The sequence below is a fragment of the Chiloscyllium punctatum genome, chromosome 35 (assembly GCF_047496795.1).
Source record: "Chiloscyllium punctatum isolate Juve2018m chromosome 35, sChiPun1.3, whole genome shotgun sequence".
NCBI classification, from domain to species: domain Eukaryota; kingdom Metazoa; phylum Chordata; class Chondrichthyes; order Orectolobiformes; family Hemiscylliidae; genus Chiloscyllium; species Chiloscyllium punctatum.
This window is the reverse complement of record NC_092773.1, coordinates 17,983,157-18,126,875: the sequence shown is the minus strand read 5'-3', so window position 1 is coordinate 18,126,875 and position 143,719 is coordinate 17,983,157. Positions and strand designations below refer to the sequence as shown.

Here is a 143,719-nt window from a genome sequence, read left to right as displayed (position 1 = left end):
GAAACTCTCTCCCACCATCAGTGACCAATTGAAAATTTCAAAGCTGAGACTGATATGTGTTTGTTTGGCATGAGTTTTATAGGTTTTATAGACCTAAGGCAGCTCAATCCAGTTCAGATGCAGATCAGCCATGATCTAATTGATTGTTGAAAGAAGATATCATGGTCGAGTGGCCAATTCCTGTTCCAACATTCCTAAGCCACTTCTTCTGCATCGCAATCCTTACCTGGAGGTAAACCAAATTTATCTCCTGTTACTGTGCAGGAAAATATACCCTGAGATACAATTTTAATAGTTCGTCACCATTACCAAAGGGAGCCAATGTGTTAAGGATAGAAGCTGGACTGGTAAGAAAAAGGATCTTTTCTGGAGCTGACTGAAATGATTTATGCATAACCTTTAATTGCTGACTGAATCACTAGAATCTGTTCTATTCACTGTTCTTCAAAACTGTGATTAAGTACCAGCTCTTAGTAATGCTGAGGGACCCATCTCTGCCCTCCAGTGTTTGATGCCACATTGCAGGCTCAAATACTGTCCAATGAATACTAATTTACCTTAATCGACAGTTCAGTGGAGCTGATTCCTAATGAAATATTAATCTGTTAGCAATAAGGTATTTACTACCTTCATATTAAATCAGATTTATCAGACAATGCAGGAATGCAAGTTTAACAAAAATACCTCAGTGAATACTTCGCTGAAGTGGGAACATTCTATCCCTAGCCATGAGTGGTGGCTCGGTGACAACTATAGATAATTGTTACAGTGCACTTCCTCTTGGTATTCCCAACTGTGTTACGAATGTCTACTGACATGATTGTGGTGGAAGTAAAGGAAAAGTTTATTATCACTGACAGAAACTGGGAGGGCAATACACATGTCACAATTACAGCCAAAAATTCAATACAATCATTGTCAGGCAGGCTTCTGAGTTCATAAAGTGCACAGGGTGACTCTTCACAAATCAGACCGTGGATAGCGCTAACACTCCAAAGCTCAAATACTTCCAGGATGTTGATGGTGGTGGATTTAGTGATGATAATACCATTGAGAGTCAAGGGTAGGTACTCTTACTGAAGATGGTTAGTGCCTGACCCATGTAAGCTTGAATATTGCTACTTGCCAGCACAAGCCTGTTGTTCAGGTTGTTCAGGTCTTGCTGAATTTGAATGCGGACTTCTTCATGATCTGAGGAGTTGCAAATGGAACTAAGCATTGTATATTCATTAGTGAACTATTGTGTTTAATTGCTGTGTTCAAAGAAGAGGCAGTGGTGTTGTGGTAATGTCACTGGATTAGCAATTCAGAACCACAAGCGAAAGCACAAGGGAAATGGGTTTGAATCCATTGGTGGTGGAATTTGAATTCAACAAAAATGCTGGCTTAATGGTGACCATGTATTTTATTGTGTAACCACTGCCAATCATTGTAAAAGCCCACCTGACTCACTTATACCTGTTAGAGAAGGAAATCTGTCATTCACACTTGATTTCGCCTCCATGTGAATCCAGACCCACAGCAATGTGGTTTACTCTCAACTGCCCCGTGGCCAATGAACGCTGGCCTAACCACACTCTTCACTGTAACCATTCTGCAGTGAAAAGTAAGCAAGTTTATATTTCAGATGAAACATGAAAGTTCGTTCCCCAACATGAATCCACCCTGAGGAAGTGAGAGAAGAGCTGGAGATGCAACGTAGAATAACCTCAGACACGTTATCATGCATGAAGAAGCATCACAGAGGAAAACATGTAACAAAACAAGACACTGAATGACTTTACTAATGTTCCTTTTAATGCTGTAAAACATCAAACTGATATGCAATTGAGCAAAGCATCTAAATTGAGCACAGACTGGTACCTTCCAATCTTTTATCAAAGTCTCTGGTACAATCTGGAATAAGAAGCAGCATTGGTTGCTGTTATTGCTGAACAGTTAAAATTCCCATTGTTTCAGTAGCTCAGATTGAATAGCAGTTGAATCCATTTGCAGGAAATGCCTACAGCCGTTTTTCATCCCTCACCTCACACTCTTCCACAACAAAAATCAAAAGCATTATCATACCCTAAAGAGGCTCCTTTGCATGTTACTGAGCAACCAGTGTCAAGGAAACAGCAGAGTGAATAGGTCTCGGCTAAAGCCTATGGTGCTACTTCAAAGATGAGCAGGGACATTCTCCACACTTGCTGAGCTATCATTTAACCCTAAACTACAATTATCTTATCATTACCTGCTTAATGTTTGAGCAAACTTACTATGTGCTGTAGTTCGTATTCTGCATGTATGTGGCTTTGTGGTCAAATTTTGTTTTGTCATGCTCCTGCGATGCTCACTGTGACTATTTATTATGTTACAGACATAGTACCAGAAAACTACAAGTTGTTCTTCATTTCATCAGTAACTCTACTACAAAATCTTTTCAGAGGCTGGAAGACCCTTTGACACATCCTTGAGGTTGTGACATCTGCTTTGGAATACAAGTTTTGTTCAGGAATGCTGACCATAATTACTGACTGGTCAACTTATTTGAATAATTTCCAAATTTGGATGGTGTGAAATAAAGAAAACCTCATTGTGGTGCAAGACAACGAACTCCCTGAAAATTGCTAAATGGCACTCTGTTTGGTCAATCGCAAAAGGATCTTCAGCCTTTGTCCAACCTATTCTGAACTGAAGATGCTCTTCAGAAGATCAGAGTGGGTTTGATGGGTGAAATAGCCTGCTTCCACACTGTGGTGATTCTATGATAATCATTAAATTGCTTTCTCATTATTGTTCCGTCATGGACTGTGAATTTCTGGTGTGTCTCGGTGATTTTCCATAAAATAGCAAGTATAAATTAAACTGACACCTTCCGTCTGGATTTATCCACTCAGAGGTGTGGGAGATCAACTCCCTACTGTACATACTCATCAGCCTCCACCATGGTTATTCAGGCTATAATTCCTTGAAGTTTTAAGGCACAAATTGCACATATCACATGGTCTTCACAGCCACCTTAACAGTTCGTCAATGTCCATTTTAAAATTTATTTACAATTCCAGAAGCTGCCACAAGTACACGGACTCTGTTTAAAGTTAGGAGCTAGTCACGCTTTCTCGTGCTCAGTGAAGCCCAAGACAGGGAACAGAATGGGTTCTCCAGTTAATGAGCTGGCTACGATGAGATGAATAGCTTTATTTCTGTCCTGCCTGATTCTTACAGGCCAAGAACAACCAGCCAGAGACAGGACCAACACAAGAAGGAGGAGAAAGGAGCAGACAATGGAAAGTTTGGTTACTGAGGGTCAAGCATTTTCCTGTTAGCAGATGTTGGAAATATAGAATCCTTCACCCTTGAGTCCGTCAGCTGCTGGGTTGGAAGACTTTGCAAGTCCTTAAAAGGAATGTATCCAGATAAAGAGAGATGTAATTTGAAGCAAAATTGTGATTTGTGCCAGAGTCATCTTCCCCTGTTCACCATAAGGAACTGGATGCATTCTGCAAGGTAGAAGTTGCTTGAAAATGGAAGCTGTAAAATGTACATTTGACAATCAATACCTAACTGTAAGTTCTTTGGGCTCTGGATCCTCCTGGGACTACTTACAACAAGCATAGAGTAAAAATCACATGCAGTAATTTGTTCATTCAGTCATTTGGAAGCTGCACAAGTCCTCCTTTATTTAATTGTAAGTCACTGACACCATGTCAGCATGAATAGTTCAAGGTGCATGAGAAGAGCTCATATTAAACTGTAATTGGAATTTTAATGCTAGATTCATTTATCAAGCAATGAGACTAATAGAGATTAAAACACTTGAAATCTGAATTGAAAACAGAAAACGAGCCACTCACAGCAGCCCAGTCATCATCTGAAAAGAAGAAATAGGTTAACATGATTGGAGAACCTCCATTGGAACTGCTGTGTATAGACAAGGTATTGTATTCCTCAAAGTGAGCTAACTAATGCAAGACGTAATGGGAATAGGGTTTCAGAGTAGGGAACTGCTGATGGCTGTTGTCATATCCAAAGGCCTCTAATATAATTTTAAAGATGTCTTAATAAAATATAGGAAGGCTTTGAAAATGATGTAAACAGCTTCAGAATGTAAAGCAGCAAGGTGCACAAATATTCTAAAAAAATGTAGCAAGGAGATCATAAGGAAGGTCTGTTTGTCTCAACTATTGCTTTTGCACATGACGGAGATGGAATATCCTTAAAGACTGTGTTGTTCAAAATAAGCATCATCTCATTCATAAAATAGATTGAGGGGTTTCTTAATGTCTTAGTAGGTGAATGGAGCAAGTTAACTGAAACGCATCCAGAAAAGATGGAAAATCCCAGCTAAATCCCTTTCCAGGCATGTTAGTGTCATGCTATGGGGTTAGCACTCTTTGCATACGCATTTTAAGCTCTTGAAAATATCTAGCGTGTATGCAGTTTAAATTTTTGATGTGCACTGGAGCAGGGCAGGTCATGATCCCACTATGTTATCCGTAAATGCTTCCACCCGGACAAAAGCTTTCATGAGAATTAAGGTTTTTGATTGACACGCTGAGGTTGTGAAATGACTGGTTTGTGTCACCTTGTCTTCGAGGGGAGCTTATTAAATATGTTTTCAAATGCAAATAATGGTTCAGTGCCTGTACACTAAAAATGGTTGGTAACAGATGTGATTATTTCAATGCTTTGTCCTAATTTGCAAAGGGAATTACCATGTGTTTCTTCTCATTACTGTTTGCATGTTTCATTTGCCTGCTTATCGAGGTGAAGGATTTCTGTGCTGGGAAAAGCAATGCTGTCCTCGTTCGATAGAGGAAACAAAGAGAGCCGGTTTCCAATGGTGAAAGGGTCGATATCAAGAGGGCAGAGATTTAAACAACTGAACAAAACGGTACTTTTTCATTTCACTTTTCACAGCCAATGGGTAGCTTGAGACACTTCACAGCCAATTAAGTACCTCCTACGTGGAGTCACTGCTGTAATGTCAGAAACGTGCCAGGTAATTTGTGCACAGTAAACTTGCAAATTTGGCAATGCAATCATGATCAAATAATTTGATATTGTTTCAATTGAGGAATAAATAAATTATTTTGCTCTTTTTTCAACATAGTGCCATGGGATAGAGTCATAGAGATGTACAGCATGGAAACAGACCCTTCGGTCCAACTTGTCCATGCCGACCTGATATCCCAATCTAGTCCCACCTGCCAGCACCCAGCCCATATCCCTCCAAACCCTTCCTATTCATATACCCATCCAGATACCTCTTAAATGTTGCAATTGTACTAGCCTTCACCACTTCCCCTGTCCACTACACCTCCAATTTTGGTGTCATCTGCAAACTTACTAACTATATCTCTTATGCTCACATCCAAATCATTTATGCTAATGAAGAAATGTCGCATATCTTTGGACTGTGGCTGGAAACCAGAACACCAGAAGGAAACCCACACAGACACAGGGAGGATGTGAAAACTCCACACAGACACTGGCACTGGAGAAACTACATTTCATTTTGTACTTAGACACTTGACAGTCTTCCAGATTTCAGAGCTTGAATTTTTTATTACACACCCTTCCACCTGTCTCTTGTTTGTGTCTTGTCAACTTCGATCTCAGCAGAACTAAACTATCTTCTTCCATTCATGCCTACCATTAACACACATTTGCATTTCAATCCCTCCTTTACAACCATTAGCATTTTTCTGTCTTTTGCTCTGGGCAACATCACCATCTGTTTCACTCACACATCCTCTCTCTTTGTTACCAGCGTAAACACCATAAATTCCCAGCCACCTTCTGTCCTGAAGAAAAATTAAGGGACTCAAAATATTAACTCTGATTTTCTCTCCACATATTTTCAGGCCAAAAGAGTTTCTCCAGCAGTTCCCATTCGTGTTGCAAACTTCCAACATCTGCAGAGTTTTGGCTTTGTTTGCATGCGTGGAAATTGAACTTGCAAATGTTAAAGGTAGAAATATCTATCTTCAGAACTCATTGAATATCCATCTCTTTTGCAAAAGACTTTTGCAATAATCTGAATATCTGACTTCAATAATCTGAATTCCTCTGATTTAGAATTTAAGAAAGGATTTCCATTACCACTAACAGCTGAACATCTTCCTACGACAAGCTATACACATGAACTGTTAACTATTCTTTTGCTTTAACCTTTGCAGCAGCACATCTTTTCTAACTGTATCTTTCTTGTGTGATTAATGTAACATTTGATTGTTTGACTGAGTGCATAATTAATCTCTTCATTTAAATCCAAAAAGTCTGCTGCTGTTATTTAAATTATCGAAACATTCAGGCGGCTAGGAAGCATATAAATCTACCTTTTCAAAAATTAATACACCTTTGATGGACAGAAAGAGAAGGAGATTTGTATGTTTCAGTATTTCTCCTCCTTTGTCTGCAACACCTTTTATGGTTAGATTATATTGTAATCTCGTCAAACACTTGTGGTAAAGTCTTTCACATTCCAATAATGCTTTGTGTCGAAATGTTTTTCTAAACTCTCTGTCTTTCTCATGACAATCCAATATTCTTACCTCCACTATCAATTTGCTCAGAGCACAGCAGTTCTTACAATTTACAATGTCAAAATCTTTTACAATACTTTAAGCCTCTATTACATCCTGTGAATCATTTCTATTACAGCCAAAATGATCCAATATTTCCTGCTATCGTTCTATAGACTTAGTGTCACAGCAGTGACTCAGTGACACAGCTACATTGTCCACAAATTGTATCCATATTAACTCCCAGTATGAAAAGTTAATCCCTCTCAAATCAGTTTGCGTATCACCAAACACAAATCTATCATGAACCAGTGTAGCAGGAGAGCATTAGACCACAATTTTGTTTTTTTTTAGATTATTTTTAATTCACTCATAGAACTTTGTGAAAATTTTCTTCATAAAATATTTCTTGGCACATCTCCTTATGATAAATAACTTAGTTGAAAACTTGTTTTTCACAAAAATAACCATTTCAATCAAATTGTCACCCCATTATCATAATTTCACATGACTGAAAATGACCTTTAAATGAGATACAATTTTTTTCTGGTTATATTGAGGTGCTGTAGTCAGTTTCACTCTAAGTTTTAAAACTATTACTATTTAACACCTTTTAAAAATACCTTCTTGTGTCCATGCCCCAGGTTCCGTCTTATGTTATAGAGCCTTTACAAAGATCTGCAAACATGATCAACTTTCAGAAATCCCAATAAGGCTTGCTGCATCCAGATCCTTGATGAGTTTTGTGGGCACAGCTAGCTTTTTGTGCAATGTGTTTAAAACTAAACACAACAAAATCGTGGAAACTCAAGATGCACTGAATACAATTTGCACTTAAATTTCCCCAATGTTTTGTGCTGTTTGCAATGACTATTGCTGTCTAGTGATGGAACTATGTTTAAAAAGGCTTCATAAGTCCATGGCTCAGGTTAAAGCTATTTTGCGTTGTTGTGATGTGCTGTGACATCTATCTCAGTTTGTCTTTTTTTTTCTTAATCTGTTCATTAATGCATGAAAATAGGAACAATCGACTTAGTAATGGAGAGAAAGTATTGAAACTTAGTGACCAGGTCCTATGAATATTCTGATACACTGCATCAATTTTTTCATTTTACTTTAAATACAAAGTTAACAATCACAAAACGCCAGGTTATAGTCCAGCAGGTTTAATTGGAAGCACGAGCTGCTCCCTCATCAGGTGATTGTGCTCTTCTATCTGCTCTTCTAACCCAATCGCGCTCTCCCCAGCATCCAGCCAGAACTCCTTGGCTATCTGACTACTGTCTCTAGTATCTCTTTCTTCTCATTGCTCCATCAAGCCTTCTGCAACTCATGCCTCATGCGCCAGAATTCTTCACTTAATCGTCTCTATTTTCGGCATTAAAGTGCATTTTGGGCTGCAAGGAGAACAAGGCAGGCCTTCATGGGGTTATATTCAATGAAGCACTGAGGGTGGCAATGACACAGAATGTACTTTAGGTGGAGTACTTCCAAGTCCTTCAGAAAGAGTGGTTTGTTAGCACCACCACTGACTGAGCTGTTTGAGACCTAAAGGACATACGGCTGGTGTGGGTCTGCAGCAGATGATGGCGGAAAATCAAGAGAGAGAAGTCTCCTTGAACTAGACCTCACCAATTTTTTTTTCAATTTCAAAAATGTACTTTATTCATAAAATGATTTGATGGTCTGTATATTTGGTCATGCCATACATATGTCAACATTTACATACACAGATCAGAATTTATCATTGCTATATACAGGTCTGTGCATTTTTCAATCTTATGCACATATGTTTGGCTGAGGCATCAGCAGAGCCCAAAAAACGTCCGCATGGGCCCCCTGTTCTACCTTAGGCAGGCCGATCTTACACAGTGGTCTTTCCCCACCGCGCCTTGGCAGCAGCTGCCCCAAGCTTCAGCGCGTCCCTCAACACGTAGTCTTGGACCTTGGAATGTGCCAGTCTGCAACACTCAGTCGGGGTCAACTCCAGCTGGAAGATCAACAGGTTTCGGACCGCCCAGAGACCGTCCTTCACAGAGTTGATGATCCTCCAGGCGCAGTTAATGCTCGTCTCGGTGTGAGCCCCGGGGAACAGGCCATAGAGCATGGAGTCCCGCGTCACGGCCCTGCTCGGGATGAACCTCGACAAACACCACTGCGTTTCTCTCCAGACTTCCTCTGCATAGGCACATTCCAGAAGGAGGTGTGTGACAGTCTCGTCCCCACCGCAGCCACTTCGAGGGCAGCGTGCGGTGCGGCAGAGAGTCCGGGTGTGCATGAAGCTTCTCACAGGCAGAGCCCTTCTCACCACCAGCCAAGCCACATCTTGGTGCTTGTTGGAAAGTTCTGGCGATGAGGCATTCTGCCAAATGGCTTTGACAGTCTGCTCAGGGAACCGCTCGACAAGGATCCGCCCTCTCCTTTTCCTGAAGTGTCTCAAGGACACCAATTTTTTTTTAATTATTTCAAAATATACTTTATTCATGTAAATAAATCTCTGGTACTTGTACAATTTTCCATGTTGTTCATAGTTATATACATTGCATGTCTTAACATTACAAAGAACAAATTGAATTAATCGAATTCACAGTTATCCAATTAACAGTTACCTTTATTAACTATCCAGTCTCTTGGTATTTGGCTGTGGCTTCAGCGGAACCCACCTACTGAGTGGGTGCCCTGTTATATGAAAGCAAATGAAACTTCTTTAACCCCCAGTTTATGGGGTTACCATTGTCCATATGACTGTCCTGTCTCTGGGGTAGCTTGTCTACATCCCCATTGTAAGCACGAACTGCTGGACCTTCGCTGGGCTGAGGTAGCTATCCAGCTCCTCACTGGGGTCATTTACCCGCTCTGGTGTCATTGAGCCAAGGCAAGGGTCCTCACTGTCCAGTTCTGTGTCTGACAATGGGACTGTCAGAGGATCACAGCTCTCGGTTGCCTGTAGTTGTGGGGCAGTGGGTACCTCCTGGTTCTCACTGGGTGGAGGGTGGACTTCGGGGGGTACGTTGTTTCCTGGTTGGGAGGAAATGCCCTCCTCTTTACCGACGGCACTCTGTCTCTTCTTCTGGTGGTGATGGCCTTCTTTGCGTCCATCTTCCCCCTCCGAAGAGCTGGCCGTCCCTCCCTCGTGCAGCTGTCTTTTCCCCTTTTGCTGGGAGGCTTTGGGAACCTGGCAAGATTTCCTCTTCCTGTTTTTAACAGGTATCCACTCCTCTGCCTGCTTGATTACCACCTCCTCCTCCATTTCTTCCATCTGCCCGGCTAGAGCTAGGATCAGCTGCTGTGTCTCTCCGCTGGCTGCCGCCACCTCCACTCCCGCCTGTTCTTCTTTCTGGATGCCACCAGACTCCGTTTCCCTGCTGTCCGGGTGGACCTTACTGGTCTTTGGGGGTCCACGGCTCACATTGCCACCTCCAGCCATCTGTGCGTAAGTGGGCCCCCCCCCCCCCCCCGTCTTGGGCAGGTCTTATACATGTGGCCCGCCTCTCCGCACAGGTTGCAGCTCTTTTCTTCCTGACAGTCCTTAGTCAAGTGACCCTCCTGTTTGCAGTTCCTGCAGATGGTCACTTTGCGATCCGCCGCCACGTGCCCCGACTTTCCGCAGGTTCGGCACACTTTCGGCTGCCCTGCATATGTCAGGTAGCCTCTGCTCCCTCCAATTGCGAAGCTCGAGGGTGGGTGGAGGATGTTCCCACTATCATTGGCCCTCAGAGTTACCCTGACCTGCCGCTTACTGGTCCAGATCCCAAAGGGGTCGATCACATCAGTGGCTTTCCCTCAACTTGGACGTACCTTCCCAGGAAGGTCAGGACATCAGCCGCTGGAACGTAAGGGTTGTACATATGGATTGTAACAACCCGATTCCTCTGTGCAGGAAGCACACACAATGGGGTTGCCTGCCCAAGACGAGGAGCCGCCACCTACGCACAGATGGCCGGAGGTGGCAACACGAGCCGCGGACCGACTAAGTCCAGCAAGGTACCGCAAATCAGCACAGGAACGGTGTCTGGAGGTACCCAGAAGGAAGGGCAGGCTGTAGTGGAGCAGGCGGCAGACAGCGGGGAGATGCAGCAGCCGACCCAAGCTCCTGCAAGACAGACTGAGAAAATGGAAGAGGAGGGATCGAAGGAGGCAGAGCAGTGGATTATCGTCAAAAACAGGAAGAGGAAACCTCTCGAGGGCCCCAAAGCCACCCAGCGAAGGGGGAAGAGACACCTACAAGATGAGGATACAGGCAGCTCCTCCGATGGTGAGGACGGGCGCAAGAAGGGTCGCCACCGGAGGAAGAGGCAGAGCGCCGTGGGGAGAAAGGAGGGCAGCACCGCCCAAGAAGGAAAAGTCGATCCCTCTGAGGGGATGGGTGAAGGCCTCCCTCTACCCGGTGAGAACCAAGGGGTACCCACCGGCCCACAGCTCCAGGTAACTGGGAGATTGAACAGAACTATCCATATAAGTACAGATTAAAGCTGAAAATGTGTTGTTGGAAAAGTGCAGCAGGTCAGGCAGCATCCAAGGAGCAGGAGAAACGACGTTTCAGGCATGAGCCCTTCTTCAGGAATGAGGAAAGTGTGTCCAGCAGGCTAAGATAAAAGGTAGGGAGGAGGGACTTGGGGGAGGGGCGTTGGAAATGCGATAGGTGGAAGGAAGTTAAGGTGAGGGTGATAGGCCGGAGTGGGGGTGGGGGCGGAGAGGTCAGGAAGAAGATTGCAAGTTAGGAAGGCGGTGCTGAGTTCGAGGGTTGGGACTGAGACAAGGTGGGGGGAGGGGAAATGAGGAAATTGGAGAAATCCTAGTTCATCCCTTGTGGTTGGAGGGTTCGTTGGCGGAAGATGAGGCACTCTTCCTCCAGCCGTCCGTGACTCCCTCGTCAGGTCCACACCTCCCACCAACCCAACCTCCACTCCCAGTACCTTCCCCTGCAACCGCAAGAAATGCAAAACTTGCGCCCACACCTCCCCCCTTACTTCCCTTCAAGGCCCCAAGGGATCCTTCCATATCCACCACAAATTCACCTACACCTCCACACACATCATTTACTGCATCTGCTGCACCCGATGTGGCCTCCTCTATATTGGGGAGACAGGCCGCCTACTTTGGGAACGTTTCAGAGAACACCTCTGGGACACCCAGACCAACCAACCCCCCCAACCACCCTGTGGCTCAACACTTCAACTCCCCCTCCCACTCCACCAAGGACATGCAGGTCCTTGGACTCCTCCATCACCAGACCATAGCAACACGACGGCTGGAGGAAGAGCGCCTCATTTCTCCAGTTTCCTCATTTCCACTTCTCCCACCTTGTCTCAGTCCCAACCCTCGAACTCAGCACCGCCTTCCTAACCTGCAATCTTCTTCCTGACCTCTCCGCCCCCACCCCCACTCCGGCCTATCACCCTCACCTTAACTTCCTTCCACCTATCGCATTTCCAACGCCCCTCCCCCAAGTCCCTCCTCCCTACCTTTTATCTTCGCCTGCTGGACACACTTTCCTCATTCCTGAAGAAGGGCTCATGCCCGAAACGTCGTTTCCCCTGCTCCTTGGATGCTGCCTGACCTGCTGCGCTTTTCCAGCAACACATTTTCAGCTCTGATCTCCAGCATCTGCAGTCCTCACTTTCTCCTCGAAGTACAGATTAAAGCCTAGGCATCTTGTGATGAGTATCTCACCTCCTGTCTCCCCAAAATCTCTTCCCCATCTACAAGGCACATATCAGCTGTATGATGGAATACTCCCCTCTTGCCTGGATGGGTGCAGCTCCAGTAACATTCAAAATCTCATCAACATCCAGGATAAACTAGCCTGCTTGATTGACATCATATTCATAACCTTCAACATTAACTCACCACCACAGCTGCACAGTGGTCGCAGTGTGTATTATCTAGATGATGAAATGTGATAACTTATTACTGCTGTTTCATCAACACCTTGCAACTCCATCTAGAACAACAAGGCCAGCAGATGCATGGGAACACCACCAATTACAAGCATCCCAGCAAGCCGCACAAGATTCTAACTTGGAACTCTATAGCTATTCCTTTCCTGTTGTTTGTTCAAAATCCTGGAACTCCCTTCCCACCCCCACATCATACAGACTGCAATGGTGCAAGACGACAGTACACCACCATCTTCTTGAGGGCAAATAGGAATGAGTGATGAATGTTAGCCCAGCCAGTGACCCCCCCACATCCCACAGACAAATAACAAAAAAAGTGCAGTCGTAAGCACTGCCTTGCGCAACTGGAATGCTATTAGAAGAGATTAATGGAATTCTTTTCATTGGTAACAGACAGTGTTGATGAAGGCAGTGCAGTAGGTACTGAATGTATGGACAGTCAAAGAGCACTTGATAATGTATCACATGTCAATCATATTTGTAAAATTAAAGCAAATGATATTAAAAATCATGATTATAACTTGATGTGGTGATAAGGCAGGGCATGGTTCTGAATGTTTTAGTGACTGGAGAGAAGAATGCAGTGGGGTACCCAGATCCTACTAGAATTTGTAACACTGCTTCTCTAGTCATAGATGAGTGACCAGATCTTGGATCTCCAGAGTACATAAGAGATATTACAAAACTCAGTAATGTAGTAACTGTTGACCATGATATCGGCACTATCAGGACACACAGAGAGATGGTGAAGCAGGCATGCACTTTGGCATCTGCACTTGAATATCTTAAGAAAGCGATACACTTTGAGAAAAATAAACAGACACCAACCTGTTGTGTGACAGATGCAGGACACTCACCCAACCAAGCAGACTTGTAGCCAGTCACCTCAGAAAGAGAAAGCACCAAGAGATATTTGGTGTATTACCAAATATCATTCCAAAATTAACAATGAAAGCAAGTCACTTGCAGCAGAAGCAAGTGACACAACATTCCTTCCAAGACTGGGCAAGTGGAAGAAACCTGGGATGGAATCTTGTTCCACCTGTTTCTTCTGTGATACATAGAGTGGTTGCAGCTTCCTCCCTCAGGTCATGTTAAACACATTTTCTGCAGCACACCCCTCATTGTGGCTGATTTTTCATTTCCAGGACTTGTAAACATTCATGTCCTTGGGTTTCATCTGGGCAATTTGGAAGTTAGATCCAAAAATATCATGACGCTGCTAAATTACACATAAATATCCTGTGAATATCAGCAGAATGGTGCTGAACCTGAAATGAGATTAAATAATCCACGACCAAGGCAAGCACTGAATTTAAATTTCCATTGCTTTAACCATCACTCATAAACCTCAGGCGCAGCTTCATTCAAATTTTGCAATGGAAGAAGCTTTTAAATTTTTAATGTGATTTATATGTACATCAAAAAATGTATTAAAAGAAAAAGAAAGCACAGTGCGAGTCTCAGTGCAATTAAATTTTTAAAGTAAGTACTTCAATATAATACAGCAAAATGGTTGTGTTCAAAGAATCACCAGGCGGAATTTTATATTTTCAGTTCACTTGTTTTGTGGAGTGAGATTCATGGTACCCAATTAATTGTGACTCACAGCAAATTTTCTAACATAATCTTCCACTTGTCATCTTATGAGCTATACAACCAGGCTCTCAGGCACCCTTCTCATGGGATCACAAGGACACTACCACCATGCCACTTCCAGAGACATCCAGAAATATTCTCTTTCCAATAGATGCTAATGGTGAACAGGAGCAGCCAACCTTCCTTGACTTGTGATCTTGCTCATCTATGCAAACTACATCAACCTCATGTCAATTTAGGCTTTCATCAGCTAACTCTTTACACATACCAGCAGACAGACTTGGAACACACAGTACCCAGTATGGCAGAGCATTTTACAAGAGTTTTTGGGAGCTTCACCCCATTAATTGGTTCACACAAGATCAATTCACAGTTTTGTCCCACGTGAATAGATAAATTTTGAAGGATACTATTACTTGCTTCAGTGTGAAGACCTTTCAGGCAAAGACTAATTAAAAATCTCTTGAGCAAAGAGACTTCATGGCTGTTGTCTTGAGTATAAATATCTGAGTGTTTTTCCACTTTACAATAGACAGATGTCAAGAGTTAGGCACTTCATTAAACACACCAGTCTTGAGTACCTTCTTGTGTTCTGTATTCCTTCAGGAATTTACGAGAGATCTATTACTTCTTAAATTAAAAACTGGCTACCAATTCACCAATTACCTATAAATTCATCAACACAAGCCAAACAAGAAGATTTTGTTTACTGGATGACAATACCCTCCCCTTTTCTGTTACCCCTATTTGGAGAGAGAAGAACAAATAAATCTCTTACAATCCAGACTATTACAGCTTGTGGCTTCAAAAAAGAATAATTTTAGGGAACAAACAAACTATGTTTATCCATTCATAACTGCTTACATTCTATTGAGGAAATGTGTACCACTACTGTTTCATCCTGTGTCAATATTTCAAAAACCTACAACTGGTACATTCTTACTAGACTCAGCATGTGTTGCAAGCCTAGGATGTTTTTTTTGTTTTTATTTTTTACTTGTAGCACCAGAAAATACCACAAAGAAAGGAAATGACTTTAATGTCTCAATGAATGTTCAAAAGCAGTGCTTTAGTGGAGTGTGTGTTCCATGAGATTCTCAGGTTCAGACTGAGTCGGTTTGCTTCTGAACAAAGGCTCTTCATACAGAACATAGAACATAGAAAAGTACAGCACAGAATAGGCCCTTTGGCCTACAATGTTGTTCCAAGATTTAATCCTAATGTAAAATATAGTAAGTTAACCTATACACCCCTCAACTTATTGCTATCCATGAGCAATATCTTATGCCACTGTCAACTACATTGTCTTCCCATGACAGTATGCCACTGGTTCTAGAGGTATATTCATCTCCTTGAGTTTAGTGTCAACCTGAAGGTGAGCAGGTTTTTACAGGTGGTAAATTTGATCGCTGAATCAGAATCAGGTTGTATATTCATTGAAAAAGGAGTTACTCTTGCCTGCAGGCAATTTTGTCACATGATTGTGTTGAGTTTCTAAACACAGAATTACCATGATCATACTGTACTGGTAAGTAGCACAGGTTCATGACAAACTGATAATTTGCAGTTACCTAGTAATTTGTATGCAATTCTTTATTGAACTGTTAATAACTGGAGTTACTATTGCTGCTGGTCATGTGGTATCATCCTGATCCTTGACTTATTAGCAGACATAGCTCTTAAAGCAGTAACACTACAAATTTCATTTTGGCCTGATTTTCAATGAACTTGTTGTCATTAGACATGTTCTGCACAAGTCAGGAAGTCTTTGAATTAATGACACTGATAACTGATGCATGTCTTCCGTCCTAACCAACTGCAGAGCTTAATTTAAGGCAATTTGAAGTGATAACAAAAGCCACATAAAAACTGCAATAGATTCAATTTACTGGCATGCTTTCTGTTCTGATGGATATAAACAGCAATGGCTTTTACAAAGAAACTGCAAAGAAACAACTTGTTGACACATGTAATAGAAGATTTATATGATCCAAATGAGCAATGATAGATCTTCAAGAGAAATTGTGATGTATTGAATTAATTACAAGATAGATAAAAACAGTGCTGAAGATGGTCTCCTGCATGTGCAAAAGGTCTCCACTGAAACACTGGACTCAATATTATCCAAATAGAATGTTACTGGCAGTGGCAATGTTTGTCCCTGCAAATACCTGGTGATCAGAAATTAACAGTCTGACGTTTATAAACAATTATTACCAAAATAGGCCCTGACACTGAATATTAAGCATGATTTTCTCTGACAAATGACCTTTGACAAATGTTAAAACATTTATATGCATGGTGTCATTAAATCAACACTTTCCCCAATCTCCCAAACTAATGCTGGTTCCATTATGACTTCATTGCACTCGCTCTGCCAGTGCTGTGTCTAACAGCTGTGCTGGTTAATAGACCCCTGGAGAACTGAAGGTGACTTGCATTAAATGTTAATTTCCTTAATCAAATAAATAAGCTGCGTTGTTATCTTGAGGATAAGACTCATCATCCTCAATAGCTAACAGCCTGTATTTATCTGATTTCCTTTCAGTGCCCAAAAGCACAAATGGAAAAAATTTTTAAAAACAATTAAAGCACATCTCCAAGGGAAATGTGGAGTCATAACTGCAAGCACAGATTGCAACAGTATTGATGACAGTATCCTGCATACACTAACAACATTTGTTTTAACAGAAGCTTGGATAGTGACAGTGAGTGCCAAGTTTTATCTCACAGTGAAAGCTCAAGCACCGTAACAGAGTTCCATTGCAGTCAATGGAATTAAATTATCAGATCCTGGATTTAATGACCAGCTGATCTGAAGCTGCCTACAACATGCCAGTTTCAGATGATTCCTGTGGAATGTCTCCAATCCAGAATACTGATGTATTATACCTTCTGATAAACTGGTCCTGCGGTGTCTATGAAATCTCATTCAGCAAAAATACACAATGGTATAAGCACTCATCTGTTATGTTGCCAATCAGATATTTAATTGTAAATTGTAAACAATTGAAAAAATGCAAATAGGCAAATAGCACAAATATAGGCAACCAAGTATGTCAAATTTTATTTGTATGTTTTCAGTTGAAAATTTATTTTCAAGTCAAAGTCAGCGGTAATTATTGTTAATGCAGGGTCCTTGTTTACATCGCATCTTTTATGCCCTCAAAACATTTCAAAGCACTTTAGAGCCAAGGAACTACTTTTGAACTGTAGACACCATTATAATGTGGGAAACACTGCAACCAATTTTCTTCAGCGCCATTTCACAAGCAGCAATGAGATAAATAGTCATAGAGTCATAGAGATGTACAGCACGGAAACAGACCCTGAAAAGTCGGCACTTCAGCATTTCCTCAGAAAACAGAAGTATTTGCCCAAATTGTTGCTCAAATCTCTGGAGTGGGATTTGAACCCACAACTTCATTGCGTACCACAATATGCTGCAAAATGGAAAGAGTAAAGGATGTTATTGATTAGGTAGCATTGTGCTTGGGTGATATGTCTACCATAGCTGAAAGGCTGGAGGAATGGGAGCAAAGTGGGAGGTGGGTACCACTGGAGGTGGGTAACATTCTCATTGTCTCTGAGAATGAGACAAACAAAGGGAGCTCATGGACTTGACTCAATTCAGAAACATACCTGAGATCAGGATGGTACAGTTCAGGGGCTCCTGCTTACATTGGAATGCACCTGATACTGGGACTCTGCAGGAGCATACTATAAGAGATACCAGATATCCAACTAACATTCAAATATGCCGGGAAAATGCCTGGAATTTCCCAAGACTGATGGGCTCAGAGCCAAAGTAAATATTAAAATTAAATGGACAAATGCAGTGTATGAAAAGCATCATGGTCGATAAATTAATAAGTTTTTTTAAATAACTGTTCAATTTTTAAAGGCGATAATGTCTCAATGCCTATTCATCAAATAAACTCTGAAAGAATAATTAATTATTGAAGCAGTCAAAGGCTTGTGCCTGTTTTAATTTAACAAAGTCGAAATGGATCCATCCTGCAGGGGGATGACAGTGCCCAAGTGTCCTGTTTAATAGCTATCCCTCAGCAAAAAAAAATGTTCAGGACATTTAGAAATTTACTGTTCACTGGTCGCTTGCCCTGTGTTAATTGTCTGCCACCTTCCCTCCATTATAAGTAAATCAGTATGGGATGTCTAGAGCTCAGGACTGATGCTGTGTAAATCCGGTTTGCCACATCTACTGCAGAAGCATATCAGCATATGACTTTGCACCTTTGACGACCCTTCTCCAAACAGCCTTTTCCTTCCGGATATTCTCATAATTAATAAATGAAGGCGTTCAAAGAAGACGAATAAACAAGACAAATATATTTTTGAACGCCTGATGTTTCCCCAGGGTTTCTCACAGAGAATCAAAGTGAATTGCCTTCAGTTCAATCCTGTAGGTTTAGCAACGCTCATATTAATGCAAGGCCACGTCTCCCCGCGAGTCGATAGTTTGCTGTAATTGAGCGGCAGTGTGTAACATCTTTGTCATTTCTGCTGCATTTATTCCTCATGAAAATTATATCTCCGATCACAGGACGGAAAAGGAAAACGTTTTTGGGGTGGGGAATGGTCAAATCAGTCACACCCCGATAATTCGGGAAACTTCAACCCGTTTTACTGTAACAACTCCCCCACTGCTTCCTCCTCACTGTGCATTTCCCTGGCTGAATTCATCTGGGAGGTTCCCCGAGCCTGGATCAATGGAGAATTGATTTCTCGAAGGAATTAACTGGCAGAGACAACCTCACGCCAGACATATTCTTTGATGTCAGACTCCAGCAGGTTTAAAACAGTAGCCCTTGGAAGGGAAGAAAAAAAATGTTCTCAGAGGTGTGGTGCACGCTGCACAATTTTGGATTGGTGATCATCAAGCAATGAGCAGAATAAACAAAAAAATGGTGAAACAGGGCAAATGAAATAAATTTTGCGGTGGCGGGGGGAATATAAGAAAGTGTGGGAAAGCAGCGACGCAAAAGCGAAATAAACAGGATAAGAGCTGAAGAAGAGCGATTGGGGGGGAATCAAGACAAAACTACCCGTATGTACTTGTCAGACAATAAGTCTAAGGCGTGAACACTGAGCCTCTCACCCTGTCTATTGAAGGGAGAGTTAGATATGGTTTTGACAGACAAGGCTGAGCAAAGTGAAAGGGCGTGGTAGGGGGAGCTTTTTTTGGGGGGGGGGGGAGTTTATCGGCATGGTGGAAGGAGAAAGGAAGATGCAGCTAAGGCTATACTGAGATCAGCGATGATTTTATCAATTCGTCCAGCAAGCTGGGAAGGGCCAATTGGCCGAATTCCCAAGTACCTATGATTTCCGTCTGTCCAGCATACTTAATGCAATAAAACTTCCCAAATTGTTTCAAAGATATTTTGTCAAACAAATTTGAACACAAAGTCACACAAAGAGACATTGGGATGAAAGACCCAAGCCTTGGACCAAAACGTAGGTTCAAAGGAGCCTCTTCAAGCCGGCTGCAGTGATTTGCAAACAAAGATAGACATTTCAGCTGTCGTTGGACAGACAGCCAATATCGGCCAGTGCCACATGGATGATGAGCGAATAATAAGTTAGGATGTGAACAAGATAGATGGAGAGAAAGTGCTGCAATAATTTACAGGTAAAATAAAGGAATGGATTAAACTTTCCACATGTGTTGAAATCGGGGCTGGGCTATAGTTACAGAGCTGGAATTCGGCAGCCTTTTCAATAGAGCTGATTGATGCTTGGTAGCTTATCCTGGTACCAAAGGTTGCAAACAGTTTGATTCGGACTCAAACTGTTAGCAAGGAAAGTGATGGAATCAATGGTAAGAGAACGGAGTTTGTGACATACACTAGCAAAAATATTGCATGTCGAAGTTTGTGGCAAAGTAGAGTCCAACCAACAAACATATACGTTGACTTTGGTATTGTGTGTTTGGTTCTTGATCCTGTGGGATAGCAAAGAGAAGACCTCACAGAATTATCATAGAGTCAAATAGCATAGAAACAGACCCTTCAGTCCAACTTGTCCATGCCAACCAGACATGCCAATCTGATCTAGTCCCATTTGCCAGCACTTGGCCCATATCCCTCAAAATCCTTCCTATTCATGTACCCATCCAGATGTTTTTTAAAATGTTGTAATTGTACCAGCCTCCACCACTTCCTCTGGCAGCTCATTCCATTTGTGCACCACCCTCTGCATGAAAAAGTTACCTCTCAGTTCCTTTTTAAATCGTTCCCCTCTCACCTTAAATCTATGCTGTCCAGTTTTTAACTCCCCCACCCTAGGAAAAAGAGCTTGGCTATTTATCCTATCCATGCCCCTCATGATTTTATAAACCTCTATAAAGTCACCTTTCAACCTCCAATGCTTCACGAAAATTAGCCCCAGTCTATTCAGCCTCTCTCTTTAATTCAAACCATCTAGTCCCAGTAACATCCTTGGAAATCTTTTCTGTAACTGCTCAAATTTAACAATATTTTTCCAAGAGAAAGTTGACCAGAATTGTACACAATATTATAAAAGTGGCCTCACTAATATCCACTACCACCACACCATGATGTCACAGCTCAATGCACTGACCAATGAAGGCAATTGTGCCAAATGCCTTCATCACCGCCCTCTCTACTTGTGACTTCACCTTCAAGGAATTATGCACCTGCACTTGTAGGGCTCTTTCTTCAGCAACATTCCCCAGGCCCCTACAATTAACTGTATAGGATTAGCCCTGATTTGCCTTACCAAAAAGCAATGCCTCACCTTTATCTAAATTAAACTCCATCTACCACTCCTCAGCCCACTGGCCTATCTGATCAAAGTCCCATTGTACCGTGAGATGGTCTTCATCACTGTCCACTACAATACCAATATTGGTGTCATCTGCAAACTTATTAACTATACCTCCTATTTTATTCCAAATCATTCATATAAACGATGAAAAGCAGTGGATCCAGCACTGATCCTTGTGACATACCACTGGTCACATGCTTCTTGTTGTTAATTATTCAAAACTTTTGGTAAGGAAGAAAGCCAGATGGCCCAGGCCAAAAGTAAAGTAATGTGTTTTGGTTTTGGAGGCTCACAGTAATGCAAACCTATGACAATTAATGTGAAAATCCTTTGAGTTATAAGCTTTTACTTAAAGATGCAGCCATTTTCAAATTGGTTTGTTTTGTAACTTCAAGTTTGTAACAAGTGCTATGTTTTCAGCTTTAATTTGTTCACGGCATCAACAGCTATTTTGGAGTTACACATGGTTTTTCAAATTAAAGGTGTTGTTAGACTTTGAAATTTTGGAGAATGTTTAGCTGTATTAATGTGTAGCATTTGGGACATTATTTAATCACTTGGGGATGATGCTACAGACACATAAGCAGACACTTAAATGACTTAATTGGTGCAATATTGTGTAAGATGTAGAAGGTTGATACAGACAAGCATGTTGTAAAGGAGGATGATTTTACAAAGAAATTGGCATAACAGAGAATGAAATAGGAGGTAGCAGGAAGTGAGAGTGACCAATATTTTTATAAGAAGTAATTCAGAAATTGAATATCCATTACCTAACCAATCTGAAACAGATCGTCTACTGATCGTGGCAAGCAAATCAATGGTCAAACTGTCTCTTGTCATGCACATGGCTAGTGGCTACAGGTTCGTCATCAGTGGCTCATAGTAATTTGGTAGACAAGACTGGAAGACACAAGGAGAATTTCAATTAACTGAAGAGAACAAGAGACATGTGCCCAATCAACCAATGACATCAGCTGGGGTTCTGAAGTGGATTGACTGAGAAACTACTACTTTTATGATTCATAATTGCTTTTGGACTTTTAATGCTGAAATTAACAAATTATGTGAAACATCTGAAAACATTGGCGTAAGAGGAGCAGTTTTTGGCATCAGACTGGATAGCTGGTTGTTGCAAAAAATGTTTTCGTTGGCTTTTAACCATCAGAATTGTCATGCTTCGTCCAAGTGTGATGGTCTCTTCTCATGAGGGTAACTCAGAACCACAGCATTGATGGGGTTGGCCAAGTTCAGGTTCTATCAATGGTGGGAAGATGGGAGGAAATTTGTGTAGTGCATAAACATTGGCTTAAAACCATTATGTATTTTGTCCAAACCGAAACATAAGAACTGAATCACAGAGGTGAGAGTTAATGTCCTTGACATCAAGCTACATTTCATGAAGTATGGCATCAAGGAGCCCCAGCAAAACTAAGGCCAGTGAGAATGATGAGAAATCCTCTTTGCCAGTTGGAGTCATCCCTAGCACAATGGAAGATGACTGTAGTTGTCTCAGGTCAATCTTCACAGCTTGAGGACATCTCTGCAGGATAATGTCCTAGACTCAGCCATGTTCAACTGCTTCATCAATTGCCTTCTCTCCTTCATAAGATCAGAAGTAGGGATGTCCATTGATGATTGCACAATACTCAGCACCACTTGTGACTCCTCAAGTACTGAAGCAGCCATATGCAGCAAGACCAAGGTTGATAGGGGACAAATAACATTTGCATCACTCTAATGACAGGCAATGTCAATCTCCAGCAAAAGAGAACATAACCGGTTCCTTTGATATTCAATGGCATTCCTATTTATAAATCCCCACTATCAATATCTTGGGGGTTACCATTGACTAGTAACTAAATTCGACAAGATATGTGACTACTGTGTGTAGATCAGAGATTAGGAATCCTGCAGTAAATAACTCACCTCGTGTCTCCTTACTGCTCATCTTCATCATTTATCAAACACAAGTGAGAATTGGAAACACTCTCCATTTGGCTAGATAGGTGCAACTCCAGCAATACTCGAGATGCTTGAATTCATCCAGGACAAAGCAACCCTCTTGATCAGCACTCAGTCCACCACTGTCAACATTGATTCCCTGCACCACTGATGCTCAATACAGCAGTGTGCACCATCCATTAACTAGACTGCAGTTCACCAAGGTTTCTCTGGCAGCACCTTCCAAACTCAGAACCTCAACCACTTAGAAGGACAGAGTGCAGCAGATATATGGGAATATCACCACCTGCAGCATCCATTCCAAGCCACTTACTGTTCTTGTTTGGAAATATATTGACATTCCTTCAGAGTTGCTTGTTAAAAATCCTGGAATTCCCTTCCTGAGAATACTGTGGATCTACCAACAGTGCATTGACTGCATTGATTCAAGTAAGCACCATGGCCTTCTTCGAGGCAATCAGGGATAGGAAATGAATGCTGGTTCAGTTAACAAACCCGCATTCCTTTGAATGCAAAATTCTGTAAAATGGACCAGACCAGACCCCCTCAAGATATTTTAAGAAGGTAGCCTAGACCTTAACTTTTTTTTATTTTAAAGGTAGGTGTGAAGTGTGTGTTCCAGATGTGATGCGATAAGTCAACTACTTGACATTAAGCAAAATGCAATTTATTTGAAAACTGGAGTTAAACTACAAACAAAGAAAGAGGAATTTAAAATAACAACTATTGGAAAACTTAACAAAATAATAGGTCCAGTACATATTGCTAATATTATGTTCCAAGATAGTAACACCCCACAAACAAACCCCTTGGAAAAAAGGTAAATTCAGACACAGATTCTTACAGGCAATTCTTCAGTCCAGGAGGAAACAACATCAAGAGAGATTTCAGAGAAAGTAGCAGCTGGGAATCATTTACTGAAGCCCCAACTCTTCTGGGACCACAAACACCTTCTGCTCCGGCTAAAAGAAACTAGAAAGCTTGATGTATGAGAGCTGGCCATTCTTCCACTGAACGCTTCCACTGATTGTTGACTTAGGTTCTCTCCAGTGGCCACTTCTGCACCCCTGTCTTTACAACTTCTCTTAAAAAATAAAACCAGGACAAAATAATCATTTTAAAATGATAGCATCATCAGAATGGCATTTGAGTAGTGGACACAGAACATGAATTCCAGATTTTTGCTCAAAGAACCAAAGAAAACGATTAGAATTGTTGGGAGGAGAAGCTATCCCTGAATTAGATTACTGGCTGTCTTTTCACAGCATGAAGGGAAGACATTTTTTGCCAGTTTATTATCGGGATACTGGGACAGGATAGGAGCAGAGGTCTACATTCATCAGAATCGACAGTGACTGGTTTCCTATATAGTGTTTAATACTAGCAATTATATGGACGGGATTTAGTCATGGAGCAACACTGTTCAGTTACTCTGGATGTGTTCACCCTTCGTTTTAAGAACAAAATAAATGACTATAGACTTTACTTGTCTGTTCAATAATTCGCCATCTAAATTTCTAATTCTTTGACTGCCTCTCAATCCCTCGTGCACACGTTCCCACTCCTAGAGGCTGTTTGCTGCTGTTCTGGTGAATTGCAGGACGGGGCTTCCAGGCAGAATTGTACCGAGCCCAAAACGGAGAGAGGAGGCGATTGAACGAATGGAATGCTAGTGGAAGCCGTAATATGAACACAGTGAGAACTGAAACCAAGCAGCCAGGAGCTGGCTGTGAAGGCTGGTCAGCTGCAGAGTGCTGAACGCAGTTTAACTGGACCCTCTTGGAAATTAGATCAAGAAACGATTCAGACCGAAGGTGGCGATGCAGCTACAATGCGCATTCAAAGCTGTCACTTGTTGTTTAATCGTAGATCATACTTCAGCAGGACTGAACGTTTCGCCGAATTAGAGGATTAAGCCAGTCATTGGGGAGATTCCTCTCTTGGCTCCCTTTCTGGAGAATGTTGGGGCGAGCAAGCCGGTTGTGGAACAGATGCAAGTCGGTGAGGGATGAAGGGTGGTCCTCCTCTCGCTCCTGCCCTCCCCGGAGCACTGACGTCTCCTGTGCAAATGGGTTTTAAAGAGACCAGCCTCCTGCTATTTCCCGGTGTCTGTCTGTCAGGCTGCCAGAGTCAACACGTGTGTGCTGGATTCCGAGGTTTCACGCCTTCTCTCTCTCACGCACACACACACACATACACACCCCGACTCCAGAGCAAGAAATGGCTCTGCAGAGTTTTTCTCAGGGACCCGACCAGAAAGCTATCAGCTAAAAGCGGCCGAGAAGCGGAGGAGGGTGGGGGAGAGACGGGCCACATGGTGTCCCCCTGTGACATGCAGCGAGCTTCTGGAGTGAGCAAGATCTGACGGAAGAGACGGTGACTTGCAGTGCTCTCTCACCATGGAGCTGAATGTGTGGCAAGGGAATGACTCTGAGCCAGGGAACCAGACCGAGGAACTCGACACTAAATTCCTGCAGCCCAAGTGGCAGATTGCTCTGTGGGCGCTCGCCTACTCTATTATCGTGGTGGTGGGAGTCTGCGGGAACCTGGTGGTCATGTGGATTATTCTGGCCCACAAGAGGATGCGGACAGTGACCAACTATTTCTTGGTCAACCTGGCTTTCACCGAGTGCTCCGTGGCTGCTTTCAATGCTGTCATCAACTTTGTCTACGGCATCCACAACGAATGGTACTTCGGCCTCGGCTACTGTCGTTTCCACAACTTCTTCCCCATCACTGCCATGTTCGCCAGCATCTATTCAATGACTGCTATCGCCCTGGACAGGTGAGCTTTCTACCCCGAGGCGCAAGTTTGAACCGTGCCAACAGGTTGCAAGGAAAGGCTGGGAATTCTTTTGTCACTGTTCACCAGAGCAGGAGAGGTTAAGGAGTGACTTTTTCTTTAAATCGTGAGGGGTATAGATAAGGTGATCGACAGGTGTCTTTTCGCGAGGGTGGGGGGATTTCAGGACTGGGGGCATATTTCAATATGAGGGGAGAAAGATTTTAAAAAGACTTGAGGGGCAACTTTTGTTTTTGCACAGAGAGTGGTTTGTATGTGGAATGAACTTGCAGAGGAAGTGTTAGGAGCGGGTGTAGTTACAATGTTTAAAATGCATTTGGGTAAGTACATGAATAAGAAATATTTGGAGGCAGGAGGGCCTACTGTAATTCGGGATTATGGTCGGCATGGACTGGTTGGGCTAAAGTCATGACCCTCTGACTCGAAATGCTTGTACACCTCTCTGAATGCTGCCTTCCTCTCCTGATGCTTCTAACGGTGCCTCTGCCTCTCCGTGTCGCTCTGGCTCCCGGACCAGTTTCCACATCCCTCTTTTTCTACACACCCCACCCCAGCTGCGGGGAGGTCATTTTGAACTGAGGCTCGTACAGATTTAGATTTGGTGTAGCTTTGGTGGTACAGACAGACTTGATGGGCCGAAGGGCGTGTTCTGGGCTGCTGTGTGGTTCTCTGCTAAAGCGTTCGGACCAAGTTCTCATGTTCTTGGACCCGAGCTGCGGCCTCGCTATTGAACCTCATGCTATAGTAGGTGACGCTCAGAAGCGCATTGGCGATTTCGGCGCCTTCTCTTCTATCGTTGCCGCACTGACACCGGCATCTTCAGGCAGGGACAATCCGCTGTCTCCCACATGGAGCTGAGTCTGACTCTGCCGCCGCTGTCCGTTTTCCTCTCTGTGTGACCGGGGCACGCTCCCTCAAGACCAAATGCTGGACAGCAATAAGGCGAGCCCGGGGTTACACACAATCTGCTTGGTTCAGCACATCGTCTCATTTTTCCCCGTTCACAGTCAGGGCTCTCTCTCTCTCTCACTCACACACACACACACACACAGAGACTGACATACATACATTCACAGACAGACAGACACATACACACACGTACACTCACACACACGTACACACTCACTCACGCACACACACACACTCTCATACATACACATACACGGACAGAGACTCGCCAGCAAGTCCTAAACACTGCAAATCTAAAAGCGCAGTCTGCAGCTGAAAGAGATGCTGGTGAGGCAGGTCAGAGCTGGGAGAGTTATCAGTCATTTTCACAACAAAGGTGTCAATGCTGAGCGATAAACTGTGAAATATGTCTTTAATTTTAAGAAAATTAAGGCTCACTTGTTCAAATGAATCATCTCAAAGCGAGGGACGGTGCAACTTCACAACCTTCTCACCGTTGTGACTGGTTTGACTACTGCACTGATTTCCAGCGACATCCTTGGTTTGAGAGGTGCTGATCTTGCTGCACGTTTTCTTTTATCCGTGCATCAGGCGAGATGTTCCATGATTTTGATTTTGCTTGGTGTGTGATCTCATTAAGTTAACAATACTGCCTGGCTAACTCGGTATGGCTGGTTCATTTATGGCCCCCGCCCCAACACCCCCCCCCACCCCCCCCCCACCCCACTTTGAAGTTTGAACAGAAACATCTGAAGAGAAGCAGCGGTTTGCCAGCCCTTTTCTGCCGCTAGACTCACGTTTAACAGAGAGGGAAAGACCGCTGTTCTTTGTTTGGAGAGGACGCATTCAGTTCCAAGACGGGGCAGTCTGACATATCCAGAAAGGTTGTCAAAGTGTCAGTAAACAATCACGAAAGACGGAAATTGGACAAAGTCTTTCTGCTGCTGACCAAACATTGAGTTTTGGTTCTTCTCTAGCCTCTGAACACTCCCACTTTCATTTGGTGGAGCTTCTAAGCTTTCAAATATTTTAAAGTGGCATTGTGGACATTGAGCTTATGACATACATAAAGTTGCCAAGGTAGACAAACTCAGAGGCAGTGTACTTCAAGCTCATGCTGGGCAGAAGTGTGTAGGTAAGCACGACCCTTTCACACGGATCCTCTAACAATCAGCTTGACAAGTTTTGCAAAATGCTGGGATACACGTTTTTTTATTGTGCAGAGGATTGTACATTCATAAAATCATAAATTAGTTTAGGTTAAAAAATGTGTAAAACCTGCATTGTTTGCACCAATGCTGTAGTGACGCTTTCTGTTGAACATTTAAAGTATGAACTAGTTTACTTTAAGATTTACTGGTTTTATTGTCCTGAAACATTTCCCTTTAACGTCGAGAGGAGCTGCCTCAGTGGAGTCAGTGAGCTTGATACTGCGTCAGAGCTGAACTCGGTCAGTGAAATGCAATGATGAAGCGGGCGGTCTTCAGGGACCGACTCATCACGACTGTGCAACATGCCTTCAGCTCCCACTCACTGTCAGACTCAATAATACTGCTCAGCCCCTTCCCCACCCCTCTCACTAGATAATAATTAACTTTCAAATCAAATATCCTTCTTCAGTTTAGCAGAGAAAAGGAACTCATTTCCAGACAGGAAAAGTGATACTTAGCTTTGTGGAAGTCAGTCAGAAAGGTGCAAATTTAGTCGAAAGCAAATTTAAAATTGATAGACCGAAGAACTTGTTTTGTCATTTCTTTTTTTTTAAAAGAAATGTGTATCCATCCTGCTTCGGGCAGTCTGGTTCACGGGAACCGAGCTCAAATATCCAATGGGCTGTCCATTTATTCATGGCATTTTTCCCGGAGAATAAAAATGTATGAAATAATCCCCAAGACAGAACGTTCGTAAAGTGTGTATACTTTAACACTCAACGTGCGGGATGGGGATACAAGGGTTGGAATCATTTCAGTTGATCTATTTAGTTAAAGGCCAAACTGAGTGGTGGAGTAGTTGTTAAACATTGAGAGAGATCAAGTGGCGGGGCATAGGATTCATTGCATCAATAACCCTTTTTTGTTGTTTGCGTGTATAACGTAAATGCAACCCCTCAATAACAACAATTTACGGCTTGAGCAAGTGAAACGTGCCAATGTGGCTCACTAGGGCGTAGTCAGACAAGACAAAAGGGCAATTTTGTGTCAGGAGACTTCAATTTGAGAAAAAATAGGGTCAGTGAATGCAGGGTCTCAATGTTGTGGGATGGGAATTCCTTAGCTCAGGACTTTAAAGCATAGTTTCCAGTGATGGTGTGAAAGAAACTGGATGGTCAAGAGGATAGCTTGAAGGAATGCGATGTTCTGGCAGGATTGTAAACCTGGAGGAGGTTATGGAGAATGAGGCGAACAGGCGATTTGAACAGAAAGATGTAACCTTTCAAGATTGAAGTGCTGGTAGACTGGGAGTCAGTGAGTGAAAAGCCGACTCAAGGCCGTGGATTCAGTTAAGATATAGACGGCAGAGTTTTCAATGTACTGAAGCAGAAGGAAAGCGGAAGATGGGCCAGGGATGTGAACAATGTAGTTCTTATTGAAATGGCCTGACTTGTGCAAAGAGAAACGCGGCAGTGATAATGAGGTCTCCAGATCCACCGTCAGACAAATCCATAAATCTTGTTTTAAAATCTCCATCTCACTCACAATTTAGTTCTGACTTCCCGGAACAATATTTGCCAGAATGACACTAAATCGGCTTTTGTTTTGAATATTGACCATTTTTTTAATTTTCAAAAATTGACTTTATTCATGAAATAATTTGTAAGTATATACATAAGTACATCAGTCTGTACAGCCTTTGCAGGGGAAAACACAAACAAAATGTTGGAATTTTGTAATTTCTCAGTTTCTCTGCGCTTGGAAAAGCAAAGGCATTTTCTACACTACGTCCACAGCAACAATATGTCGCATTTATAAAACAATTGTATAACGGCATGAAATGTCCCAAAGGTTCTACAAATGCCAATATCAAACACATCTCGATCTGGGCCTTTTAATGTGTTTTGAGTTATAAGGAAAGACTGGGACCTTTTTCATTGGAGGTAGTTAATGGTAGTTGTCTTTTCCCTAAGTTGGGAATTTCAAGACAAGAGAGCAGATTTTTAAGGTGAGGGGAGAGAGATTTTAAAAAGACATAAAAAGGCAATTTTTTTTTACACGTGGCGGGAGTGCGTGTGAAATAAGCTTCCCGAGGAAGTGGTGGATGTGGTTACAATTACAATGTTTAAAAGACATATGGATAGATACATGAACAGGATGGTTTTGGAGGGATATGGGCCGGAAGCAGGCAGCTGGGAAGTAGTTTGGGATGATGTTCGGCATGGACTGGTTGGACTGAAGTGTCTGCTTCCGTGCTGTACGACTCTGTGATCCTAGGTGATAGTTTTAGAGGAATATTATAAATGAGAACAAGGTAGAGAAAGGCAGAAGTTTAGTGACAATATTCCAGAGCTTCAAAACCAACGCAGCGAAAGTAATTCAAATTGGGGTTACACCAGACACTAGAGCAATGCAGTTCATCTCGGTGAGCTTACAGTGATGGGGAGCAACAACTGCTTTGTCACTGAATGGATGAACCCTGATGCAAAATCCAATTGCCACGGATGCTTGCTTCCTATTCATGGTGACACGGATGACTATTCCTTGCACTGGTTTAGATATGGAGACAAACGCCTGCTTCATCCATATCACATGACCAAGATCCTCAGTGGGGAAGAAGTCTGACTGAGACCTTTAGCTTGTGGAAACCTACAAAGGGGTTCTCACATTTACAGGCAATCAGAATTCTGTCAGCGTCACTTAGTAGTACCAAGCCTGTAACTGGGCTGTTCGTTGATACAATGTGGTATACTGTGAATATCGTTGAACTCGATTCTCTAAGAAAACAAGTTTATTTTACTTGTTCATGTATTCATAGGCGTTGCTGGCTGAACCAACATTTATCACCTGCCTCTAAGGTGCCTTTGAGAAGGTGATGGTAAGCCTCTTTCTTGAACCGCTGCAGTTCATGCAATGAAAGTGGACCCACAACAATCACATTGAGGGAACAACATCAGGTTTTTGAGTAAAGGGAGCAGGGGGTTGTGAGCTGCAGGTGGTTTTATTCAAATGAAAATACTGCCCTTGTTCTTCTAGATGATGGTAATCGTAGGTTTAGAAGGTACTGTAGAAGGATCGTTAATGAATTTCTGCAGTCCATCTTGTAGATAATTAACACTTGCTGCTGAGCTGAGGTGCTGGAGTGAGTAAATGCTTGTGAACATGGTGTCAATCAAGTGGGCTGCTTTGTCCTAGATGGTATCACTTGTCGAGTGTTGTTGGAGCTGCCCCCATCCACGCAAGTGGGGAGTATTCATCGCACTCCTAGTCAATGGGAGACATGCACTGGTTTCATATCACTAAGCTGTGAAGCGTTGGGATGGGAATGGCCAAATGGCAGTGCAAATCAGTGTTCTCCGGCCTCTCCAAGCCGCAAATCCCACTCTCACTTCACTGTTGAATGAGTTAGGTTTTATTCAGCATGGCGTCTTTGCTTGTGTGCTGACAACCTCTCCCCGTAAAGGGAATGGGGAATCAGGCAGGAGATGGCGTTCTGCAAATTTGTTTCCAATTGTTCCTTCTCCCCAGAAGATTTCGTGTCATTTGAAGCTACCACTTTGCTTAGTCCAGGCTAATGTTTCAATGTACAGGCTATTCTCAATCTTCTGATATATAATTCGCCACAACTCTGATTCATCCCCCGCGCAAATGGCATTTCACTCACTTTGCCTACGCGTTGCCACCGTTCCCAACTAGGGTTTCAATACAGTGACTCTGTTTCCTTGTTCAAAAAAGAATGTAACTCGCTCTTGCCTTACTCTGACCGTCATCCAAGTCAGAAACTGGGCCGAATTTCATCCAAAGAGTCCAAACTTCCTGTCGTGTCTTTGTGAAACGCATTTTTTGGATTTTAGCTGGATAACAGTCCAACAAAGGGCTATTTCTATCTAAAGGACAAGTCAATAGCTCAAAGACCCTGTACTTTGCGTCGGTGCAGCATCACTGGCGAGCACTGGCCCAGACAAAATTTATATTGTCAAGCATCTTTTATTGCAAGGTTGCTGTTGTCACATTGGCCTGTCCCACAAACGGGAACAGGGCAAGGGCCGCTTTCTTCTGGCGTAGTGGAGATGGTCATTTCTGCCCTCACATCGAGATGGAAATAGCCAGACTCCGAACTTAAAAGAGGGCGGTCTTGTTGAGACGTGACCATGGTAGGGCTCGGCGTGGAAATGTTGGTGTCCTGAAGGGATTTGAGACAACCTTCTATAAGAACTGCAACTGAGTAATGACTTGGGTGAAATGAGCTCAAAATCCAGTCTGCATTTTGTTGAAATCTTTGTGGCGCAGCTAATTCCGGAACAGAAATAGCAATTAGAGGAAACATTCAACTTGAGAAATTATACACAGAAACAATCAGATTTGTCAAGGACACACATTTTGAAAGGTACTTGACAATGGTTTACATTTGGTTTGTCAGAGATTTAAACTGGTACTGTAATTTCTGTCTATTTTAGGAATTCCATGTAATTAGACAGGATTTCAGTACCTCCAATTCAGATAAATAGTAAGAAAGAATGATTAACATTTTTATGGCATCTTTATTCACCAAAACCCACAAAAATGATAAAGTACTTCCAAGGTCTACTCACCATTGTAATCTAAGATTTGCAGTAGCCAATTTGCACAAAGCAAAGTCCCACAACATAAATGTGAATATCAAGCATTACCTGTTCTTAGGTTTTGGATGAGTGACAGAGGGGCAATACCCTGTTACTCTTTAATTAATGTCAGGTTATAGTTTAAATCCAGCTGGGAAGTCGAAAAGGGAGTCAGTCAAATGCTGCAAACAAAGACAGCATGTTTGACAGTGACATTCCACATATATAGCCTGAGATACACTTGTACCTCAGCGAGATTGTGGCTTAAAGTCTCTGGAGAGCTGCTTGAACATACAATTCCTTAACTCAGGAGTGAAGGTCCATCTCCAAAACATGGTCTGCAAACCAAGAGCCATTGCGTATTGTCAACGTATTGGAAGTTTTTTTGCGCCCTTCATTCACTACTTTACATTTCACTAAACGTTCTAGTTCTGATGAATCCTGGAATATTCACTGCTTGCACATATTTCTTTGACTTTGGATGATGTTTTTAAATCAACACTAACCTTAGCCTGGAGCATGTGTGACTATAACTCTGAATGGATTTGAATTTGCTGTACATCTCTTTCAAATCAAATGGAAGATAATTTTTAAAAATATACGATAACTTTAGAAATGGAAAAGACCATTTGGCTCAAATCAAACATATCTCATCAATTCTCCCAGCTAATCTTCAGCATATAGTTTGATCAATCCAATTTCTTTCATCCCTTTGTCATTCTCCAAAGATGAATTTGGCAAGATTTATCACAGTCTGAGAAAATAACCACTACAGATTCCTAATTTGATCTTTGAGTACCATGATGGCTTTAAGAGGTGTATTTTATCTTTTTTTTTGTGAAGAAAGATTGAAATCAAAGATATCGATCAGTCTGCTTCAAAGCCCACAAAATAAACAGCTTGCTGAGGCCTTGGGGTTTTTTTCCCTCTCAGATTGGAACAACAGAAGCAGCTTGAATGGGTGGGGTCAAGCTCCCACAGAACAAAAAACTTTTAGTTTTAATTTTTCAGCAGCAGTTGTTGCTGGGGTATTGAAGCTGGGTTTGGAAACTGCAATATGTCTCTCCCTGCTACTCTCTCTCTCTCTCTCTCTCTCTCAATGTTTTCCCTTGATGTTTTTCCTCCTGGACTGGAGAATTGCCTGAGAAATAATTTTACTGAATTTGCCTTTATAAAGGGTGTGTTTATGGGATGTTACTATATTGGAACAATGACTGTCTTGTATTTAAATATTCTATTATTCTTTCAAATTTTTGAATAGAATTAAGTTATTCCAATTTCTTCTTTCTTTTATCGTATTTCAACAATGTGTACAAATAAAGTGTGTTTTGCTTCAAATCTGATAGTTTGACTAATTGAATTGCTTCAAGCGCACAACACCTAGCATTTGCCTTTAAAAAAAGAAATGTTATGGTCTCAGCTATCTTCTTACTATATTTTGAGAGGATGTGGTCCAGTCTGTAACATACTATCACAACATATGATCAAGTTTCCGCCATTCTCCAGCAATCAAATAAAATGGTCGATCATACCTCAGCTCCTGTGACCTGTTTTCTTGATTCAGCTCTTGCCTTAATATTATGTCCTCTCATTCTGAATTCTCCTATAATAGCATAGATTCTCTGCAATTGACCCCAATGAAGCTTTACATATTTAAATCATTTCTGAATTTGGTGTCTCATTTATATAGGGTCAATATATCCTTCCTGAGATGTACTGTCTACAACTGGACACAATGTTTGAGCATATATTTATGAAATTATTGATCAAGGATCCAATTGACCTCATGTGAGTAAATTAGAAAATCACAAAACATATCAATGTTCAAGGACTAAGGGGGAGAAAATCAATCAAAAGTGTCTGCAACTTTTTCAATGTTGTCATTCATTAACCAAAACATTAATAATATAACCAGCAATTTATTACCCATCCCTAGTTGCCATTGAGAAGGTGATGGTGAGCTGCCTCCTTGAACTGTTAATCGTTCATGTGCTGTAAGTCGATCCACAATGCTGCTTGGGAGGGAATTCCAGGTTTTTTGACTCAATGATACTGAAGGGGCAGTGATATATTTCTTAGTCAGGATAGTAAGTGGCTTGAAGGGGCAGTGATGTATTTCGAAGTCAGGATACTAAGTGGCTTGAAAGGGCATTGATATATTTCTAAGAGAGGATAGTAAGTGGCTTGATCCCATGTATCTTTTGCCCTTATCCTTCTAGATGATTGTGACCCAAATTTGGAAGTTGCTGTTGAAGGATCGTTGGTGAATGTGTTGACATACAGGTTATTAGAGGTGGCAAAGTGAATCCAAAAAAAAAGCTATAAGAAACAGGCTGAATTTGGAGAGAAATAAAGTGGGTTTTTTAGAAAAAAAATCTGTGCGATAGACTTTCATCCTTCCCATTTGGATTTAAATGTCACACAGGCGGAACATATAAAAGACTATCTGAGGATGATAACATGTACTGTGAAAAGGAGGTTCGTTTCCCAGCTAACCTAAAATTACTCATTGGCCTGTTTCTGTGTTGTAACTTTTATGTCAGACAGGGTCAAGCTGAGCTTCAAACAGTAGCCGAAATCTCCAAGTTAAAGGAGTGAATTGAAGCAATTACTGGTCTCCTTGGCAGCTTTTGCAGCCTTAAAATGGACTGCTGTGAGTTGATGCTCCTATTCAGGATTTCAGCTTCTTCTGCATCTAGGCCTGTGGATTTACTTTGGCAGAACAGATATGGATAATCAGCTGGGAAAGAGCACATGGGTGCAGAGTAGGACTGGACATGTTCTCTGGACAGTTAATAGTTTATTTAAATCTGCTACTTTGTCTGCAATGAATGTGAAGCCATGAAGATGGGAGAAGCTTTCATGTAAGGCAAGTTTGCTGTCTCTCTGCCACTGCATTAGCTACAAGAAAGCCTTTTTTATTACAAAGCCCTTTTGCATTGACTCTAACAGCACAAAATTACAATAGATAAAGCCAGGTATGATATTCCTAATTATAACAAATGTGGATTTATCTCCTCTTAGAATTCTATTCCTCTGTTATAATACAGTAATCAAGCAGAAATTCTTAGTTTAATGAGAAATTGATGGAGCAAATCTCTGCTGGACAAGAGGGGAAGTTCCTGCTGAAGTTTACCCAATAACAGGAACCCAAAACTAATGATGTACTGCACTATGGAGTGATGGGATATGGTTCTCAATAACCACCATCTCAATGCCTGACTATGTCACAGAGTAGTGGTGCAGAGCAGAGCCCAACCCCACTCTGTACCAAGGTAAGGACAGAAACCATTAAAGTATCTTGACCAGCAGCTTTATGGGTGAAAAGGTTTCCAGTTTTAGAACTGGATCATATAGAACATTCCTCTATTTCTTCCCTATCAGGTCTTCACTGAATCTTAGTTACGGCAATAGTTTTGAAGCTGTATTTGTTTCAGTAAGCATTGCGTGTAGGAAAGGGTATATGTAAGGACACAGTCTGATGAATGTCATATCTTCCCATGTCTGAATGATAAGGCCACCTTGCATCATACCATCTGGGTTTACACTTCACAAAGCGGAAGCAAGAAAATTACTTTATTTTTAAAAACTCAATTATCTACTTATAATAAATAAAACTTGTTTCTATCTTGCTTTGAGTGCTAATCAAATAAATTCTGATTACTGAGAGCAGATTGCCATTATTTCACTAATTGTATTCTGCATGTGTCCACAAGCTGTCTGAAACTCTGAGGTCTGGGCTGTGGAGAGGTTCAGCTTTGCTTATTAAAAACCATCATAAATAGTGCAGCACTTCACTTGATAATCACATAACACTCAGTGCAAGCCAATTTTATACCAGAGTTGATTTGCATGCAAATATATCCACAAGTGTTGGTTTGAGGCAGATGATCAAGGCTCATTAATAAATGTCAACCGAATAAAGTTACTCCGTGAATAGTTAATTCAATCTTTTCTCGTCAAGAAGACCACAAGGTTTAATCAGAGACTTTGATGGATTACAAGGCATGGGATGCGGACTTTTCCTTAAGGAGGTTCTGTGGGGCCTGTTTTCCATGTTTTTTTGTGCAGTGGTATCCCATTTCCTCCCTCTGCAAAACAGCAACTATGGCTGAAGGATCAACAACTTGGTGAACGGAGCCATTTGATGTGCCTGAACCTTGTTGGTCTTCTCATGCAAAGTGTTGTCTGTGACTGAGTGTTGCAGACTTGCACATTCCAAGTTCCAAAGCTACATGCTGAGGGCTGCAGTAATGCTTGGGGTAGTAGTCTCTAAAGCTCAATGGAGAAGGGACACTGTCTAGCATTCAGCTGCTATTGTATATGGATCTGCTATGCATCAGGCAAAACTCTTCAGACAGTCTTTTTCTCATAGAATGTATATGACAAATATTGGATGAATTTGTAAATATATTGAGGCATCCTACAATGTTACATTTTGCACAGTGTTACATTTGAAGTGTTTTGCACTTTCGCTAAAGTTCAATTTGAATTGTTATGGAGTTACAAATAAAGTGTACTTTCAGAAAATATAATCTCCATCTCTATGAGGAATACTTAAATATTTTTTATCCATTTATTCCCATTGGCATGATTGGGATTGGGATCTTGGGAACTGTAAATAGGAATGTCTTGTGGCACGGTCTTTTCAAGCCCTTATCTATATGGTGATGTAAAAGTAGGCCATGCATTTTCAGAGTGGAATTAAAGTTAGCTGTTGAAGCTTGCTACATGACAAAATGAAGGTCAGCAGTACATTAGTATTAGTTCCGTGATCGGCATCCTAGTCTTCTGCAACACTGAATCAGACATTATCTGAAGCATGTAAATATATTGCTCACCAGCACTCCTGAGGATTTCTGCCGAAGAAGAATTCTTTGGATTTAGAATCTGTGGCTTTTACAATTGTGCATTCAGAATGCGAGGTGCTAGTGCAGTGGTAACGTCATGAGGCTAGTGATTCTGAATACCAAGCTAGTGTTCTTGGAACATTGGTTCATATCCTATCATGACAGTGGGTGAAATTTCTATTCAATAAAACAAAAGAATGCAAAGCTAGCCTAATGGCAACAATGGAACACTGTCTCTTATTATAAGGATCATCATAGAATCCCTACAGTGTGGAAATAGGCCATTCAACCCAACAAGTCCACATGGACTCTCTGAAGAGCAACCCACCCAGACCCATCCCCCCAAACCTATTCCGGAATCCTGTATTTCCTATGGCTAATCCACCTAATCTACACATGCCTTGACACTGTGGGCAATTTAGCATGGCCAATCCACCTAACCTGCACATCTTTGGACTGTGGGAGAAAACTCACACAGACACGAGGAGAATGTGCAAAAACCCATTTGCTTGAATAAAGACCTTTAGGCATGGAACTCTGCATTCCTTACTCTGTCTGGCCTGGCGACTGTAGAACCACAGCAAAGTGGCTGACTTTTAACTGCCCTCTGAGCATGTAGGGATCAGCAATAATTACTGACTTGGCCATTGTCACCTCTATACCATGAATGAGTAAAACAAAACCATGGAATTTGTTTGCATAATAAGGAATAAGTCCTAGCTATTGGACATGAACAAAGCAAGAGCAGAGCCTTTGCAAGCCCCAAAAATCATCTTGTTGGCTTACTGAAAACAGGAAGTGCTGGAGATTGCAGTGTGTCAGGCAGCATCCATAGACAGAAAGCAAGTTAATGTTTTGAGTCGAGATGACTACCTTCCCACACTGGAGCCCATGACATGTAACATGTCCTAACCACTACACATCTCCTTCACTGCCCCAACACTCTTACAGGTCCAGGAAGAGAAATGTCTGCCAGGATCCTGTGCATTAACACAGAGGGTAGGAACTGCAGTCAGGAAGGTTGTACTAGGTTTGAATGAAGGGCCGTGCAGATTCACCACAATGCTATCGGGGTTCATTTACATTGTGCAACCAGGGTGCATAGTCTAGACTTGAATGCTATTCTTTTAGAGGACTAAGGGATAACCTGCGTGAGGTGTCAAAATTATTCAAAGAATTGGGTAGCATAGAAATCGGGAAAATAATGAGGAGGCATCACCTTAACAATACCAACAATTGATAGCAGTCGTAGAATGCTATTAATGTAATAAAGCTGCCAAAGACAGTCAAATAAGTGTCTCTCTTCAAGCCACATAAGGAGATATGAGGGCAGATACAGAGTCATAGAGACTGAGATGATTCAAGGCTTGGTCAAAGAGGCAATTTAAAGGAAACCTTTGAGAAAATTCTCACAAGAAAGGAAGGTAAATTTGAGGAAAGGTTTTGGAAAGAGCTTGCAGAGACTCATACCTTGGCAGCTGAAGACATAGTCACAATGTTGGAGCACTTACAACTGGGTGTGCTCTGGAGAGTTGAATTGGAGCACAGATATATTGAAAGTTGTGTTTCTGGAGGAGATGACAGAGGAAAGGTTGGGGTGCAAGATCACAGAGAGTGGTGAAAAACAGGAATGATAATTTTAAAATTAAGGTTTTGCTGCACTGGAGATCAGTGCACTTCGTGACTGTAGTCTGATGAATGAACGTAGGTTGCTGTGAGGTGGAATGTGAGCAGCAGAGTTTTGGATAGTCTCAAATTCATGGAGGGTGCCAATGGGATGCCGGCCAGGAATGCTTGTAATAGCCAAGTCAAAAGGCGATGGAGTCAATTGGAACTTTCAGGACTAAGATCAGTAAATTTTTATCAGGTGAAGATATCAAGGACCGTGAAGCAAACATTCACAGGTACAGCAACAGCACAGACCAGATGTGAACTTATGGAAGCCGACAGTACAATCCAACCCAGCCTCCTTGGCACGCACAGTCTCCTGGCATCATCCAAGCTTGAAGGAAGCTGCGTGTGAACACATTTCCCCCTTTCATTTCAAGGATCATTGCTTGATGGAGGGCATTGAATGGCTTCCTCTTTATAATATTTTTTCAAGGTGTGGAAGCTTCAATATGCAACAATGGCAACACTGGGTGTGGTGGTCAGTGCACTTCGTGACTGTAGTCTGATGAATGAACGTAGGTTGCTGTGAGGTGGAATGTGAGCAGCAGAGTTTTGGATAGTCTCAAATTCATGGAGGGTGCCAATGGGATGCCGGCCAGGAATGCTTGTAATAGCCAAGTCAAAAGGCGATGGAGTCAATTGGAACTTTCAGGACTAAGATCAGTAAATTTTTATCAGGTGAAGATATCAAGGACCGTGAAGCAAACATTCACAGGTACAGCAACAGCACAGACCAGATGTGAACTTATGGAAGCCGACAGTACAATCCAACCCAGCCTCCTTGGCACGCACAGTCTCCTGGCATCATCCAAGCTTGAAGGAAGCTGCGTGTGAACACATTTCCCCCTTTCATTTCAAGGATCATTGCTTGATGGAGGGCATTGAATGGCTTCCTCTTTATAATATTTTTTCAAGGTGTGGAAGCTTCAATATGCAACAATGGCAACACTGGGTGTGGTGGTAAAGTGGAATAGCTCACCAGTATCCAGTGCGTGGACTCGCATGGGAGGTAGTAAAGTGTTGTTAGGCAAGCAATAAACAGGAGAGAAGTGCCCAGATTTGACAGATGGTCTGGGAATATTGAGAAACATTTAATTTGTAGTTTGTGTGGTGTTCAGTATGCACCTCATCAAATTGCTTCACACCAGCTGGCTGGATGATTTTAAGAATGACTCCACCAGCACTTCAAATTGCATTCAACCCACAGAAATACAAATAACATGCATTTATTTGTATGGGAAGGTAACTGTGAGGCTCGTCAGAGACCTATGAATAAGGAACTTGGCATTGCATGGCTATTAACAAGCCTTCGCCCTTCTTTCCTTATCAGGTATCAGCCTGAAGGTGTTCTGGAGTGTGAGTTTCTTGTGGTACAGAGACAGCGTTATGTATTACAATGTAAGCTCAGTTGGCATTGACTGCTCCAATACTTGACCAGCTTTGATGCTGATTTGATGACATTTCAAAGTCCTCCTTGGCACATTCATCAATTCTCAACATTCTGTTGAGCTGATTAAATTCGCTCAGCAAGGCAGGAGTTCCAACCAGGCTGGAGAATGCATAAGACATTGATGTCACCTTTCCTTTGATACTGAAAATAATTTCTACCCCAACAATACTGACACCATTCCCTGCCCCTAATGATAATTGTTCACAAAACTGACAGCACTCTTCAAAGATAATTTATCCCCATCCCTGCTTTACTTGAACAGCTGACTTTTACTAAAGTACACATCCATTGAGACCGGTAGCCCTCAAGATTTCACACATTTTAATTATAAAAATATATTTTATTCAAAATAAAATGTAAACAAATGTCCCAAAGCAATTCCATACTGTCTTTGCAGAACAAAAACAAATGCCACATTGGAATTTAACATTGCTCAGAGTTTCCCTGCAATTGCAAAGCAAAGGAATTTCCTATTCCTGCAAGGAAATATTTATGCTCAGTTTGAAACAACATGAGGGTCTGACAACTGAGCTGACCCTCGACATACTTTGGCAGGAAGACCTAAGATGATGATCTTTCCCACTGTGCCTTGGCAGTAGCTGTTCCATACTTTAGTATGTCCCTCAGCACATCATCCTGGTCCTTGGAATTTGCCAGTCTGCAAAACTCAGTCAAAATCAACTCTTTTCACTGTAAGAGCAATACATTTCGGGTAGACCAAAGAGTGTTTTGCACTGAGTTGATGGTCTTCCACATTGAGCTTAGGCAAATTATGTGAAGGACACACAGCTGGGCCTGGTCTTTCTGAAATCAATTGTTCACCAACACACATTTACATGCTTCGATGTAGAAATGCATGCAGGTGCATACATGTAAACAACCCTTATACACACATGCACATATGCACAGAAATAAACTTTTCTTTCTCACAAACGGTCCATTAAAGTAGTAACATGTCATATATTTTGTAGACACTGCCAGAGTTAGTATGCATTTCTACTTAATATGAGCTACAGGCACCATTTTATCCCAAACAACAGTTCCCAGCCCAAATAAGCAATTCTGGAACCATTTCCAAAATTGCCGGCGCTTTGAATTGTCTGATATTCTTTTTAAACTGTGCAAAAGAGCACTCAAAATTAATGTCAAAACATTTCCATGCATTATTTAATTTGGAGATGGAGATTTCACCAATGTAGTACTAGTTGGATAGAAATTGATTAAGTCATATGAGACCAAAAGATCTATCCTCACACAATGTCAAACCAGTGTGACACTGAGCTGCAACAGCAGTCATTGCTGTTGAACGAGATTTATTGCAGGATCTCTGCACTAATCTATATGCAGCTCTCTAGGCTCTTAGTTCAGAAATTCTCTGCATAAATCTCTTTAGCTCTCAATGTCTATTTCCTCCTTTAGTTGCTCCTCAAAAATGACTTATTTCACCTTTCATTCTTTGATGTCAAGTGTTATTCAAAGATAACCTGTTAAACTCTTTACAAAGTTTGTTGCATTAAAACTCTCCCAAGGATGAAATTCCTTTTTATTATGAGCACTCGCACACAAGATTATACTTTGAAATTCCATTCATCAGCTTAGCAACAACAAACGGGCTAAGTGAATTCACTCCATGCTTCTAGGTTTTGAAATGTTCTGACCACTCTTGTCACCTGCACCTCTTTGTATGACAACATTTACTTGAGTGCACGTTTGAACTCCATCATCTCTTGCTCCATCTACCACTTATGCAGGGCTGAATGACACATACAAGCTCCTTCCATTCTTCAAACTTGCTCAGACTGTTCTAGTCATCTTTATACATTTATAAGTTACAAAGTTCACAAAGTCCTACTGGGACAAAAAAAGAGAAATATTTGCCTCTCTATGCTCTTACTTCTAGATAAATGCCCACAAATATGTTGGGTTTTCTCCTGTGCCATTGTGGCTTGGAGATAGCTTCAAGTGGATCAATTGTTATTACCATGGACTGCTGAGGGAGGCTCAAGTTACTGCTTTGACTCTGTGTATGAGCTTCCTCTTCAGCTAATAAGCTTTCCCTGTCATTGCCCAATGAAGTCAAGAGTTGGAATATTAGAAAATTGTGAGACCTTTGCACTCTTGGCACAATTGCAGTTTTGGGTAAATTTCTAATGCATTTAATGGATATATTTGACAGAATTACCAGCACACAGAGAAGGGGTGAGGCATGGAAATTGGTGAAACATAACAATTGTTGAAATGCAGAAACAGGTATGGTACAGATACATGTGACAACACAGCAATAGGTGAGATACAGCAACAGATGAGGCACAGAAATAGATGAGACACAGTAAGTGAGATAAAGAAACAGGTATGACACAGCAATAAGTTGTTGTGGTTCTGTTCACCGAGCTGGGAATTTGTTTTGCAGACATTTCGTCCCCTGTCTAGGTGACATCCTCAGTGCTTGGGAGCCTCCTGTGAAGTGCTCCTGTGATGCTTCCTCCGGAATTTATAGTGGTTTGTCTCTGCCAATTCCGGTTGTCAGTTCCAGCTGTCCGTTGCAGTGGTCAGTATATTGGGTCCAGGTCGATGTGCTTATTGATTGAATCTATGGATGAGTGCCATGCCTCTAGGAATTCCCTGACTGTTCTCAGAGAATAGCCAGGGAATTCCTAGAGGCATGGCACTCATCAACAGATTCAATCAATAAGCACATCGACCTGGACCCAATATACCGACCACTGCAATGGACAGCTGGAACTGACAACCGGAAGTGGCAGAGACAAACCACTATAAATTCCGGAGGAAGCATCACAGAAGCGCTTCACAGGAGGCTCCCAAGCACTGAGGATGTCACCTAGACAGGGGACGAAACGTCTGCAAAACAAATTCCCAGCTCGGCGAACAGAACCACAACGAGCACCCGAGCTACAAATCTTCTCACAAACTTTGAACAGCAATAATTGTGATACAGTTGTAGAATGCACACGGAAATGATTTAGACACAGCATCAGTAGGGTATGGCAGTAAATGAGACACAGCAGTACGTGAGTTACCACAATAGGTGATATACAACAGGAAGTAAGATACAACAATTGATGAGTTACAGTAATACGTGAGAAGAAGCAGTAAATCAGATACGGCAATAGGTCAGATACAGCATCAGGCATGTCACAGGAATAAGTGACACACAGCAGTTGGTGAAATGCAGCGATAGGGAGAAACAACAGTAAGTGAAACGCAATAATAGGAGTGATACAATAGCTAAAAAAAAACATTAAAACACAGAATGATGCTTGAGCTTAGAGTTAATTCCATATCAATCACAAAAATCTGTGTAATTCTGCAAAAATAGAGACACAAATATGACGATTACTATTATTACTATAAAGGTGAACTATTAAATGTAATCCATGAGGAAATCAACGTCTGCTTCATTTCACACCCTGATGGATTGGTCCATCAAGTTTAGTTGATCTTTGTGGTTATCTTATTATCATACTCAAAGATGGAATGGTCACTGCTGGTGATACTATATATCCTTAGTGCCCCGTGTGAGAATGGCACCAATAAGACAGGTCCTTGATGAATAAGGGATCAAGGGGTACGGGGAGAAGGCAGGAGTCGGGGAAATTCTCAGCCATGAGTGGATGGCGGAGCAGACTCAATGGGCAGAATGGCCTAATTCTGCTCCTCTGAATTAATAGGACAAAATGGCAAGAATTCAGGTTTACAAAGAGTATCAATTCACTCAGTTAGGAAAACATGTGACCTTACTTCATTTGTTCAGTGAATGCAAATTCTCAAAAGTCAAGTTGAGGTACGGTGATCCCTTGGCCTTTTTGCCATATTTACATCATTACTGTAGAGTCACACTCCACTTGAGGCCCACCTAATTACCTCATCCCATCATAGTTCTGTGTCCCTCTGAGATCTTAAGGAAAAGAGCACAGGTAGACTAAACATCCCTGAGATTTGGCTTTCAATATAACTATGACTGAGCTTCTATCTTAAGTCATCTTTGCAACCCATTTCCCTTCTCCCTGATCCCTTTGTTTTTCTGTGTGTTGAATCTATCCCAGATATCAGAGAATGGTTACAACACAGAAGGAGGCCATTGGACCCTTCATCTCCATGCAAACTCTCTGCTTTGCATGATCCAACGATAGAGCATGCACAGCCCTTTGTGTTAGCAAACTCAAGTTTCATTTCTCCTTATCACAATCCTGAAGGATCGGCCCCTTATCCTGAGACTTTGCTCCCAAAAGCCCCTCCCACCACTCCCTCAGCCCATGTTCCAGATTCCTCTACCGGGAGTAAAACGTGTCTATCCTCTCGAGTCTCTTCAGAATCTTGCAGAACGAGATCACCTCTCATTTCTCTGACTTCCAGAGAAATTCCGGTTTCATCACAGGGGAACCTCCTGATCATGGGAGCCAATCTTGTGAACTCTTGGTAAGGCAAACATAATCCTCCGCTAGATAATGGGGACCAAAGGTGTGCACAGTACTCCAGGTATGGACTAAGTGAAGCTTTACACTATGGTAGGATTTCCCATTCCTATAAAGGCCAATCAACCATGTGCTGTCCCTCCTGTTTTCTGACCTTCTGCAACCTTTGCACTAGCGTACCCCAAGTCTTTCTCAACATCAGCAATTTCAGACAGATTTGCCTGAGAATGTGGTGGGACATATTTAACAGCAAGAACAGAGATCGCTGGTGAAACTCAGCAGGTCCAGCAACATCTGCGGGAAGAGAGCAGAGTTATCGTTTCCAGTCCAGTGACTCCAACCTGGGCTAGTTAAAACAGATCATCGAGGGTACTATTAAACCGGCAAAAGTTCAGAGGAAATTTACCAGGCTGTTGCTGGGAATGGAGAGTTTGAGTTATGTGGAGAGGCTGGGACTTCTGGAGTGTAGGAGTTTGAGGGCTGACCTTATAGAGGTTTATAAACCATGAGGGGCATAGATAAAGTAAATGGCAAAAGTATTTTCCCTAGGGTGAGAGTGTTCAAAACTAGGGGGCATATTTTTAAGGTGAGAGGAGAAAGTTTTAAAAGGGACATGAGGGACAATTATTTTTACACAGAGAGTGGTTAGTGTGTGGAATGAACTTCTTGAGAAAGTGGTGGCTGTGGGTACTGTTACAATGTTCAAAAGAGATTTGGATAAGTCCACAACTAAGAAATGTTTGGATGGATATGAGCCAAGCGCAGGGAGCAGGGATTAGTTTAGTTTGTAGATTATGGTTGGCATGGACTGGTTGGGTCAAAGGATCTGTTTCCATGCTGTATGACTCTATAACTATAATAAGAGTGGGCCACCACTTCCTGCCAATTTCAATCCAGCAAGTGATAATCCAAGCTGAAACGGCTTAAATTCATTTCATGTACAACACTACAGCTGACACACTCTAGGCTGGTTTCAAACACAGCTAAACTATTCCATCAAATCTCTGCATTCATGCTATCTTGATAACATTACAACTGGTATCATTTTTGGGTAAGGCAACTGGAGCAAACATTAGTCAAGGCTGTTGGGGTGCTGCTCAGCCACTATCTAACTGAATGTGAAACAGTTCATCAGGGAAACCTGTCTTGAAAATTCTGCTTTCTGCTATATCACATCTGTATCTGTCCCTTCTATTCCTAATTTTGCTGCATTACTCTCAGTGCCCCCTGCACGATTGGGGTGGGAAATCAAAAAGCTGAGAATCCTACTTTGAATGAACTCCTATGAGGACATGTTTTAATATAGATACTAAGTGAGTGTAGAACATCAATCTGAAATCACTTGGCTCACAGGAAAGAGTAAGGACATGAAGTACTCAATAGTAACTGGCACCTGTCATACTGCTTTTAGTTTCATTCATGAACCTTGGGTGAGGAGCAGGAAAAATAGAGATTTTATTTCCTTATATTACTTCTGTTTTTACAATCTGCTTTTCTCCATGATTCAGGTACATGGCAATCATTCATCCGTTGAAACCAAGATTATCAGCAACAGCCACTAAGGTCGTGATTGGGGCTATCTGGGTGGTGGCGTTGTCGCTGGCCTTTCCGCAGTGTTATTACTCCACAACTGTGCAGTTCCCAGGCAGAGTGGTATGTTACGTGGAGTGGCCTGAGAATGCAGAGAATAGCACAAGCCATGAAACGACGTAAGTTCTCTTTTCATAATGTGTGATTCAGGCCTTATAATTTATCGCATCCATCAAACCCTGGCCCAAGAAAAGCATCTTGCTACATGAGTTATGGAGGTGTGAGTGACTCTCTGCTGCATCCTACTCTGTGTTTACAGGCTACCTCACCATTAAGTGTTCTTTTTAGGAACAAATGAAGGGTAATTAAAGTAAAGTAATGGCTTAAAATTTACCACCATATACAGATTGTAAATAAGGCTGACACTCATTTATAGTTGATCTATACTGAACTGAGTTGGACAAACCTCATTTAAAAGAGAGCACCCCAATATAGCAACAGCCCTTCAGCACTGCACCAGAGTGTCAGTCCAGTTCATATGTTCAAGTTCTTGAGATGAGAGTTGACTCAATGAAGATGTGTTGAACCAAACTATTACTTGGGCCTTTGTGAAATAATTCTGAATTTTGCGAATGAGCAATTTCTCCTTTCTTGTTTTTGCATCAGGACATGAATTATAATAATGAGGTGAAGAGGTGAAGAATAACAGACAGAGGCATGGCTTGACTAGGTATCTTGACACTTGGGTCTAGTTACAAAGGAGACAGACATTTGTAAGGTCGCATTCTGCAAATAAATCTAGCATTAAGTGTAATATTGGTATCTAGTATCCGGCTTCATAATCTGATTGCCAAAGGGGTAAACTTTTGCTCCTACTTCATGGTCAGAAGTAAGCTAACAGTGAATACTTGTGTTTATATCTGCAGTAATAATGCAATGAATGGGATATGTCATTCAGTATGCATCCTGACATGGCTTCACAACTTTCACAATTTGCTGTGATGTGATTGTGTTATTTACAATTGGCTAGCCAAATAATTAAGTGGAAAGAAAGACTTTTATATATGCATGATTCCATCTTTAAACTCAAGAGGTTTATAAAAATTTTATAGCCAATGAAGTACTTTATGAAGTGTTGAAGCTGCAGTAATGCAGGAAATATGGTCGTCAACTGCATCACAGCAAACTCCCACAAACAGCAAGGTGATATGTTTTCCTCATCTTAATTAAGGAATAAATATTTGCTGGGACACTAGCAGATATCTTTCCTGTTCCTCTTTGAAACAATGCTGTGGGATTTTTATATCCATCCTATAAAGCAGCAATGGCTTTGGTTAACATGTCATCCAAAATAGGCAACCATGACACTGCAGCATTTCCTCCATGGTGCACTGGATTTTCAGCTGAGATTTTGTGTTCAAGTCTCAGCTGAGATTTGAGCCCACAGCATTCCGACCCAGAAGTGAGAGTGAGAGACGCTGAGCTTGAGATTGCACGTGTAATACAGACACCAGTGTTTGTCAGGAACTGATACCTGAATGAGTTCAAAACAACAGCTGAACCTTTGACTGGATACCTCAGCCTCTTCTGTAGCATGAACTTACTCTGTTTGTTCACATACAAGAGCTGACTCACAAGTAACGTTTCTTTTTGAGGGTAAGGTGTCCTGATAGTCAGAGCTTAGTTATGTGTGATTGGAACACAAGAGTGTATGCTCATTTTCAGTGCTTGATAGCTATGGTTCAAGTGTATTACGGAATGCAGATTGGAATGTCTGTAAGTGAGCTCAGCTCAATCATTTGTGTTCAACCTAACCTAAAATGTTCTTCCTGGCATTCAGCTGGTACATGGGTGAGATTGCAGGCAAACCCCTATTCAACACCTCATTGATCTTGCCTTGGCTCTGCTGAGCTGGGTGCTACCTGACACATTCAGAGGGTCATGTCCTACATCAGCCTGGCTATATTTTTTTCAACATGCTTGTGCACTTAGTCCAAAATCTGCCAAAATAAATAACCAATGTTGGAGTTCAAGGGGCAAGAGTAATTAGATAAATAAAAACAGATTGAAAGTAAAGTAATTGCAAAAATGGAAACCAGAGAAAAAAAAACTAATGATCTCTCTTCCTCATTAGCTTGAGTGTTTACTTTTGCTGATTATGCTTTCTGTTTCTGTATAATGGAATTAAACATATTTGGATAGAGTTGGATCAGAATTACATTGACGGTATTTTTTAAACAGAACAATTTAGCAGAGACAGCCTGCAGTCATTCTATGCTGACATTAGTCCCACTTCAAAATTTGAATTAGGGAACCAAGCTTCTGTTGAAAGGCTCTTAACTGACCGTGGTCAATAGGCAGGAGGCTGGAAGAACACAGCAAACCAGGCAGCATCAGGAGAAGCCAATGTTTTGGATGTAACCCTTCTTCAGGACTGGGGGTGGGTCTGGGGGGCAGCTGCAGATAAAGGGGGTGGTGGGGTCAGGATGGTGAAGTAGGGATAGGTGAAGACAGGTAGAGGGTACGACCTGGTTAGTTAATAGGAGGAATGAATGCAGTTGGTGGCAGGGAGGTGTGGAAGGGATGGGGAGGGGCTGGAAAGGGGGTCGGTGGATGGGAAGGGAGGTTATTTGAAATTGGAGAGCTCAATGTTGAATCCTCCAGGTTGTAGGGTGCCCAGGCAGAAAATAAAGTGCTGTTCCTCCAAAAGGAGCTGTGGTTTGTTTTGGCAATGGAGGAGGCCAAAGATGGTCATGTCGGAAATGGAGTGGTTGGGAGAATTCAAATGTGCACTGACCTTACATACAAGATCTGGTCGGGCCCTGCAGACCAAGGTGAGATGCACAGTGAACCATTCCCTCAGTTTACGTTCAGTATCCCCGATGCAGAGAGATCACATCGGGAGCACCTGATGCAGTAAACTAGGTTAGAGGAGAGGCAGGTGAACCTCTGTCTCACCTGAAGGACTGTTTGGGGCTCTGGATGTTGGTGAGGAAGGTGGTGTACCAGCAGGTTTTTGCATCCTTTCTGGTTGCAGGGGAAGGAACCTGGAGTTCGGTGACGGAGGTGGCATGAAGCAAGGACTGTCGGAGAGAGCGGTCCTTGCAGAAGACAGAGAAGGGTACCAATGGGAAGGTGTTCTTGGTGGTGGGGTTAAGTTGGAGTTGGCGGAAGTGTTTGAGGAGGATGCGTTGGATGTGGAGATTGGGTGGGCAAGTGAGGACAACGGGGACTCTGTCTTTATTGCATTGGGAGGGGTGGGGTTTAGAGCAGTGGAGTGGGGAATGGTGGCGGTGTGGCAGAGGGCTATCTGGATGGCGGAGAGAGGAAAAGCACATTGTTCAAAATAGGTGGACATCTGGGATGCTCACAGGTGAAATGTCTCCTCGATCGAGCAGATGCAGTGGAGGCAGAGGAACTGGAGAATTGGATGGAGTTCTTGCAGGGTAGGAGGAGGTGTGGTCCAGGTAGTTATGGGAGTCTGTAGGTTTGTAGCAGACATCCGTCTGGAGACTGCGGCCAGACATGGAAATTGAGAGGTCAAGAAAGGGGAGGGAGGTAGCTGAGATGGACCAAATGAATTTGAGGGCGGGGTAGAAGTTGTGGGCAAAGTCGATGAACTGCTCCAGTTCAGCCCGGGTACAGGATGCTGCACTGATGCAGTCATCAATGTAACGGCAGAAGAGTTGGAGTACAGTGCCTGTGTAGGTACTGAAGAGGGACTGTTCGATATAGCTGACAAAGAGGCAGGTGTCGCTGGGAACCATCCGGGTGCAGTGAGCAGACATCAGGGCTTGGTCAAGTTTCAGCTTGTTCATGCAGCTTGATCCCACTGGAGACTAACTGTGCTTACTGACCTCACATACAAGTCTGAGGAAGAATACTGCCACAGTTTCCAGGTCTAATTACTTTAGCAATGTATATAAGTCAGGCAGGGCTGGCATACCTCATCCTCCTGCATCAGGTAAATTTCAGGTGTTCACTTCCTGCTTCACACTCAAACAGTGTTCTCTGGTCCATAAAATCTGAGTTTGTTACAATCTTATATCATTCATGCCTGAAGGCTTTAGATTACAATTCAAAATATACCATGAAAAATGTAGTGATTGTGAAATAGAATCAGAGAGTCATACGGCTGTACAGCCACAGAAACAGACCCTTCGGTCCAACTTGTCCATGCCGACCAGATATCCTAAAATAATCTAATCCCATTTACCAGCCACTTGGCCCATATCCCTCTAAACCCTTCATGTTCATATTCCCATCCAGGTGCCTTTTAAATGTTCTTATTGTACCAGCCTCTACCACTTCCTCTGGCAGCTCATTCCATACACACATCAACCTCAGCAAGAAAAAAATTGCCTCTGCAGCCCCTTTCAAATAACTCCCCTTTCATCTTAAACCCATGCCCTCTCGATTTGCACTCCCCCACTCTGGGGAAAAGACCTTGACTATTCACCTTATCTATGTCCCTCATGATTTTATAAACCTCTATAAGGTCCCACCTCAGCCTCCAATGCCCCAACCATTTATTATACCCACAATGTACAGGCTACTCTGAGTGGGACGGTGGACAGAATTGTGCTGTGATCGAGGGAGAGGAATGTTTTCTTTATAGCTACTACACTGTAAAGAGAAGAGAAGAAAGCAGAGTTAGAACTAAATGGGAAATGTTAATATTTCCTATTAACTTAGGATTCCAAAAAGGTTTGACCCCTCTCAGAAAGTGATGTATGCAATTGGAAATACAAGCCAGTTGTTGGAAAGAGAAAATATTGGTTTACCATTTAAGTGTACACCTCTTCTCACAACTTCAGCTGTGACAAAGGGTCTGTGCTCAAAACCTGAATACTCTCAGTCCTGTTGTGTGTTTCCAGAAACTTCTTGTTGTTTGAGAAGAAGCAAGTATACCTCAGAACAGAAAGCTGCCTAAGCTCCTACTGCCACTGCTTTCTGTCTGCTTTCAGTAGCGGGTCAATGTCAGTCTGGCAGCAATCTTTGTGCTTGACACTGTTTGCCTCAGTCCATCCAAACGCTAAGGCAAGCTGCTGACTTCTGTCCATTGCTGTCACCTCAGTCTGACGGGATCTGTTTTTGCCTCCTTGAGCAGACCCTGAGACTCTCAACTAAACTGTCAATCCATGTTCATTCACTTGCCTTTTTTTTCAAATTTGTTGGTCATTGTCCCTCTGCTCAGTGTAAATCCTGTGAGGATCTATGTTCAACTCTGAAGGTTTAATATCGCCATGTGCCTCCTGTCAATCAGACACACACAATCTCTGTTCTATTTATAAATGCAGCATGATTTATGTCCTGTCCATCTGCTCAACAATTATGGATTATTGTCGCCGCAACAGGTTTGAGACTCAAGTGTTTCTTAAACTTGAGTGTATTCTGAAGAATCGCCAGAAGGCACTGCCTTTGAGAATTTCAAATTTCCTGTTCCAACAATTCTAATGACAGGTCTTTGAAATTTTGAAGACTTTAAATGCGGCAGATTTAGCAGGGAATTTGATCAGTTTGTAAACTGATGAATTATTCAAAGTATTTTATGATAATTTGAATTGATGGTACAATAAAAACATTTAAAAGGCATCTGGATGAGTATATGAATAACAAGGGTTTAGATGGATATGGGCCAAATGCTGGCAAATGGGACTAGATTAATTTAGGATATCTGGTCGGTATAGACGTGTTGGGAGTGAAAGGTCTGTTTCCATGCTGTACAACTCTTTGACTTTTTGACTCCAATTCATTATGTTTGCAAGTTAGAAACTAGTAATATGGCCTTCCCTTCAAATTAATTCTACTGCTAGCTCTCTGCTTGATGCTGTTGACTCTTTCTGGATGCAGAAGATGAAATCTGAACTCACCAACACAAGCTGCTATGTGTTACGGTGATCACCAATGCCAACATAATGGTGCCCTGTGATCGCCTGATGGACAGAAACAATGTTAGAGCTACTTAAGGCTGTATCCTTGAGAAGACCATCATGACAGTCACTGGTATGCACTTCTAGTTAGATCGTGAGAGATGAATGCAGAACACATATTAGAAGCATCATAGGGAAAATGCATTATTCAGGAAAGGTGCTTTGTTGTAGTTATGAAATCAATGACAACAATGTTTTTCTTCTGCAATATCCAACATCAGCCTGCAACCATCCAGTACAAATGTCAAATATGGTAGTCCCAAACATACAAATGAGACAAATGAGACAAACCTGCATACTCTGAAGAATACCTGCATACTCTAAGTCTTCCAATTTTATCTCACTTTCAAGACTGATGCTTTTAAAGAAGCCTCCATATGGAGTAGAGAGAGAGAGAGAGAGAAGCAGAGTTAATATTGTCAGTTTGATGACATTTTCTCAGAATTGGTAGGACTTTAAATTGTAAGGAGTTTTGAGTAAGGATAAAAGGGAAAGAGGATGGCAGAAATAACAACAAAAGAAATGTCGAGATAGGGAAGAAGTTGTTCAGTTTCAAAATTAATGACGGTGCATGTCAAAAGCAAGTGGTGTGACTGGAGGATACATAAATGAAAGAAGCAGAAACATTATTTTCAGCTGCGGTCTGAGAAAACAGGAGCTGTGGTTATGTTTTGAAATTGCTGAACTCAGTGTTGAGATCATTCAGCGCCGATTAAAAAAGACAAGCTACAGTCCCCCAAACTATTGTTCTGTTTAATCAGAATATTGTTAGAGATCAAAGTCAAAACTTCAAAGTGGCAGAGGAATGGAAAATGACTGAAAACTCAAAGTCATGTTTGAAGAGTGAACAAAGTTGTTCTGCAAAACAATCACCCAATCTACATTTCCCCAGTATAGCAGACTTCACATTGTGTACAATGACTTCTGCAAATGGAACTGAACAAGATACAAGTAACTCACTGTTTCATCTGGAAGGAATCTTGTGGACTCTGCAAGATGGTAGGGAAGAAAGTATAGGGACAGATGTGGCTTCTCCTGCACATACAGAGAAGGTGTCATGAGATAGGGAAGGGAGGTTGGCAATGACTGAAGAGTATACTGGATTGTGGCAAAGGGAATGATTAAGTTGAGTGTTGAAAAAGGAAGGGAAGGTGTGTTCGATGGGAGCATCTAGTGGGACAGGGGGCTACCGTTGTGAAAGATAATCTGTTAAATATGGAGCCTAATGGCATCATCTTGTGAAGTTGAGGAATTGAAACAGATGTTCTGGTTTATAAATAGTGAGACTGAATACCTGACCTTGCACACAATACCCTAGAAACATTTACCGGAAAGCTTCAAGCTTGCATCATAGTGTCAATAGATTCCTGTTTCACAGCAAGAAAAACAGAAAGCTGCACCTCACACAATAATTCTCATTAAAAAGCTGGAATGATGGTCAATTTCAAAGGGGCAAACTTGCCTGGCAACTTTTAACCAACCAGTTTAGATGCACTGCAAACGTTAAAAATGCGTTTTATAGAGCCATCTCTCTCTGAATCCAACAATTGAAAAAAATCATTTATATAACCTGCAAATGAGTATTGTAATGTGAAGAAACAATACTGCAAACTCTCTAGCATTGTTCATGACAGAGTATCACACAACAGCAAAAAGAATTCATGCAATAAAAGAGACATATAAACTTGGAGTATGATTAGGCCATTCAGCCCCTCGATCCTGTTCTGCTATTCAATAATATCCTGACTGATTTGATTATTCCATTGTTCCATTTAACTATAATAATTTTTTACCCAGTTGCTTTTCAAGAATTGACATATCTCTGCTTTAAAAAAAATCGCAAAAGGATACAAAACTGGATGAGAGACAGGAGGTAGCAATAGGTTTGTTTTCTAGATTGGAGGAAGGCCTACAGGGGAGTTCTCTACAGAGCAGAATGAGAAATGTTGCACTTCTTAACAGTAATCTATACGTTGGCAACTTTAAAATTTGTGGATGACTTGAAACATGAAAGCATTGTGAATGGTGCAAAGAATAGTATGGAGCTTCAAAAACATGAATAATTGGGTGAAATGGATGGAGAATTGTTAATGCTCCTCCAAAACATCAAGAGATTTGATCTTTTTACTTTATCAAGAAGTCAACCTCTTCCATCATTCTCTATTTCTCTTTCACCCTCTGTTTTGTCCTGTCTTTCTGTTTCCCTTTATCTTTCTTTCTTCTCTCTAATTTTCTCTGTTCTGAGATAGATCTCTCTGACCCTATGGATTTATGCCAACTTGAAATGGAAGGAAATATTGTGTCAGTAGTAATGCATTGATAATTCACTATTCACCACTTTATACCATGGTCTAATGTGAAATTTGTCCTCCACGTTTCCACTCTTTGCCTCTTTCACTATCTACCTCCATCTTTTTCTGTGTTACCTGTCTTCACTACCAATGTGACACAGGCTGTGGAGTTCAATTGCATGCTGACCACCAAATGCTGAGCAGTAGAGAGAATGTGCCGAGCCTGACCTCTGCCATGATCCTTTGTAAATGCTGAATTTACATTATGTTTCTGTTGATTATGTACTGAAGTAATGAGCTTCATTGCTGGCAGGAGATCACTGAGGATGCAAATCAAGCAGGCACAAGTCCATCTCCGTTTGTATGCTTTGATCTCAAGTGGTCAATAATCAGATGGAAACTTGGATTCACAGTACTTATGGCACGGACTTAAAAGGAAGTCCACAAATGCTGGAGATCACAGCATCCATGGAGAGACAGCAAGCTAATGTTTCAAGTCTGGATGACTTTTTATCAGAGCTGAGGTGAAGCGTGGAAGGGATGGCACTGCTGCTATAGTCTGTCTACAGTAATCTGTTCCTACTCCTTAATTGGAAGCATTTGAGGTAATTGCTGTGGGATTTGAGTGCCCCAGCATTTTCTAGGAGCCTTCTCCTTTTCCTTACACTGATTTCTCCTCCAAGTGCTGCAACTTATGCAATGTTTGAAGCACCCTTCTGTAGTTTTATCCATTTCCAGCATGCAGGCTTTCAAATTCAAGGTGTGTCTGTAGACTCATGTAGAACAGGCCAAATTTGCATGTCAAATTCCTTTCAGGTTTGCACAACAATCTCTTGGCTTCAGGTACAATGTTTTTCAGTGGATTTTTATTCCAGGTATATTTGATTAACTGAAGTTAGATTCTCCATTTGCAAACTTGGAGTTGAACTCATGTGTTTGATCATAAATCCTGGCCACAGCATTGCCAGTCAAGTATAATTACTCTGCAACTGGACCTTGTCATAAAATAGGAGATGACAAAAGGAGGGTGGTATTTCAAGGGACAATGTTCATACGTATTCACATACACACAAACAGACAGGTGGACATATGCCCACAAACACAAATTATTCTGCTTCTTAATCTTTTCTGCCATTTGGATAGAACATAAAATGCTTGAAACACTTTGCAAGTCAGGCAGCATCCTGGAGAAAGAAACAAAGTTTAGTCCAAACAACAGTATTTCATCACAACTAGAAAGATTAAAGATATAGTAGATTTTAAGAGTGTGCAGAGGCAAATGGTGTTGGGCTGACCCTGGTCGGGATGGTTTTGGGGTGTTCTGAGTGAGAGTTGAGGTAAGAGAACAAAAGGAAAGGTTTGTCATAAGGTTGAATGCAGGTGAGAACAAATGACCAAAAAGCACTTAGAATCTGATCATACTCCTTTTAAAATGAATATCTGCAACTCAATGTGACACTAAATACCATTAGTATTCAGCACTCAGTGTTGATGGTTTTGTGAATTCTGGATACACTGATCCAATGAACAAAGTCAGTGAATGGCATGGCAGAAAGAGCAGAAGAAAGAAAGCTACAAAAGAAAGAAAGAAAAACAGAGACATGAATTGTTTCCAAAAATAAACTGGACTCACAGGTTATGCAACACCTACATTTAATTGACATTTAAATGCTACTGTGGTAACAAGTCATTCAAGAGACATTCAAGGCACAGTGGCATGATTGATAAAGTCAAGAAGTGACAACAAGTTGTTTCTGGAGATTAATATGGGGGATAAAGCTCTGAAACTTGCATATTGCTTCATGAAGTTATTGAGTTTCTCATACAGGACTTTGTCTTGAGAACAACAGGAAGAATACTCCTTCATTTGGAATGTATCTTACCCTTACACAGATACTACAGGGCATATAAGGGAGATGTCATTCTGCAGCTTAGATAATCACCTTTCGGCTATGTGACTAAGTATCATTCATTTTAAATTCAAACTATTGCTTTGAATGTCATAAAACTGGTTTGTTTTTGCAACTGCACTTTAAAGCTACGACCAAATTTCACATAATCAGGGAGTCATAGAGTCATATAGCATGGAAACTGAACGTTTGGTCCAACCAGCCCATGCCAAACATCATCCCAAACTGAACAAGTCCCACCTGCCAGCTCTTGGCCCACATCCCTCCAAACCTTTCCTATTCATGTCCTTATCCAAATGCCTTTTGAATGTTATAATTGTACCCAGATTCACCACTGCCTCAGGAACTTAATTCCACACCCTCTGTGTAAAAATATTTGCTCCTCCTCTCTCTCCTTTCACCTGAAAAATATGCTCCCTTGTCTTGAAGTTCCCCATCCAAGGGAAAAGACAACTACCATTAACTCAAAGTATACCCCTCATTATTTTACAAATCTCTATAAGGTCACCCCTCAAACTCCTATGCGCAAGTGAAAAACCTCCCAGCCTAGCCAGCCTATCTTTATAACATAAATCTTCCATAACTAGCAACATCTGGTAAATCTCTTTTGAATCCTCTCCAGTTTAATAATATCCTTCCTATGACGAGACAACCAGAACTGGACACAGTATTCCAGACGTGGCTTCACCAATGTCCTGCATGATGTCAACATGATACCCAACTCCTGCAGTCAAAGGACTGAAAAATGAAGACAAGTATGCTGAATGCCTTTTTAACCTGTCCAAATGTGATGCAAACTTCAAAGAATTATGTACCTTAACCTCTAGGTCCCTCTGCTGTACAACACTATCCAACACCCTCCCATTAATTGAATAATCCCTATCCTTGTTTGTTGTACCAAAATGCAATTTATCCATACTGAACTCCATTTGCCATTTTCAGCCTATTGACCCATTTGATCAAGATCTATTCGTAATCTTAGAAAACCTTCTTTACTGTCGCTAAGCTACCAATTTAGGTGTCGGCTGCAAACTTACTAACGACACCTTCTATATTCTTATCCAAATCATTTTTATAAATGACAAACAAAAGAGGATCCAGTTCCATTGGAATAGTGCATCACAGAACAAGCTCAAAACCAACTCACCGATGACTACCCAGAAATTTAATTTCAGTTCATTATGACTATGAAACAATACAATTTGGTGGCATGTGTTCCAAGGGAGCACTTTATAAGTAAAACCCAAGCACATGAGGGTCTTTCTGTAGTAAGGTTACTTGCTGAAGATTTGCAGAAGCATGTATCTCCACGCACTCAGCAAATAAGCACCTCCTTGTGAAACTGTATGCAGTAATCTCCTGGGATAATCAAGACAGGCCAAAGGTTCATTAAGAGCAGTGGATTATTTTTTCAATGGATCTGACTGTTCGTTAATGGGTTGGTTTCAACTCCCATATTCTTCTGAGTGGCTTCCAACAACCATTGTTGGAGAACTCCTCCAAGTGAATATGGCGATTGTAGGTGTACCTTATTTGTAAATATTTGTAATTATCAGCACTGCATGGTTTGTAGCAGGTTTAGATTGAGTCAGAATGTTGTAGTTTCAAGTTCCACTCCAGGACATAGTACGAATCAAGGCAACACCCAAGTGCAGTCCTAAAGGAGCACTGCACTGTTGGATGTGCCACCTTATTATGAAGCATTGAAGACAGGTAGCATCTGCCTCCACAGTTAAAGGGAAAATCATCTCCACAATGGCCTGGCCAATTACAATCCTTCAAAAAAATTCATGACAAGGGAGTTTATCTGATCAAAATACAATGAATAGTGGAAAACTAAAATAGAAATTAAAAATGCTTTAAGTACACTGGAGGGTTTGGTAGCATCAACGATCAGGTTATCTGGTTATGATCTCATTACTGTTTCTGGGACTTTACTGTGTACAACTTGGCTGTCACCTTAACATGCACTAAATAAGGGAGCTAAGTGTAAAAATCCAAAATTGGATAAGTTCTGAGAACTGACAATTCAACACAAAAAGGTGAGATTTCTTGCTCTTGGTTCTGTTTGTGAATCATGTTGTGATGGTTTATGTATTTTCAGTTGTAAGAATTATGTTATCAACCTAATTCATTTGTGACCTGTTTTCTGCCTTTCAAGGCATCCAGCAGCTGTTTTTAATTTGTTTTTTCTGTTAACTTAGTTACCTACAGTTCCTGTCAGTCTGTAAGGAATCTGAAGTGTTGGACAGTTGTCTTGACTAACTAATGCTGAATATCTCTGACAGGTATCATGTCTGCGTAACAGCCCTTGTCTACTTCCTGCCTTTGATGGTGATGGGCTATGCTTATACCATTGTTGGTAGGACATTGTGGGCAAGTGAGATTCCAGGAGATTCCTCAGACAGATACAGGGAGCAGATGAATGCTAAAAGAAAGGTGAGTGAGCACAAGACTGCTGTCTGTCAAAACTGACGCTACATTTTCCTCTGTATCAGATTTCTACCATATTGGAAACAATGTGGGCAGTGATGCTGTTTGCATGCAAGATCAAAGTGAAAATAAGACGAAGGTAATCAGCAGCTTTTTTTTGCTGTAAGCCATGCTGCAATTCCTTCCTTAAATTTAAAAACATTCGAACCAGACATAGTTCCTAATCTTTGCATGCACCAACAAAATTCTTTCATAGAATCTTAAGATCTTAAGGAAGGGGCCTTTGCTCAACTCGTAATTTCACAAATCTTGAGGCACTCATACCTTCTTGTTTCATTGTATCAGAAATGGCCACTCAATCCTTTACTCATCTACAAACTGTTTGAACAAACTGTTCTTTTTGTTTCATTCATCTTGGCCTGGAATGTTTTCTCCAGAAGTTTTTATCCAATTCTAACCTGATTATTATTGTTGAGTCTGTTCCCTATTTCTTAATCCTTTCACCTCCTTCTCTTTGGATCGATGTAACTTGCAACGGGCCTTTGAAACAATGCCTCACTCTGGGTCTAGCCTGATGTTGTCTTCTCTGGGCCTATAGGTTAGGCTGTTCCAGTTCGGCAGAGAATTGGAGCTTTGTGAGCCAGTGAGTCCATCACATCAACCTCCCTGAGAGCTCCACAAACCTATTTATCAATATTTATCGATGCCAATCCCTTTAGAAGTTGAGGATACTTACAAGAGAAGTGTGGAAGACATGAAAGCAATCAAGTATAGCATACTACAAGAAACAATATGGTGCCTTGCAGTGGTAGTGCCCCAACTCTGGAAGAGGAGGCTTGGCTTCACATTGCATGACTCCAGAGATGTGTAATGTTTTATTTATTCACTCATGGGACATGGGCATCGTGGCTGGCCAGTATTTATTGCCTGTCCCGAGTTGCCCATGAGAAGGTGGTAGAAGCCACCTTCTTGATCCATTGCAGTCCACATGCTCTGAATATCTTTGAACAGGCTGGTTGGAAAATAAGGAGAATTACGATGGCAAGGGAAAGCACTAGAGGTGAAATAGGAACAAGCAAAGAAATTGCTGGAAAAGCTCAGCAGGTCTGGCCGCATCTATGGAGAGAAATTAGCTAATGTTTTGACTCCATTTACCTTTCCTTAGAACTGATGGTAGCTTGGAAAGAGATGTTTTTTAATGCAAAAGATAGGGTAAAGGAAGAAGGTGAGGAGTAAGTGATTGGTGAGGATAAAACACAATGAAAGAGAAGAACAGCTGGACAGACAAAGGAGCAGGTAATGGTCAGCTAAGGAGAATGAACATCTACTAATGGGGGCTATTCATGGCTAACAATGGGTTGTGTGTAATAAGTGGACTATATGATAACAAGGCCAAGTGTGTTGGGGTTGAGGTTAGGTCAGGTTGAGGGAGAAGGGGCCTCAAGCCTTGTTGAGCTCAGTATTGAGTCAGGAAGGTTGCAGAGATCCCAAGCAGAAAAATGAGTTGCTGTACTTCCAGCTTGTGCTGAGTTTCACTGGAGCACTGCAGCAAGCCTGAGACTGTGGAAATTCAATGTGAGCAAATGCGAGGTCTTGCACTTAGGGAAAAAAAACACAAGCATGGACTATTTTATAAATGCTGGGAAGATTCATAAAACCAAAGTACAAAGGGATCTGGGAGTGTTAGTACAGGAGTCTGTAAAGGTTGAACATAGAACATAGAAAAATACATCGCAGTACAGGCCCTTTGGCCCTCGATGTTGCACTGATCCAAGCCCACCTAACCTACACTAGCCCACTATCCTCCATATGTCTATCCAATGCCCGTTTAAATGCCCATAAAGTGGGAGAGTCCACCACTGCTACTGGCAGGGCATTCCATGAACTCACGACTCGCTGAGTAAAGAATCTACCCCGAACATCTGTCCTATACCTACCACCCCTTAATTTAAAGCTATGCCCCCTCATAATAGCTGACTCCATACGTGGAAAAAGGTTCTCATGGTCAACCCTATCTAAACCCCTAATCATCTTGTACACCTTTATCAAGTCACCCCAAACCTTCTTTTCTCCAATGAAAATAGCCCCAAGTGCCTCAGCCTTTCCTCATACGATCTTCCTACCATACCAGGCAACATCCTGGTAAACCTCCTCTGCACCCGTTCCAAAGCCTTCATATCCTTCCTATAGTATGGCGACCAAAACTGCACACAATACTCCAGATGCAGCCACACCAGAGTCTTATACAACTGTAATATGACCTCAGGACTCCAGAACTCAATTCCTCTACCAATAAAAGCCAGTACGCCATATGCCTTCTTCACCGCACTATTTACCTGGGTGGCAACTTTCAGAGATCTGTGTACATGGACACCAAGATCCTTCTGCTCATCCACACTATCAAGTATCCGACCATTAGCCCAGTACCCCATCTTCTTGTTACTCTTACCAAAGTGAATCACTTCACACTTACCTACATTGAACTCCATTTGCCACCTTTCTGCCCAGCTCTGCAGCTTATCTATATCCCGCTGTAACCTGCCACATCCTTCCTCACTGTCAACAACTCCTCCAACTTTCGTATCATCTGCAAACCTGCTCACCCAACCTTCTAGCCCCTCCTCCAGGTCATTTATAAAAATGACAAACAGCAATGGTCCCAAAACAGATCCTTGCGGAACACCGCTAGCAACTGCACTCCAAGATGAACCTTTACCATCAATTACTACCCTCTGTCTTCTTCCAGCCAGCCAATTCCTAATCCAAACCTCCAATGCACCCTCAATGCCATACCTCCGTATTTTTTGCAGGACCCTACCATGGGGAACCTTATCAAACGCCTTACTAAAATCCATATACACCACATCTACCGCTTTACCCTCATCCACCTCCTTAGTCACCTTCTCAAAGAATTCATAAGGTTTGTGAGGCACGACCTGCCCTTCACAAAACCATGCTGACTATCCTTGATCACATTATTCCTATCCAGATGTTCATAAATCCTATCCCTTACAATTCTCTCTAAGAATTTGCCCACTATAGAAGTGAGACTCACCAGCCTATCGTTACTAGGGTTATCCCTACTCCCCTTCTTGAACAAGGGAACCACATTTGCTATCCTCCAGTCTTCTGGCACTATTCCTGTAGACAACGAGGACATAAAAATCAAGGCCAATGGCTCTGCAATCTCCTCCCTGGCTTCCCAGAGCATCCTAGGATAAATGCCATCAGGCCCAGGGGATTTATCTGTTTTCACCCTTTCCAGACTTTCCAACACCTCTTCCCTACATACCTCAAAGCCATCCATTCTAATTAATTGTGACTCAATATTCACATCGGCAACAATGTCCTGTTCCTGAGTGAATACTGACAAAAAGTATTCATTCCATGTCTCCCCAATCTCTTCAGCCTCCACACACAACTTCCCACTACTATCCTTGACTGGACCTATTCCTACCCCAGTCATTCTTTTATTCCTGACATACCTATAGAAAGCCTTTGGGTTTTCCCTAATCCTACCAACCAAGGACTTTTCATGTCCCCTCCTTGCTGCTCTTAGCTCTCTCTTTAGATCCTTCTGGCTACCTTATAACTCTCAATCGCCCCAATTGAACCTTCACGCCTCATCTTTACATAGGCTGCCCCTTCCCTTTAACAAGGGATTCCAATTCCTTATTAAACCACGGCTCCCTCACACGACCCTTTCCTCCCTGCAAGTTGAGTCCATGGTTAAGAAAGCAAATGTAATGTTGTTGTTTATTTCAAGAAGAGTGGAATGTAAAAACAGTGATGTGCTACTGAGACTTTATAAAGTTCTGGTTAGGCCCCATTTAGAATACTGTGTCCAGTTTGGACCCCATACCTCATGAAGGACATACTGGTACTGGAGCGTGTCCAGCGGAGATTCACAAGGATGATCCCTGGAATGGTAAGCCTAGTATACAATGAACAGCTGAGGATCCTGGGATTGTATTCATTAGAGTTCAGAAGGTTGAGAGGAAATCTAATAGAAACTTACAAGATAATGCATGGTTTAGAAAGGGTGGACTCTGGGAAATTGTTTCTGTCAGGTGGGGATACTGGGACTCGTGGGCACAGCCTTAGAATTAGAGAGAGTCAATTTAAAATGGAAATGAGGAGACATTTCTTCAGCCAGAGAGAGTGGTGGACCTGTGGAATCCACTGCCACAGGGATGGGTCGGACCCGGCTGAGGGCCCTGTCAACTATGGTGCTAAGGAATCCTCGGTTGAGGAAGAAAGTGGACACCGAAGTTGGCATCATCAGAACAAATGTGATGGAGACAGAGCAGCTGGGAGACTGGAATAGAATTGTTACAGGAAGCAGAGTGTGAGGATGTATAGTCAAGATAACTATGGGAGTCAGCTAGTTTGTAGTGGATATTGGTGGCTAGCTTATCCCCAGAAATGGAAACAGAGATGTTGAGGAAGGGATAGAGATGGACCAGGTGAAGGTGAGAGTGGGGTGGAAACTGGAAATGAAATTGATAAACCTTTCCAATTCCATATGAGAGAGAGAGAGAGAGAGATGCAGATGTTATCAATGTACCAGAGAAAGAGCTTTGGGTGGGGGCCTGCATTGGACTGGAGCAAGGAATATTTCACATATCTGACATAGAGACAGCCATAACTGGGGCCCATGTGGGTACCCATGGCCACTCCTCTGACCTGAAGGAATGGGGACAGTTCAGGAAGAAGCAGAGAATCCTGAGACCACCCTGATAGGGGTAGTTATGTAAAAGGATTGCACATCCATGACAAAGATGAGTTGGCTGGAACCTGCAATCTGGAAATTGTGAAACTGAAGAAAAACATCAGAGGAATTGTGGATGTAAGTGAGAAGTGACTGGGCAAGACAAGAAAAAATTGAGTTGAGGTAGGATGAGATGGGTTCTGTGGGGCAGGAGCAGGCAGAAACAATGGGTCTGCCGTGGTGGTCATTTTTGTGGGTTTTGGTAAAGATGTAGATGCGAGCTATGGGGGTTTGGGAGACTATGAGTTTGGAGGAAGTGGGGAGGAGGGGAGGTTTGTCACTCAATGAAGTGAGGCTCGTGACTGCACTGGACTCAGTGGTGTGATGTTCTATGGTGGGATCATGGTCCAGCAGATAAGTAGGAGAAGGTGTGTCAGAGTTGGAACTCAGCCTCTACAATGTAGGGGTCAGTCCACCAGACAGCAACAGCATCACTTATTGGCAGACTTCATTCCAAAGTCACACTTGGAACTGAGCACTATTCATTCGTCTTCCTTTTCACTTCTTTTCCCTCTGAAAATACTTTGCTCAACCATTTCTGTCTTGCACAGAAAAATCTGAGGGACTGTCTGCAACCAATTGCTGAAGGAAGGAATGAACTTTGGATATACTGTGGGATGGATGGCTATTGTGGAGAATTGTATATTCTATAAACTGCTCTTTATCCCTGGCTATAGGTGGTGAAGATGATGATCATCGTGGTGACCACATTCGCTGTGTGCTGGCTTCCCTATCACATCTACTTCTTGCTGTACCTCTTCCATCCAGAAATTTACCAGAAGAGGTACATCCAGCAAGTGTACCTGGCCATCATTTGGCTTGCGATGAGCTCCACAATGTATAACCCGATCATCTACTGCTGCCTCAATGAGCGGTAAGTGCTAACAGGAGATAGGAAATTCTTTCCCCATGCCCATCAAAATAATGTCATGAGCAGCACGTTAAAACATTCTCAGGGTCTGTAGCAGGTAAAGTGGGTAATCAGCTGAGCCAACCTCTTTGTAACCTTAAGCATAAGATGGGTTTCGAATTATCATCCACATTAAATAGAGCAATGTCTATTTCCACCACTTAACTCCAGCCGTGCGTTGGCTCAATTGCTGTCTTTTTAAATTTTAAAAAATGTTTTTTTGTGTCTTTATTAGCTCTACACTTGGCTATTTGAATGCACACTTTGCCAATGTGCCCTTGGGAAACCTGATGCCGCAAAAGACTTTGCTGCCTCTGTTCAAATTGCATCAGGTCCTCCTCAGGCCTATCTTGCCTGGTGTACATTCTTGTAAGTCAAGAAATTGATATTAAAATTCTCATCCTTGTTTTTAAATCCTTCGATAACCCTGGCCCTTCTTACCTTTGTAATCTCTTCTAGCCCCACAATGCTTCAAGATATCTGTGCTTCTTAGATTTGGACTTTAAGCTCCCAGTTTTAATCATTACTCCCTTGGTAGCTGTATCCATAATTGCCAATATACTAACCTGTGATATTTCTGAGTAAAATCTCTCCATTTCTCTTTCCTTCCTTGAGATGCTCCTTAAAACTTCCTTGTTAAAAATGATTTTGGCCAACTGTAATACCTCCTGATGTGAGTTGATGCTATTTTTGTTTGATAGTACTCAGTGCCTTGGGATATTTTTGCTACTTTAAAGGTGTCAGATACATACAAGCTTTCATTCAGTACCAACTTTGGTTGAATTGCACTCAATTATAATTTAATGGGTGTTAGAAGCTTCCCATGATACCACCAAATTAACTGTTCTTCGTGTGAAGATTTTAGTACTGAGGATTTACAGCCATTCCTATTATACCTCTGGGTTTCACAAGTGCTGACTGATTTCTGACAGGTGTCGATTTACCCAGGGCAGATTTCAGCATGGCAGCATTTCACTTACACTGGGTAGTAACGCAATCATAGGCCCAACTCCCTGACCTTGAAGTCCAACCACCTTTAAAACATTGCATGTGATGGTGGGGATGTGGAGGAAAGCCTAACAGGATTAAATTGGTTTTTAAAAGTCACTACTGTGCTTCCATTCGCATTGCCTTGGAGGGTTGGCCAACTTATCTCCCACTTGAGTGGCTTCCAGTCATAGCCTAATATCCTCTGAAGCAGGTACGTAATGTGTGGAGTCCATTCTGGTTTTCTTCATCCTATTTGTCCTATGACAAGGTTGACAGAGGTTTAGTTGCTGTGTATGAGCCAAATGGACATTCCTTGAGGCAGGGTAATGAGAGCATTTGGTGTGACCCCTCAGACTGAAGGAAAACCCTACCCATTATGTTTGTGAAGTAGCTATTGATAAGATTTGCTGCTGCCTTCCCTTCCAGGTTCCGAGCTGGATTCCGACATGTTTTCCGCTGGTGTCCATTTGTGAAAAACAAAGATTACGAGGGGCTGGAGATGAAATCAACCAAGTACTTCCAGACCCAGGGCAGCATGTACAAGGTCAGCAGGATGGAGACCACTGTATCCACAGTCATCAACCAAAATGAGGATGATATCGATGATAATATCAAGGCAACGCATTTGTCGCTGGACTTGAACTCCAATGGCTCTTCACGTAGCATCTCAAAGGCTGGCTCTGAGTCCTCCACTCTCTCCTGCAGACCAGATCCCTACTAAATAGTCTGTCAGCTTTGTGCCAATCCATAGCCCCACATGAGCGAAATTTTCTAAACGGATGACAGTCAAATTCAGATACTAGAAGGTCACCATCTGATCAATGGATTATAATACACTTCAGCCTGGCAGTCCATCAAAGTTAGGAACTGGGAACCCACACCAAACTGGAAGCAGGACATTGGGTTGCTGAGACTCATTGGGCGGAATGGCATTCTTCTGTTCCTATGTCCTATGGTCATATCATGTCAGTCCTCACATATTCTCCCCTCAACAATCCCCTTGAAAAATTTTCATCCAGCAATGTTGGGAAACTTGCTTAGAAAGTGTTGCCAGCTGCCCAGTCCCTAACACTGCTCCCACTCAGCATCCTAAAGTGGTAAAATTGTAAAACTCTCAATCCCCAAGCAGTAGGTGTGTCCTGCTTTTCCCCTGACCATCAAACAAATGCAATATGCCTGTTCCCTCAGGACCCTTTACACAGCACTACATAAATCTTATGACTCTCCTTTCTAAAATGATCTTCAACATTACAAAACTGGTCTGTTGGGTTAAAAGAAGACACAAAGAGCTACTTCCAACAGCTGCTTAAGTTCATTGCTGTAGGTAAATGGGGTAACTAGATCATTGCAGTCCAGAATACAAAGTTCTAATGCTGCAAACTGATAAAATGCAACCATCAAATTTATAACCCTTTTGCTTTCCCTTGGTAACCAATATTGAACTTCTGAAGCTGCTTCATCAGATAAATACAGGACCAGTTTAATGATCACATGGCATGTGGTCGAAGAGGTACATAGGATGTGGGATGTGGGGAATGTGAGATTTAGGGAACATGAGATTCATGCATTGTGTAACATGAAATAATGTGGAGACCAGGGGAATCTGAGACACCGGGGAATGAGAATTAAATGGAATGTGAGATAAGAGGAATGCGAGAAAAGTGGGATATATGATAAGAGGGATGTGAGCAATGGGGGAATTGGAGGTCAGCAGGATGTGAAACATTTGAAACTCTGTTGAATGGGATACAAGAGGACTGTGAAATCTGGAGGATGTGAGAGAAGCAGATAAGTGAGACGTGAGACAAAGGGAAGATTAACAGGGATTGGAGGTAAGGGATATGTGTAACATGATGAAATTCTACCTGAGCTTTCTTTATATTCTAAATTGTCCAGATAATAGAAAATTGAAAGTCGAAAGCCCTCAATTAATCTAGTCTCTTGCTAGAAACTGAGAAAACAGATGGAACTGATATCCCAATACCTGGTATCAGCATCTCTGATCAATGAAAAATCACACAAACCTATATTGCCTGGGGACCTGAAACAGTTGTTTGTTATAATCTAACACCTTTATTGTAAAATAACAAATCAAAGTAGTCTAGGCTTGGCGAGTATGGGGGCATCAGAAATATGGCTGGCATACGCCTCAAAGAAGATGTTGGATGGAGCTACCCGAGTTTTGCAATGGTGAGAGGTTTTCAAGGATGGCATTTGGAGAGATGGGTGGAGGGCAGTCAGTAGATAAAGGGAATTCAGGAGATTTGAAGATTTTCAATCATAAGCAAAGACAACCAATGGTTGCTTTTCTATCATAGAAATTAAAAATACATCAATGTTACGGCATTGTCAGAACAGTCAGAGAGATGCATGTCACAGACTGGCAGATAGAAGTGAACTTCCATCGTGCCTGAAAGAACTTTACAGAAAATATCCTGAATCCAATGAGGACAACAGACTGAATTTAATTCCTGTAGCTTAATTCAGCTAATGCCATAGACCTAACAGCTTGGCTTTACTCTACAAAAATGTCCTGCTAATATGCATTGGAGACTCTTACCAATTTGTTTTCCTGTGAATGATAACACTGGACCACAAGTCTTTGTGTTACTCTGTCCCTTTACAAGGTACACTATAGAATAGCTCCAGCAAAAGACTTGCACTTGGGCTTGTTTTTTTTTTCACTTTTACACATTGTGCCATAAGAGATAAACTCTGAATAGGTGGGATTCCAATTGATCTAAGTAAGAACAGTAACTGTGAAAGGATATGACTGCCCATGGTGTAGAATACTATAGCAATGCTACATTAATGCGCCTAATTCAGGTGACATGTGAACGAGAGTAGGTCAGAACTCTAAAACCATGTATCAATGTTGATTCTACCATCCTTCACTGTGGATCTTGCTGATGTCCTCCTCAGTTTCTTACTGCTGCATCATTTTTCAGTCTCTCCAGTGACGCAGAGCTCACATCCTAAATCCTGCTGTTCTCTCATAGTGACACCGGACACATGTCAGCAGGGTAATTCTCACAACCAGTGTCACTCTCAAGACTTTGATTTTTACTCGTTCCTTAAGGATGTGGGTCAGAATTTATTCCCATTACACTTGAGAAGATGATGATGAGTGTTTTTTTTTCTTGAATCAAATGTAAAAGTGCTCCCATGGTGGTGTTAGGCATGGATATCCAGTTCTTTGACTCAATGACAATGTGGGAAGTGATTGTCCCATGCTGGGCAGGATTAAAGTGTGCCTTCGCTTGTTCATAATCGCAGAAGGGATTCATTTATAACTATGTACCATGCTGTGGTCATGAAAATGACTTGATGTCAAAGAAAACAATTGGAAATCTCTATGTCACAGCAACTGAAGTTACAGAACCCTTGTTAGAGATAATGACCTTTTGAATATTCCTGATGGGATATGGGTGTTTTGTTGTCTTGAAAGAGCTTTCAACAAAATGTTTTCTGGCAAGTATTTTAAAAAGGTCTTACACTGTTCATCTGTTCCTTCAGATTTGCAACTGGTTGTCTGTAGATTTTTAATTGTACAATATTTTGGGACATAGAGCAAGAGAGTCAGACTTTTCAATCCAAGGGTTTCTTCAAAGAGTTAACAAATGGGCAGAATGGTCTCTTCCAGTATAATGAATTTCGGAAGGTTTCTTTGTTTTAGATCTCCGACATTCAGCATCTCAGAGCTCAAAGTGAAATTGATAAGAAAACTGACTATGTGGATTTGGTTCGGTTCAGTAAATTACAGAATTCATTAGATGTTTCTTCCCATCACAGCTTTATAGTGGAGAAAATGATCGTCTGAGATCATTGTCTGGCAGGCACTTCGTTGTCACGATAGTAATGCTGTATTGCCCTCTTGTGGTGAAAGCGAAACTGGCCTTTTTTCGCAATTTAACAAGTCTCATCGCAGATTAAAATTTTCATAATGTTGCTCCCCATTGAGTACCTTACCCAGGTTATTCTATTAAGAATCTATGTTATCTGGTGAAAGAATGTTAACTATTTGGTTCCAAAGGCTTTTAAAATTTGGACATTTTCAAACCATGTAGTGGCAAGAACATGAAAAATATGGAAAAGCAAGTAATGTTTCAAGTTGAGAGGAAAACAGAAATAGTGAGAGTTTAGCGATGAAGTGACTCGAATGTCATTGTTCATGAGTCAGTGAAGGTGAACTTGCAGGTCCAGTAGGCCATGAGGAAGGTGAATGGTATCTCCAAACTTATTGTGTGCTGTTAGGATTGTCTTCTGAGAAATGATCGCGAAGACTGCAAATGTATTCCCTCGAGCTTGGAAGAATTGAGAGATGAACCCCCTGAAACATTCAAAATGCTTACTGGGCTAGAGATGGTAGACAGAGGTTTCATGTGTTCCATGGTCTGGTTTGGGCACTGCATGGAGAACCAAGGCACACCGTCTCAGAATATTCAGGACGGAGGTCAGAAGGAATTTCTTCATTCAGAGAGTGGTGAATATTTAGAATTCTTTTCACCAGAGATCGATTAAGCATATTCAAAACTGACTTCAATAGATCTCTCGATATTAGAAGCATCAAAGGGCACAGAGATAGTGCACGAGGAGATTGCCGAGTCAGAAAATCAGAAGATGATGGTGTTAAACTCAGGGAACTACACAAAGCGCTGCTGCCACCCAATCGACGACTTGAGACACTTGATAAATCTGCACAGCAGATTGGGACGAAATTCAAATACCATCCCTTTGTTCCAAACTTGGTTTGTGTAGGAGCAGGCTCTGACACCATATTTTAGAACTGTCTGTGCTGTGACCGTGCTGTCTGTTCAGTCGTCAGGTTGCACAAGATCACATTCCGTGACCAACAAAAAAAAAAGCAGCCGTTACATTTCCACACCAATCGATGATAAACTAAACCAAAACAAGCTGAAATAGTCCTTGGTTGTCACTCAGCGTTTAACTGTGAGCTGAGGCAACTCGCTGTCTTTCCAAATCCAAGACTTTGAGGAAATGTGCAAGTCTGACCTGTGGAAAAGGCCATGAAGCTCATAGTATCCACCACTGGGAAATTTCTGTTGCAGTCCATTTTAAGAACAAACCATGCAGACCAGGAACTGGATTTATTTCAGGGAGTCTCAGTAGTTCACTGTAATTAAATATTAAATGTCTTGCTTCAGGAGGAGTCGCTAACAAGGTTGGGGGGCGGGCGGGGGGAGGAGTCTTATTATTATTAAAACGTTATTATTACTAAACGTGGAATAAGGGTTGAATTCATGGATATTGCCAGTGTGAATTGAGGCACTTCCTTTACTGATAAGAATACGCTGTTTCCTTTCGAAAATGTAGATTTTAGATTAGCATGAAGTGAATTCTGACGAATGTTTCATTGCCCTCCAACACAGAAGGCAATAAAGCGACAGGCTGACCTTTGAAAGTGATAGAAACAATTGCACTTAGTTGACTAGAACTTATGGATGTGAATTATTGTAAATGACACACCAGGAGTTAAAAAAATCAGGCAAGAGGGTTTATTGAAAACAATTGTTTATTAAACATGCCTCACTCACTCTGATATGATTGGTTCAGAACTGAAAGGTCAAAGAACTTATTTTACATTGCTGGACTTGCACTGATGTTCTGAGAAGGCTGCGTCCAAAGACTGAATGCTGAGTTCTCGGGTTGCTATGGATATGAAATTCCAATCTACTTCCAGCAACTGTCAGGCTTTTCGTTCTGTTACCTAGCAACCACATAGCCATTCATTAACAACAATCACAAAGCCAAAGGAAGAAAATCAAGGAGAGTTCCTTCATTCACAAGTGGAAAGGCTTTAAATGTCTGAAATGTTCAATGGAATCTGCCATCTCTGAAACGGAGTGTGGTGCAGAGGATATTTTTTTGCCATAAACAATCTATTGTGTGCTTTGTATATTGACGTCTGTGATAAAAGGCTGTTACTCAATCATGGTCAATCTATAAAACAAGATTAAGATGAAATAAAACACAATGTTCGATATGATCAAAGGTCCATCAAGCGTTTTTGATATACAATCTTTTGCCTGTCTGCCTATTGGAATGATGAGCTTTAAAGTCAAATCATTTCTAACATCTAATGGATAGTTTACCAATCCTCAAAGTTCTTAATATTATTAATTCACAAGTAAACTAGTATCAAGGACTTTGATCATAAGACCACAAGATATAGGAACAGGTTCAGGCCATTTTGCCCTTTGACCCTGCTCCTCCATTCACCTGGATAATGGCTAATCTGCCACTCCAAGTGTCTATTTACCTGCCCTTTCCCCGATAATCCTTGATTCACCTACTGATTCAAAATCTATCTGTTTCAAATATAGCAACATGTTCGCCATTCTCCCCCCAACCTTTATCTCCCCCCCACACACCTCTCTGTAGAAAAGAGTTCCAAATACCCAAAAACCTTTCAGACAACAAATTCCTCTTCATCTCAGTCTTAAATTGGCACCCTCTTAGCTCTGAGACTATGCCCCCTGGTCCCAGACTTTCCCATAAGGAGAAACACCCTCTCAGTATTTACCCAAAAAAATCCTTTCAATGAGATCGTTTCTCTAAACTCTAATCTAATCTCCAGTGAGTTGAGACCCAACCTGGTCAATCTCTGGTCATAATTCAATCCCTGCATACCGAGTGAGTCTTCTCAGAACTGTGTCCAATTAAATAATATATGTTCCCAAATAAGGGAACTGAAACTGTTCACAGGACTACAGATGTGATCTCACCCGCTGCTTGTACAATTACAGTAAGACTTCCCTACTTTTACACTCCATCTCCTTGAAATAAGGTCCGACATTGCACTGGCCTTCCTGTTTATGGGCTGCACCTGTGTGCTAGTTCCCTGTGTTACATGCACATGTATCACAAGTTCCTTTGTGTTGCAGCTTTCTGCAGTTTTTCTCAACTTAATTAACACTTTGTTCTTTAGTCCTCCCTTCCAAAATAAACTACTTCATTGCCCATACCATACTCCATTTGCCAACTTTTCATACAATTGCATAACCTGTCATTAACTCTCTGTAAACTATTTGCATTTGTCTCGTCACCTACCCATGCATCCATCTTTGTGCCATTTGTAAACTTGGCGACAGTACGTTTGTTTCCTCCTCCAAGTTATTAACATATATTATAACAGGTGTGGTCCCTGAACAGACCCCTGTGAAATCTCATTTGTCACAGGTCAACAATCTGAAAAAGAACTATTGGTCTCCCACTCACTCTGTCCTAATTATCAGCTATTCTCTACCCCTACCAATAAACTGTACTGCCCTTGTGGGTTCTTGACTTAGGACTTAACGGTTTGAGAGGTACATTATCAAATGTATTCTCGAAGTCCCAATGCAAAGAATGTACTGGTTCAAGTCTATTCACTAAGGTTGAGGCTGCATTGAAAAGCTCTAAGATATTAGTCATACAAGGTTTCTCATTTATGAAGCTATGCTCACTCTGCTTTATTGGATTATGACTTCCCAAATGTTTTCAATTCCTTCCCTAGTAATTGATTCCTATATTTTTCAAATATAGATGTTTGGATAATCAGCCTGTCGTGCTATGTAGCCAAAAAAAAAGCCCACAGTGTTTTTACTTTGTCGCTTCTTGAATTAAAGCATCAGACTGGTTGTTTTCCAGAATCATAGAATCACTACAGTGTGAAAGCAGGTCATTGGCCCATCGAGTTCACACTGATACTCCGAAAAATGTTGAACCCAAATCAATCACATCCCCATAACCCTGCATTTCCCATGACTAATCCACCCAGCCTGCACATCCCTGGACACAATGAGCAATTTTGCATGGCCAGAAAACCTAACTTACATAGTTCTGGACTGTGAAAGGAAACCAGAACACCCAGAGGAAATCCACACAAGCACAGGGAGAATGCGTAAGCTCCAAACAGACAATCACCCAAGGGTGGAATCAAACCTTGGTTCTTGACGCTGTGAGGCAACAGCACTCACCACTGAGCTACCGTGCTACCCAAAAGAATCCAAGCAGTTTTGGACAATTACAACCAATGCATCCATTATCTCTGTCAATATCTAGTTTAGGATCCTGGCATGCAAGCTATCAGTCCCATTTCGTCTTTAGTCCCATTAGTTCTTATAACAGTACTTCTCAAGGAATGGAAATGGTACTTAATACCCACCATGTATTCATTGGTAATAGTGGGATGTTCAAAGTGCCTTTCACTGAAAAGAGAGATGCAAAATATTTGCTTAACTTCTCTGCCATTTCCTTGTTTACAATGACTGCCTTCCTAGATTATTTTCTAAGGGACCTATGTTCTCTTTTGACCCCTCTTTCTTTTTACCTGTTTAAAGAAGCTCTTATTATCAGTTTTTAATACTCCTTTCTCGTTTCTGCTCATAGTTCAGTTTCTTTATCTTTATTTCCTTTTTGGTCATCCTTTACTGGATTCTTCATTATCCAAGTCTCCAGGGTAATCTCTGATTTATACCTCAGAAATATTTTTCTTTCAACTTATGCTCTCCTTGTCAACCTCGGATTGCCATGTTTGTTTCATCCCTGTCTTAGAATATTTTCTCCTGACTGGGATGCATTTTGGCTGAGAGACATTAACTACCACCTTAAATGGCTGCCATTGTTTGCTTAATATCATTCCCACTGACACCTGTACATCCAATGCTCTTTACTTAACAATACCTTTATTTCATTGTCATTCTTTTGATTTAAGTTCAATGCAGTTGTTTCTGACCCAAGTTGCTCAATCACAAACTGAATAGTGCATTCTATCATGATGTAATCTTTACTTCTTAGGGTATCTTATATTCTGAGGCCATTTATTAAATCTAACTCATTTCTCATTATCAGATCCAAGACAGACTGCTCCCTGGTTGGCTTCATGATAAATAGCTCTCAGAATCTATCCTTCTGACTGTGTTGTTGTAGCTACCCTTTCTATTTTGATTAACCGAACCAACAATTTTGTCACCCATAATTATTGCTCTATTACTTTTACCTGCTCCTACTATTTGTTGATTTCTTTGTTACAGATTGGGTACATTGGGGGGGCCTCTTCATTATTTTTACTAATGTCTTCTTTCCATGACTATGATTTTACCTCAATCCAAATGGATTCTTCATCAACTGAGCTTACATTGATTCTGTCCTTGTTCAGCTCTCATTAACAGTGTCATCATGCCAGCTTTACAATCCCTCCTGTCTCTCCCCCAGGTCAAATAATACGGAAGCTTAAGTTCCCAGATATAACCTCTTGTCACCATATTTCTGGACTGACTTTGCCATTGTATTCATTTACTTTGATTTGCGCCATCAGCTCATAATCTGAGTGCTTCATGCATTAAGTTACAAAGCTCTAATTTATTGTTTTAGCAAATTTCCTGATACATAGAAGTTCTCTTGGTTTAAATGTGACATTTGGGCATTCTGTCTCTTCCTTTTATTTTCTGGTAATCAGCTCGATCACTGACCTCCAATCCTACCTATCCCTTTGATCTTATAATTTTCTATGCAACTTACACACACTGCCCACCCAATGAAATTTACTTTAAAGACCTATGTATTCCCTACTTATGTAATTCATCAAGCTGCTAGAGTCATAATGATTCAGATGGAATCTGTTCCATTGGAACACCTCCCTCCTTCCCCAGTACTGGTGCCAATAATTCCCAGTACTGGTGCCAAGGAGCCATGAATTAAAACCCATTTCTCCACAACTATCTTTGAACCACACTTTTACCACATTGACCATGTTGCCACTGTCACAATGAGGGCTTGCCCGAGGTAGTAACGTGGATGTTATTATTTTTGCAGTTCTGCTTTTTAATTTCACTCGAGCAGCACATATTCATTCCCTCAGATGAGTCTGTTTTCTCCTTCTCCATACATGATCGTGAATCATGACAACTGGGCATTGCACCAGAAGTTCCTCTGAGCCCAGATGAGATATCTTGAGCCAGTGCACCAGGCAGGCAACATGACCTTCGGAACTCTCAATCCTGGCCATAGGAAACAGTGTCTGTTCCCCTGATTCTCTTATCCTTAACAACAACTGCATTTCTCTTCTCTCCCCCACCCCCCCCCCCCCACCCCACTTTGTGAATAGCTTCCTACACCACAGTCAGATTGTCTATCCTCCCTAAATCCTAGCTTTTGTTGCACAGGGAGCAACATCTCAAGTCTGTCATACAAGCTCAATGGCTGAGGTCCTTCAGTTCTACCTCCTGAATCTCTCCACCTGCCTCACTCACAGGCAAACCCTACTGTCCCTGTCCACTGACCAGATCTAAGGCAGTTCATCTCAGGGGTGTGTCTGCTTCTTGAGACACAGCATTCAGGTAACACTTCCCCTCCCTGATGTGTTGCAGTGTTTGGAGGTGACTCCAGCTTATTGACCCTGAGACTGAGTTCCTCAAGCAGATAATACTTATGACAGATGTGCCCATTCAATGGGGTCCACCAGCTCCCACAACAAAGGCCTCTTCTAGAGTACAGTGTCCAGTTCTGGTCACCCTGTTGTAGGAAGGATAATATTAAGCTGGAGAGGGTTCAGAAGTGATTTCCCAGGATATTGCTAGGAATAGAGACTGGATTATAAGGAGAGGCTGGATAGGCTGGGACATTTTTCTCTGGAGCATAGGAGATTGAGGGGTGAACATGCAGAGGGTTAGAAAATCATGACAAGTATAGATAAGGTGAATGGCAGGTGTCTTTTCCCGAGTGTGGGGATTGCAAGATCTGGGGCATATTTTAAAGGTGAGAGGAGAAAGATTTAAAAGAAGCACAGGTGAGAATGTTTTGTACACAGAGTGATTGGTGTGTGGAATGTACTTCCAGAGGAAGCAATGAGTGCAGTTACAATGTTTAAAAGAATTATAAATAAGTACATGAACAAGAATAGTTAGGAGGGATCTGAGCCCAGTGCACTAGCTTAGTTTGAGTTTATGGTGGGCACACACTGGTTGGATGGAAGGGTCTATTTACCTGCTGTCTGAATCTATGACTATCATGCAGGGACAACACATGGCTGGCCCTGCATCTCGATTGTTTTAATTTGTTTCTTTTTCAATTTCCTACCCGTCTTTTAGTTATTAATCTGAAACATATTTAACCTATTTACCTTTAATCTAACAATAACCTATCATCGTCAAATAAGCAGCTATTACCAGCCATTGAACTTTACAGATTCCAGTGATGTCAGTTTTCATTTTGTTCTGGGCTTTAATTTCTCCTGTCAAAAACAAACCTTCCGAATGATGAACCTAACAAAGCAAAGATTGCCTCTTTGCACACTGCTCCAAACATCCCAGAAATATGCAGAGACGCAGAATGTGCCTTATTCTGCATTTGATCTATTCTTCCTGATCGTGCAAAGCTGAATGATCGTGCGCTTTCAACACTGTGTGACACACACTTGTTAACTTTCAAGTGTCTACCTTTAAACGAACAGGCTGAATTCCAGTCCAAAATGCACTACTGTGTGAGTTCCATCTGGACTATCTTGGGGGTTCCCAGTAAGATGCTGCAGGAAATATCTCCCTGGCTGTGTCAAGCTTGGTGAATCAGTACACGTTACATGTCTGCTGTCAGTGCAGCTGCATTGCATGGTCGAATGGGTGGATTGTCTGAAAAGAAAAGGTTGATCAGGCCAAACTTATATCTGCTGGAGTTTGGAAGAGAACGAGGTGATATTACCGATTTGCTAGAGCCGCAGTGGGCCATTTATTTTATTTCAGAAATTCTGTCATGCATGGCCTCCAGCAGAGAATGACATCACTGCCTCTTCTTTGCAAAATCGTTTTGTTATGCTGAGCGGAATGCTTTCAATCTGGTTTGACTGTGGTTCTATTGTCCTGAGCTGCACTGCGTTGTGCAGGAATTTTTCAACTGGTCTGAGTCTGTTGATACTTTCGCATTTTACCACAAGATGGCGCCAAATGACCGTGAAACCCAGGGAGATTTTCATGTCGAACGGATGGACCGTATCTACAAAAGCAATGGTCCCAGAAACAACTGTTTAACCAGCACGTTACATTTCTCCACACTATTTCTCTCGCCACCCCGCCCCTCACTTAATAATGACTGCACTCGTCGGAAGATTTTGAAAATATGCAGCACAATGCGTAATGTGAGAATGGTTAAAGGTGTGAAGCTGAATTCAAATGAGGCATTTCCTGTTGAGAAAGTTGGTAACTGTAGAGCATCTGTTATCTATGAGCCCTCTCATTTTCGTGTCTGAGAGAGTCCACACATGCGGAAGTAAGGCAAGGGTCAGGAGGTCTAGAGGATCTGAGGAGAATTTCATTTCACCCACAGGGTGGTGTGTATCTGAAACTCAGGGATAGAAAGGGTGGGAGAGGCAGGGACCATCGCAACATCTCAGAAGTACTGAGATGATCACTTGAAACGCCATAACAGACAGAGACCAAGGATTAGAACAATGGGGATTGGTGAGCACTGTAACCTGCACAGCCCCTTTCCACACTGTCATCCTCTATTTCTGTTGTGGTCATTTGCAGTCTGCAGCTGTCCCTTTGTACTTTAGGCATTGATGGAGGACAGGACCAGTTTCTTGTTTTGTATTTTCACGGAGTGGGGCGATTCCTGAGCACCACAAGAAAATCCTGAATCACGGATGTCCAGGTGTTTTCCCATCTGGTGCACTGCACGGAATACTGCGACCCTGTCGGGAGTCTCCCATTCACTTCATGTTGGTGCTTTCCTGCTGTATTGCTCAGACACAGTTCGGTGACCAGCTAATTGCTTAGAGGTGCATCTTTAGGGTCAGTACCACTCAGTGAGATTGCTGTATAAAAGCTGCTTTCAATTATCCTTCTGTTTCTGTCTCAGGGATCACTCTGAGTCCGTAGAAGTCTATGTGTTACCTGGTGCTCTTTGCAGGTGACAAACTGAGAGATTATGCGGTTGCTTTTGCTGAAGTTGCAGCAACTATAATATTGGCGGTCCACCCTTGGTGCTTTGTGGTATTTCAGTGGTGAGAATACAACGTGATCATGATAGAGATGACAACATACCCGCGATATTTCCTCTGGTTCGATAGCATTTATGTTTAGATGGTGTGAATTGACTCTGCGATTGGAAAATGTTTGTTAACTGTTCCTCAGTGTGTTAATATTTACGTAGTTAACCGATAACAGCTTGTCACTCGGGTTAACAGGACAGTGCACTTGTGCATCCTGGAGTCTCCATGTGCTACTGCAGAGGACTGTGTTCTTTACAGTCAGAAAGAACGGGTACACTTACTGCATTCCGAATGTGTCAGATCATATTTCAAAGCAAATCTTTAACCAATCAATGTCAGCTTGCTAGTTTTTTAAAAGGCTTGGCAGTGAGTTGTTATTTATCATTTTCCATGACAATACCCCTGCTAGAATTCAGAATCCACTTGCCAAACAATAAGCCCTTTCTTCTGGATAAGTTGTTTTCTATTTGCATTGGTATTTATTGTGAATTGGCCTTCAGGGTACAAGATCGGAAGTTGTCACAAATTCCCAAAATAACTAACCTATTGAATTTATGTGCGAAAACATTGAATCTGATCTGATTTGCCCGGCCTGCTGCCACATTCCCAATTCCCCCGGCATGAGTGTCGACCGAGTAACTCAGTGATTTCCCGTTCTTATAACGGAGGTGCTTATAATGCACATTGACTTCAAAAAAGGACTTAAATTCTAAATAAAATCTTTTTTTCCGGAACACCCAACTTCATCTATTATCCCCGTTTATATTTTGAGTTTGCAGCAGTCTCAGCACATTGTGATGGAGAGAGCAGTTACACTAAATATCAAAAGAACAGGCTGACCAATCATCATTCTAACAGGTTGTAATTCTTTGTAATCGGAAGTGAAACGTTGAAATGGTCGCAAATAATATCCCAACAAGGCTTTCACTAAGGGACACAGGATCTTGATGTCTTGATGTGTACCACAGAGTAAATTAATTGATGCAGAGCAAACTTTGCAGTAGTTATTTAGACAGACAAATGGTCCAGGAATTAATTCTGTTTGCAAGTGAAACAAATTCTGTTTTAATTCAACAGAACACAAATACTTTCAAATTAAATATAGACCAAAGCCAATTATTTCAACACGAAGTAACATAGCATTTTATTGGAATAAAGATAGGTGTACATCAAGAAACAAGTATACAATCTGTTCATGCAATTGGGAATGTTCGTGAATATTGTCACAGACGAACTCCTGTAAAGCTGTACACATTTCCGGACGTCATACTCTGAATTAGACGCTAATTAACTGAAAAGAGAAGACATTCTTGAGAGTGAGTAATCCCTACACTGCTTCTATTGCAACACGCTCCTCTTTCAGCCTCCAGGGATTGAGTAAAAAGAACAAGATCACACAGTCCTACAGTCCTACTGTAGTCCTGCAGAAATGCTACAGTGTCAAAAGTGCTACCTTTCAAAAGGGATATTGAACTGAGATGCTATCTATCTACGTTGATGAATGTAAAATTTCCCATGGAACTTTTAAGTGAACGGAATGATCAGAGAGTTATCATTGGTTTCCTTGTCAATAGCATAGCTTTCAAACAACAATCTCCAAAACAGGTTATTGGATCATTATGAGGCTGCTGCTTGTTTCAGTTAGGTGAGCTTGCATTGGCATCCTCCTGTCTTAAACGGCAACATGCTTCCATTTCAAGTCGTGCAATGGGCGGCAAAGCATGGTCAGATGTCAAGTGGTTGATTACACATAACACTCCAATGCCAAAGCCTTGATTTCATTCAGAAACATATAGCATTTTTCCTCTGATCATTTTTATAATTCCTAAAATTGAATATGCTTCGGAAATTTTAGAAACTGTCAGGACCGTGGACTCTAATAATTCGCTCCGTATTGGAATTGTTAACTCTCACACAGCATCACACACTGGGAGTTTACACTCTCACTGCAACACACACTGGGGCTACACACTCTCGCACTGCACAACACGCTGGGATTGCAAACTCTTACAATGCGCCACAAACACGAGAACCAGTAATAAAGCATTGTTCTTACTAGTTTGATATTGGTGTTGTATCAGGTTCACTGCCTATCTGCAGCAGTAAGCTTTGCAAATGTGACCACATCTTGCTGAATATTTCCATTGCTTCCCAACCGGGAAGGAAGTGGGAAATCGGAATCAAAGCGTCTTTGGGTACTGTATTCTGTGGGGAGAAACAGATTATAGGTTACTGATTAGACAGATATCTTAGCAATAACTTGCATTTATAAAGTACAGTTAACCTAATATAATAAGACAAGCTTTCACAGGAGCATTCGGAAATTACACGATAGAGTGATTTTAGGCCGTGCGGCCAATACCTTGTTCAGAGAGAAAGGTTTGAAATAGCATCTAGAAAGAGAAAACTGAAGAGGTTCCTGGAAGTGGAAATCGAATAGTGCACGGAATGAGAATTCAAGCTGAGGAAGCAGAAACATTTCGGGAGGGGAATCAATATTTACAGCTTTAGTAACTGTGGTCAAAACCAGCAAGTATACAGTAATTAAAATCAAGGTTACTCCATGAGCCAGAATTAAAGGAACCTGGCGGGGCTGGATACGATTACAGAGCAAGATCCGTGAGCAGATGGAGGCTTTTGAAGGCAAAGACGAATGTTTTAAAATGGCCAGTGCTTAAATAGAACCAGTGAAAGTCAGAGCACACAACAGTGTTGGATGAAGGGGACTTGGTGAGAGAATGCGTATGGGAGATTTAAATAGCCTCAAGGGTTCCCGAAGTGTTTGTTGGAATAATGAAAGGCACATATTTCAAAGCTGTGGCTGTGCACTGTGGGGGTAGGGTCATGCAATGTCACAAAGAAAGCAACGGTTACTCTTTGAGGTATCATGGCATCCAACTGTGGCATCATGGTTGGGAAGTGTCTGCGGTCACCCTTTTAATGGAAAGCAATGGTGTCCGCAGCCAGAAAATAAGGCATGCATTGGGTAGTGAAGGAAATGTCTTCAGAATTCCTAGTATTGAGTAGGAAGAAACTTCTGATTGACCAGCATAGAATATAAAAACCCAGGATGACCACTTATTCACAGTGTAGGAGCCAAAAGAGACTGTCTTGAGGCAATTTCAGGTACTGTTCGTTAGCAAATGCGAACTCGCCTCGTGTTTCTGAATGCAGATCTTAGGCAAAGTGAAACCAAGGATAGATGTGATCAGTTGTGTGGCAGGCATGGAAACGTGAGTGATAGGACATGCGTATGCAGCTTTGTGCAGTGTTTGGCAAGCATTTATGAGGTGACAGAACATTCCAGGTCTTTGTCTTGGAAAAGGATGTCAGAGGTTGCGAAATAACATGGGCAGTGAGGGGAAGGGAAAATCTGGGAGGATGGCAGTCATCACTGCGAAGACCTTCAGAGAGAATGAAAGAAGGCTGAAAAATATCTGCTGGAGTTGGGGCGGGTTGTCAGCGGGAAGAGGGTGTTGACAGTGGGAAATGGGGAAGCTTAGTGGTAACTGGTTTTAATAGAAATCCGGTCCAGGGAGCAGGAAGTGGCTCTCCTGGGTCGGATGAGCTCAGAGAAAATCTGCGGGAGATAGGACAGAAAATCGTGAATGATACCAGTTGAAGGTTGAAGGAGAGGGAAATACGAGAGCATGCTTGGCTCAATTGGCCGTGGAGAAGCAGAAACATGCCTGAGCAACTGATCAGATGGTGTGACTCTTATTGACAAAGGCGCCCAAGCGTTCCTGGCACTTTCTCTGTGCGAGTCAACGAGAATCATGCTCCAGAAATCGGTGTGAGTTCAGTTTTGCTAAACACTCATCTCAAAGCAAAACAGTTGAGGTATCAGAGATTCCGCCCACGCCTCCCTCCTCTCTCAATTAGATACTGATCTATATTGGTCCTTTGAACTACACAGTGCCTCTACAGCAGGCAACAAGAATTATAACTGCTGAAACGTCTGATCCCCAGACACCAAGTCTTTTTGTTACTGTTCGGGGAAGAGGTGTTCCACTGAAATTGCAGCTTCGTACATCCCCTGTAATTACACGAACTCCAATCAATTTTCAGTAGTGCAAATCTGTGGAAAAGCTCCTGGCTGTGTATGCTATTTAAAGAGGTAGCAGTACACAGGACGCAATAGGCACGACATTGTTTCAAGTCCAGGACCCTTCTGCAATATTTTGTAATTAAAATTACTCTCACATATGTAGTTGTTGCTCGTAGATGTTCTATAAACACACGGTTGATTGTGTTAGACAGCACCAGCAAACATTGCTGAGGGTTAACTCACCCAGCGCGGCGCCGTCGCCGCTGCTCGGTCTCAGTTTGGAAAAATCCTCGGGACCAGGATCCAGCAGCAAGTGACTGTCCCGCGTGTCATTAGTTTCAGTCTCAATATCATCATAATTGCCTGCAAACGGACCCACAATGAACCAGGGATTTTCATTGAAAACGAACACTTAGCACCAAACAATGTACAATTATGGATCAATCTAGGAGGAATTTGTAAGGCGGGGAAATTAATGAGATGAGAGGGCCACAACTTAGTTTTAAAATCCCATTCCACTGAATCACTGAAGCTGTGCATACATTTAGCCGAGCTATTAATTGTAACAGTCAGATCACTCTCTGGCACTGCTGGTTCTGGGCAGCACCATTCTATGGCGTGTGTAGCATTTTTTTGGTAGCAGATAACGTGAAGCATACATATATAAAAAGGATATTTGCAAATTGTGAAGACGCAAACCCGGAGTACTGGAGGAGTTTCCTTCAGGATTCGCTGGTCCAGGGTCATTATCACCCAAACCTTGGCTGGTGTAATATTCGATGTGATTGAGTGAGTCACGGGAAGAAGAAACTGTAAAACACAAAAAGCGGGTTGTGATTAGGATGTTCGGAGAAGGGAACCGAATCCATTTACAGGTCAGTTTGAGGCCAGACACGATTGAGGCAGAACATTTGTTGCAGTGTATCAAGGCTTGCATCATTTTGTCAGAGCAACAAAGGATAGGCAAAGTCATCTGGACTCAAAACATTGGTTTGCTCTCTCTCCATGGATGTTGAATGACCCGCTGTCGATCCTACCATTGAACTGACACCAACTCACACGGTACAGCTCGTTGCTAAAGCTAACACCTCCTATCTCAGCGCAGAGGATAATATCGGATCTGTGTTTTTTTTTCATATCGTGTCAGTGAACGGAGTTTGCTCCTGTGTCTTTTAAAAATCAACTGGCTGTCAAAGCGACCAGGGCTGTGTGATCACAAAATGTTGCAACGAGGATCATTTTTCCGATTCTTTCATCTTTCAGTTTAGAGACTGACCTTCCCCATCTAAGCCTTCCCTATGTCCAAAAGAATTGAAAGATCTACAGGTTTGAGTACCGTCATTGGCCTAAATATTGTGACGCACAATGCACATTGTAAAACTGGTTATCTGAGGACAGGCCCCGACAATGTTCACTCGGTGTGAGGGGTTGCCAAGTGTACCCAATCAGTGCATTGACCACTGAGCAACAGAAATTGGGAGGTGAAAGGGTGGAATTTTATACCTGAGCCATGTGTCTGAGCTGAATGCTTGCCCGCTGCAATATTCTCAATCTCTTCATAAATTCCTTGGTATAAACCAGCAGTGGAATCCCAGTGGTCAGCAAGGGCAACTGTAGAAGGATGGAGGAAGGAGAGATTAACATTTTGTTGTATTGCATGCAGGGTTAACAAGAAAGCTGTGCTCACAGGCACCATAACATGAAGTGACGCTCTTCCTGTACGGTGGCAAATGCAGTGCCAACGTGTGTCTCGTTGAAGGGAGAGGTGCTTTGAAGTGCAGCTCTACTTTCTGTCTCTGAAGTGTCTGCTTGTAAATTCGTATCTCATAAATCTCTTCTTTACAATCAATCTTCACTTGATTTTACAATTTTATTGATGTTGGAGAGTTTCATGGAAGGAAACTTATTGTTACTTGTTTAAGACATGAGTTAGACTTCAGTTGGAGAAATGTTTACAACTGTTCTGGGCAGCATATTATAGGATTGATGCAAATGCACTGGGAGAGAGTGTAGAAGAGGTTTATAAGATTTGTTCAACGAGAGGGAATTTCAGTTACGAGGATAGATTGAAGAAGTATGGATGATTTTCATGGAGATAAGAAAGATTCAAGGAAATTTGACAAAGGCTTTTAAAATCATGACGGGCTGAAGAGGGTAGTTAGGGACCCAACTCATAAAAATAGATCTCGACAACCAGAGAGCATAGCTTCAAAGAGTTTTGCAAAAGAAATATACGTAATGCAACAATAAATAGTTTGCCACAGCAAGTAACTTGAGTCTGGAATTCATTGCCTGATGTGTGCGAGGAAGCAGAGTCAACTGAGACATTCAAATGCATGGATAATTAATTCAAGCAGAACAGTTTGTCGGGTTAAGGGAGGAAAGGCAGGAGAATGGCACAAAAGTCATTCAGAGAACAGGATAGGCGAGGTTGGCTGGGCGGTGTCCTTCTGCACAGTAATAATCCTGTGATTCTCTGATATTACCGAAAGTGTCACTACTTTTCGAACAATGAATACAAGATATGTTGGAGTGATAGAAGGATATGTTCAAGGCCTGTTAACATTTGAGGGAAGTACAATTGTATATTTGTTTTAAAAATCATGCTGTTTGGGGCTTTGTCAGTCCCTTTATCACACAAATAAACTCGTCCCACTGAATCTTGTCAAATCTAAGTTCACTGCCAGGTCTTCAATTAATATTGTCCGTCACATACTTATCCTCACAAACATATTCCTTGACACACAAACGCACACATTCACTGACATACATATTCCCTGACACACAAACAGGTATAACGACAGCCACTCACAATAGGCAATAATCACGCAGATGCATCAAGAAGCACTCACACATAAATATACTAACACACGCGTAAGCACTCTCTCACAAACTTACACACACACACACACACACACATGCAAATACTCAAACACTCTCACACACTGTGATACATGGACGTTGCGTGACATCCTGGTATTCACTCAGAATAACGCAATAACACACTTACGCACACTCACGCACATTCAGATTACGCATGAAAGCACCGACACTCACAAACTCGCTCACCCAGATATTCATTTGCGAATCATTTGTGGGGAGACTGTACATTAATTAAATCGACTGAGCTCTGAGGATAGCATCAGTTAGTCAGGGACTTATTTTTGCTGTGTCTTGTCACTATAAGAAGTGCCATGTTTTCCACACTCATGAGAGGTGATATGTTCATGCTGGGATATGAAGGAAATGGTTGCGATTGAACGTTGAGTGAATTGGGGTATTCTGACGACACCCATAAGGAAGAGTAACTGAGAAGCAGATAATTGAACGCAAAGGCCAAAGAGTTCAATGAAAATTTCTGACCCATTGTCCCAAGTAACTTCTTCCGGTGTTCTATGTGTTGAATGAATGAGGACATTTTAAATCAGCTCCCAGTTCCAATGTCGCCTTTCAGTGACTCCAGAAATGCCCTGAACAAAACACGTGGCCAGAAACGGATTCATCTTGATTTCTAATAAGGTCAAATGATCTCTCTACGCCCCGGAGAAGTCTAATACTCTGTAGCCTTGTCAACACTGGAGTAGAATCAGGAACCTCGGAGAACCGTTGCTTGTTTGGGTGGAAGATTTGAACCTTACCTTTTATTTTTAACTTTCTCTGCCTTACAGCCAGTAGCGCGATTAACTCACAGAGTATCAGGGCAGCTAGGGTGATGCAAACAGCAGGAAGGATGGAACTGGTTTTATCTCCTTGTTCTAAATGGCAGGGTTACAGAAACAGTTAATACAGACATAGTCCACCTTGAACATGTCAAATGTCTCGCACGATTTGAAACTAATCTAAACATCAGAAATTAACAATCGCACGGTAATGTCAATAAGACGACTCTCACGAGTCAGAACTCCAACAGGAACAGGAGCAACAGTCTTAATTATAAATACCTGTAGATGTGGCCGGGGTAGGAGTCGATGACAAATCAGGCTCTGTGAAATGTATTGTAAAAATACTCATGAATGTCAAAAACTGAGATTTTACTTCAGAAAGACAACAGCTCATTACAATATGCAATAATACTTTAGATTAAACCTTAGTGAACAGTGGTTATTAAAACTTAGGACCCATTTGAAAACAAGACCCCCCAACAGCCAGAGACTTGCTGCACAAATCATAAAACTGGGAGAAAGCTTTGGCCATTTCACCATTGGTGAAGGGGGTGGGGGGGAGGGGGGTGGGTGGTCATGTCACATCCCAGAGAGGGCTCCACTACAAATCCTGAGCCATTTCTTCATACAGTTCCCCATTCAAGATTCAACCCAATCACTCAGTAGCGTCCCTACCGGAACAGATCACCCCAGCATCTTCCTTATGGTCACAGTCAGGCTGAGCTGAGAGTAAGGAAGGACAGTCGGACAGAAAAGATTCACTTCCCGTGCATTTCACTTCATCCAGCCAGATGACACCGTCAGCCTGGGCAAAAGTTGTTCCTCCTGAGGCCAATAGAGCGGGACCACATGCCAGTTGTCTGCAGACAACCCTGGCATCAGCCAGATCCCAGGAGTCATCACACACTGTGCCCCAAGTGTTGTTGTACAAGATCTCCACAGTCCCAATACAGTTGCTATTTCCTCCAACCAGGCGCAAATCAAATCCCGCTTCTGTCAAAGAAAAAGTCAATTTTATGTGACAGGGGAAGCTAGGAGTACAAGACAGGTCTTCAATCTGACAAAGTGGAGCAATTACCTGGTCTTTGATTGCAGTCATTTGAACTGTCGGGCTGCTTATTGCCTTTGTTGATTTCTGTGAATAAGATAAACGAACTGACTGTGTCAGAGGTTAAGGTTTAAAAGGACAAACCCCGCCCCCCCACCTCCCCCCACCCTGCCTCTTGAGAGATTTGCTGTGTTACCTGAACAAATCACGCCGGTATCTTCCAAGTGACTACAGTCGTGTTGTCCCCAGGGTTCTGACTGGCACTGCCAAAGGGCCGTCTCTTGGAAATTACACTCAACCTCATCCAACCAGATTTGTCCAGATCCCTGTTCGAAATACTTAATGTCTTGGGAAACGAGGTGGCCGCACTCTAACTGTTTACAGATAACTTGCGCGTCGTGGTCATCCAGATTTTCAGAGCACACGGTTCCCCAGGTCCCATTGTAGAACACTTCCACTCTCCCCTCGCAGCGATGCTTCCCATTCACCAGCCTCAGCTCTTTGTGTTCTGTTAATAAAATCAGAAATATCCGGGCAGTTCACTCGGGAAATAGGCTGTTTGTCGCAACGCAGCTGGGAGACATGTTGCACCGTTTGTGTTCACTGATCACCAGGACTTAATCAGAAAGCTCAACAGCGACAACTCAAGGCACAGAATCACAGATGTCTTACAGTGCAGAAATTGACGATTCGGTCCATTCTGCACTGGTTCCTCAAAGAAGCGTCATGACCTAGTAGCAATCTCCTGCTTTCCCCCACATCCGTGTACATTCTCAATATCCAGTAAACCACCTCATATACTCTTTGAATGCCTCAACTGGAATTGACTCCATCCTACTTTCAAGCAGTCCATTCTGCTAGTTGTATGAATATATTTTTCCTCACATCACACTTGCTACTTTTACAGGTCATTTTAAATCTATGCCTTCTCCTTCTTGCTACTGTTGTAAGCAGAGACAGCGTCTTCATATCCACTCTGATCAGCCCGCTCGGGATTTTGAAAACTTCTATCCAATCTCCCCTCGGCCTTCTTCTCTTTCCAAGCTATCTTCAACACGGAAGCTCTTTATTCCTAGAACTTTCTTCCAAATCGCTTCTGCACTGCCTCTAATGTATTATGGACCAGGCCAGACACCCTCAAAAAATTTCAAGAAAACGGTCCTTACTTTACTAGTTGTTTTCAGCAGGTATGAGGTCGATATTCTGGAGTGGTGCAGCTAGCTGAATCTCTACGTTTTACACAAAACAGAATTTCTTTGTAAGATTACCGAATGAAAGACAAGCAAAAGAGAACAGGTTAACGAATAACGTTAACTAATCGAATACCCAACAGATCATCTCAACTTTATGATGCTCTTCCAAATACTTGCGACAATCCTTATAAATAAGCCTTTGCAAAAAATGGTAAGGTCAAACACAGGCTCTTATAGGTGAAATATCAGAGGGAGGGAGGGTCAACATGGACCGCTTCTTCGGGTCCAGCAGCTTCACAACTGACTGACTGCTTGCCCTGAACAACCAGATTAAATCCAAACCAGAAAAAAGCTGAACTACGAGAACTTGCCACTCCCCTTTCATTGTACAAGATTTTCTTTAAACTTGAAAGCCTTGTAACTGCGGCAGTGTTTGTTAGCTATAATCAAATTGGCCCTAAAACCCTTACAAACTTTGAACACCTTTGAACCTGTAAAGTTTTTTTGATAAAGACGAAGCGTAACCTTGTTAAAGGAGCAGCATTGTCACAAATATCTTCACAATGTGTATAATGTGGCACGTACAACTGTGCACAATACTCCAGCTGATGCCTAACAAAGTATTTCTTCGAAGTTTAACATCACCACCTTGCTCTTGTACTCTAGGCCCCTATTAATAAATCTATGGACACAGTATGCTTTAACTGCTGTCTCGACCTGTCCTCCTTCCTTCAATGACTGTGCACATATGCACCCAGGTCCCTCTGCTTTTCAACCCCCTTCAAACGTGTGCCTCCTTTTTAAAATTTTAATTTCAATGTTCTTCCAGCTAAAATGCATTACCTCACACATCCCTGAACTGATTCTCGTCTGTCTCCTATTGGCCCACCATACCAACTTATCGGTACGTTTTTGGAGTTCTGCATTGTACTTCCCACAGTTTATAGTTCTTCAAAGTTTCATGTCACTTGTAAGCATTGACATTGTCCCCTGCACATCAAAATATTGATTAAAAACTCGGAAAGCCATGCATTCTTATGCAGTTCCCGACAAACCTTTGTCTACCCAAATAATATCCATTTCCCATTTCTCTCTTTTTGCTAACAATCTGCCAATTTTGTTGCTCCAGTCGCTTTTATGACAAGGCCTACATATTTTCTCACATGTCTAAATATCCTTTGAAATCAATTGTAAAATATTAGTATCATCAAGTATTTCTGTTACTTCTTCAAATGAAAACTTCAGCCAGTCAGCCACGTATGATTCCCTTTCAGAAACACATTCTGTCTATTCCTACAGATATAGAAATTCATAATTAAGAAGAATTTCCAAACCCTTTCAGGCATCTCTTTGAATTCCTGGACCAAGTTGAATGAATAGAGTTCAGAAATGACTGACAAGGTTGTTTCCAGGGTTGAAGTGTTTGGGAGAGCCTGAATAGGCTGCAGCTGTTATTCCTAGAGTGAGGGGGGCTGAGGGGTGACCTTATAGAGTTTCACAAAATAATGACGGGCATAAATAGGGTAAATTGGGACATTTCCCTGGGGTAGGGGAAGCCAAAACTAGAGGGCATAGGTTTAAGGTGAGAGGGAAAAGTTTTAAAAGCGATGAAAGGGGCAACGTTTATCACACAAAGGATGGTGCATTCATGGAATGAGCTACCAGAGGAAATGGTGGAGGGTGGCATAATTGCAACATTTAAAATGCATCTGGGTGAGAAGATGAACAGGAATGATTCAGAGGGATATGGGCCAAATACTGGCAAATGGGACAAGATCTGGTCGGCATCAACGAGTTGGACTGAGTAGTGTGTTTTCATGCTGCATATCTCTGTAGCTCAATGTGAATTAAGTAATTGTAAAATTTCACTCTATTTGAATTTTTTAAAACATTTCGCAAGTTATTATAAAGTCAAAAACTGACTGTATCAAACCAGGAGATAGGTAGAATTTTGCTGTAAAATCTTTCTGCAAACAGAAAGTCGGTGGAAACGGTAGGTACAGAAAAGTTGGGAACTTATGTTCCAAGGGAATTGTTTCTGATATCATTACTGCTGATCGTGCATATTGACTATTCAACTTTGGATTCCAAAGTGCAATTTTAAAATTTATTGCCGATGGCAAATTTGTTGATGATAGGGAAGTGATAGTGGTGGTAGTATTTGTAATGATGCTTGTTAAGAGTGTGGGTACTTATGTTGACAGTTTAAATACAGCAAATAGGGGAATATAATTTTTAAAGAGAGCAATCACACTCAAGATTGGTTTGCACTTGAAGCCACACGGAATGCATGACGTGTTGGTTAAGTCAGATGGGATTCATGTAGTTATGGAAGGATGTTTTTCTGACTGGAGATCTGTGACCAGCCATGTTCCACAAGGGTGACTGTTTACTTCACATATATATGTAAATGATTAGAATGAAAATATAAGTGGTATAATTAATAATTTGCAGATGACACCAAAATTGGTGAAGTCATGGATAGTGAGGAAGGTTATCAAGGTATAATGTAGGTCAGTTAGAAAGTTCTAGAGAAATGGTGTTTAGTCTGAACAAGTGCGAGGTGATGCATTTTGGGACGTCAAATGCAAAAAGGAATTACACAGTAAATGGCAGGATCTTTAGGAACATTGATAGACATAGTCCTGTGGGGTGTAATTCTATAGCTGTCTGAAAGTGATAACACAAATGGATAAAATGAGAAAGAAGGAATATAGTATGATTACCTGCATCCGTCAGGTTATTGAGTACAAAAGTTGACAAGTCATGTTGCAGCTGTATAAAGTTTTGGCTCGATCTCATTTGGAGCATTGTGTGTCATTCTCGTCACCACACAATAGGAAGGATGGAAAGGCTTTCAAGAGAATGCAGAAGAGGTTGCCTGGATTGGAATGTATTCGCTGGAATTTCCTTCCAGCGTATATACTCCAATCCAGGTAACCGCATCTGCATCCTCTCCATTGTTTTCGCAAAAGCATTGGAGGCTGAGGGGCGAATAGATCGAAGTATGTAAAATTATGAGAGGCATGGATTGGATGGTTAGTTGGAGCCATTTTCCCAGGATGAAAGCATCAAATATTATTTGGCACAGGATTAAGTTGAGCGAGAAATATTTAAAGGAGATGTGCAAGGCAAGTTGGTTACATAGAGAGACGGTGCTTGAAATGCGCTGCCAGGGGAAGTGGTGTAAATAGATACCATAATAACAATGTTTCAGAGGCGTTTAGACAAAGCATATGGACATGCACAGAATAGAGGGCTCTGGACCATGTGCAGGAAGATGGTATTAGTTTAAAATAGCAGCATGGTCCACACAGACATGAGTGTGAGGACAGAATGGTTGAAGACCATATTGTTGTGGTGTATTGTTCGATGATTATTCGGAAAAAGATTGATACTGTAAATCTAACTGAAGTGGTATGGGTTGCTAGGAAGCATAAAGATGCCACATAATTCTAGGGAAATTAAAATCTTAATATTGAGAAGGAGCAAAGAGATCTCGATATAAACAAGCACCAATTATTTCAAGAGTAGACGGATCCAGATTTCAGGATCATTCATTGAGACGTTTTGAATAATCCATTGGGAAATCCTGGACGATGATTTTTGACTCAAGGATTGCGAAGAACATGGAATTTGAAAACCGGCCTGAGGAAAGCTTTGTGCATTGCCTTTAAGGTGAAATTGGGTCAACATATGGGCGAGAAGGAAAGATCAAGAATCCCAGATGTTATTTGAAGTGATGCATGTGTGGAGCAGCAGGACCAGCCAGACCCCTATACGGAGAGAATCTGTTGCTGTTCTGTGATGCACTATTGGTATTACAGAGTACAGCATGCTCCATGTGAAGCTTTGGGTTTTAGACTAAGAAAACGAGCAATACCTGAACACACGATCGTCACATCTTCTTTATGATAACAATCGTGATTATTCCACGATGCTGAGGGACATTTCCAGAGAAATGCTTCCTTCCCGGAACAGTCCACCTCATCCAACCAAACGGGGCCTGAGTTGGGTTCACAAGAAGCAGGAAGTGTCTTGTTCAAGGCCCTTCCACAACCCAGCTGTCTGCAAACCACATCAGCGTCTGTCAGATCCCAGGAATCATCACAAACGGAACCCCAGGTACCATTGTAATAAATCTCCAGTCGGCCAGCACATCTGGTTCCACCTCCGGACAGCCTTATCTGGATGTGATCTGTCAGGAATCAATTCAGGAGGATTTTATGTTGAATATGCACTGACAGTGCATCAACACAAGCAAAAGAATGACTTTAAAATGCCACTGCAAACTATAAATGAATTAAACGCACAAAACCTGTCTTACAAATGTTGGATGGAATGTACAGCATGAGAACTATTTCAGATATCTGTGAGCCAGAATTCCCTCCGAAAACCTGCCCAATCTCCCAGTTCGAACGCATCCTCTTCAAGTCAGTCTCTCTGACCAGGACTGCCACTTGTTGTAATATCTCATTCTTCCACCCTTCTTTCATTCCTATTATGCTTCTGTGAAATTCCCTGCCTTATGATGAGACATATGACAGACAAAACCATTCTTGCTCACTTCTTGCTGGATATAAATATCTGCACAGATCCCTGATTTCAAAAGCTGCTCCGAGTGATGCCAAGGGATAAGTGACCAATCGCCTCAGCTTTCTGAGCACATGATACACTTATCTTCATGCTTGTGTAAAAGTAAACTCTTCATTCACCTGAACACAGGACCCCTACGCCGATGCTGTCGGGGACAGGAGAATCCAACCGGACTGAGCCGCAGTTCCGTAGATGCGATTCATTTCCCTTACACCGGATGTTATTTGCCCAAACTGTCCCTCCGCGTTTTCCGGACTTTAAAGAGTTGTAAGCGGCTATGGCGACGCCACAGCCTAACTGCCTACAGACCACGTTAGCATTGTTCAGGTCCCACCCTTTGTCCAGTAATTGACCCCAATTGCCGTCCTGGTAAATCTCCACTCTTCCATCACACCGACTTCCACCATGTGTCAACCTGAGCGTCCACGTTTCATCTGTAAGAAGAAAGGCATTAAGAGACAGACTCCAGGAGCAGCCAGCAAAACACCACGAAGAGCTTTCAAAGGGGCAGCTATTGTTAACGTTGGTGATGGAATCTTACTTGATAATTGCCCAAAACGCTTGTAGGTTACTCTTTCCACCATTTGTTTCTGTAGTGACGACATTTTAGAGAGTTGACGAGTATACCTGTTCCCATTACAGGGCAAGTTAACGCACATTTGGGACCATTTAATCTACTCATTAGCCATTACCTTTACGTGACGGGTCAAAGGTGAATGTCTTATCAAGATTGACATACCAGTGCTATGATCCCTGGAATACTGATAATGCCAATTTACTGCCAAGGGAGGTTGCTCAGACTATGTCATGTTGGAAATCATCACTCTCACTATCTCATACTCATCTGGTGTAAATGTTAATTCCAGACTTCAAATTGGATAATGTTCAGCTTTTGCTGCATATGATCTCTTTTCTGCCTGAAATTGTGAATGGAGCTCAGCTTTATTCAGTCCTCAGCAAATATTGTGATGGAGGTATGGTCACTTCCGGAGCGGTTGCCGACACTGGGTTTGGGTTTAGGACTCAATTTAAAAGGAGATGAAGTTGCCTTCAGGAATATTCCGAAGAACAAGTGTTTTTGTTAACTTCGATCAGTTGAAAATAATAAGATTACAATTAATGGATTTTTTTTTGGTGAAACTATGCAGGGGCATGAATCAAATACATCTATGTGGAGCTGAGGTACAGATCAAGCTCATTTGAATTAAATGACTGAATCTGCACCAGTTGTATATCATATTCTTCGTTGTACGGACAGTGTTCTCAGCAAGTAAATTTGTGGAAATGTGTGTTGATTCTATAATAAATTATCCCAATCTACTGGCTTGATAGGACTGAGAAACAGTCGTGCACAGCCGCCCACTAATTCACTGTTTTTCACTCGAAGTCCCGCGCCATAAATAGCTGAAAGGCTGTGTGATTGTCAGTATGGTCAGTATCACACTGTCCTCCTGATCACAAGATTGGAGATGCAGCCCAGAGTTTGAGCAAAGGAGTGTGCTATTAAGAGCAATGACTTTCAGATCAGACATTACACCGAGCTCCATCAATCTGTTCACGTTGTGGATGTTGCGTTCGTTCAAAGAGAAATGGATTTGTTCCCCGGTGTGCTGGATAATATTTATTTCTCTCACAGCATTCCAAACTAAATTATAGGGTCATTAAGTTATGGTTATGTGGCTATTCGGTGACGTCACATATGCCAGAATCTAAGCAATAGTTATCAAGCTGTTTCTTTCAAAAAAAGGAATCTGACTGACTGCAGAAAGTGAAGAGGAAATGACGTTCTGTCAGTACATTGCAAGTTCTTCACCACGGTGCGCATTGAAAGTACAGGATATATTTATGGTTTTATAGTAAATCATGTATGACATAAGGTGTCATTCATGAAGTCAACTTCTAATTAATGACATTCACCTTCCATGCATCAAGTGCCCGACATACTATTAAATCAAAGTATATTGCAAATACATTTCTGGTACTTGTATTAGATTGAAAGATTTTCAACTAGAGTTGGACCAAGTGATGTTTACAGAAGATAGCCATCAGATAATGAGGTACTTATGGAAAAATTAATCTAGTGCCATCGTCTCTGAAGCGTCTGCACAAGAACTGTGACAGTGCAGGCCAGTTGTATTGTTTCACAAGGGACATTACATCAACTGCGCAGTAGGAACTGATGGTCTAAAATATCCATGTGTCTGCGTATTCCAGAAGGAATCTGATTTTCAGAATTATAAATATGGATTTTTTTTGTCCTGTTGCACAAAATGCATTACATTAATAGCGAACAGTGAGGACAGATTTACATCTGGCCCAACTGCAGATGAGTACAATAACGCCACTAATACCATTTTTGCTGATATTCTGGAACAAGTTGTGTCCCATTCTTGTCGGTTTGTACTCACTAGAACAGATCACACTGACATCATCTCTGTGGGTGCATTCGTATTGAGATACTGGGGAAAGAGGACAATCCAATAGGCTTTTCTCGCTGCCTTTACATTCCAAGCGATTTCTCCGTATTGGCCCAGTGCCATTCCCGAAACGAATTCCTGTCGGCATGGACAGGGCGACTCCACAGTTAAGCTGAGCACAGACCACATTAGCATTGTTCAAATCCCAGTGAAGGTCACACACTGTTTCCCAATTCCCAGCGTGCAGCACCTCCAGTCTGCCCGAGCACTGAGACTCTCCATCTACAAGCCGGGGAGTTCTGCGACCTGAATAATAATTAATCATAAACGTGCAAATGAGTTATGAAGGCGTACGCATTTGATTCGCCGAAATATTCATGACTAATTGTGTGTATATTTCGGTTCTGCCCCAATAATCATTATGCTTCCCTAAGCACAAACCCATCCCGAATCCCATTGGAAATATTGATAACACCCATGTCAGTAATACCGCTGTATTGATTGGATTGTCACGGAGTGTCTGCAAGGTCCTTGTTATGATCTTACACCAATGAGAATTTGCAAATATCTGTTGAGAAGGACATTTGGTCACTAAAAGTATTTCTTTCTGGTTTTTTTTCTCTTTTCAAAATTTTTAAACGTTATCACATCGACATGGACTTTTTAAAGAGCTTTTGCAAAATTCACAATTTGTCGACATTCATCCCTTAAAGCAGCCCTTCCTCAGTTTCTTCTCCTCCGCTTGCAAGATTTACCCTTCATCACATCTACCGGGAAAGGACTGGGGGTCAATTCTAGGGCATGCATCCTCTATGATACGTGGGGACACAGGAAACTGAACACTGTATGAATTATCGTGGCTACTTTGGAACTTTTGATGAGACATGAAGCAGATTTTTCAGGGTAAATGTAATTTTAGGGTAAAAGATCCCCAAAGAAACAAAGACGATTCCATTGAATCCCGCATTCAATTTGAGAATGAAAAAATTCAGCCAGAAATAACTGCACGAAACCTAAATAAGATGAAGTACGAAGGAATGATGGCAGGTTTATTTGCAGCAGACTATGAAAAGAGTTTAATAGAAAAAGCAGTTGATGAACAATGGCAGCTGGCTCACGGCATGGGTCCACCTAAATAAGACAGAAGGGCTCTAGAAATGGTTCAAAACCAATAAGAATAACTGAAAAATATACATGTTGGAAAATAGATTTCAGGAGAAATTAAGAATTAATATCAAAGGAGCTCACAAATTTTTTTTGTACGGAAGTGAGAATTCAAAGTGAACGTAACCCCACCAGATATTGAAGCTCGGGAGAATATGATGATCCAGGAAATGAAGAGGAATTGAATAGAAACTTTGAATCAGTCGTTATGGTAGAAGGCACAAATAGAATCCTAAATGTAGTAAATAGTCAAGACATTATATGGGATCAGGAGGAAATAAACGCAATAAATATGTCTGGATAAAAGTATTAGGGAAACTAATAGGTTCAAGAATGGGAAGTTCCCTGAAACTGATGCGATATTAAAGGAAGTAGATAGAGGGACAATGTATGCATTGGTGCTAATATTTCACGAACATATATTGGTACCAATACTCCAAGAATCCTTAGATTCTGCAGAAGTCCCAGATTAGAAAGCTGCCAACACACACTCTTGTTCAAAAACGAAAGGAAGCATAAAACAAGTGACTATGGGGCAGTGGCTTGACATCTATTATTAGAAAATGTCAAGAGTATTTTTCAAAGGATGTATTAGCAGAGCATTTGGAAATACATTTCATAATCAATCAGAGACAACATGGTTTCATGAGGAGAAAATCATGCCTGAGAAATTTACTATAATTCTTTGAGGTGGTAATAAGCAGGATAGATAATGGTGAATGCTTCAGATGTAATATATTTGGATTTCTAAAGGAGGTTTGATGAGATATTCCACATCAGGCTACTTAATGAATCAAAAGCCCATGGTATTTCAAAGTTGGCCATTGAGCCCTTCAGACTGTTTCTCCATTTAATAAGAGCTGGGCTGATCAAATAATCCTCAACTCCAATTTCCTGTCTTTTCAACATAACTCTTGATTCATTTAGTGCACGAAGCTCAGTCTACCTCAGCCTTGAATTTACTCAAAGACCCGGTCTCAACAGTCCTCTGCAGTAAGAGGTTCGAATGATACACACCGCTTTGACAAAACTAATTTCCCCTCATCTCTGTCTGAATGTGAGAGCTCTCTATTTTCCATTTGGCAAATCTGTTGGTTTTGTCCTTCAAATCAAGAGACTAAAAAGTTTTAATAAACTTCTAAGTCAGCCAAAAGACTAATGAATTGATAATTACACATGAAACAGTCTATCTCTGCTCTTAAAAGTGATTGCATGTTGTGCTGTCTAAATGCACCCATTTCCTTCATTAAGAAATGCATGTTTCCAACGTAAGGAGGGATGTACAATATATGAAGGCAACATGTAAGTTTCGACAACAATTGGAGCTTGTACCTGAACAGATGACCTCAACGTCCCGCTGGTGCCCACAGTCCGGTGGCCCAATGACAGGACCTGAGCCTGCTCCAATGTGAGAAGTCAGCGGTATTGTTACTGCAGAGCCACAATCCAGCAGTTTACAAACAACTTCTTCATTCTCTCTGGACCAGGACCCATCTTTGCAAACCGTCCTCCATGTTCCATCCCAGTCAATCTCCAGCCTCCCGGCACAGGGCATGCTTTCTGGGACCAGTCTGGGCTTGACATTTCCTGGAAAATGAATTGAAACAAACTTTCATTGTTTAATGTCGTTATAGTCATAAGTGATGAGAGATTCTACAATCACATCAAGAATTCGATTTCTCTGTTTGCTTATCCTTGGGTGATAATGCCTAAATCATTGTGTGTGAGTGCGTGGAAACGTTCTGGTGTTACCAACTTTCAATCTTGTCACCACGCAGCCTTTTGTTCAGAGAGTTTTGCGTGTTTCCTGACTTTCATTTGAGTGTTGGGGAATTAATCCAGACTGCAACACATTCGCTACTGAGCAAGTCAAATGCTGATGAATTGAAATCAATGTGTCACAGATTCTAGAGAATATTCAGTTACTATGAGCACTCTAATGTTCTGTTCCCGCACTCCTCCGGAAGAATAATTCCTGAGAGGACTGCAAGTGCACCGTGAAATATAAAACAATTACATTTTCAAAGTAAAATGGAGTTGGATTACATGGGAATGGGGACGATGAGATCTTCTGGTGCAGCATTTTGTTTTCATATCTTGAACATCTGTGTATTGACTGAAACGCCGGAATATGGGAAAGGAAGTTGACCATTCAACTCTTGCAGACTGTTATGTTACTCAATGAGATCATGGCTGATGTCTAGTCTAACTCCACTTACCTGCCTTTGGCACATATCCCTAAATACCGTGACTTACATTTTATTTTAACCACGCTTTTAAACATAATATCCACTGTTGCTTGTGGAAGGGAGTTCAAAACCTTTCACCACCCTTTGTTTAGAAGTGCTTCCTCATATCTGTCTTGAATGTCAGGCCTGAAATTTCAGATATCCCCTTCGTTCCAGTATCGCCAACCAGTAGAAATAATTCACCGTCATCTGTCCTCTTTTTCCTGTTGATATCTTGAAGACTTAGATAAGATTATTGCTAAATCTTCTCAGGTCTAGAGAAAACTGGCCTTTATGTTTAAATTGTACCCCTTATGGGGATATTTTTCCCTCACAACAGACGTCCAGATATCACTCTATAAAGCACTGGACCACAGGGCTGCCTGTGAGAGAGAGAGAGCGAAGACATGTGATGGTCACCAAGCCGAGAACAAGGGAGGCAGCTAAGAAGGAAATACCTCCATGGTACCCTCAGCCTGGTGGGAATTGAACCAATGCTGACGGCATCATTCTGGGTAGCAAGAGGTACACTCAGCCAACTCACCTCCTTCGTTCAGTCTCGAGCTGTTCTATGATTTATTTTAAGACCATAAGACAAATAAAGGATTGATACTTTCCCTGTCTCAGAGATTGTCCTTGTTTTTATTTATTATATATCAACATACCAGAAAAAATGACGGGACATTCCGGCTGAGGTTGGATGGTACTGTGCCGCTGTCTGCCGTGTTACCTGCCCTAGAGCCGAGACCCTCTCAATCCACTCTGAACTCCTTAATTTCTGTCCAAGTATGACCTCACCGTGAACCATGAGCTCAGGAACCATTATCAGTGAGTGGGTGGTAATTATGGAGCCTTTCCCTTTATTGACTGAAGATCCCCAGCAAGCCGCCCCCCACCACCCTCCGACACTTATCGCCTTCTCCCTGGTTATTCGTGTCCGATTATGGTTGCTGGGTTTATTGGATTTCCAGCAGTTTAGCGCGTTCCTTGCATTTTCAGGGCAAATCGCAATAGAAGCTTGAACAATATTGAGCCTAATGCAGAATGTCTATTCAAACTAATAATTTCAAAATTTCCCATCAACGAAAAACAAACAGTTGTCTTCATAATAACCCAACAATCACTGGAGAACTCTGGCATTATTGTCATTACATGTCTTGGTTTCTGGGGTACTGCGTTTCACTTGTTTTTTTTAGTCATGTTCGGGAAGATCACAGACCCACCGAGATGAGAAGAAGCAGGGAGATTTTTACCTGAGCAGATGACTCCAGCATCGTTAGCGTGTGACCACCCAGTTCTGTGACTCCACGAATTTGAAGTACACTCCCGCAGAGTAAACTCGGTTCCACTGCACCGAACATTATTGGTCACCACGGAACCCGAGCCCTCTCCAAAGTGAGCCCCGCGCGGTGCGGCCAGCGCCGAACCGCAGCCCAGCTCCCGGCACACGACAGCGGCGTCCTTCAGGTCCCAGTTGTAACCATACACAGTCCCCCATCTACCCCTGTGAAAAATCTCCAGTCTACCTGCGCACGGACTGCCCCCGTTCACCAGCCTTAAGTTCCCTGTAAAACATTAACAACACATCATGAAGACCACGAGGTTAAACCCGCAGTTTACTGGCCCCTCCATTCTCAGGGAAGCGAGGAATCTTTGGGAACATTAGTTTGTTCTTAAATCTCTAGATAAATCCGGAATAAATATAAAACATGACGACACCGAGAGGGACATATTATAAACAGTGTGAATGAGCAGTGGGTGAGAATCAGAGCAAAGTTCCCATGAACACAATTGCTCCGTGCTGCCGAAAGATTGAGCAGGTCCCTTGTTCAGCTCCTCGAGGTCGGCACTGTGACTCGCCGTGCCCAAAGCTGATTGGCCCAGGCAGCGGCAGAACCCGCCCTCCATCCTTCGCAGCCAATACGACGGCGAGTTCGATAATCCAGCGATCAGGAACTCAGCGTGGATTGGTGAGGTGGAAAATGAGAGGCTGCAGCGTGAATGGAGGTGACCGTTCACGATGTCCTGCAGAGGACCCCTCATTGTCTGTCTGTCTCTGAGTCTCTCATCGATAGGGCAGCAGTAGCTGCCTGTCGCCTGGATGAGAAACAGCAGCGTGAGGGCACAGTCCCCTTTCTGACTGGAAAACAGACCGTGGGTTCAACCGTGATCAAAAAGGCACTGGCATTATCAGGCAGCCTTCATCCAGAATGGGATGGAATGGAGCATAAAGAGTTTAGCTGAAAGAAAGGGAGATTACCTGATCGGCGGGCCTGACTGTTCCCGGGTGTGCCTGAAATAAGAGGATGAGAATTAGTGTTTGTCCGGTCAAGCCATCCATGAAACTGTCTGAAGGGAACGCGATAAATGCAACAAACGGGGAGGGAAGTTTTCCTTACACTCTGCGGAAGAAATCATGTCTATATCTATGACTATCTCTGCTTCCACAATACTTATGTAAAACGATGATACAATTTTTGCAGTGAAGCAATGTTGGTAACTTGCAAACATGTGACCTGGTTCTTTTCACATACCCGCACTCACACCCAAGCCAAACGTTGTCCTGACTGAGCAGACGAGGTTGTTTACCGCTTTCTCAAAGAAGCCCTAATTAATCTGGTCAGTTAGCAGATGCACCTATCATGTTGTAAAGCTTGTATTCATTTCCCAGTGACAAACGCATCTTGAAGTCTTGCTATTTTAACTTCGGGACATCAAAATTTAAAATCAACATCGTCTAATATGAAACAGCAGGCAGCAAACACACAATAAACCGCAGGGAAGGTATGATTTATTAACTGTGCTGGCAGCTTACAAACAAGATTTTGTCCTTGGCCACTGCCTCCATAGCATAAAGATCACACGGGCCGGCATGCTGTCCAGTCCAAGATCACCTCATGCTATCCCCATCCCTCAACGTAATGTTTTACCGTCGATCAGAAGAGACAGAGCAACAGGCGTCATTCGGTCCCATGTATGTCTACTGCCCCTTTCAGTCCGTTGTACAATACAATCTCCTTTTGCAGGTAACCATCAAATCTTCGATATAGTGCTCTGAGCAGTAATTATGTGAGTAAACGTATGGAAGGAAGACGATGAACCAGACTGTAACCCCACGACAGTGCAGACCGTTGGTCGAGACACACCCAGTGATATTCATTTGGGAATTCCTGCATTTCTGCTCCAATTTCATGATAGAATGGAAATGTGCTTTTCATTAAAGATTCCCCGATTGTCTGAGAAATGAGGACGCTTTTTAGTTCGCTGCAGTCTACCGGGTACAACCCTCAATGTTTGTACAGAGGAATAACTGGGCTTTCATTTCATTTCTGACTTTGGCAAACCAAAAGAGCCAACCGTCCGGCGAACGGGGTCACCGCCACTCACCGGGGGCTGGGTCATTATGTGCCTGCTGTAGATTCTCATGTCGCCTGTCCTCACTCATCCATTTAACTGTTAATGGTTTTCCCACAATGCTACTATCATCTCATCGCTCACCTTCACAACTTTTTCCCCAAAGCAAGTCTCTAAAAATGCACAGCTTAAGCGCACAGCTGAGACTCGCTTTTCATTGAGACATTCTCTTCATTGTTTCAGGGAGAAAACAAATGCTCAATTGTTTCTTTTTCTCCGCCTTCCCATTCCCCTACAAACCTTGTCAGCTTTCCATTTTCCCCATAAATCCTGACTTACAGTTTCATACCGCTCGCATTACTCTCTTGGTCATCATTTGAAGTGATTACTTTGTGTATTGCTGTCCATATGCCCGATATTTAACATTGCATCAATCACACGGGGTTTGTGCAAAGACACAGAGAAATCAATTCAAAGATGATCATCTTAAACCATCATGCAAGTAAATATATTAAATAAGCCGTTGTGTTCAGTGAAACAGGATCAGAGTTTTTGAAGATTTTCATAAACCAAACAAAAACTGCTCATGCAGCAAATCCACGTGAGATCCTTGGCAAGGTTTTGGAGAAAGCGGATATAAAGCATTACCGATGTTGGAAAGCTGAAATAGACACGGAGTAGGTCTGGCAGCATCTATGCAAAGCAAAACAGCGTTAATGATTTGAGTTCAGCATGACTCTTCTATGGGTTTGTGTGTAAGAATTTAGAGGGCACAATTGATAAGAACACTGAATGCGTACCACCACTGAGGCAAGATTGCGCTTTCCCTCGTGATTATAATATTCGAAAATATTCATTGCTAATTTCAAACATTTTATTTACATAGAACATTACAGCGCAGTACTGGCCCTTCGCCCGTCGATGTTGTGTCGTCCTATGAAACTAATCTGAGGCCCTTCTAACCTAAACTATTCCATTCTCGTCCATATACCTGTGCCATGACCATTTAAATGCCCGTAAAGTTGGTGATTCTACAACTGTTGCAGGCAGTGTGTTCCACGCCCCTACTAATCTCGGAATAAAGAAACTATCTCTGAAATCTGTCCCATATCTACCACAACTCAATTTGAAGCTATGCCCCCTCGTGCTAACCATCGCCATCGGAAGAAAAAGGCTCTCACTCTCCGTCCGATCTAACCCTCTGATTATCTTATATGTCTCAATTAAGTCACCTCTCAACCTTCTTCTCTCTAACGAAAACAGCCTCAACTCCCTCAACCTTTCCTTGTAAGACCTTGCCTCCATACCAGGCAACATCCTAGTAAATCTCCTCTGAGCACTTTTCAAAGCTTCCACATTCTTCGCACAATGCGGTGCCCAAAACTGCAGACAATATTCCAAGTGCTGCGGCACCAAGTTATGTACAGCTGCAGCGTGACCGTTAGGTTCTGAAACTCGATCCCTCTCCTAATAAAAGCTAACACACCGCATGCCTTCTTAACAACCCTATTGACCTGGGTGGCAACTTTGAGGGATCTATGAACATGGACACCGAGATCTCTCTGCACATCTACACCACCAAGAATCGTACCATTAGCTCAGTATTCTGCACTCCTCTTCCTCCTTCCAAAGTGAATCGCCTCACACTTTTCTGCATTAGACTCCATTTGCCTCCTCCATGCCCAGCTCTGCAGCTTATCTATGTCCCTCTGTAACCTACAACATCCTTCGGCACCATCGACAACTCCACTGACCTTAGTGTCGTCCGCAAGTTTACTAACCCATCCTTCTACGCCCTTATCCTGGTAGTTTATAAAAATGATAAACAAATCCTTGCCATACACCACTAGTGACTGAATTAATTTATATTAATTAAATTGGTTTCTTTGTATCACGCGGTATTTCCCGCGGAGACATTGCAGGGACAGAATTGTGATAGGAAATGGCTCGATAGCGGGCGCAGCTATTTAATTTAACTGTCCTAAAGTGCAAATGCTGGCATTGGTCACTCGACTCCAAGTGGCCTGATGTAACCCGCGGGATAAAATATTAGTCCCCCAGTCTGCTCTGTCTCCACCAGGGACTTAAGAAACAAAGTATAAGGAAATGCTATGCTCATTATATCAGTTTTAATTTTTATAAATTTGATGCCAATATTTAAAAGTCTATCAGTGTCAATGAAATCCCGATCGAGATACAAGGTTCAATCAATGTGCCATTTACCATTGATGATAACAATGGAGAAATTTAAATTTTGTCCTTTTTTATTCAAATAGACCATTTTAAAGGCATTAATATGAACCGTGTACAACATTATTGATTGACCAATTAAAAAAAAAACAGATTGCTTCAAATTTCAGTTTATGGGAACTGACATATGAATTAAGTATGGAATTTCCTATGAAGTGATTTTGGTCACGACACGATTAGTTGAAAACAAGTTCCTGAGTGAAATGAAAACGGCCAGCTCCATTTCATTCCCTCAATCCCACCGCTTTCTTCGCTCCCTGATCAAAACGAGATGACAGAAAGGGAGGTTACCTAACGAGTGCGTTAATCGTTGCTTCGGAAAAAGGTTGATCGTTTCTGCAGTTTTGAAAATTCATGTTCAAAGCATTTCTCCAGTTGCCTGTTATTAATTTTTCTCGACATTAATCAGATAATGATTGTTGCTGGTGCGAGCAAGTAGTTCGGTCCAATATCTCACTCGCTGTATTCTAATTTCGCAGCTGCGAATTTAGGTGTTCACCAAATCTGAACATATAAGCCGCGGTTGTTTATTTTGTTCACCGTAGCTCTCCTACAGACAGAAAAACGCAGTCAGGATCAGTAACGGTGCGGAGATAATACAAAGCCAGTCTGCTTAACACAGAGTGTTGTGTCTGTGGAAATCAACGGAACCGAAGCAGGGTGAACATTAACTCATTGATTCGAGTCAAAGCTGCACGCCGCCTGAACTCACCGGGACTTTCTGAGCGAGGAGTTCTGTGGCCGCCTGTGTTCACTGTATGGTGACAGTAAACCATAAGAATCGGATTCTCATGTTCTGTTCTGTTGTATCCGGAGGTATAATTCACTAACTACATAAACGCAGTGAGGGAAGCTTCTCCCGTCTGAAAATCTGTCTACTTTACTTGATGGGGATTAATCAATGTGAAAAGAAAACTTGAGAAATAATTTGACACTCAATGGAGGCATTGAACGAGCAGTTCAGCAAGCATATGTCCAGCAGGCAGAATTATAATGAGGAACAAGGCTCCACACTCATTGAACATCCTGTCTTTGTGTAAATGTGTGCAAAATCTGAAATGAGGTTGAGAAAACTTAACACGAAGCACGGTACTGTATAAGGGCATGAAAGCTACTAACATCCCGCGGGTTACCATGGAATGGACAAGCCAGATCAATGCAAGAGGAGCAGTTCAGAGGTGAGCATTTATGTGGCAAATATCTCACCTCCTGATTCGGTAAATACTGTCCAAAATGGTTAGAAGGGTGGTGGGCCACTACCAAATAAAAAGCTCAACACAATTTGTGCCAAGGATGACAATGAAAATATTCTGAAATGAAAACAGAGTGTGCTGGAGAAACTCAGTGGCTCTGGCAATCTCTGTGGAAAGAGAAACAGATTTGACATTTCAAGTTCAATCAGACTCTGCTCTACTTTCAAAAGAAAGATGCTTCAAAGTAGCGTGCTATAGGATTCGACAAAAAAATTAACTGCTTCTCTATCTCGAAATATTGTCCGACCTGCTGAGTTTCTACAGCGCTCTGTGTTTGATTTTCAGATCTCCTGCAATTACAGTACTTGAGTGAAAGCGATGGAGGCTGCGACAATGACAACATTTAAAAGGCATCTGGATCGGTATGTGGACGGTAAAATGTGGAGGGATATGGGCTAGATGCCCGCAAATGGGACTAGATTAATTTAGGATATCTGGTCAGCATTTGAAAACAATCGATCCATTTTCTGCGTCTATACTCCTGAAAGCTGCACACCGTATGCACTCAGCGACCGACACCGTTTTAACAGACTCGGTTTACATAGTTCGAGGAGATGTGTGTCTTCAGTTCGCATCCTTCATAAATGCAAGCAGCCGCTAAAGACAGCGAACTCGAGCTACCTGATTAAAATCGGCATAACAGAATTCGAATATATGAAAGTGTCATGTATTTTGCGTCAGATCAATGCGTTCTCTGGGAAAGATAGGTAATTATGTCAATGATGCGTGCATTTCCGCAATGACCAGCGGATAACAGAATGTAGCAAGCAATCTAAAAACTTACAGTTCAAAAGCTGCAGCAGAATCAGGGCCAGAAAAGACAGCAACATCTTTCGGGCAACAGCACCCAGAGATTCACTTTGAAAATAGCCGATTGCAAATAAGAGCAGTTCTTTCACCACCTCCTGACACTCCGACTGTTGTGGAAGTTGATTCTTTGACACGTTTTCAGAGAAAGTACTGCTCCCTTCCAAACAACCAATAGATTCTGACGAGTGTGAATCATGAATTGCATTTGGTGGTGAATCGCACCAATGGGATGTAATGCAGGCATGACATGATGCAATGAAGCGCGGTTCTAAATACCAATGAGAGGTCAGTGGGGTGAGCCGTTTGTGTGGAAGTCAGTCACCAATCAGGAATCCTGACTCACACGGATGGAAAGAAACTGTTCGGCCTGGCCCAGTTGAAAGTGTTGTTCTCATACAGTCAGCTTTTCTCCATCACCCTGCAATTACATCAAATAATTTGATTCCATCATTTTTATCGAAATGGGGCAATGCGAGCACCTTCCATCTCTCAGCAAAACTGTAATTTCTTATCCAATATATCTTCTGACTAAACCTCCTTTGTACCCTCTCCAAAGGTCTGACACCTTCCGACAGTGCAGTTCCCAAAATTATCTAATTATAAAGCTCCAGCTCAGCCAGCCCTTGATTTGAAAGGTTCAGTTCGTTTTACTTATATTTCTGAGAAACACCGGCATTTACAAACCAAGGAACTCATACCCATTTTTCCATTGCTCCCTCAACCTGTCCTGTCCCTTGGCCTGGTAACCCTGTATCAAGTAGAAGTCACTTTTATCGACTTCAGCAGAATGCCAAATGCAACTTTCGCATCTGAGTCATCAAAACGTATTAGGTATTTCTTTCAGTCAGTTATTATTTAAAATGATAATTCGACTTTCTTTTTAAAGCTGCTTAATTATCGCTTTTATGGCCTTGTTCTTTCTGACATTTTGTTTGTTCTCTCTGTTGCTGGGTATCGCTTATCCAACTTGGGGAGATTTATTTATCCGTCCCTCACAGAACGAGTTACATTCAGCGTCAATCCAATGGCGGCTGCCCCTTTTTAATGAAGTCCCATCTCCTTTCCTGGTGATGCTTTTGCTTTCACAACATCGCAATGACTTGGGAACCCAGTCACATCTCCAACTACGTCAGCCCTATTTGTAGACGTCACTTTGGATTCATGGAGCCCTGAACAGCACTGAAAAAGGCCCTTCAGCCAATCGGGTTTGGGCCACTCATAAATAATTGCCCAACCATCGTTACCGCATTCCCAGCACCGGGAACATAGCCTTGCATGCTTGGGGATCGCAAGTGCACATCAAAATACTTCTTCAATTTTGTGAGAGTTTCAGCCCTCCCACACTTATAAGCAATAGGTTCTAGATTCCCACCATCCCCTGTATGAATGAACAAAATATTCAGATTCCCTCCCAATCTCCTGCTCCTTAACTTAAATCTACATCCCCTGACCGTTGATCTTTCCATCAAGGGGATAGATTCCATACTGTCTACTCTGTCTATGACCTCTTAATTTTTTTCCATCCCATTCAAGACTCCCGTCACGGGAGTCCAACGTTAGCAACTCCAATTTGTCCAATCTCGCTTCAGAACGGAACTCAGCCCAGGCTACGCCCTGGTAAATCTCCTCTACACACTCCCTAATGCAATCATATCCCTTCCGCACTGTGGATTTCAGACTGTACACAATATTCTCAAAATGACGTCCTTCATTATGATATGATCGTTTGAATTGCAACGGATGAAAGTGAACGCACTCACTTTCTGATGGACAAATGAACGGGGAATGGAAACAGAATAGACAGAACAGAATTGGATGGTAAGGCACCGAGGGTCACATAGTTTGAATCATACTTCCTGTCTCTACCAAACACTGCACATGAACAAATGGTTCATCCGCTTGAAAGTGGCTCTCCGACACAGACAGCAAAATGGAAGGTAACGACCACTCCAAAACAATTTCTTTCCAAGTCAGTCACCTGCCGGATTTTAGCTGAGAGGGTGACCAAATTTGTACAGGTCAGTGTGCATTTGGAGTGGCGATCGACTTCAGATACAACATCATGCTGCAGTTATATGTAACACGTTAATCTGAACTCTCCGTGATTACTCGTCAGTAGATAGAATTCCATCTGTTTGGAAATATAAAGGTGCAGATTAATATTTGTGACTGCAATGAAACTGGTGCTGCCACCGAGTGGTTTTACCTGTAACCGCCACCGAGTAGTTTGAACTGTAGTGGTGATGAAAGATTGGCCAGGAAAGGATGGAAATATGGCAAATTTGTCACCTAAAAGTGGTAATCAAAATCAAATACCTAGCAAAACTGTCCCTCCTTCCCCTCACACACCCCTTCCCACTGAGTTTGATTGCAGTCCTTCCCAACCTACTTGTTGCAAAGTCTGCATGTGGAGAGCTGAAAAATGGTTTCCCGAATGGCAGATTTAGCCAAACGCCATTGGACGTCGAAGGCAGTCACTTCCGCGGGAAAGCCGGAGTGTGTCCGAATCATATATCTCAAAAATGCTGCAGAGCTACACAACACACTGTGTAGTTTTAAAGTGCAACTTGCTAAGTACTTGAAGAAACAGGAACACTCAGGGAGACTCCGGGGAAGAAAAAAACAGTTACAATCATCAGAGCCTCCGTTTTTGCCATTGATGAGACAAGTTGTGTTCCCACGAAACATCCAAGAGCACGGGGTTTTTTTTCCAAAATAAACATAGGATCAGTTGGAATCAACCGAAACTTGAATGCATTGAAAGCAGCCCTCAGAGTTTCATGAAACTCTATCTCTTTTGCTTTTGTGTGGAACTAACAGGAAGCACCTGGCCTTGCGGGAATCTTCACATATTTTGTCAACCTGTTCCTGAGCGCTATACCACATGTCTGGGGGCAATTGGGAATTGAACCCGATGTCCTGGCCTTTGGAGGACACAGACACTGCACCACAAGACACGCTTGCGTTGGGATGAGGTGTAGCGGGAGGGGTAACATGCAGACTGTGTTTACAAATGCTTATCCCTTCGAGCAATGAATCGAAAGCCAAAAGTCCACAAATCTTGTTGAATTTCCTAAATGGTTAACAGAAAACGACAGCAAATCAGAACGAATAACTCGGAGAGTAAAACAATAAATCAATTCCCCCTGTGAATAAAGTGAAAGATGCTGCTTTCTGCATCTGAGTTCTGAGTGCCTATAGTGTGGAAGCAGGCCATTTAGCCCATCGCGTCACATCGATTCTCCGAAGAGCATCCCACCCAGTAACATGCCCTACCCTATCCCTTTTTCACTGCATTTCTCATGGATAATCCATCTAACCTGCACATCATCGGACTGTGGAAGGAAACCAGGGAACCCTGAGGAAACTCACGCAGACACAGGAAGAATGTGCAAGCTCCTCACAGTCAGTAGTCTTTTGCACTGTGAGGCAGTAGTGCTCAGAAGTCAGCGACTAAGCCGCTCGCATTCTTTTGGCTAATGCAACCGCAATGCCCTCGTGTGTAAATAAAAGCCAGGTTGAGTAGGGAGTGTGATTTAAATGGTTAACTCGCTCTGATTCGATCACAAAAAAATGCATGATGGAACGATATCAGTGGCTAACTTCTGTATATGTCAATTTAAAATGGGATCTAAGTTCATCAAAGGTTTCCATAAACTCTGCACCAGTTTGCTTGGTTTCTGCAGGTGTATCCGGTTTTGTACCAATCTGATCAACTCACACCCCTTTGCAGCTGCCAAACAGCATCACAATTCACTGAATAGGAGACAAGGGGTGTTTGTTGACAGAAAACTGTCATTGCAACAGTTTCACACTCTCTCATAAGTTGGAGCTTTAACAGATTTGCAATTGCTACCATGCATCTGCCAGGATTCAGTCAGTCCTGAAAGTGCCAATACTTCCACATGGGTATCCTGAAGATCTTTTCACTAACTAAAGAACATTAATTCTACTCTGAGATTCAAGGAACCAATGTCAATTCGATAATATACATGTAAGATCTCCCTTGATTTTAAAATCTATTTTAAGATATCCTCCGGGAGGATCGTTTGTCATCAATGACGTTTATAAGTTTGCAAGTCCCCATTATTTTTGTCGCGTTTTCTGTTGGAACTAATGCTGTTTTGACTTTTTCCGCTGGTTAAAATCATCAGGCGTATTGTGAACGAACAGGGCCCGCATTACTGTCCACGTGACTTTCTTTCTGTTTTTGTTTCACTGGCTGAAGGTGTCACTGGAAAGACCATTACTTATTGTTTTGAGAAAGTAGTAATAAGGCATAATTTTAAAATGCTGAAGTTCATGTGGTATAGATATTCTCATGGTGCTGTCAGGTTTAATAAAGAAACAGTCATACATTTCCATGTTTGCATGTATTTCCAGGCTAGCAAATGCAGGCATGTGAATGGAGGAGAATCTTGGAGGTGGTGGTTTTATCGTGTGTCTGCTATCTTTGATCAGTTAAATGATGGAGCTTTCCTGTTTACAAAGTTCTGTTTCACAGAATCATGAGTGAGTTGGCGCATTGTATCCTGTTTATGGTACAAACTGTCGCCAAGTTCTGCACATTTAAGATTGTGGATAGGATGCAAATCAATGGATTGGGTCCATTTATATAGAAGTCAGTGCACTGAGACTTGTCAAAGCTCCACACATAGAGAATTGATAATTCTGCTCGGGCATCCTTAATTTGCTCCATTTGGTAAGGGATGAATTCGAATAAAGTGATTATGATTTACTAACTGCAAAATAACAGCGGGGGTGGTGCTGCAGAGGTAATGTCACTGGACTGATCATTCAGAATGCCAAACGTAAGTTTCGGGGACGTGGGTTGAGTCATACTTCAGCAGATGCAAATAAAGCAGATAAAGTTCAATAAAAATCTGGATTTTGTGTTGAAAAAGCTTGTCTAAAGTGACTCCTGCTGGTTGTTGCAAATGTCCATCTGTTCCAGTCATGTCGTTTAGGGAAGGAAATCTGCCACCCTTTGCTGGACTGATCGACATGTGATTCCAGACCCAAAGCAATATTGTTGATTCTGAAATTGCCTTTGGCAATTAGAGATGGACAATAAACGCTGATCTAGCCAGTGAAGCATACGTACCGATGGAAAGACGAAAATGTGGACTGTTTCGTTTGCTTTATGAGTAGGATGTTGGCTGTGACGTCCAGTGGGGATGTGATTGAATGTTAAAGGCTGGTAGTTCAATTTTATTTTCTTACACATGGTGATTATGTGGCACTTGCACCGTGCAAGTATTACTTTTCACTCAATGGTTACCACCTGAATGCATTTCAGGTCTGGCTGTCTTAGCTCTTTTATCGCTTATCTTATTATCGTCAGCAATTTTCAAAAGTGAATGAGCACAATGTCAACACCAGTGATCACCAGAATGGAGGGAAGGTATTCGAGGAAGCGGCGAAAGAAAATTGGCCTTGTATAACTTTCCTTGGGAAATCCTGTCGCGATATGTTGCAGCTGAGACAATACACATTCAAAATCCAAAACATTCCTCCTTTGTGCCAGGCGTGATTCCAGCCAATGGCAATACACCTCTCCCTTCCCAGCTCCTTTGAATTCAGGTTTGACCCACTGGTGCCACTGTTGGTCACATACTTCAGCTAAACTTCACTTTCTTCCTGATTACCATGATCACGATTAGCAAATCCATTATTTCCGAAGCACTTTGCTCCCTCTGCTCAGTGTGTGCCCATATCCTAATAAATATTGGACTAAATCATGCAGAACAGGGATTACACCTGCTTGGTGTTTTTTGTCGATTTGTGGGGGAATCTATCCGGACAATCTTGTAGTATCATTCAAAACACAAGACAGAGCGACACCTGCATTATGAATCGGGAAGCAAGGTGTCAGAGTGCTGTTTAAACTTTCCCAAGCGCGCAAGAAGAAAAAAGAACAGGCCGAGGCACCTGCTCACATTTTGCAGACAGCTCAGAACAATTTCCCCCCGATCTATGTTGGGTCTCTTATCCGGCTGCCAAATCATTTCACCACATTATAGCACAAGCCCCAGTGGAGAGTGAGAAAGCCAGGATAAATATATGCTTACTGTGGAGCAGAAATATGATAGCACCTTCTTGGCAAAATTGCCAAAAAATTGAGTGTATCACTTAGCGAGACTTTGGAGAGAATCACTCCCCAGACATATTTGCGATAAACAGGCTCAGCTATGTTAAATAGCAAGAGATCGTTTATTAGTGAAAATGGCTGTGAGTCACCTGAACATGTTAAAATCGACTCCCAGTCCCTGCAGAGGCCGGCATCACGACTTGTGCAATTCTGTGAAATGTTGGGTGCATCGTTGATTTAGGTGCAGCGTGTGTTGAAGGCTCTTGGGTCAGTTTTTGTGTCTTGTGCCTGATTTCAGTGATATATTTCCAAAGACTTTAAAGAAGTCAGCAAATGTGTTTGTTTTTCTGAGATGCTGGGTCAGTTGCTGAGAACTACATTCTCTTTGCACACATAGATCAGCTGTTCGATCTAGACATTTGCTGAAGTGACAAATTCTGAAACAGTTCCTGAGTGCTCAGAAACGTGGAGAGTTGAATACTCCACTAATTTATCTGGGTTGAGTCAGGTATATTTCATGTCTCACTTATGATTGACAAGTGTTTTGTGGTCCCAGTTGTTTTGTGCTCCCAGTTGTTTTGTGGTCCCAGTTGTTTTGTGCTCCCAGTTGTTTTGTGGATGCTCAATCGTGAAGTGTCCATTGACCTTGGGGTGGCTCAGTGGTTAGTGCTGCTCCCTCATTGTACCAGGGAGCCAGGTTCAATTCCTGTCTTGGGTGACTGCCTGTGTGGGTTTCTCCTGGTGCGCCGGCTTTCTCCCACAATCCCAAGATGTACTGGTCGGGTGAGTTGCCCGTGGTGTTAGGTGCGTTAGTCAGGGGTAAATGTAGGGTCTTGGATCTAGGTGGGTTACCGTTCAGACGGTCGGTGTGGACATGTTTCCATGCTTAAGGGAATCTAAAGTCACGAACGCTTTTTGTTTACCTCCCTGTCGTTCTTTCTTGCAAAATACATAATTTCCTACTCGACCATGAAAGATTTCATCTGCTAATTACCTGATTTCATTTCTCCAATGTGTTGTGTGTTGTGTTACCCCAGCGTGGTTAAAAATTCCAAGATTCTTATATTTTTGCAAATTTATCTACCCTCACGTCATGTTTATATGTTGTATGTCATTGATACTTTTACGTTTGTAGATAAAGACGACCATCATACGAGTTGCGCGAGAGTACAGCAGTGCGCGTGCCCTTGTCTGAGGAACGATTATGCAACAAGTTTCTCTTAAACTCCATCTGCCACTGATCTGCCTCTCGACCAACTTATTTATGTCCTCCTATACCCAAGGCTTTCCTCCTCACTGCCAACAATCCAGCCAATCTTTATGCTAACAACGTACTTATCAACCTACCCCCAACCCACATTCTCATCTACTTCATTTAAGAATATCACAACAAGGGACCCAACATTGATCCCTGAGTTACACCACTGCACACTGGGCCCCAATCACACAAACAGCCTTCTGCCACCACCTTCTGTCTCCTGTCACAAAGCCAAATTTGGAATCAACATCCCAAAATAATCCCATGAATGTTTCCCTTCTTTATCAGTTTCCCATGTGGGAACCTGTTAAAGGCCTTGCTGAGATCAATATGAACGATATCACCTGCCTCATCCCCATCCAAACTTGGTAACCTCCTTGAAAAATTCCCTTGGTTTTAACTGACCTCCGTTTGACAAAGCTATACTTGACATCTTCAAACTTTGCCTCCAGAAATGGAGATTACTTTTCTTCTTCACTATCTTTTCAATAGTATTTCTGCCACTGATGTTAGACTGATAGTTCTATAATACCCTAATCTATCTCTGCCACTATTCTGATACAATGGAAACACTTTCAGTCTTGTTACGTCCTCTGGCACCCCTGTTCATATACCTTTGAAACGGAATTGTACCCACCTTCACTACTTCCTCTAGCAGTTCATTCCATATACACATCACTCTCAACATGAAAAAGATATCCTTTAGGACTATTTTAACTATTTCCATTCTCAACTTTAACCCCAGTCTAGGAATCTTCTATCCTGGGAAATAAACCTTGATTATTCACCCTATCCATGCCCCTCATGATTTTATAAACCTCTGCAAGGACAACTCTTGGAGACAGAAGGAGGAAAATAGGACAAGCCAGTGAATTTTGTTGGAATGGTAAAGGAAAGCTAAAAAGCTGTGGAGGCTAAAAAGCTGCACCAGAATATACAATCTGTTTGGAGGATGTTTAAGGAGGAAGTGACATTTACATAAAAGGTCAGGTTTACCCACATTGGCCAGGATCAGCAGGTGAAGAAATACGTGATCATGATGTTAAAAAGAAAAGATATGTAACTCAGAAGAACTACTGCCAGAAAAAAGTGCTCGTACATAAAACTCACGGTGAGGCAAGTAGTGCTCACGTATGCAGGTGTCCAGGGAAGAGTGAAGAAGTGGAGGCAGGAGTACTGGGGCACTCTTGGCTCCAGGAATACAATTTATCCTTGCTCATGATATAGCTGGTTAACAGGTAGAAGTAATGCCTACAGTGGTTGAAAAGATAGAGAAAGATCAGGCAACTGAGGTATTACAGGAAGCATATCCTCAGATATTTCCTGACTGTGTGATAATGAGGTCACAAAGTTGAAACTGTAGGAGAAATCAAAGAATGAGTAGGATTTTCACCTAAAACAAAAAGTGGGAATCAGCATTTGGTGACAATAGTGGATATGCCCACTAGATTTCCAGAGGCCATTCCATTCTGTAATGTTACAGCTAAAAGGATTGTAGGAGAGTTACTCAATGTTTTCACTAGATACGGACTATCCACAGAAATACAATCAGATCAAGGGTCAATCTTCACATCAAGATTATTCAAGGAAGTTACGACAGTTTAGGAATAAAACATTTCAAATGCACTGCATACCATCCAGACACAGGGAGTGTTAGACAGATGGCATCAGACAGTAAAGAGCATTAGAGTTCTTGAGAACATTTGTAGCTCAGGTTGTGGATGAAGTCATGGGTTTGTTAGCTGAGCTGGTCTGTTTTTCTGCAAACATTTTATAGTCTTGTTAGATGACATCATCAGTGTGTCTTTGATAAGGTATTGGGGGTCTGTTCCTATGCCCCTGTTTATTGGTACTTTCTCTTCTGTGTCTGAGTGTTTTGTATACAGCATCCAGTTCAATGTGTCTATTGATTGAGTTTCGACTGGAGTGCCAGCCTTCAAGGAATTCTCTGGTGTGTCTCTCTTTTTCCTGTGCTAGGACAGCTACATAATCCCAGTTGAATTTGATCCTTCATTCTCTGATGTTTGGAAATGAGAGTGCTGGTTGTGTTTGGTAGTGGCAAGCTAATGTTCATGTACTCGTGTGGTCAGTTTTTGTTTTGTGTTTCCTTCCAGAAGAAAATTGAAATGACCTGAAAGAATTATTGCTATCTCATGGGGAGATATGTGGAAATAAGCTGAGAAGTACTAGTCTAATTATGCATGATGCAAATGTGGGAAAAATGTTCCAATTAAGCAACACCCTTACAGGTGTAACCCTCTAAAGTTTGCACAGGCTCAAAAAGAGATTGATCACATACTCCAAGACAACATAACTGAAGTGAATTGCGGTGACTGGAGCTCACCTCATAGTAATGGTGCCAAAACCAGATGGTACGCAATGATTATGTGCGTAATATCGAAATGTCAATGCAGTCACAAAGTCTGGTTCATATCTGATTTGGAAGACTGTATTGAAAAGGTTGGACAAGCAACTTATATTTCTAAATTGGACTTGCTCAGAGAATACTGGCAAGTTCCTTTATCTGAAAGAGTGAAGACGGTTTCAGCTTTCATAACACTGATTCGACTATATCAATTTAAAGTCATGCCATTTGGTGTGAAAGTTGTGCTAGGCACATTTCAAAAACTAATCAATAATTTCATTACTGGATTACCCAGTTGTGTGGTATATATCAACAATAATGAAAGGAACATTTGCAGCATGTATCAGAATAATTCATTTGACTTCAGAAGACAGGCTTGGTGCTAAACCTGGTTAAGAGTGAATTTGCCAAAGTCCAGGTCATCTTCCTGGGCCATGTTATCAGCCGTGGACAGATGACCTCACGGAATGTAAAAAAACAACTGTTACTGGGGAGTTTCCCACACCATCAAAGAGCGGTACTACAAGTCCTACTACAATTGAGGGGGTATTATCAGAAATTCATACCGAATTTTAACAGTGTGACTTGCTCAGTCACTGAATTACTGAAGAAAAACAGGACATTTCAGTGGACGGCACACTGTCTAAACGCATTTGACAGCCTGAAAACTGTGTTAACCACCACCCTAGTATTAGCCACACCTAATTACACAAAGCCATTCAAGGTGACTGTCGATGTGAATGATGTGGGTGTTATTGCTGTACTCTTACAAGAAGACTATGAGAAGATGGAAAGATCTATTGAATATTTCACCAGGAAATTGAACATTCATCAACAAAATTATTTGACAATGGAGAAGGAGACTTTGAGTTTGTTGTTGGTGTTACAGCATTTCAACATTTATTTTGCTAGTAATGTATCTGAGACAATAATATATACTGATCATTATCCATTAAAGTTTTTGGAACAATTTAAGGATGCAAGTTCCAGACTGTTTAGTTGGAGCTTATTATTGCAGCCATTTGGAAATTGTACATGTGGCAGAACAAGAAGACATGATTGCTAAAGCATTATCGAGACTTGGATGAGAGGCATTCAGTGGCAATATTAAACAGACTGAAATAGAATGTAGTAGTGTATGTTTGCATGATTTTAGTTAATGTATATGTACTGTAGTGTACTAACATGATAAGTCTAAGGGTCAAAATGTAGCCATCTTTGGATAGATGGTTCATCTTTTCTTAATGGAAGAGGTGAGATGATGCTGCCCCTTTATTTTGTACTTTTTTCGAGAGGGGTCGCAAAGGCAGAGGTGCTGATATGTCTGGAAGTGGTCCCTTTACACAATGGCATGGGAATGACCAGTTCTGTCAGTTCAGGATTTTTCTCTACTTTGGTTCGTTCTAGCAGGCAGTCAAAAACTGCTGGCAGCAGAGAAGCTGTTACTGTGGGGAAACAAATGGTTCTTTGCTCCAAACCTTCTGTCTGCAATCTTTCTTGCCTGTAAGAACCTGAAAATGAATTTATCATTTGCCAAGGGGTATATTTTGGGATGTTGTATGTGTTGGAACAGCTCCTTCATTAAGTTGCGATTTCAAGTCATTGGGTTTCCAAGTAGTTATTATTTTAAATTCTGTTTTCTTTTGTCTGTGTTTCAATCATAGTCTGTAAATAAATTCTGTTTTGCTTAGAGGCGAGTGGTTTGACCAGCTGCATTACTGCTGGAATATCCACTGCACATCTGCCTTTTAAATAAGGAAAAGTTAGGGTCTGGGCTACATTCTTAAAAAGTATTGAGGGTTTCTGGCCCAGCCCACAACATTTGCAATCACTAGATCAATGTATGAGTGTTGTGCAAGTTGCCAGGCTGTTTGGAGGTATTTGGTTAGTTTTGTAGTGCTTGGTTATTTCATGACCAATGTCAGCGTATAATTATGATGTCAGTCTTATTCGCAAGTGTTATTGCAGAGTCACAGAGTCATTTCATTCATTGTGCCAGTTTCTATGAGTTATGCTCGAATTTTCTGCACTAGATGACATTTAGAGTCAGAGAATCACAAAGTTATAAGCACACAAACAGACACTTCAGTCCAACTCGTCCATTCTGACCAGATATTCTAAAATAATCTAGTCCCATTTGCCAGCATTTGGCCCATATCATTCTAAACATTCCTATTTGGGTACCCAACTGGATGTCTTTTAACTGTTGTAATTGTACCATCTCTAACCCCTCCTCTGGCAGCTTATTCCATGTACGCACTATCCTCTGCATGAAAATGTTGTCCCTCAGGTCCTTTTAAAATCTTTCCCCTCTCACCTTAAACCTATGCCCTCTCGTTCTGGACTCACTTACCCTGGCAAAAAGACCTTCCCTGTTCACTCTTTCCATGCTCCTCATCCTTTTATAAACAAGTATATGGTCACCCCTCATCCTCCTATGCTCAAAGGGAAAAGCCCCAGCCGATTCAGCCTCTCCCCATAGCTCAAACCTTCGAATCCCAACAGCATCTTCATAAATCTTTTCTGAATCATTTCAAATTTAACAACATCTTTCCTACAGCAGGAAGACCAGAACTGAACACATGATTCCTTGCACAGCTGCAACACTCCTTGGTGTCCTACCATTAACCGAATATGTCCTGTTCTTGTTTGCCTTACCAAAATGCAACAGGTCAGATTTATCTTAATTAACTCCATCTGCCCCTCTTGGCCCATTGGCCCATCTGATTAAGGCCCCATTGTTTATTGAAATAACATTTTTCACTGTCCACTACACCTCCATTCAGTTTGTTTGCTTGGGTTCAATCATTGATCAGAACGTTGTACACTCAGAAACAAAGTTGCTTTATTCATAGTATGCATACCACAAATGCATTGAATGACAAATCACCAAGTTAAGTTGGTTTGGAAAAACAACAGTTAACACACTCTTTCCAACTAGTATCCAAATTCTACATTTAATACCTTCATTTTCTATCCATTAATTGAACTCGAGTTTCTAAAAGTCACATTTTATGGCATTTCTAGGATGCCAGAATCCCCAATTTGGATGGGCCTACATGCAGGCCATTCATTAATTAAATATTCCCAAAATTATGAAGGAACAGTTTAAATCTGGATGTTTCCACTACATCTAATTTAATTTTTGTGGAGACCTGAAGTCTTCCTCTGTTTTGGTGCCATTCTTCATTCGAATGTTGAATTCTGCACAATGTGGTGAATTATTTTCACCATCTTAACCTCTGGCTTGAAAAACATTTATAGATAACAACTTCAACTCTGGGTAGGCCAGAGTTGGGTGACCTGAAAAATCTGTGTTAGTCGTCTGATCATGGGTTTTTTTAGGCTTCTTGGTCCTGATTTCCAGTTGTGCGTTATGAAAGCAGCATTGGTATTCAGTTCTCGATTTAACTGATCAATGTTGGCTACTTCATTGGTCGTATCGAGTTCTTATTTGTTTAATCAATTTGGATTTAAGTGCTTAACATATTAGCCTTCCTCGAATTCTGGTCTCTTTTGCATCCCTGATTTACTCTGGTGTTGCTGCCAGAGTCATGGTTAGCCTGAAATTGCATCCCTACACTCATCGCTTAAATATGTCTCCTCCTTTAGACCACGATTTAAAACTTATGTCTGATCGCATTTAGTGTGCTTAGTTATGTTAAAGATGTTATTTTGATCAAGTTGCTTCCTCAATATGGAATCTAGTTTTATTGCAGTATAATTTTCTGAGAACAATCCATCAATTTATCGAAGCTAACTCAGCATTCTATTGGTGAACAAGGTTGGTCATGTACAGTACTTTTGATAATTAGAGTTAGATTAATGAGGAGCTAATGGATAATATTTGTTTTTATTGTGTGGTTCTGTTATAACTACTTTTAAGTAGTTGCATCAGTTAATCATCGACTGTCCAGTTCATTGGCATTGCAGTAGCTTCAGGATTCTGGATCATGACACCTGCATCATATCATTTTCTGCGTGTTCGCAAGTGTGGCATTAGTTGGTGTTCGATCAATGTACCCACCTTTAGGCTTAAAATGGTGTGGAAATCAAAGCACACAAGATGGGCACTGGTGATGATGCTTGCTTGAAGAGCTGGTGCAGACACGATGGGCTGAATGGCCTCCTGTTCTGCAACAACAATGCTGTGACACCGAAATCCATGAGGCACTGTGCAACGTTGAATGAATGGAAAATTAGTGACCAGCAGTTGACTTTCTGACTGGACATATGAGGTATAGTTATTCAGCTTGCAGACGCCAACAAAATTGGAGATGTAGTAGACAGAAAAGAAGGTTACCTCAGCATACAACGGGATCTTGATTGGATGTGCCAGTGTGCAGCGGGGTGGCAGGTGGAGTTTAATTTAGATAAACGTGAGGTGCTGCATTTTGTAAAGGCAAATCTGGACAGGACTTACACACTTAATGGTAAGGTCCTGGGGAGTGTTTCTGAAGAAAAAGACCTTGGAGTCCAGGTTCATAGTTCCTTGAAAGTGGAGTCAGGGGTAGATTAGAGAGTGAGGAGGGTGCGTGGTATGCTTGCCTTTATTGGTCAGTGCATTGAGTGTAGGAGTTGGGAGGTCATGTTGCGGCTGGACAATACATCGGTTACACCACTATTGGAATACTGCTTGCAATTCTGGTCTTCCTGCTATATGGGACAAATGTTTTGGAATGTGAAAGTGTTCAGAAAAGATTTACAAGAATGTTGCCAGGGTTGGAGCGTTGAGCTATAGGGAGAGGCTGAATGGTGTTATTTTCCCTGGAGTGTAGGAGAGTGAGGGATGACCTTGTGAAGGTTTATAAAATCATGAGGGACATGGATAGGGTAAATAGAGAAAGTATATTCCCCAGGTTGGGGGAGTCGAAAACTAGACGGCCTAGGTGTCAGGTGAGAGGAGAAAGATTTAAAAGGGAACTTTTTGTTTTCACATGGATGGTGGTGTGTGTATGAAATGAGCTGCCCAGGAAAGTGGTAGAGGCTGGTACAATTACAATATTTAAAAGCTATTTGGATAGGTATATGAATAGAAAAGCTTTAGATGGAAATGGACCAAATGCTGGCAAATGTGACCAGGTTTATTTAGATTATCTGGTCAGCACAGGTGAATTAGACTAAAGGGTCTGTTTCCATGCTGTCTATCTCTACAACTCTGTATCTCTCTGTTGATTTATATGAATGGTGTCTCTCCATTTTGGCAATTTTGATCTTTTTGCATTCCACTTTATGCTTCTGTGTGCTATTTCGTAAAGGTCGTTTTGATGTTGCACCCGTTATGTTCACTGGATTTATTTTCAAATGCTGTGATGCATCGTATACTTCCTTATAGACTATTTCTAATCAAAACGTAAATTTCAGACGATTAAGTTTACATCAGGTCGTTTTGTTTTGATCTACTGCTTGAACAAGTGGATCCTATCTAAGTTGAAGATGTTGACTTGATGAGCCCTTAAACTCTGATACAACCTATGCTAGTTGAAATCTTGCCTGAGTTAGTATTGTTTAATTTGTACAGGGTGTCACAATGATTATAAATATTGGACTCAATTCTATGGTTCTTGACAGAAGCTAAGATCAGTTTGGAATGTAGAGTTATTTAAAGCCATATTAAATTGGTATTCACATTGAAAGTTGAAGTTCTCTGTGATTTCTGGTACTCTGTTTTGGAGCTTAGTTTTTCCGTTGGATCTGATTTGGTTGAGTTACTGAAAGCTGGTTCGCTGCCTCTTAAGGAACACTATTAGAAATAGATTATTCATTTTGATAGGCTATTTAGTCTCAGTAGAATGACAGTTTTGCACTAAGTCAATTTTCATCTGTTTTTGTTTAGTCTCTCTTTGAATGAGATGCATAATTATTTTGGTTTCAGATGTGAGTTAACATGCAATGACGCACTGTATTTGGAGATGTATGAGGTACTGAGGAAAATCAAATCCTGAGTTAGTTTGAATAATTGAATGTCTTTATTCATTGCTGAATCAGCTTTTGGTCTCGTTAATGAACTGGATTTGTTCTTCAATGAGATAACAATCTGGGTTCTGACGAAACGAGAAGGTAAGAGATTGAGTCTTTTGAAATAAATGGATGATTATGGGGAACTCATGATCTTTTGCTAAATGGATCTCGATTCTCTTAGCTGGAGGTTGGAGATTAAGCACATTGACAGAAGTAGTAAATTGAGAACAGCGTTACATGTCTGGTATTGAACTGGATTCACCAATCAAAGTACAGAATTCAGTGTGTCCATAATGGGAGAGTTATCTCAACCTTTAACTGTCGGCCAATATATTAATGTAACTCTGTGAAAAGAAAGGTAGAAATGCAAGTGTATAATCTTTTAACTTCCAAATGAAGTTATATTGTTATTTGAACCATGCAGCACTCAACCAGTTATTCACAGTTCAAAATTCTATGGTATCCGCAGGGAGAAGCAGAAGTTGGTGTAAAATAGAAAATATAATATGCCTAGTCTCTCTGCTAGTATTCATGATGACAGATTCGAATTGAACTTGGATCCACTGATATTGCAAAACACCTGCACGATATGTATAGTTATTCCTCCGTTCCAGGGTCTACGAGATACATTCGACATTGCTATGTTATGTACCAAAATTAATGCATAAAATGCTTGAATACACGTCCCAGTGTTGTTCATAAAGGTTGAATCATTATTAACCATTATTTTCAAAAAGTGAGGAAGGAATAGATTAGGAAATTACAGGCCAATCTACCCTGGGTGTTGCAGATGTAATTAGAAAGAATTCTGAGGGACAAAATATCTCCACGCTTGAAGATCGATTGATTCGTCTAGGACAGTCCGCATGGACGTGTTAAGAGAAGGTGATGTTTAACAAACGTAGTCTCTTTTTTTGAAGAGGTAACCGGGACTGTCGATGTGGTCATGCAATGTCGTCCGTATGGACTTCAGCAAAGCTTTCAATGGCTGACTGGTGAAGGAAATAAGAGCCTACGGGACTCAAGGAAACGGGACATGTTGGATCCAAAATTAATTGAGAAGCAGGAAACAGAAAATGAAGCTAAAGAAATATTTCTGTGAATGGAAATTTCAACGGGATTTTTCAAGGCTCAGTGCTAGGGCTCAAACTGTTTGTTGCATATAGGATGGTTTGGACTTAACTGAAAACGGGTATGATCATGAAGTTTGTGGATCACAAGAAAATTAGTCGGGTGATAAATAGTGAGGAGGATAGCTGTAAATTTCAGGTGATATTAAAGGACCAGTTGGGGAGGCAGAGCAGATGAAAATGGAATTCAGCTCAGTAAAGTAAGGGATACTGTGGCTGAGGAGGCCTATAATGGAATGCGATGATATTATAATTGGTGGAAACCTGGCAAGTACTGAAGGTTAGATGGGTCTTCGCATGAATGTTAACATATCCTGAGGGGTACTGGCCAGGTAAATCACATGATTAAGAAGAACGGTGGGATACTTGCCTTTATTGGCTGATGAATAGAATACAAAAGCAAGAAATTATGCTGGAACTGTAGAAAATCCTTGTCAGTCCACAACTGGACAACTGCATGTAGTTGTAGGAAAGGTGTGATTGCACTGGCTTCAGTGGAGAATTACAAGGATGCTGCCTGGGCTGGATATTCTGAGCTGAGGAAAGATTGAATAAGATGGCATTGTTTTCCTTTGAACAATGAAAGTTGAATAAAGAGTTGATAGGAATATATGAGCTTATGACGACATAAGTATAGTAGACAGAAATACTTCTCTCAATCATCAAGGGGTTAGTAAATTATTAAATTATATGTGTTAAAAATTGGAATTAGGAAGCTAAGAGGAAAGATGAGTGTTGTTTTTCACCCAGAGGATGATAGGAGGCTGGAACTCACTGCTCACAAGGGGATGGTTGAGTCAGAAACTTTGGTAACATCTAAGTAATATTTAGGTGTTTAATTGCATTGCAGTCGCATCCAGGGCCGTGGGCCAAAGGGTGATAGTGGGATTAACATGCTCTGATCTTTGTTGACTGACAGACATGATGGACCAATAACTTCCTTCTTTGTCTGAGTCAAGGGACAGTTTGAAATAATTGTCTCCAGTGAATAAGTCATTTATCGTCAGCCTGGTAGAGGCGCAAAATGTCAGGCAGAAATTTTTCTGTCATGAATTGTTTCTGAGCAGCCTTCAGACTGATGGAAGCTTCAACTGCTGAGTAGTTCCACAAATCAATACGAAGATTTTTAAATGTTCAGAGCTTGACAGCAAGCAGCTACTCTGAGATAGAATTTTCCTCAGGATGAGTGCTGGAAATTCATAGTTGAACACAGTAGAACACTTAGTCGTGGCATCTGAGCCCCAAGGACCACATCCTGTCTGTTGTTGGGCCTTTGGGTGTTGTATGTTATTGACGCATATCTTAGTGCAGACTTGAGAGTTTGTCGACATTAGAATCTGCCCCTTAATGAAACACCAAATGGAGTCTGATTAGCAGGTGCCCATACCGCAGTTGGAATCCATGGTGAAATCTCCATTCTAGAGACACCCATGCATTTTCTTTTCTGTTCAATGTTCCCCAAAGATAAGCTTCAAATTGCTCTTCAATGGTCCCACAAATGATAATGACTCCCCAATGTCTCAATGAGACATTTCATGGTGAAGCAAGTTATCTGGGACTGCCCTTACATTTACTAAAGATTATTTCAAGATTGCTCACGTTAGCTGAGCTCTTTGGAAATGTTACAATATTTAAAAGTTTTGAATGTGGTTTTATTGTGCATTGTCTATTCACCATTACCATGAGTGTGTTATACCTCACAAGTGTAACGATTTGGAGACTTTTTAAGAAAGCACATTGAATTCACTGTGATGGCATTACTATTTGACATTTCAGTTAGGTGGAATTTAGTTTAATAGTGAATTGATTCCACTGTAGTTGCATCATGGAAGCTGGGGGGAGACTAGGATATGTATAACATGGCATGCAATTGAACTGTGTTGGGAGAAATTGTCAGTTCTTCTTTTCATTAACAAATGCAACAACTTGCACAAATGGATATTTGACCACATACTTAAAATCTTCCTTAAACTCATCCAGAATTAGGATATAAATGCAAACCTTTGTGCAATAGCTCAGGAATTGAAGCATCTGTCCAATTTCCCTGAAAAACCTAGGAAGATATATCGGCTTATAGCCCAACCAAAACATCCGATTCCACAGGGAATAAAGGAACAGCATAAACCATAGTGACATGAAATTCACGGATAGAGCAAACAGCAAAGTGGTGTACTTCCTTTGGTTCACCATCTCGGTGTCACTGGGAGTCTCCTCAATACTGTGGCCTTCGGGACACACTCGTTCTTTGTTGGTCAGCAGATTGTGTCTGACAGTTAAAATATTGAGTAACAAAATCAAAACAAATGGGATCCCTGGTGTAAAAATATGATGAAGCATTTCAATTACAGCCCATGTCAATGAATCAGTTGCCGCTTCCCTTACAGCACAAAACAAAGGCACATTTCTAAACTGATACTGATTTGTTAACATAAAAAACCACATGATGTTCTTCAAGCAGAAGAACATTGTCATTGTTCCCAGAACAACCACTACAGTTTTATCTGTACAATACTTAGCTTTCAGTTTCTGCCAAACAATGCTCACAAATTGATCAAAGATAAAAGCAACTGTGAACCAGGCAGAACAGTCTATGGCTGTGTAAAGCACAACAGCATGGACATTACACAAGGGGATGGAGGTCATGAAAATGAACTGTTGCTCATAACGTGTAGGTATCTGCCGTAATATCAAATCAATGAAAATTATCAGTAGATCTGCCCCTGTAATTGCCATCAGATATGCAGTGCTATCTTTGGAGAGACCACACTTTTCTCGATACAGGATCACAATCGTCAGTACATTAACTGTTGAAAAGGAAGAAAAAGACAAATTATGTATTAGGCTTTGAAAGAAAACAAAACCAGTAGCTTAGTAATTTTAACAACATTTGCACTTTTCTTGCTGTATTCAGTGTTGGAATTTAATATACTTACCCATGACAGAGCTTATTATTTGACACAAAGTTAAACTTATAAAAACAGAATCAACTGAAAAAGTATGGCATTAGCCATTCCAAATCATGGAATTACTATAAATGATTCTTCATGTAGATGCTTTATATGTATATGGATATAGCTTCTAAATGCCCTTGTCAACAATTGTATAGTTTCTAGATTTCTCTTTAATCAATGTTTCTAGATCACCTTGTAGACATGAACAGGTAACATAAATATCAATATAGTTATTGATCAAGCCTGTACAAAACACAAAACCAGTGACAAATGGTCTCAAAGACCACTGTGATTTTATTTTTATGCAGGCTGTAGCTCTTAGTGGCATTGGCTGCAGCATTTTCCCAGCAGTGATAAGTTGGGATGTGCAAACGGACAATACGATGTGGACCACTAAGCCCTGAATAAATAAAATCAGACTGGTACAAAAGGCAATTAAAAGGTGACTTCATGTTTGCCTCCATGAAGTACAAAAAATCTAAATTGATCCAATCTGCAGTAATATGTTCATATTGGTCTTAACAATTCTTGCAAACGGTGCTGGCAGTAAAAGGACTAAGTATTGAGGAAAGGTTTGAATGGGTTTGCATTTCTCGATAAAAAAGTTAAAAGCTGTTCTAACTGAGTAATGTAAGGTGGTCAAAGTAACATATAGCGAAGGGCATACTGTATGATGAAAGAGTCTATAAGAATGACGTGTACCCTGAATTTTGAATTTTAAAGTTAAAGTTTCAGAAGTATATGTTCCCGCAATCAGTGCTACAATGTTTAAAATTATGTTACATAATATATGCATCACTGGCTGGGCCACCATTTTATTGCCTATTTCAAATTGACATGGGGAAGATCATAGTGAGTCACGCTCTTGACTGATTCCAGTCCATGTGATATGAATTCATAGTCATCTCTGTTAGGAAAGGAGTTCCTATCATTTGACTCAACACCAGTTAAGGAACAATGACTTATAAGTGAGGATGGTTTAAAGGGAAATCTGCAGGTGCTTGACTTTGATTTTGTGGGTGAGAGAGGTTGTGGGTTTGGAAGGTAACTCAGTAAGGTGGAGGAGGCAGATGGAGTAGTAATCAGTTCAGCTGCTTTATTATGGATGTGTTGAGCATTTTTCGAGTATTGTTGGAGCTTCATTCATCCAGACAAGTGAAGAGATTCCATCACCATCCGTAAACAAGTGCGTACAATCCCAACATTTACAGGCCTTTCAACTGCAGCCCTGAAGCACGACTGCCGAAACATGCCTGTGATCTGAACGTTTCCGTATTCTTTATTTCAATGTGATCTAGTCGCCAGTGGTGAGGCCAGCATTTACTTTGCACTACTCCTTGCCCTGCCGAACGTGGTGGTGAGCAAGCTGCTTGAAAGCTGCAGTCTTAGGGTGTTGGGGCACTAGCGGTGCTACGAGAAAGGCAATTCCAGGTCTTCCGACCCAGCCACAGCAAAGGGCAGGCATGTAATTCCAAGTCAGGATTGTTCATCCTTAACCTGGGATTCATTTAATGCTTTTCACATCCCGGGACTACCGCCGTCATCCAATCTTCCTTCCCAGCAATGACTTCTAAACGCATTTCCCACATCAGAGACGACCTGATATCTGATATCTGTAGGACACCTCTAAACACGTATTTATCCATTTACGCAGCGGCCCTTCTGACTATAGATCCCATATATGTTTTAATATATTCCGCATCAAAACATCTCGCTTCAGAGTGACAGATCCACAGTGAATCACTCATCACACGTTTCCCTTTTTAAAGAGCTCTGTATTAAAGTCCCGCTGTTAACAAATAAAAATATTTAAACATGTTTACCAGAAAGCCCCAATGTATGAGTGTATGAATGTATGAGTGATGAACAATAGATCAGCAGAGAAAAAAAAATTGATAGAATTAACATCAGCCTCTCCAGACTTACCGATGACACCAATGACAGCCAGGAGAGGATAGTAGACCCGTTCAATATTGTAGAACGCCATGAGTACCCAAAAATCTTTAGAGACTTGATTACGAAAATGCATTGCTGTACTATTCCATTCGGCTTCACTCAGATTCTGATCCATTTGTGTGAGATTCGAATTGACTGACGGCAGCGTCTGATTCATGCTTTTTTCCTTGCTGAAGCGCCGTTAGCGTCCCGACCCACAATCACCAATCTGGTTCTGAGAATTGCCGGAGTCTGTTATATACAAGAGCGTGAAACCCTCCGTGGTGCTCAGCATCATTTGGACGATGACATTCAGAGCTATCTATAACGTTGCAACACTTAGTCAATTCAATGAACAGCAACACACAAATTGCAACTAAGTAACAACTGACGTCTTGTCAGAAACACTTCAGCTCGTGCCAGAACGTGAGGAACATGACCAAATACTGACACGTTCGGGCATCATGTAAATCCGGACCGTTCAATGAAGACCCCTGTGATTAACAAAACTCTTTCGGAAATCCGGGCCCATATCGTACGCAAACATATCGTACGTACTGATCCTAACAGTGGGACACTGGATGTGAGAACGAGCGTTCTCTGGACACCCGCATAAGGCACGAAACATTCCGTCAGGCTCCTGGTATACATTGACACAATCGGTTGATCTTCCAGAAGTATACATCCCAAGGCTAATTCCATAAGAGTAGACATTCGCCGATTGTCCTAAGCATCGTGGTGAACGGAGTACCAAGAAAGTGCCTTTTAAGGACTGACCGACTCCGGGAATATCCATTATCTTTCATAGGGACCAGGTATCTGCCAGTACTAACATGAAATCCCACAGTGTACCCCATGGATGTTGACCATAGACCACAGTTTCACATACATAAATATTGGGACACTCTATGATCCGTGTAAGTATGGTACACCCGTGCGCCGAGCCACATGCATATACTCGATCCCGAGACTCGACAATCGGGTTGATGTAACGAAGGTCCCAGTAACTGCGTGTGATACACGATAGAAACCAGTAACTTAACTCACTGTGAAGTCTCTTACATTCCAGTCATTTCCCTCTCAAGATTTCCCGTTTTCAAAATGGTTCTCAGAATCCACCAACTCGTGTGTAGTGCGCCCCATTATCCCAAGAAGATGGAAATTTGATATCCCAGTGAAATCCTGCCGAAGACCTCACAGCCCATCAACCACCCGGCGATATACCGGGTAAATCTGTAAATCTTTCTCAGACAATATCTGTCATATTTCGGGATCTCATTGCCCAGCGAAATCTCGAGCATGCAGCTCTCTGCCAAATTACTATGCTATCTCAGGGAGTACCGAAATACACGAGACTCCCGGTAATTCATCTTCCATGAAGTTGGAAGCAAATTTCGCCAGGATTCCTTTAGTTCTGTAGCACATCATTGGGCTTCTATGCAACACAGCCCGCCTGCCATAGACTCATCTTAACACATCTCATAGCAGAGAAGCTCCTGTCAGCGAATGATAGGAGCGCCTGGAAATATTTCTCCCATTCCATGAGAGTCAGTCATTATATTTGACGTCGTAGTGGCCAGGCCGCAATATATTTTGTATTCGGTATCCCAATTTTAAAAAAAACGATCGAGGATAATGAGCAAAGACTGAAAGCAGCAAACCAGAGTTTGAGGGTCATTGACATTATATTTTTGCTGCTGTCTGCCTGTCCTTTACTTGTTGCAGAGACTCACCAGTTCCTCAGTCAGGCCTTCTATCAGCACTGAATTATTTCTGGAAGTTCAGTGTCATTGGCCAATGGCTCGCTTTAGTTGGTTCAGGCCCGTACCATTCACCACAGTCTCGAGTCTGTGTTGAATTTCGTCACCGATTCAACATCGCCAGCGATTAATTTCACAAATGGATCAGTAAGATTTATACATGTTCAGAGCTTGGAAGTGGGAAGTAGGAAGAGAAAATTCGGAAAATGCTGCACCAACTGTGCACGAGTCTGATAGTCCAAATTACGGTGCTATCTTTTCTCTTTCGGATCAGGTCTGATCAGTTGCGGTATTGTGAATAGCAGCGCTACTTAGGAAGCTTGGCTTTTTGGCATTGGAGTTTGTCAGCGAACACTTAGACAAGGTCATGTGTGACAGAGAGCAGAGGAACAGTGCGGCACGTACCAGGGACTGAACGGATAGTACAACGTGTGATCCAGAGTTACAGAACACCCGGAATGTGGAAAACAAACACGAAGGCACAGTTCAGATGTAAAAACAGAGAATGCTGGTCATTGACAACTGTGGAAAGAGGAACAGAGTTGATATTTGAGATCCGGGCCCTGTGGTCAGAAGTGGAAACTTGTGACGCATGTATCCCACAGAGAAAAGCAGAAGGCGAGGAGAAGAATGGCAGAGAAACAAGCTCCAGGATTCGGTCTACGCCAAGAGAGATTAAAAGAACAAAGGGTTTGACGAAGGAGATGACAGTGGGACATGACAAGAACGAATGACTATAAAAAGCAGGTGTTATACGACACATTTCAGAGGGTTCAAAGCAAATGTTGACATTGCAACGTGGACCAACAAATGGCTGACTGGTGAGGGAAAGCTTGTGAAAGGGTTCGTTGTGTTGTCTGATTCCACAAGCTGAGTTCTCTACACACACAAAGCGTGGGCACAAACCACACACAATCGTACATACAGAAACACATATAAACACACAAGCTCACAATCATACACGCAATCACAGACAAATCAAACACGAATGGATAAAGTGTTTAATGTTGACGGCTAGTGTTCTTGATGGAAGGCAAGCTTGATATTTGAGAATATCGAGGAGAAAGTGAGGACTGCAGAGTCCAAGAGTGTGGCACTAGAAAAGCACAGCAGGTCGCACAGCATCCGAGGAGCATGAGAACCGACGATTCGAGCATAAGCTCTTCCTGATGAAGGGCTTATGCCCAAAGCGTCGATTCTCCTGCTCCTCTGAGGCTTGATGGTCTGGCTGCATATTTTCTGCCTACCACTTTTACATGTTCTAGACATCTCATTTGAATTGGATGGTGTGGGTAAGTATAGATATCTTGACCCACAGAGTGAAACATGATTGACCGGCGGAGTCTATGACGAGGGAACAATCGGTAACTGCTTCCCACAACCAAAATACAATATTATTTCCACAGGTTCCAGCCACTGGACCGACATCGACCGTGGATCCCCACAACAGTAAATGTGGCGATTCAGGTTGTGGGGCTGATGGTAAAACCCAGTCAAGGGAAGCTAAAATTGTAGTGCCACTGTCACAAATCAATTCACACCGAGAAAATAAGATTATCCAATTTGTAAGAAATGTCTCTGAGCTTTCTTGTGCGTCATAATAATGTCTACTACATGGAGTTTAATTGTTCTTTGGTGTAGTGTTTGGTGAAGTATATGAGATGATGTGTGAAAGGTGTTCCCTGTCCTCATCGTATTCTGCAGCATAAGTAATAGACTGAGAGGGTTTTTTTTCTCTCTCTGCCCATACCTGTTGTGGTAGAGTTTCAAAGCAATATGGTAAGCTTCAAACAGTTTCATATTCTGTTCTGGGTAAATGGTTAAGTAAACATTGGTCTTTATAGCGTGGAAGAAAGTAGTTCAGTTCTTCTTATCAAAACTATTTCTTGCAAAAGAGCAGTCCACACGAGGACCCACATCGACCACACAAAATCCTGCAAGTTATATGTCTTCAAATAATTGCATGCCTCACTGCCTTCGAGAAAGACGTTTTGAATTTCGAACCGTTGCAAAAGAAGAGGAATGTCCAATGGGATGTCCTGTTGTGAGAACCCTCGGCGAAGGTTTGGTGTTTTTATTTCATTCTCTTCTCAGTTTTGGTTTGGAGTTGTGGACTCAGAACTGTGAGTCTGCTTTGACATTTCTTTTCTTTCCTGCAGGTTGTATAATCTCGATTTGAAAGTCGTGGATCTCCTTTCACTATACTGTCAGATGTTGAATTCCAGATCCCACCCAAAAATGATTTTTCTCAAGTCATCTTTGGTTCTTTTTCCAGTTGTTTTTCTGGCGTGCACAATACTGGCAGCAGATAAGACTCTTTGGCTGTGGAGAGAGAGAGAGTGGTCTGTTGAAAATTGGTGCATGGCACAGACCTACTGTTTCATTCTGATTTCTGCATTGCCAAGAAGAGCAAGTGCACATTGTGCATGCTTCCTTCCACCTGTTGACAGGTCCACTTTAACAGTTTGTAGGGATATCACTATATCATGGTCAGCACCAAACTTTGGCAGCACAGGGCTCTTAAGTATAATTTTTGTGGGAAAGGGATCATTTTTGTGGGAAAGGGATCATTTGAAATTGCTATTTCAGTTGGTATAACTTGAAACGTCTTCATCTCGACCTGGTACTAAAGAAGTCAAGAGTGTGATGAGATGCTTTTAAATACTAAGGCCGTCTCTGACAAAACCCAAACGACACCGGGTTTCCATTCGAAGGGAACATGGAACCTTAAACCTCTTGTTGTATCATGACAAATTAAATTGTGTCATAATGTTTTGATGAAGGAGCCAATCACAACATATCTGCTTCACAGATCATTGAATCTGACTACCAATAAACTTTGTCTCTGAGGGATGGAAGTTCAGACAAAATAAGTGGCATGATATTGCATTCTGATGGTAGGAGATGCTCGGGACTTCATAATTTATTCAGAGGAATAGTCAATCTAAGTGGATATTTCATTGCATTCTTTCATTTGCACTGGATATAGATTATATTGTTTTAAATCCACCATTTGTGGGATATCGGTGTCACTGGTTGCTGAGCATTTATTATCTATCCCTTGAGAAGGTGGTGATGAGCTGCCTTCTTCTTGAACAGCTGCAGCCCACCTGCTGTGGGTTGACTGACAATGCCATTAGAGAGGTATTCCAGGATTTTGACTCAGTGACAGTGGCACAAAGGCCATATATTTCCAAGTCAGGTTGGTGAGTTGCTTAGAGAACTTGAAGGTAGTCGTAATCCCATCGATCTGCTGCCCTTGTCCTTCTAGATGTGAGTGGTTGTGGGTTTAGAAGGTGCTGCCTGAGAATCATTGGTGAATTTCTGCAGTGTAGATAGTATACACTGCTGCTGAGCATTGGTGGTGGAGAGACAGGATGCTTGTGGATATGTTGTCAATCAAGACAGGCTGCTTTGTTCTGGATGGTGTGAAACTTCTCTATTGTTTTTACAACTGCACCTATCCAACCATGTGTTGAGTCCAGTTGAGTTTCTGGTCAATGGTAACCCCCAGGATGTTGACTGTAGGGGATTCAGTGATGGTAACACTGAATGTCAAGGGGCCGTGGTAAGATTGTCCTTTACTGATGATGGTCATAGCCTGGCATTTATATGATCAAATGTTACTTTGCTACCTGTCAGCCCAAGCCTGGGTATTAGTATTGCACAAAGTATTTGTGCAAAAGCTCACCATGATTGGATCACTGGACCCAAACGTTAACTGTGATGCTGCAGACCTGCTGAGCTTTTCCAGTAATATCTGTTTTTTTTATTTTGATTTCCAGCATTCGCAATTCTTTCAGTTTTTAATGAAGATTTTTACGTTTGCTTTCTTTCTGTATTATATTGAGGCCCATCCCATGTAGCCTGATCACTTTTGTACATTATATCACCTAAAGTGGTCAAGATACATTTGTGTCGTGCTTTTAACAGAATGCAATACACCGATACATTTAAGAGATATGTTATCAAGTTAACTATGACATTGAACCAACGAGAACGTTTTCAGGAAGGTGACTAAAACGTAGTCGAAGAGTTTGGTTTTAAGGAACATTTTGAAGCAATAAATAAAAGTGAAGAAATGTGGAGGAGGATTCTCTGACAGATTATAGAAGGCTTATCTGCCAATGGTTGAACAATGGAATTCAGGGATATTTCAGACTGTGTTTGGAGGAATGCTGAAATCTGAGAGAGTTTCAGACAACATACATTGACTGAGATAGGGAAGGGTGCAAGTCGTGGAGTAATTTGAAAACAAAATGAACATATTAGCCAAATACCCCAGTAGAAACTGGTACACGTGCAAGCCTGTTGGGAGCAGAAACCAAGAACAGATAAAAAGTGCACAACATTGATTATTACATCATATTATTAGTGTCTAATAGTACATGATACATTCAATTAAAGCTTTAGTGAGGAATGAGGCCACAAATGTGAAATTGCCCTGCTTATGAAATTTAAAGATTTGCTGCTGAAATCCCTGAAGGAATTGGATCCATTATTACTAAACATTGATGTGGAGGTGCTGGTGTTGGACTGAGGTAGACAAGGTTAACAGTCACACGACGCCAGATGACAGTCCAACAGGTTTCTTAGAAGTCACAAGCTTTCAGAGTACAGCTCCTTTGTCAGACTTCACCTGACGTAGGAGCAGTGCTCCAAATGTTTGTGTTTATAACAAAACCTATTGGCCTGTAACCTGGCATCTTGTGACTTCTGACCTACTTAAATATTGGTACAAACTATAGGCAGGAGCTAATTGATAATTTGCAATTTAAAACAATGCTAGAACAAGGTCAGATTGGATATTCTGATGAAGAGTCACCAGACTCACAACGTTAACTTTGCTTTCTTCCCACACCTGTTGAGTTTCACCAGCAATTTCTGTTTTGATATAGATCTCAAACAACCGCAGTTCTTTGTTTTATCCAAATAAGATATTATCCAGCTAATATACAATAGGACTTTCTCAAACTTAATGTTGGAGATCCCAAAAGCAAATGGACAGAAATGCTGACACCAAAGTTACTTTTATGCTTTTTAATAGTGCATTGTAAATGGAAACAACAGCAAAACATCCAGACGTGTAACATTCAAATCAGAATGACATTTTTGTAATTTCGCCCGTTTAATTTAGCAAGTAAGATTTATTAATAGGCTTCACAATCTTTTCCAGTGTCCAGGAGTCTCTCAGTTTTAACCTCTGAAAGCTAAAATCTGATAAAGCCATTCTACTCAGGTATCCTATTACAGTGGAGAAGATTGTCTGAGCGCGTGTCACTTTGAGCAGGTCACAAAGTCCCTTGGCCTAATGACATTTTCTGCAGTATCTTCAGAAACCTTTGGTTTATTGTTGATCTTTTCCAGGATCTGAAAAGTTCAACTGACTTGCCTTTTCAGTTAGAAAAAAGAATTTATGTTTGATTTCAATGAGTCATGCCTCAAGGAAATTGTAGCATTTTGCAGCCTATTGGAAGCCGTTTCACTCATCATCTCTATGTTAGTTCTTTGGAAGAGGTATTCCATTAGGCCCAATCCCTCTGCAGTTTGACACAGTCTCGGATGGCATTGCTCTTCAGTAGTTAGTCAGTAGTTGTGAAAGCTGCCGCGGAATTGTCTTCTATTACCCTGTCGGGCAGAGAATCTCAGATACCTCAAACTGCTTTACAGCCGGTTATGTAATGTAATCACTGTTATAATGGAGGAAATTTTTATACAACAGGCTCCAACAAACAACAATGTGGTGATATTATTTTGATGATGTTGATTAACGGGTAAATACTATAGTATTGGGACATCTCTGCTATGCACAGAAATAGTGACGTTTTACGAGAGGTTTTATAATCGTCTGAACAAGCAGTGTCTCATCTGAAAGATGACATCTGCAGCAGGGGCAGCATTCTCGAAGGATTTCGCTCGACTGTCTGTCTGGGATTTTCTTTTCTATCCCAGGCCTCATACAGAATATCCATTGATGCGAGCATTTCAATCGAGTTGCAATTTTACGTGGACGTCTGTTTTGCAAATGATTGCACAATTACTTGAAGCTAATGCAATATTTATTTGAAAGAATGATATTTTGTCTCACAACTCCAACATTGAAGACGTTGGTCAATATCTGAACGCGTTCCAGTGATCAGAATTTTGCATCTGAAATTTGGAGTTTGCGCTACGCGTTACGTCCGGGATAGGACTAAGCCTCAGCTACCGTTCGTTTGATTGCGACATTAACTAACTTAATAAATGAATATCAATTTTTCTAGTTGTAAATAAGTCGTGATTTTCTAACCAAAAGTATTGTATTTCAATGGTGAGTAGTTACCCAGCATACATGGCGGGCGAGAATATGCCCTATCCACACTAATGGGGAAGCCCGCTCTGGCGCAGTGACTAAAAACATGGAGGGTAGGAAATGATGACTAGATTGAGCTGGCACGTCAGGAAATATCGACATGATAAAATCTACTCAGGAACCTGGGAAAAAGAAAAGCCCATTCCGATTGTATATGCTGCTGTACGATTTTATTTCGTCCGAACTATCGCACTCAACTCTATTGACCTGACACTTCCTGTCTGTGTCTTATCAGACAAAAGGCATTGATTTCAGTTTTGAAAACTCCAGTTATTTCAGTATCCTTCTGTGTGAGTGTTTCCGATTTTTGTGTTGTGATGAAGCTGCTCCTTTAACTGTCCTTGGCTTTTTTTTGTTTTCCAGCGAGGGCGTAAACAACATAGTCTCTAACACGTCTGGGGTCAAAGGTTTTTGGGGCCAGTTTAGTAATAGCTAACAGATATTGCCTCAGGCAGAAGGCTTTAAAATTTTAAATAAGAACACTTTTGTGCAGGGAAAGAGGAGTGGCCAGTTCTCCCAGCTCAGCTTATGTTTGGTTTGGTTTTGAACAGTAGTATGGGAAAGGCTGCTGAACCTAAAGAAGCAGGACCAGGCTGGTATTTCCACTCTCTCTCTCTCCCTCTGACTTGTATCCTGGAAGAACTGGTGTTTGATTTTCCCTTTTTTGCCAAAAGGATGTTTATGTTTCAAGTATTTGGAACAGTATCTTTAAATTGGGATGATCTGTTGGGTTTTTGGTATTCTGTTTTCTGTAGTTTATGTTTCATTCAGTAGTCTTGTAAATAAATTCTGTTTTATTTAAAACTAAGTGGTTTGACCAGCTGATTGTCTCCTGGAATTTTGACTTTACACCTGCTTAAAACACTAGCAAAGTTAGGGTCTGGGCTACCTTCTTGAAATGCTTTGAGGGGTCTGGCCTGCTCCCTAACAGTGTCAAAAGGTATGCACGTAACCTTCAGCATTCATTGTTACATAAGCAGAGACAGTTTAATTGTCACTTGCTACCACAGGCACTATTGACATTCATACTGATTCTGCAATTTTGAATTCACTTTAGCTGATGGTGCAAGAAGCATTGGGAGGAGTGGGGGTGGGGATACACATTTAAGGTTTTGGGCAAGGTGGGGTGATGAGATTTGTGAGTAAAACCTATTTTCTTAAGTGCTGGTAATGTGCTGGGACTTGCTGTCTCAGTAGGAAGGTGGATTTGGGAGCAACCAATGATTTCAAAGTAGACTTGAGTGAGTGCTTGAGAGATATAAATGTTTTGGATAATGTGGATATAGAAGGACAATGGAATTGATGAGCTTCCCTGAAGGCTAAATTACAATTGGAGATGTTGACACAGATCAGTAGGCTTTTTTCAAATGTGAAGGGTATTGAGAAACATGGAGTGAGGACAGGTTGTGCCACAAATCATCAGTGATTGAATTGAATAGCTGAGCAAACTGAAAAGACAGAATGTCCATTTGGAACAGTATGTGGGCATAGCTGGCTGGTCCAACATTTGTAGCCCATCCCAATTTGCCAATGAGAAGGAGCCTTCTTGAACCATTGTGTTCTATGTTCTGTATGCAGACATGAATTTCAATGGTTTTAATCATAATTAAGACATTTGAATAATGAGAACTTTATATGAAAAATGTCATTAACTGTCCATAGTGGAAGTTTTAGTTCATTGTGTTGATGTGTTTTCCCTCAATTATTCATGGGTTGACAATGCTGTGTTTAGCTTTGTGGTGTGAATGCAGATGATTATATTGTTCATGTGATACTAAATCCTTGAATATCATTAGGTAGAAAAGGGTGAACAAATTCTAACAAAACTATGGTTTGCTATCAGTGAGGTTGCTGTTTGCCTGAGACTGAATGTTCAATCTTCAGACTCTTTGGTAATAAAATTTTCAATTTCAGCTCCAATGACAGACACATCTCCTTCTCCATTTGAAAGTTGTCCTGTAAGAGGCAGAACAACAGGTATTCTCCTCACTTCCCTCCACCTCCCCCTGCCCCACCCCACCCCTTATTGGATGTGGTGTAAGAAATTTCAATCAGATTGTACTCTGTGACTCCCTTAACAATGCCATCAAATTGGAATTGAGTATTATCTATGATGCTTCAATCACATTTTCAATACACTGTTTTTGCCCAAACGTACTTGAACAGTGCACAAATTGTAGCAAGAAAATGCTCTTGCGTTCCTGAAAACGACTGAAAACAAATAGGTTGCTCTTCTAACATGGTCTTGCAAATTGGCACTGAATTACCTGCAAGTAAGAGGCTGAATAGGCTGGGGCTATTTTAGCTGGAGCATTGGATGATGAGGAGTGATTTTATAGAAGTTTATAAAATTATGAGGGGCAACAGGTAGGTTAAATAGACAAGGCCTTTTCCCCAGGTGGGTGAGTGCACGGCATAGGTCTAAGGTGAGAGGGGAAAGATTTTAAAAGGAGTGAAGGGGGCAACATTTTCATGCAGAGGGTGATGTGTGCATGGAAGGAGTTGCCAAAGGAAGTGATAGCTGTAGGTACATTTGAAAGGCATTAGGATTGGTATATGAATAGAAAGGGTTTTGAGGTTCATGGGCCAAATGCTGGCTAATGGGACAAGGTGAATGTAGATTATCTGTTTGGCATGGATAAGTTGGACTGAAGGGTTCATTTTCATGCCATACCACTCTGTGACTCTATAAATTGGGTCACTGTGCATAAGAATGTCATAGCATACTTCATTTTGGAAATAGCAATGAGATCCTTTCTGTGTTTTAGCCTTTTGCAATGTCAATGACATCTAATGCTTTTTTTAGTGTTTTTTTCTCTGATGTAAAATTTGAGTATGGTCATGAATTGTCATTTTTCATGACTTCCAAGTTTTCTTCTGTTCTAACAGTGCACCGGTTTTATTTTAGAAACAGTAAATAGTCAAGTGCCAGCATTCACAGTGTGTCCAAAAGCTACTATTTGACCTCGATAAGTTGATTCAACCACAAAGAATGGGATGTCCTCTGTGAGTTTTCAGTAGTCACAGGTGAATGTTGAAATCAATGCACTAAAGAGGTACAACCTCGAGCATCTTCAGGCTTTGAGTGTTCGGCGTGGACAGTGTCAATGCAATCTAAACCAGTTTGTAATGACAGTGCAAAAGAAAAACAGTACACCATCATACAAGACAGGAGCAGTGGATAAACCAGGAAACTCCAGGGGCAGTCAATCTAACCTCAATGGTGGGGAAACTATTCTGAGGATCAGAATTAATCTTCTTTTCGAGGGATAGGGATTAATGAAGAGCTGTCAGCATAGTTTTGTTAAACTTGATTGAATTTTTGAAATAGGTGACTGGGTGTGCAGATGAGTGTAATGTTTTTGTAGATGATTTGGACTTCAGCAAGGCTTTTGATAAGATCATATGAAAGATTGATAGAAAGGTAAGAGCCCCTGGGATCCAATGAAATTTGACAAGTTAGGTCCACGATTGGCTAAGTGGTGGGAAGCAGAGGGCAATGGTTGAGGGATGTTTTTCAAACTGGAGATATTTGTCTAGTAAGGTCTGGCAGGGATTAATGTTGAGGACCTTGCTGTTTGGGGTTCATATGAATGACTTAGAATTCAATGATCATTAAGTTCCCAGACAACAGAAAAATTGTTGGGGTGGTAAATTGTGAAGAGACAACAAGAGAAGAGAGACTGGTCAGATATACTGATTAGTAGCATGTGGAATTCAATCTGGATAAATGTGAGGTGATGCACTTCAGGACTACAAACAAGGCAAGAGAATGAATGATGAAGAATACGCATGGACACCAGTCCCTTAAAATATCAGGGCAAGTAGATTAAGTGGTTAAAAAGACATATGGTATACCTGCCTTTATTAGCTGAAACATAAAGATTAACAGCAGGAGATGTTGCTGGATCTGTATAAAACATTAGTTAAGCCACACAGCTAGAGTATTCTGCGCAGTTCCAGAAGCTGTGTGATAGGTGTGCTTGAACTGGCAAGGATTCAGAGGAGATTTACTAGCATGTTGCCAGGGCTAGAGAATCTCAATTTTGAAGAGAGATTGGACAAACTCGAGTTGTTTTCCTTAGCGTGGCAGAGATTAAGAGGGAATAGTTGAGATTATGAAGGGAGTAGATAGGGTGGAGAGGAAGAAACTTGTCAATGACCACTACCATAGATTTAAAGTAAAGGGAAGAAGTTTAGTTTGCTTTGGGCTAATCTTGGGTGCTCATCTGTCATCCTTGTTATTCACTGAAAAGACAATTCATTTTGTTGTGAATCCCATTCACACCCTGTTCCCCAACTTCAGTTAGGTGTTGCTGATATCTGACCTTTTCCACTGATGTACTTTTAAGTTTGTTTGCTCTGTCCTTTCCTTCAATGACTGATTATCATTACCTGCTTACTTGCCTCATTGTTGCCCTCTAATTTATCACATCTTGTCCTTATGTGATTCCTCACGCCACTATTTAACTTAAGGCCTCTCTATCACTCTGCACATTAGACTTGCCAGAACATCATCCCTGCCTTATTCAGGTTAAGACTGCCCCAACACTACAGCTGTCCTGACAGTACTGCTGACAGTGTCCCAGGAATTGAGACCACAATCAGATCAACCATGAGGTTATTGTACGGTGGATAGGCTTGAAGGGCCAAATGGCCACATCCTGATCCTGTGCTGCTAAATGCATTTTACATTTTTGATGTACAGATCCTTGCACCTCGATCATTTTTGTGCCATACTAAATACTCTTTGTGGATTGCTGTGCATTTTTTGAGCATCGTTCTCTATTTGTTAACAATCATCCAATGCTCAGTTGAAAGTCACTGTTGTAGAAATTTCTGAACTCTCATCTCTCTGGCATTTTCCTAGCTATCAATCCTTCAGTCAGGAATGTGAAAATATTGGATACCCTTAGTTGACTTCCCAAAATAACCTCAAATGGAATTGGGGCAGTCAGAAAAGAAATAGAATCAACTGGGTGTTTTTATTTACTTCCCTTTCTCCAGAAGGCAATATTCACCCTAACCTTGGGTGTTGGCTTGTCATTTTTAGCCTTGTATTTTGGACTTGAGCTCATCCAGATATTTGTTCACTATATTCTAAATCATACCAAATGCAGTTCACTCATCTGTCCTGTGCTCACTGCACCATAATTGCTGTCAGTTGCATACAACATTTACTTTAACATTCTCATCTTTTTAAAATCTTCATTCTCCTGTTCCTGCATACCTTTGAAACCAACTAAAACCCAATTGTCCTCTTGGATTTCTTTCTCTCGCATTCATGATTTCCATTGTATCATGTGCCTTCTGCTATCTGGGCCCTTAACTCTGGAATTGTATCCAGACCTCTCCAACTCTATCTCTCTCTCCACGTTAATGATGTATCTGCAGAACTACAATTTCCAGTTATCTTTAATCGCCCATCCTAGTATTTCCTGATGTGGTTTGGTGTTACAATTTTATTTAATTATGCTATTAGGCATATTGGGATATTTAACTGCATTGAAAGTATCATCAAAAGGCTGGCCACTAATCTTCTCTCTCGTTAAATAATCGCAGATGTAACATTATCAGCAGTTGAGAGTGTGGTGCTGGAAAAGCACAGCAGGTCAGGCAGCATCCGAGGAGCTAGAGAATCGACGTTTTGGGCACAAGCCCTTCATCAGGATCAGCCCTTCCGAAACGTCGTTTTTCCTTCTCCTCAGATGCTGCCTGACCTGCTGTGGTTTCCCAGCACCACACTCTTGACTCTAATCTCCAGCATCTGCAGTCCTCACTTTCGCCATTATCAGCAATTGTTGACAAAATGTGTGTACCACAGGAATATTCCGACAATGCAACCTTGGAGTTCAGATGAGTGAGGGTTGAATGATTGAAGTACATAAGATCCTAAACAATGTTCACAAGATCGATACTTGTTGGTTGGGCAAGAATGGATTGTCCTTTTAGAGTGGTGACTAGGAGAGTTTTTCTTTCCATGGATATGTGCAACTTTGGCACTCTGTCTCAGAAGGCAATAGAGGTGCAATTGTTGAATATTGTTAAAGCAGGGTGAGGTGGATTCTTGTTTGGCAAGAGAAACAAAAGTTATCAGGAGGAGCTGTGAACAAACTGATCAGCCTTAATCTCACTGAATGATTGAGCTGGCTCAGGCAACCAAGTTGTCTCCTCCTACCCCTAGTTTAGATGATGCTTAAAATCATCCACTTGCAAGAAAACTGGTGTTCTGTTCCTAATGAAAGTGTGATTTTTATATTGCAGATGTGATGACTGTTTGGACTGACTGGTTCTTGGCAGCACAACCTCTGGTTTGTCCACCCTGATTGCCACAAACCATACATAGAAAGCCAGACTGCACACAATATAGGGAGTGTACACTTCCAAGAGGATGCACAGAGGGAGTGCAGCAGAAACCTTTGGCCTTCTCCTCAATGTGTAAATCTACTTTTCATTATTTTGAACATTTACAGATACTTAAGATAGGAAACATTGGAACATTGTAACAAGTGTGCATATGTAGTTTGCAATAAATTTGCAAAGTTGGGGAATTATTGGATCAGCAAGATACCAGACATTTCACATTCTACTCGCTGATGTGTCTAAAACATTAGATTCTACCTTTCTTAATTATGAGATTTCTTTTCTATGTTTGCTCAAGTCTAAGAATTCACAAATACAGCATAGATGCTGAAAAGGCAATGTTGTGTCATTGTTCAAGCAAGCACATTTTTTTTGCAGTCTCTCCACTAAAGTGCTGTCTGTTTGAGTAGAATTGCTTCCTAAGCTCATGTGCCTGTGAAATTAACTTCAAAGTGGGAATGATTGACTGCAGGGCTGTGCCTCCATTTGGATTCTGAGTAGTGCAGGAAAAGCTAGCAATGAATGACTAAAGTGGATTGCACAAAATTACATGTACTGGTGAGGATCAAGCTACTTGATAATAGTGTCATCTTTGCATCTTTTAATGGCATGTTATCAGTGGATTTATTGATATTAGAGAAGCTGTACAATTCTCTCAATCTTAAAGGGATTTTATCCATCCAGAAACCTAAAATGACAGAGCTCCTGCTCATTTAATGAATTGTACTTCCTCCAAAATCCAGGGTATGAACAGTACATGGTAAAGTAATGCAGATGTTGGAAATCTGAAATATAAGCAGGACTCTGGAAAAATGCAGAAACTCTGGCAGCACCTTTGGGGGAAAAAACACAATTGATGCTTTCAATTTGATATGACTCCTTAATAGTTCAGATCCATTACGATGGCTCAATATCCAAACCAGACAGCTCTCATTCAAGTCAGCACAGAAGGTCATCCTTTACAAACAAAAGAGATAGGGTTTCTGTGGAACAATAAAATACTGTGTATTTATTGATCTATCTACAAATTTAGATGGAATGAAATTGCACTGTTTAACCCTGACTAGTTGGAGAAAAGGGTAGTGTCCATACTCTTAGGATATTGTCAGTTCAAGTTCCAGCCAGCAGC

The 143,719-nt window shown here is 41.6% G+C and overlaps 2 protein-coding genes across 2 annotated transcripts; one reads left to right on the top strand and one right to left on the bottom strand.

Moving 5' to 3' along the window:
• Positions 1-24,076: 24,076 nt before the first annotated feature.
• Positions 24,077-71,422, top strand: LOC140459718 (substance-P receptor-like). Its single transcript, XM_072554157.1, has 5 exons — positions 24,077-25,565; positions 46,157-46,357; positions 58,601-58,751; positions 64,194-64,390; positions 65,843-71,422. The coding sequence occupies exons 1-5, from the start codon at positions 25,180-25,182 to the stop codon at positions 66,135-66,137; spliced, it is 1,230 nt and encodes a 409-aa protein (XP_072410258.1). The 5' UTR covers positions 24,077-25,179; the 3' UTR covers positions 66,138-71,422.
• An 8,131-nt stretch (positions 71,423-79,553) lies between these two features.
• LOC140459560 (scavenger receptor cysteine-rich domain-containing protein DMBT1-like) lies at positions 79,554-128,293 on the bottom strand. Its single transcript, XM_072553806.1, has 19 exons — positions 128,107-128,293; positions 125,854-126,033; positions 106,399-106,581; positions 101,018-101,050; positions 100,011-100,322; positions 97,862-98,116; positions 95,357-95,671; positions 93,068-93,382; positions 92,236-92,550; positions 87,356-87,667; positions 87,190-87,246; positions 86,787-87,104; positions 86,391-86,432; positions 86,088-86,204; positions 83,953-84,060; positions 83,149-83,259; positions 82,693-82,812; positions 80,458-80,606; positions 79,554-79,692 (listed from the first exon to the last, which is right to left on the bottom strand). The coding sequence occupies exons 1-18, from the start codon at positions 128,291-128,293 to the stop codon at positions 80,485-80,487; spliced, it is 3,402 nt and encodes a 1,133-aa protein (XP_072409907.1). The 3' UTR covers positions 79,554-79,692; positions 80,458-80,484.
• Between the last annotated feature and the right edge of the window lie 15,426 nt (positions 128,294-143,719).

Excerpts from the sequence above, each read along its gene's own strand:
- LOC140459718 (XM_072554157.1), top strand. The coding sequence starts at position 25,180 with ATGGAGCTGAATGTGTGGCAAGGGAATGACTCTGAGCCAGGGAACCAG. Across the intron at positions 25,566-46,156 it reads ACTGCTATCGCCCTGGACAG|GTACATGGCAATCATTCATC; the intron begins GTGAGCTTTCTA and ends TCCATGATTCAG. Across the intron at positions 64,391-65,842 it reads TACTGCTGCCTCAATGAGCG|GTTCCGAGCTGGATTCCGAC; the intron begins GTAAGTGCTAAC and ends CTTCCCTTCCAG.
- LOC140459560 (XM_072553806.1), bottom strand. The coding sequence starts at position 128,293 with ATGAATCAGACGCTGCCGTCAGTCAATTCGAATCTCACACAAATGGAT. Across the intron at positions 86,205-86,390 it reads TACCCCGGCCACATCTACAG|AACAAGGAGATAAAACCAGT; the intron begins GTATTTATAATT and ends CCTGCCATTTAG. Across the intron at positions 82,813-83,148 it reads AAACTCCTCCAGTACTCCGG|GCAATTATGATGATATTGAG; the intron begins GTTTGCGTCTTC and ends GTCCGTTTGCAG.